This window comes from Eptesicus fuscus, chromosome 5 (assembly GCF_027574615.1).
Source record: "Eptesicus fuscus isolate TK198812 chromosome 5, DD_ASM_mEF_20220401, whole genome shotgun sequence".
Lineage (NCBI taxonomy): Eukaryota > Metazoa > Chordata > Mammalia > Chiroptera > Vespertilionidae > Eptesicus > Eptesicus fuscus.
The window spans coordinates 82,391,916-82,536,094 of NC_072477.1; the positions used below are offsets into that span (position 1 = coordinate 82,391,916).

At 40.7% G+C, this 144,179-nt stretch overlaps 1 protein-coding gene, 2 long non-coding RNA genes and 1 pseudogene across 4 annotated transcripts; 3 read left to right on the forward strand and 1 right to left on the reverse strand.

Moving 5' to 3' along the window:
• Nucleotides 1–13,185: 13,185 nt before the first annotated feature.
• LOC129149065 (protein Shroom3-like) lies at nt 13,186–19,054 on the forward strand (annotated as a pseudogene).
• Nucleotides 19,055–37,624: 18,570 nt separating this feature from the next.
• On the forward strand, nt 37,625–39,162 carry FOXG1 (forkhead box G1). Its single transcript, XM_008152924.3, has one exon. It carries the CDS (start codon nt 37,625–37,627, stop codon nt 39,083–39,085), a length of 1,461 nt encoding a protein of 486 aa, XP_008151146.2. The 3' UTR covers nt 39,086–39,162.
• Nucleotides 39,163–45,468: 6,306 nt separating this feature from the next.
• Nucleotides 45,469–54,723, reverse strand: LOC129149024 (uncharacterized). The gene is made up of 2 exons (XR_008556004.1): nt 54,545–54,723; nt 45,469–46,052 (listed from the first exon to the last, which is right to left on the reverse strand). It is a non-coding gene; the product is annotated as an uncharacterized LOC129149024 (long non-coding RNA).
• A 2-nt stretch (nt 54,724–54,725) lies between these two features.
• LOC129149023 (uncharacterized) lies at nt 54,726–60,918 on the forward strand. 2 transcript variants are annotated; one of them, XR_008556003.1, is made up of 3 exons: nt 54,726–54,893; nt 55,940–56,064; nt 60,549–60,918. It is a non-coding gene; the product is annotated as an uncharacterized LOC129149023 (long non-coding RNA). The 2 variants fall into 2 exon arrangements; XR_008556002.1 differs by having other exon boundaries at nt 54,726–54,883.
• The last annotated feature ends 83,261 nt before the right edge of the window (nt 60,919–144,179 follow it).

A 144,179-nucleotide genomic window follows, 5' to 3' on the forward strand; every position in this document is an offset into this window, starting at 1 on the left:
TCTCCCCCCTCCCCTATCCTCCCTCTGAGGCCCGATAGTCTGATCGATGCCTCCTTGTTTCTGGTTCTGTTCTTGTTCATCAGTCTATGTTGTTCATCATTTCCCCTAGATGAGCGAGATCATGTGTCACTAGAGATATACTTATAAGAACTGAATGTGAGACGAGCAATAATAGTTATGCTGACAGGCAAATGAATCAGTCTGTAGTGAGTTTCTTTCTGGACCAACAGTTCTTTTGAGACCCAATTTCAACGTCCACCAAGGTTCACAATGTTCACAAGGTTCACAATGTCCACCTAGGTTCACAATGTCACATAATTATATACTCAGAATTCACAGATTGCTCAGTTGATTGAATTCAGAAAATAAATGGTTAGCATACTAATAGTTTAAAAATAGTTGGGTGTTGTTTGGTGTTTTTTTTTTTTTTACCACATTGTAGGCTATAATGATTATTTGGAGAGACTACTCATACTGGTGGCAGTCACGAATCATCAATAATTAATTCCCTTTGGCCTATAAGGGATTAACCCATTCTTAATTTCCTCTTAATCATTTACTTTAAACTCTTTTGTTCTATACATTTCCTTCAGAAAAAGAAAAAGTCCTCTTTCTATCAAAGACCAATATTAATCACACAAGAAGAGAAAATCTTCTCATTAAATCCCTGAAGCTCATTAGGGAAGTTTAAGTTATTCTAACACTTCCCTAATATTGTATCCATGCAGCAAAGAGCACTGACTTTCCTGCCAGTTAATTGTCTGTTATGAACTGACCTAAAGACTGAAGTGCATTTTCTGTGCTGGGTAGAAGATAGAGTTGTAGCTGTTTTTACTAAAGCAGCTAATTAAAAATTTCTCTGCCAAAACACAATTTTTCCCTTGGTGATATTACATTAGCACATGCTTATAAGCATGTCACAGATATGCTTCATTTTATGCAATTGGTGTGATTCCTGGAAGGTCCAGTATACTTGGAACCCATCTGAGGTGCAGAGAAGATTTAAGCCTAATGGAAACCTATGAAAAATAATTCATTAAAGGAAACATCAAAGGTATACAGCTATCCTTTAATGAATAAATTTTCTTATATCTAAGAAATTCAATGTGTCAATATGGGAGAATAAAAATATTCTATAAAGTCGAAAACAAATTGGCAAAACAAAGGCTGCAAAATAAAACAGGAAAGGAAGAAGGCACAGAGCCTAAGGAAACAGGACAACAGGTTTGGCAATGTAAGAATGGGATCGGTGAAAGGAGAAAATCACCTGCAAAAAGCAAGCTCACCTAAAGACTGATTATCAATAAATTTTGGAAATTGACCAAAGCAACAGAGAACACGTAGGGAAGTTGTTTAAGAAAGAGGAAAAAGACTCTTATGTAGTCTTCTTAAGCGGGAAGTATGTATATGAAAGTTCCTCTCTCAGTTCATGCAGTAGAAAAAACACTCATGAAGTTAACTAAACTGTCAGCTTTAGAGTTCTGAGTATTCCAAACTAAAGAGTAAATAGCGTGACAAATGTTATGAATGTTTTATTTCCTTGGCAACCACTGGATTCAACAAGCTAAACAAGTATAATTTTCCTGCAAGCCTTTATTTTTAGAGTTTAAATATGTTAGCATATACGGTGTGGAAACCACTCCAATGACAGCACAGAGGCCTTGTTATTTGTACACTGGGATGTTCAAGGATGTTCTGGCATGTGCCTACACAGGATGTTCACGGACTCTGAGCCTGAGCATCATAATCAGGCCAAGATACCATGTGCGGGTGCAAGGACACACGGCACACTGTGCCCTTCTGTCACCCAAATGATTGATGTCACTGTTGGCAACAGGCCTTCTTTGTCTCTGGAGTAATATACAGGTTACTCCAGAGAGAGGCTAGAGAGCTTAGGGAGACAGAGCAGCTGGGCAGAGCTAGTGAGAAGAAGAGAGAAGCAGAGGCGCTAAACAGAGAATGTAGCTCCTATGTGTGCGGGAGAGGCTAGAGAGCTCAGATGAAGCTGAAACTGTCACTGTGTAAGGCTCCTAGAGAGCTCAGATATAGCTACCATGTTAACCAGCCAGTGTGATGGGCAGGAGAGACAGGGGAAGCTGCTGAGCTGAGAGCTCGGGTACTGTGGGTATAGAGATCAGTGCTACTATGTGAGAAAGATATGTAATCACCAGCCATGTCCAGCTACTTGCCTATATTGGGATTGCTGTAAAGGACTGTTTTGCCTGCATAGGATTGTTGTGCCACTGGCTTCTGCAGTAAAGACTCATTCTTATACACCCACAACTTTTCATGGCTTCTCGGTCAAAGACCTGGCATCCTAGGAGATCCAGCCCCAGGCTAGGGGCTCGGATCTGACACTTGTAACTAGTCAACAGAGGATAAAGGAGGAACTTGGACTAAGTTCCCAACAGTTAGTACAGTGAGCAGGGTTCGAGAAGGACCTGCCCCGGAGTAGTTGGGAAGAATTTAGAAGAATATATGGACTCAGAGCAGCAGTGCTGAGCAGTGCTCCTTGTGCCTCTGACATATGATAAATCTTAAACAGAAAGATAGAATGGTTCCCAAATTTAAGGCACAGAAATATTTGCTAAAATTATTTCTAGAGATTAAAGATCAGAGCACTATAAAATACCAAAAATTATACTAAAATACAAATAAAAACAATATGAAAAAAATGGCATTAGGAGATAGTAAATGAAATTAAGCACAAGCATTTGATTAAATTTTATTTAAAATATCAAGATTTTGAGTGCTGGACACATGGTTAGTGTAGAATTGATAGGGGGAGGGTACACAATACGAAGAGAATCACAGCCCAGCCAGTGTGGCTCAGTGGCTGAGCATCGACCCATGCACCAAGAGGTTGCCATTTCTATTCCTGGTCAGGGCACATGCACTGGTTTCTGGCCGGATCCCAGCAGGGGGCAGGCAGTAGGCAGCTGACTGATATTTCTCTCTTATTAATGTTTCTCTTTCATTGATGTTTCTATCTCTCTCTCCCTCTTACTTTCTCTCTCTGAAATCAATAAAAATATATTTTTTAAAAGAATAGAATCACAGTTGATTAATAACTACTCACTGTACTAACTATAGATAAGAGATTTTTTCTTACAGACCCTGGGGAGCTGTGGAGGATGTGTTGTAAGAAAAAAAGCAGAGTCCTAAAGATAATCGACCTTGAAGTTCAGGTGGCTCTATCACTCAGAAAGAAGATATTTCTTGAGAGCAGATCAAGGACAGGCCATGCCTGGAGGCAGACAACATCGGGGACCAATCTTTACTAGGACAATTACAGAAAACAGATCTGAGGAACTCACATAGTTTTAGGTTCTTTCCCACCTTCTAACCCTTTATAACAGCTGGGTTGAGATGAGATGTTACTGTGGTTTTTCAGGGTCCTATACCTGCCGCTCTCTGGGATTGCTGGTATCTGAATAAAAGCACTTCAAAGATTCAACCTTGTCTCTACTTATTGACTTTGATAGTGATGGACAGATGGACATTGTTTGTTCCAGTTTCAGAATAATGCCTGTTCTTGACAAGGCTACGGAAAGAAGAAAACATAGTGTGCCAACTAGAAACAGTAATGGGCTTTACTGCTGTTAAAGATACCAAAGCATTAAGACATATGTAGACAAATAAAGGCCATATGGCTCCTTGACATCCTTCAGATTAAAATCTGGATTAAGAGTCCCAAACTTCAGTAGACTTGAGCTGAAAAAACAAACAAAAGATAGGAAAGGTCTCAATTCCAAGACTTGCCAAATGATTGTAATCTTCATATCCCCCAGGTCAGATACTTTATAAAATGTTCTCCACTGTTTATGCACTGCTGCTTTGTACAACATAGATGTTTCAGTATCATAGTGCATAAGCTAAGTTATGAAGGCCTCAAACTTTTCAATTACCATCTAGAGACAGGATCTTATTTTAATGAGCATATAACCAATGTGATTTGTGGTTTTAGGTCAGATTTATTTTACTTTAAACCCAGATTTTTACTTCAGCATCTTAGTGGATGGTGAACAGGGAAATTTGAGGGGAAAGGATGAAGAGTTGATGAGTTCGGGACATTTAGGTAGAAGTTTTTAGTAAGCAGTTGATCATTTACATCTGAAGTTCATAAATAAGTTGGGCTAAAGATAAATATTTGAGCCAAAACCGGTTTGGCTCAGTGGATAGAGCGTCGGCCTGTGGACTCAAGGGTCCTGGGTTCGATTCCGGTCAAGGGCATGTACCTTGGTTGCAGGCATATCCCCAGTGGGGGGTGTGCAGGAGGCAGCTGATCGATGATTCTCTCTCATCGTTGTTTCTGACTCTCTATCCCTCTCTCTTCCTCTCTGTAAAAAATCAATAAAATATATTTAAAAAAAAAAAAAGATAAATATTTGGGATTCATTAACAAATGATTGGAACTGAAGCCAAAGAAGTAGTGAAGATCATTCAGATGGGCTATTCAGAAGGACAATAAAGAATGATATAAACTTTCAGAGTCCAATTATGAAGAAGGGTGAAATATTTGGTTGCTATTTCATATGAAAGCACAAGTGATAGCAGTCTTAACAAAATAAACATAAAAGGGTGGAGAGTGATGAAAGTAAAAAGGTGAAGGAAATAGTAGAGGTGACAATACCATTTCTTAATAATGTAGCAGGGTATTAGTTATTATCACAAAAATAACCTATAGATGTAACAAAATGATAAATAACTCTAAAACACACATAGGATGTATAATCACATAATTTAGTATTATGTATAAACCACCAAAAAAACTGCAAGCAAAAATATTTAAGAGCTTGCCTCTAGGAAGCCAAAGGGCTGTTGAATGGAAATGCTGTTACTTGGACCACAAAATTTTCTAAATTGTTTTATTATTGTTGCATGTCCATGTATCTCATTTACAATTTATTTTAAGTTTTTGATGAGAGAGCTTAGGTGACATCTCTTCCAGAAAGCCTTTCCTATACCTGAAGACCCATGTGACTTTTCTCTGTGGTACCCAATGCATACCTCCAAGGTGGCACTAATTTTATTGTACACATACACCCATGTATTCATCTCCTCCACCAGACATGGGTTCTCTTGGAGTGGAAACTAAAATGTTTAAAAATATATTTTCATTCATTTCAGAGAGGAAGGGAGAGGGAGAGAGAGATAGAGACATCAATGATGAGAGAGAATCATTGATTGGCTGCCTCCTGCACATCCCCCACTGTGGATCGAGCCCACAACCTGGGCATGTGCCCTGACCGGGAATCAAACTGTGACCTCCTGGTTCATAGGTTGATGCTCAACCACTGAGCCACACCGGTCAGGCAGGAACTAAATTTTATTTATCACTTACCCTCATCACTTGGCACACTATCTAGTGCAGAGTAGATAATGGTTATATGTTCACTTAATGAATAAACCATCAATAATATTGCATAATATATATTAAAGTCAATATTTCAGTCTATTTATGGGAATTAATATAGTCATTCATAAGATATTTAATTCCTCCATAACCTCATTGCATTTTTTAACCTTCTATGACAGTAGAATGGGATATAGATAATATAAAGCTACATATTTCAAAACCACCATTATTTAGCCGATATTGCAAGGAAGTTTTAAACACAAATATTCAAAATTCTTCACAGCTAGAACTTAAACATAAATCAAAAGTTGGTTCTAAGTCTATCTGGTTTTAAATCAAATTCAAAAATGTTAATATTCCTCACTTTCTCACAGCATGCCACTATCAGCCTTAATTTGGTATTATTTCATAGAAATGTTGCAATTACAATTTAGTCCACATTGATCGGCAAAAGTTAAAGGGCAAAATTAATTAATGGAAGTAGTAAAGGGCAAAAAATTAATATGATGACACATCTAAAATGCTGGGAGAGCAGAGAGGCACTGTTATTTTGAGATTATCCACATTGATTTTCAAAAGAACAGAAGGAGAAATCTGTGTATAAAGCTGAATTTCAATATGCTAAATTGTATGCCAGCATTTTTAAAAATAATTACTAAAAATGACAACCACTTTATAGATTTGAAACTTCTGACTAATAGACTTAACAATAACAAATGACATTACAAATAAGCTGTGAAACAAATGTACAGTAGCCGCATTAAAACTATGCCTTCCAAGTTGATGTGTGGATCTATACCAAACACATATATAAAAAAGTATGGTTCATTTGTTATCAAAATGCATAAAAAGTTTTTGATACCATATTAAGTATATACATTTTTAATTGCAAAGATTTTTCTGGTGATGTTTATTTTAAATACTTAAGAAACAGGATACTATTCAAACAATTCAGCACACTTATAGAATATATGAGGACTTCAGTAGTTGGTGACAATGAATAGTCTTATCTTTTGGAGGGTTTGTGTGACTTTTGGAGTCTCAACATAAACCAAATCCAGACATGAAATCAGAATATTATATTTGCTATTTATAAACCTCCCTCACATCTCACTTGCTCGTTAGAATAAATTTCAGAGTTAGCCCTGGTAGGCGTTTTGAACTCCATTTTAAATAGAAAGGAAGTGAAAGATTAGAATGAGAAGCCCTACATCACAGTTATTAAGAAGTAGAATAGAGTCTAGGATTTCAATGGTCTTTCCTCTAACTAAGGACTGGTTTTTAGCCCTTTTCAGCTACTAACACACACATATCCTATCAGGTCTCACTTATGAGTTATTTTGTAAAATAATGAAACCTGTAATTACCCATTTTCCAAACTAAGTAATTTTTAAAGCCTCTCCCACTCCCCTGTCCCAAGAAACAGCTCATCACAAGTAAATGGGAGAAATGATAGAAGATTCATATAAAACTTACAGCAGTATTCCACATTTGCCCAATAGGGCAGTTAGGAGTGAGTTAGTTCTAATAGGTTGGGTAAGAAGTTTAAGAAACATTTTAATAAACTAAATTTTTAATAAGCTTCAATATTTTATAAGCTACATTTAGAAGGCTGCCTACTATATTCTTATGTATAAAAATAATCTTTTGAACAATTTGAGAAAACACAAATGTAACTCTGTGTTACCGTAAAATTTAATAAGCTTTTCTACATACATTTATCTTTTGGGCACATGCTCAGGTTGCGGGCTCGTTCCTCAGGGTGGGGTGTGCAGAAGGCAGCCAATCAATGATTCTCCCTCATTGTTGATGTTTCTGTCTCTCTCTTCCCTTCCCTTCCTCTTCGAAATCAACAAAAAATATATTTAAAAAAACAAAACAAAACACCTCTCTTGGCTTCACTTCCCTCTAGCTAATGCCTGTTCTACCACTTCTTTTTAGCAAAATTGCTTACTAAATTGTCTATACTCTCTGTCTCAAATTATCCTTTTTCTATTAATTTTAATTATCATCAAAGAGACTTCCATCTCCACCATTCTAATGAAACTGTTCACCAATGACCTCCATATGGCTAAATCCAATCAATATTCTGTCTTGGTCCTAGTTGGCTCATCAGCACTTTTTACATAATTGATTACCAACACTCCTTTCCTTGGCTTCCAGGTCACCACTTACTCTTGATTTTCCTCTTCTCTCAGTTGCTCCTTGTTTATTCCTCCTCTTCTCTCTAATTTTTTTTAATATAAAAATTTTATTAAATTTATTGGGGTGACATTGGTTAATACGATCATGTAGGATTCAAGTGTACATTTCTATAATACATGATCTGTATATTGTATTGTGTGCCCAATGCCCAAAGCTAAATCATCTTCCAACACCTTGTATTTTGCCCCCTTAACCTTAATTAACGCCCCCATCTCCCTTCCCTCTGGTAACCACCATACTTTGTCTGTATCTATGAGTTTCAGTTTTATATCCAACATACGAATGAAATCATATGGTTCTTAGTTTTTTCTGACTGACTTATTTCACTTAGCATAATATTCTCAAGGTCCATCCATGGTGTTGCAAATGGCAGTACTGCATCATTTCTTATGGCTAAGTAGTATTTCACAGTATATAAGCACCACATCTTTATCTAGACCTCTATCGAAGGACATTTTGGTTATCTCTATGTCATGGCCATCATAAATAATGCTGCAATGAACATAGGGGTGCATATTTTTTTTTCAAATAAATGTTGAATTTTGGGGGTAGATATTGAGAAGAGGGGTTGCTGGGTCATATGGTAACTCTGTTTTTAATTTTTTGAGGAATCGGCATACTGTGTTCCGTAGTAGCGGTACCAGTCTACATTTCCACCAGCAGTGAATTAAAATGTTCAACTTCACTAGCTATTAGGGAAATGCAAATCAAAACTACAATGAGATGCCACCTCACACCTGTTAGAATGGCTATTATTAATAAGGTAGGCAATAACAAGTATTGGAGAGGTTGTAGAGAAAAAAAGAATCCCCAACTTCTTAACATGGGAATCCACTGAACTTAGTCCTTGGTCCTCTTCTCTACATACTTACTCTTCGTTATCTCTTCTAGCCTTATTAGCTTTAAATATCTTTTATTTAGACTGGTAACTCACAAATTTATAACTCTAACCCAGATTTATCTTCTGAAATCCAGACTCACATATCCAATTGTCCACTTGACATTTCCACTTGGATGTCAGTAGATATCTTAAACTTAACCTAATCAAAACCAGTGTTCTGATGTTTTGTCTAAACCTGGTCCACCTGAAGTCTCTTGCTTCTCAGTAAACTGAAAGTCTGATTTCCCATTGTTCAGGCCAAAGGTTTTCTAATCAATGTTGACTCCTTTCTTTCTTTCCCCATAAAATATTATATTTAGCCCATCAGGCAAACCTATAGGCTCTACCTTGTAAATACCTATAAAACACAACCTGTTCTCACCACCACCAATGTTAATGACTAATCCAAGATTCCCATAATCTTTCACCTGAATTTTTGCAATAGCCTTCTAACTGGTCTATTGGTCTCCCATTCTGGTCTTCAATAGTTTATTATCAGCAGGATAACAGTGTTAGATTATATTATTCATCCACTCAAAATCATCAACAATGGCCCCATCCATGCACCAATCTCACTCATATTTAAGTCAAAGTCTTTACAATGACCTACAAGCCTTCATAATGCCCTGCTTTCCATTATATCTCTGATTTTGTCTTCTAATATCCTTAATGTTTCTGTTTAGCTATACAATCCCCTCCCAATTCTTGCTGTTGTTTAAACATGCCAAATACTTTAATTTCATAATCTTACAAGGGCTGTTCCTCTGCCTGGAATTCTCTTCCCCAAGATACCAACATGGCTCCTTCTCTTAATTCCTTGATGTTGGCTCAAATACTACTTTCTCTGTTATTGGCAAAATTCTAAAAAGACCCCAAGATTTCTGACCCATGATGTACACACTCCCTTGAATGTGGGTGGACTTGTGAATATAATTAAATATCACTTGTGTTTAAGTTACTAAGTAGTTGACTGTCAGTTAATCAAAAGGATGATTATTCAGATTATGATTGGGGGGGGGGCTGTGTGTGGAGGTTGTCCTAAACAGAGAAACTTTTAAAATAAGGTGAAGTGCCAGAGAAATACTCTAGCTTGCCTCAAAGTCACAGCCACTATGCTGTGAATGGCTATCGGGAGGCGGGGGCACATGCCAATGAAATGCAGGTGGCCTCTAGGAGCTGACAGTGACCTCAGCCATAAGCTAGCAGGAAACAGGGACCTCACTCTGACAACCACAAGGAACTGAATTCCACCAACAACTTGAACGACCTTGGAAGATGATCCTCAGCTCCAGAGGAGAACCGTGAGAACCAGAACACCTTGACTGCAGCCTGTGAAGTTGTGAGCAGAGATCCCAGGTAGCCTGTGCCTGGACTCCTGACATGACCCACAGAAAAAAGTAAAATAATAAACTTGTGTTATTTTAAGCCTCTAAGTTTGTAGTAATATTTTGACAGCAGTATAAAACATAAAATCAGTAGTCTCTACTGGCTAACCTATTGGAAATTGTAACTACTCTACTTTGTACTCCTTGTCCCCTTAATTCTCATCCATGATATTTTTCATGTCACTAATTTATTTTGTTTATTGTTTTTCACCAACTGGAACATAAGTTCCACAAGAGCAAAGATTTTTATCTGCTTTGTTCAACTACAGCTCCTAGCACATAGTATTAATCCCATAAATATTTGTTGAATGAATAAAATTATTAGATACATTATTTTTAAAAATGAAAAACCAAATTAATCATTGATTTAACTTATAAGACTATGTATACAAAACCTTAGCTAAATTTAAAGTTTAATTAATACAGCATGTTGGTATTTCATTTATCTCTAGGTATTTAAAGTTTTTCTTTTTTTTCTTGCCCAGCTGGCATGGCTCAGTGGCTGAGTGTCAACTTATGAACTAGGAGATCATGGTTCGATTCCTGGTCGAGGCACAAGCCCTGGTTGCAGGCTTATCATGATTTTGGGGGCTTACTATTTGCTATTACTCTTCTAAGTATCTTCCTTGCAAGTTTAAATCATTTTATCCTCATAAAAACATTATTGTCCCCATTTTAAACTTAATGAAACTAAAGCACACAAGTTTTAACAATTTACACAAGGTGGTTACACAGCCAGAAAGTAATGGACTCAGATTCAAAGGCAGGCAATGTAACTCTAGAGCTTGAGTTTTATAGCCACCATTTCTTAAACTTTGAGGTTTTGACCTCATTATGTTTGAACATCTGAACACACATAACATTTGTACGTCTCCATAACCAAAGATTATAAATAAATTGAAAAGACCAATAAAAACCTGTCAATGATATTTGAACAGATGATAAATGGTTAATGTTATTACATAGAGTGTCCTTAGAAATTAATAAGAAAGGCACAATATTTAATTAAAAATGGACAATACACACAACAAATGGATTACAGAAGAAGAAATTTAAAATGTGACTAACACTTGAAAAATATATTAAATATGTTAGGTAGATAAAGAAATACACATTGAAGCAAGTCTTAGATATTTTTTTCTCTTACACTGGTAAAAAAAAATTTAATGTTTAGTAAGGGTTCAATAAGGCAAGTACTTTTATAGCTTTCCAGTGTAAGCATATATTAGTGTAATCTTAATGAAATAGAATTCAACAATATGTGGCAACTTAAAAAATCATATGAGAGAACCCAAATAATCCTTCCCTAAAAATAATCTATTAAAAATAAATAATTAGAGGTGGAGAAATACACTGAATGGCCAGATTATTATGATCTCTGAATGCATAATAATCTGGCTACTCAGTGTATATATACATATATATATTAGAGGCCCAGTGCATGAATTCATGCATGGGTGGGGTCCGGCCAGCCTGGCCAGGGGGAGGGGACATGAGTGGTTGACCAGCCTGCCTGCTGGTCGAACTCCTGGTAGAGGGGACAATTTGCATATTAGCCTTTTATTATATAGGATATACATTGAGTGGCCAGATTATTATGCATTCAGAGATCATAATAATCTGGCCACTCATTGTATATCTATGTGCAAAGATGCACATATCAAGTCATTTTAATGATAAAAATTAGAAACAATGTAAATGTGAAGCAATGGTTAATGGACAATATTTTTCATTGTTAACTCATAAATTAATATATATATATACTTGTAATAGTAATTTTCAAAAAACAAAATAGTTATGGAGAAATGCTCATGGTAAAATACTGAATGAGAAAAGGTGTACACATAATCACAAAATGATCCAAATTATTTTAAATATACTAATAATATTTGTATATTCACACATAGGAAAAGGCCTGATTTTTTTTTTAATTATGCAAAATGTTACCTCTGGGTTTTTATTCAATAGGTAATTTATTTTCTTCTTTATAATATACTGGAAAAATTTTTACAGCAAATCTGCACTTAGCTGAAATCAGAAGTAAGTAAAAATGTAAGATATTTTGTAATTTATTAATAAAATATACACTTCTGAATCTTACCTGCTGCCCTGCCCCACATGTTGTGATAAGACAGTGGCTGCCTGCCTAGTAGAAGACCACACCATAATACTACTCCATAAAAGCAAGACTAGAAAGTTCCACTCAGTAAAAACCTCCAAAGCAGGGGTAGGGAACGCCTGGCCCATGGGCCATATAAAGCCCGCAAAAGCATTTAGTCTGGCCCTACCAAGGCATTAAGTGTGAGTTAATTAAATGTTTGACAAATTTAGCAGGCTAATTTTTAAGTTGATAATTTTGTATGGCCTCTGAATGATGTTATAAATATCTAAATGGCCCATAGGAGAAAAAAAGTTCCCCATCCCTGCTCCAAAGGTTGAAGCTACCAACAACCCAGAGTCAGTTTCATATTATGGAGCTTTTTCTAAAATATAGACTATTTTTTCTTTTAATACAAACATATTACTTAAAAACGCTTAGATTTCTCAGAATTCCTATTAAGAATTAAATATTTTCCAGCAATTATTCTTAAAACTTCTGAGAGCACATTAAAATATGTAATTGGAAGACTGGAAAAATGGCAACTGGCAAGAAGGTAGGGATGGAGAGTATGTGAGAGAGTGAGGGAGCAATAGAGGAATTTGTGGACATGTGTGGTGTGTGTGTATGTGAGCTAGGGATAGTTAGATCCTGTAGGTCTTCCAAGGGGCTGCCAAACTGGACAGTCTTAGACGGTGAAACCCCACAACCACCACAGACACACTCTGGGAGCAGTGAGCATGAGCACAGAGACCACGCCATCTTTAAAAACAGAACTGCTTGAGACTAGGATCCTAGCCTCACTACCACCCAATCTGGTCCCAGACATAAACCAGGACCCTACAGCCACTAGGGACAAAGACCTGCAACCACAGCTGCAGACCCACAGACACCAAGAATCCAGACATCCCGGCCACAGATTTCTGTGAGTCACAGAGCCCATCCCCCTCCCTGCAGGTTCGTTGCAGCACCATAGGAACTTCTGGACCCGCCCCACACAAGCAGGCCTCCTGCCCACACAGGGCAACTCCGCTGCCTGAATTTGAGCCTGGGGGTGCAGACACTGGGAATCTGTTTTCCACAGAGAACAGTCACATGACCAGACCCCACGCCCACACAGGGCGGCTCCGCTACCTGAATTTGAGCCTGGGCGCATGGACATTGGGATGCTGTTTCCCACAGCACGCACTCACGCAACCAGACCCCATGCCCACAGAATGTGGCAGTGCCACCTGACTTTGATTCTGGGCAAGCGCACATGGAAGTCTGTTTTGGAGTGGATCTCCTGCTGACAAAGGGTGGCTGTGCAACCCGGTCCCCCAAGCAAACCAGGGACCCTGATTCTCTGTGCATGAGGTAGCACTGAGCACCAGTGACTTGACTCTGTTTCTCATCACACGTGCCTGGGATCCCTGATTCCCAGTGCATGCACAGTAAGAGCCAATAACTCCAATTCTCAGTGCATGCACACGCAGGGGCCCTGATTCTCAGAGCAAGGCTGCATCAAGCAACAGAGACTCTGATACTCGATTCTCAGCATGGGCACAGGGGGACTCTGACTCCTGGCATGCACGAGGGTACTCTGATTTTTGGCACACACCAGCAGGGTCTCTTTTTCAGCATGATACAGGCGGGGTCCCTGACTCTAGGTGTGCGCATGAGGCTGCACTGAGCACTGGTGATTCTGATCCTGGACGAGCATGGCTCCCACCAACCCACAGAGCCACACGTCTTAGTATCAGAGCTCTTCAGTGACACTCGGGTAGTGGGAAACTCCCACTGCACGTGGCTCAGGCCCCCACAACTTGGTATTTGAACCTTCTGGTGATAGTTAGAATAGGGAGACAACGAAACAATCCCCAGAGGAAAGAAAAAGAGGAATTTCCAATAAATGAAATAAGTGAAACAGAGTCATGCAACATGACAGAAAAAAAATTCAGAGTAATGGTCATACAGTTCATACACCAGATGGACGAGAAAATAAACAACCTATGCAAAAATCAGAAAGAAATCAAAAGTGATATAGCCACAATCAAAAACACCATGGAAGGTTTCAACAGCAGACTAGAAGAAGCAGAGGACCGAATTAGTAAGTTAGAAGATAAGGTAGAGAAACAAGCCCAATCTGAACAGCAACTGAAGAAAAAAATTAAAAAGCAGTAGGAGAGCCTAAGGGAGCTTTGGGACAACACAAAACACAGTAACATACGAATAATAGGGCTACCAGAAGGACATGAAGAACAGAAAGGATTAGAAAATCTACTTGAAGAAATAATGACAGAAAACTTCCCTGATAGGGGGAAGAAAAAAGTTACACAAGTACAGAGAGTCCCAAAGAAGATGAATCCCAAAAGACCCACACCAAGACATGTCATAATTACAATGGCAAATGTTAATGACAAAGAGAGAATCTTAAAGGCTGCAAGAGAGAGACAGAGAGTTACCTACAAAGGATCCCCCATCAGATTATCAAATGATTTCTCAACAGAAACACATCAAGCTAGAAGGGAATGGAAGGGAAATACAAAGGATGCAAAGCAAAGGACTGAGTCCAAGAATACTCTGTCTAGTAAGATTATCAATCAAAGTTGAAGGGGGAATCAGGAGTTTCGCAGACAAAAAAAAAAAAAAAAAAACACCTAAGGGAGTTTATCACTACCAAGCCAGCAATGCAAGAAATGCTAAAGAGGCCGAAACTGGTTTGGCTCAGTCGATAGAGTGTTGGCCTGCAGACTGAAAGGTCCCGGGTTCGATTCCTGTCAAGGGCATGTACCTTGGTTATGGGCACATCCCCAGTAGGGGTTGTGAAGGAGGCAGCTGATCCATGTTTCTAACTCTCTATCCCTCTCTCTTCCTCTCTGTAAAAAATCAATAAAATATATTTTTAAAAAAAGAAATGCTAAAGAGAATGCTGTAAAAAGAAGAAATAGAAAGGGAGGAAGAAACACAGGCATAAAGTACAGAAATGGCTACAAACAAGTACCTATTAATAATAACATTAAACATAAATGGATTAGATTAAGTGCTCCAATCAAAGGAAATGGAGTGACTGAATGGATAAGAAAACATGACCCATATATATATGCTGTCTACAGGAGACCCACCTCAGAACAAGGGACTCACACAGACTGAAAGTGAAGGGATGAAAAAAATATCTATCAGACAAATGGAAATGGAAAAAAAAAGCTGGGGTAGCAATACTTATAGCTGACAAAATAGACCTCAAAGTGATGACCATAACAAGAGACAAGAAAGGCCACTTCATAATTCTAAAAGGATCAACACAACAAGAGGGTATAACGCTGGTAAACATTTATGCACCCAATGCAGGAGCACCCAAATACATAAAAAAAAAAACTTTGGAACCTATCAGGGGAGAGATTGACAGCCACACAATCATAGTAGGAGACTTTAATGCCCCATTAATATCACTGGATTAATCCTCTAGACAAAAAAAAAAAAAATAGCAAAGAAACATCAATCCTGAACAACTCACTAGATCAGATGGACTTAATCGACATCTTTGGAACATTCCACCCCAAAACTACAGAATATACATCTTCTCAAGTGCACATGAGACATTTTCAAAGATAGACCACATATTGGGACACAGGCAAAGTCTCTCCAAATTCAAGAGGATTGAAATCATATCAAGCATCTTCTCAGATTACAATGGCATAAAATTAGAAATCAACTACAGTCAAAACAATCACAAAAGTTAAAACACTTGTAGGCTAAATAGACACTAGGGGGGAGGGGGCAGTGAGGACATGTGCTGGAGGGGGGGAGGTCAGTGGGGAAAAAAGGGGAGACATATGTACTACTATTTGTAATACTTTAAACAATAAAATAAAATGTTAAAAAACAGTCGAAACCGGTGTGGCTCAGTGGATAGAGCGTCGGCCTGCGGACTCAAGGGTCCCAGGTTCGATTCCGGTCAAGGGCATGTCCTTGGGTTGGGGGCACACCCCCAGTGGGGGGTGTGCAAGAGGCAGCTGATCGATGTTTCTCTCTCATCGATGTTTCTAACTCTCTATTCCTCTCTCTTCCTCTCTGTAAAAAATCAATAAAATATATTTTTATAAAATGTAAAAAAACAATTAAAATAAAATAAAATATGTAATTATTGTATTATTAAGATTTTTTTTGTGGTGGTAGTCAATATACATTTATAACTAGGTGTATTTTCCCAAGAAGCTGTGTTACTCTTTTACCTGAATCCATCTTAAAACAGAAAAGTAAATACTACATTTCATGGGAGTGTGATATGCACATTTAACATCTCTGAAGTGTGGCTGCACCTCAATTTCTGTCATGTCACAAATAAATTCCCAGCATGTTTTTTTTTTCTTTCTTCGTGGCCTATAAAATATTGATCCACACTCTACCATGGACAATGTATTTAATTCAATTAAACATACTGACCCCTTCGCCCCTTTAATTTGATCACTTCAAATCAATAATGTTGAACTGTGATGATCTAAACACCAACTGCCAGCCCCGGCCTCACCTCGGCCGCCAGCCTCTGTTCCTGCGGGAGCCCAGCCTGCAGCCCCGCAGGGCGGGCGCCCTCCTGCTGGCGGCAGTGGGGAACCCCCACGTGGGGCCGAGATCGCAGCAGCTCCGCTGGTGGCCGCCTCCTGGGAGAGAGGCGACACGGGGACCAAGCCCAGAGGGAGCTGCCGGGTGGAGCTAACGGGGGTGGGCCAAAAGGCAACCAGAAGAGGGGACAGGACCCCTGCAGACTCCTTGTGGGGGGCCGCGGCTGGGAGGGCCGGGAAATCCATGTCCGCTGAGGACCTGCTGGAGCGCTCAGATTTCCTGGCAGTCCCTGTCCACATGAGGTCACGGTCATCTCCCACCACCCACAAGAAGCTCCAGGATGTGCTTTTGGAGGAAAACAATGCTCTGGTCTTGCGAAGGATCCATGTTTCTTGGCTGGCCCTGGACCCAGGTCACTCGGTTGTCCAGAAAGAGGCGAAGAAGAGATGCTAGTGCTCAAACACCAGCCCCGCCCTCGATGGGGTGGTTCTGGCTGCAAAGCAGTTGGTGCCTCCATTCCCAGCGACTGTCCCGGACAGCTGGACCATCAGAGGCCGGCCAGCAGGATGCCCTGCCCAGGCCACTACCCACAGGGCTGCAAGGGCATCTCACAGACACCAGGGCAGGACCACTGACCCCACTCAGCTCCGCTCTGCCTTCCCCTGCCCCCTCCAGCTAGTCTCCACAGGCTGCCGGTGATCAGCCCACCAGCAGGGACGGTCAGACCGGCCAGCAGCCTCTTCTGTCCTACACCCCAGCAGGGACTCACAGAAGCAACGGCCACAGCCTGGCCCAGCCTCCCCATCCTAGAGGCCATGAGCCCCACAGCCCGGAGCTCGGGGCAGGAGAGGGGAAGAGGAAGCAGCCTCCCCCACCTCGTGTGAAGTGGGCCCACACCGTCAGAGAGAACAGCCTCCCCAAGGAATCCTGCTCGCCCGAGTTAACAAGCCTGAAGCACTATAAAAAACAGCAGAACCTCCCAAGTTCAAGCAGCACTTCCGACCCAGACGCGCCTCTTGGGGTCCCAAGCACTCCAGGGAGGATCTCCCTCTGAATATCGGAGTCCGTCCTTCAGGCCTCCCCACTGCCTCGGGAGGACTACGATGACGAAGTGTTTGTGAAGGACTTGCACCCCAATGCCACTTCCCACCCCACATTCGAAGCTCTCCCTCTACCCCTACCCTCACCTCCTCCATCGAGCCAGGAAATCCTGGTGAATAGCTGGGATGACTTTCCTCCCCCTCCTCCCCGAGCTCTGTGTGAGGCACAGCTGGACAGCGAGGATGGCATGGAACTCCCTGTGAGTAGCTCCAGCAAATCTGCCAACAGGACAGTTGCCAAGGAAAGGCCCGTGCCTGGGGCAGCCCCGTCAGTTGGCCATCAGATACCAGCTTCCAGACCCCAAACTTCCGTCAGAGATTCCGAGGCCCACGGGCCCAGCCCGCCCCCCACCGCGAGCACTGGGCCCCAGAATGCTGGGCGCCTCGGCTGGCAGCCAGGCCCAGGAAAGCAGCCTCCCGCTCTGACCCAAGGCCTCGTCCACGAGGGGTTTAGAAGACAATGCCAGTCCCGGTCCTCAGAAGACATTAGAACGGAGGTGCTGGCCAAGGAAATTGTCCACCAAGACAAATCTCTGGCAGACATTTGGGACCCCGACTCCAGGCTGAAGACTACCACCACGGACATGATGGAGGGTTTGTTTCCTCGCGATGGTAACTTGCTGCAGGAAAACGGCGTCAAGAGGAAGGCCATGCAGAGAGCCGTCAGCTGCCCAGGACAGGAAGGCAAGAGGAGTGAAGATAAGGAAGCAGTGGGCATGTTGGTCAACTGCCCTGCCTACTACAGCGCGTCGGCTCCCAAGGCTGAGCTTCTGAACAAAATCAGACCTATGCCAGAAGAGATGAATGAGGAAGAGGAGCAGGTGGGTGTCAATGAAAAGAAGGCCGAGCTCATGGGAAGCCTCACCCACAAGCTTGAGACTCTGCAGGAAGCCAAGGGGAGCCTGCTAATGGACAACATCAAGCTCAATACGCCGTGGGAGAGGAGGTGGAGGCTTTGATCAGTGAGCTCTGCAAGCCCAACGAGTTTGACAAGTACAAGACGTGCACCGAGGACTTGGACAAGGTGGTCAGCCTGCTGCTCTCCCTCTCGGGGCGCCTGGCCCGCGTGGAGAACGTCCTCGGTGGTCTTGGTGAAGATGCCAGTAAAGAAGAAAGGAGCCCTCTCAATGAGAAGAGGAAGGTCCTGGCGGGGCAGCACGGGGATGCCCGGGAGCTCAAGGAGAACCGGGACCGAAGGAGCGCATGGTGCTGGACATCCTGGCCAATTACCTTTCCGAGGAACAACTCCGGGCTTACCAGCATTTTGTGAAAATGAAGTCAACACTCCTCATTGAGCAGCAAAAGCTGGACGACAAGATCAGACTGGGCCAGGAGCAGGTCAAGTGCCTGCTGAAGAGTCTCCCCTTGGATTTCACCCCCAAGGCGGGCATCCTGGCGCTGCCCCCGGACCTCACGAGTGAAATGACTCCTGTGGGGGGATGTCCTTCCAGTGGTGTTTTCCCACCGGTAACCTCTCCACTTTGACCTCTTCTAAAACACCCAACTGAAAGATCACCCTTTCTTTCAACACTATTTAATCTGAAAAATGTTTCAGTACAAACCACTGTTTAAACTCGATGGGTTTTGGGGTTTTTTTTCTGGATAAAAGGAAAAGATTCTATCCAGGAAAAAAGCCTGTATTTTCCTTCTCACCCTTCATGATTAATCTGAGAGCTTCAATGCTGCTGGGAACTTAGCCCTTTCTATTATTACTTTGTAATAGAAAGAAAATTAATGAAACTGTGAGAACTGATTGGAGGGTGTTTGATTATTTAGTTTCCGACAGGCTTAGGCAACAGAGATCAGTGTGTGTCACCCTCAGGAATGTACCCACAGTGACCTGCCTTACGTGTGGGCTATGCATCCTGACGACAGGTACAAGGACTCATTAATGAAGGGTCTGCAGCATAAAGCCTTAAAGAAAAACACACACAGCAGAAAATTGTAAAGCCTTGAACATTGTTATTTATATTTTTAAAAATGAAAAGGATCATTATGTTTGTGTGCTAACCACTTATTTGATTCTGTTTTGTGGTGGACGTAGACAATTATGTTGTTGGAGTTTTGTATTTTGTGAAAACCTTAATGAAATGAAGAATTCCAAAGACGAAAAAATAAACAAACACCACTGCCAAATTCTAAAACTTAAGAAAATCCTTAAAGCCCTACCTGGTTTGGCTCAATGGATAGAGCGTCGGCCTTCAGACTGAAGCATCCCAGCTTTGATTCCAGTCAAGGGCACATGCCTGGGTTGCGGGCTTGGTCCCCAGTCGGGGGTGTGCAGAAGGCAGCCGAGCAATGATTCTCTCTTATCATTGATGTTTCTAACTCTCTCCCTTTCCCTTCCTCTCTGAAATCAATAAAAATATATTTTTTTTAAAAGAAAGAAAGAAAATCTTTGAAGTTCAGAGCTCTTCTCTCAAACCACTTATCTTGACAAATAAGAATTGGTTTCTGGTGCAAAAGACAGGCAGGGCATATACAGATGTGTTGTTTCATAAAGTCTGTGAAAGGAAAAGTACCCATGCAGCTGTATAAACATGTTACATGATCTTTTCCAGTTTGCCATAAATGATATGTAAATAAACTATTGACACCTCTGGCCAAAGACATTGCATATGTGTCAAGGCCAACTCTGGCTGGGAGTCTGAAGACAGACAGGGAACTCACTCAAAAATAAGGGTATAAAACCATCTAAGCTCCATACTCTACTGGGAGAGTTACAGACAGCTTTCCTGACAAGTAGTTTAAGCATCTCTGGCAGATGGCTCAGAATCTGGGTGAGGGCTATTGCCTTATTCCTGAGGAAGGACAGCCAGCTTGCTGTGCCTCTGGGTCCCTGATAATCACACTCGAAAGAACTCTCCAACCAATAGAGCATTGTTTTAAAAATTGTATCTGTAATTAATGCCAATACTACTTCATTATTTTGTTTTTGTTTTGTTTTTCTCCAAACCAATTATGCTTCAGCTGAGACAAACACTCATTTCAAACAGACCTGTTAGAGAAGAGCAGGCGATTACACCTAGTTATGATTAGTAGTTCTGTCCCATAGGAAAGGAAAAACTTGTTCCATTTGGCTAGTGATATCTATTAGAGATCATCTGTGGAAAAAAAAAAAAAGAGACACAGACAGAGAACATAAAAATAAAGAGAAAAGGAAATACAGTAACAAAGCCCATCAACAAGGGCAGCAGGAGCGGGGCTTCCATGACAGCAACTACAGGGGTGACCAGGCAGCAATCACCAGGTGAAACATCGTTGCCATTGCGGGTGGTTCAGTTGGAATGTCATCCCATGCACCAAAAGTTCGAGGGTTCGATTCCCGGTCAGAGCACATACCCAAATTGTGCGTTCAATCCCCAATCGGGGGCGTGTGTGGGAGGCAACAGATCCATGTTTCTCGCTCACTTCCTCTCTCTAAAATCAATAAAAATATATCCTTGGGTGAGGATTTAAAAAATAGATAAGACATCTTTACAGCTGAGGGATTCATACATTCACCTGCATCAATAACTTCCATAGGCCCATACTATATTCACAATAAATTTATAAATAAATCACAGTAAATATTTGTGCCATACATCACCCCATCTCATCTCTGGTTATACCCCCTCTTAATCTTAATACTAACATTCTTAAAAACATGGAATCGCCCGGCCAGCGTGGCTCAGTAGTCGAGCACCAACCCGTGAACCAGGAGGTCATCGTTCAATTCCCAGTCAGGGCACATGCCCGGATTGCAGGCTCAATCCCCAGTAGGTGGCATGCAGGAGGCAGCTGATCAAAGATTCTCTCTCATCATTGATGTTTCTATCTCTCCCTCTCCCTTCCTTTCTGAAATCAATAAAAATGTATTTTTAAAAAATTTAAAACATGGAATCATTATGGTGTATTTGTGGTAGAAAATAGATATGGTAATGCCATGTTCCCTTAAAGAGCATTTTGCTATTAGTTTATTTAATGTTCATTTTCCTCAACTAGGAAGAAAACTCAATAAAGACAGAGGGGTTTTGCTTGTTTGTTTTCTCTCCTTTATCCAATGCTGTATTCTCAGCGCCAAGAATAGTCCCTGGCATATTACATCTGCCTGATACATATCTGTTGAATAAATGAAAAAGTGGTCATATCATTTAGGGACTTCATATAATTCACTATATCTTTATAACATTAATGATAAAACATATAATATTCCTTAAGCCTGAGTAAGTACAGCAAATTTAGAAATTTGTGGTTGGGTATCATATTTCAACTTGATAATTAAATAGAAGTATTTATTCCAAATATTCTAGCACTAATACTTGAAAATAGTGAAAGTCAGATACGCTCCTTCATGGCCCATCAGCCAACTCGTAGGAAGTAAATGAGAACATAAGGTCTAGGTGGGTATAAGGGAATCTGATTTCTATTTTTCTGTGCTATAAAAACAATATACTGTATAGTGTGCTTAATAATGCTCTCATATTTCATTTGTAGCCAGGGATGCAGAAGGCCAGCCAGGTCTGGTGGCTGGATACCAGCAGAGGGCAGCAGAGAGCCACTTGAGAGAAAATGCCTAGAAGAGGAAGATTTAGCTCCCAGCTGAGAGCAGGGTCCTTAGCCAGACCTACAGTGTGCTAATGAAGACGCAGTCCATTTGGAAAACCAGTCCACAGGGTAGCCAGCAAGAACTGAGTTCCCAAATGCATTAATGTATGAAGCCAAGAAGCAAGGGAGATGGCAGGAAACAGCACCAGAATAGTCAGAATAATCCAGACTCTGACTCAGCACAGCTCCCAGGAGCCATTGATTCAGACAGTGATCACTGGTCAGAGCTGCTGAGTCAGATGAAGTCTTACATTCATTCCAACTCCAAGATTTTGGACCCCAAGGTCACAAACAAATATGTTTTGGAGTACAGTCCTTTTGCAAATATTGTCAACCAAAAACTCTGAAAGAATATAAAATTGTTAGCATTAAGAGGAGAAAATCATATTTGAGTGAAGAGTAGCAAACATTGACTCTACCATGTTGCAAGCGGTCCCTGGAATTCTCTAAAAGTTGCGATTTCTCAAATGGAATATTGGTGCGAAGCCTAATGAACAGCAGCAGGGTCAGTCAGTAACCTCAGCTCCCAATGTGAGGGCCCGACACTGACGACAATCAGGACGAAACGCAGCCTGTCCAAGAACAGCATTCATGCTCCCTTCCAGTATCTTCCTAGTGGTGTGAGCTTAGGTGAGTCATTTAGCCTCTCCAGGTCAGTTTCCTCACTTCTGTAATAAAATAATGCCTGTCTCTATTGGGTCAGAGAGGAATTCACAGGAGAAAGCATGCCTTGTTAACTTTATACAAATATAGGGTTTTTTATTACCAGTTTGAGTAATAGGAAGAGCAGGAGGATATCTAGGGAACAAAAGAAAAGCATCTAAAAAGTAAATCTTTGACAGGTTCAGAATTTTCTTTGTAATGAACCCACTTCTTTTATCAGTCCAGGTCAGTATAGTTCTGATTCTCCTTGTATAAGTCCTCAGTCTTACAGGGGCCTATATGAAATGCCGAGCATGTTCGCATCATGGAGTAGTATTTGCCTCCTAGGAAAAGTCTTCTCCTTGCTAAATGTGTGTAACAATGTTCCAAGTCAGACAGAAGTAGAAGAGACTGTACTGCCATCTCCTAAAGGAAAGTACTCCTAGGGCCACAGAAGCGAAGAAGAAATGTGAGCTGTTTGCAGCCAGAACACTTTGGCTCTGGTTCCTAATAATAACAATAATAATAATAATAATAATAATACACAATCATTACCATGAAGAGATGGAACATGTTAGAAAAACTCAAATACAGCTGCCTCAGCTTTGTGTTCAGTTTAGTCCCATTCCCACACTGTGATTTTTCTGGATGGACAGCAAGAGAGAACTGAGTGCATGCCAATGAGTTAGTAAATGTTGACTGAAAAGTTAAGATTTTTGACATTCTTTAAAGCAGACAAAGGGGGAGGTGGTTGGGACATAAAGAAGAAGGATTTGTTAATTCTTTCCATTCTTATTTAGGATGAGATGCCTAACTGGAGAATTCAGAAGGGACACTGCAGAGTCACAAATGACAACAGAGGCGCCAGAACAGGGTCTTCCCAAATGAACTGATGATTTATAGAATCTTTTGAGCTGTAAGAGAAAGTGGAGAGTTCAACCTCCTCATTTCGTATATAAGGAAACTAATGCCAAGAAAAGTAGTGTGACTTGCTCAAATTCTCCCAGGTGTTAATCAGGCCAGCTATCTTATTAATCTAAAATACTAACTGCCTAATAGTTAGTGTCCCAATCAGTAGCCAAATCCATAGTAAAAACACAGAAAGTATTGATCAAAAATAAAACAGAATGGGCAAAATAAGCTTCCTTTAAAGTTATAAAACATGGGTCCTTATATTCCAATAGTCATCTGCTGTTTTGCTAATAGGAAATGATATACACTTATACCTCAGTAAGTGCATGAACAAGCTATGCCCATGCACGTGGCCAGCTCATAGTCACAGAGAATGAGATGAATTCTTCCTTACCTCTGTCTAATGTGTTAAATGCCAAGAAAATGCTAAATTGTTATTCTGAAAAGTCTTGCACTATATGTCTCTCTGCCATTGCTAAGACTTCACCTGTGTTCAGATATTCCATATATATATATGAGGTCCATTGCATGAAGGGATTCGTGCAATAGGCCTTCCTTCCCTTGGCTTCCAGCACCCATTTTTCTCCTGCACCTGGGACCCAGGCCTTCGCTCTGGCTGGAGTCTGCCATCTTCGTCTTCGCTGCAGCACTCCGCTCCTGTAGATCCCTTCAACCCACCCCCCCCTCAGCCCTCCCTCTCATAGCAGGCGTCCTGCCCCGCCTGGCCACTCCACACCTGGAGCAGCTGGGCAGCCGCCATCTTTGACCTTCTAATTTGCATACTCACTCTGATTGGCTGTGGGCGTAGCAGAGGTATCATCAATTTACATGTTTGTCTATTATTAGGTGGAGTTCGTCCAGAAATAGGAATCCCATTTCTTTGAATTTCAAAATATTTTGAGCAAAAGTGATACAGACAGAGCATATATGTGGTGACTTAAAACATATTTTATTATGTTCCCTAATATTGACTACACAGCTATCTCAAATCAACTAAATGGTTGATGTAGACAAAAGGAAATCTTGGAAAATTCTACCTTTTCCAATTTTGTTAAGTGTTTGGGGAGTTATACATTTCGTTTTAATTTGGAAAATTACTTACGTAAAGCACAATCCACAAAATGAGAGTTTCTTTACATGAAATTTAAAACATTAGAAGAATATTCTTACAAATTTCAATTGCCCTCTGCACACTTGAGCTAGTAAAATATATTTCCTTTCTCTATCTCATATAATCTAAACTCAATAAAATGCCCTTTGATATCAAAAGAGTACTCATTGCCAGACAGACCCTTGAAATTTATTAGAAAAACCAAGATGTCTCTACTCTGAAAACCTGGGTAAGTGATCCCACACCCTCATCACTATTATTGAGCATTTTTGTCACTAGATGTCGCTGCTGCCATTTGAATGAGATTTCCGCCCCCATATCCATTAAAAAAAGAAGGTTCTTATCATCTGAGGAATTGTTTTTTATTGTTGTTGGGGTTTGGGTGAGTGGATGATAGTTTACATATTAATGAATGCAGATCATTTAAAGATGAAGAAAGAACTGGAAAGGTGCAGTCACTTGCCTAAGGATCCATAGGAAGAAAGCCAGAATTGGAAAACTGTTTCATGTTTACACTTTCTAGGCTTTTAAAAAGCAAAAGTGTTCCAGGTGGAAGCAATGAAGGCAAATTACCTTTTTATACCCAAACCCACTGCGTAGTGCCTATTACACATTAAGTTACTTTTATTTTGCTTTCTGCCTGATGGTCTTCTTGGAAACTGGATCCATATGAAGCATGACCTTCCCAGGCCACACTTTAAAGACGAAGAGAAAATGACAAAAGGCCGTCCTGTAAGTCCCGGCGATTCCTTCCCAGGGAGTCTCCTCCACGGCGGCGAAGGGTGGGCAGCAAGTCCAGGAGAGTCTCCCCCACAAAGTTCCTAAAACTAGACAAACAGACACAACACGCAGCCGTATGCAGAAAGCATCTCCAACCCAGTTTTCCTGCCAACAGACAAGAAAGCCAGCAGGGTTGCCTTCCGCAGGCCACGGCTAGGAAGGCCGCCCAGGAGGCTGTGAGAGCAACCCTGAAACGCTCTCACCGGCTGAGCTGCGACAGGAAAGGGGTGGCTCAGGGAAAAGGGAAGGCCACTTCACTGAGAGGCAAACCGAGTGCCACGGAGGGGGCACCCAGCTATTCCTGCTCCCAAGGGAAAACCGAAAACCCACCACTTCTTAGGTGGGTTGGCAGGCGGGAGATAGAGCGAGCTCTCTCTCTCTCTCTCACTCTCACACACTCACTCCAAGTTGCCCGACCTTTTTTTTTCAGCCCCGCCTTAAGGGAAAAAGGGACGGGGCCTGGGGGAATGGGCTGCCTTGAAAAGAATGGGGAAAGGAGCCTGCATCGCGGCCGGCCCTGGGAAACTCTCCACAGATGAGCATTTTTTGCTGCGTGTAGTGGCCCTCATTAGCAGCCTGAACACGTAGGGGAAGGCTACCATCGCCTGTCAATGTAATGCGGGCGAGTAAGGATAGACTTGGGAGTTGAGGGGAAGCGCTAGTCTTACATAAAACAAAACGAAACATTTCTGAGGACCCAAGTTCTTAGGGGGTAGGGTGGAGTTCGTTTGGGGCGGGCCCTCGCTTGAGTGGGGGCTGAGGGACATCAGTTTTAGAGGTTTTTTTTGTTTTTTGTTTTTGTATATACATTTATTTCGACCATCTTAAAAATTCATTTCTGCAACATGAAAAGAACTTCTTAGTCCACGGTTCTGAGGTCACGTCGGGGAGGGAGGACGGAAGCGTCGTCTTGGGACTGAGAACCGACAAATAAGGAGGTTCTGAAACTCCGGGTAAAAACGGCCACCCCCACCGCCCTCCTGCCGCTGCCTTTCTCTCCCACTTGGAAGGAGACAGAGATGGGGGAAGGATAAAGGTGGGGATGGGCTGAGAGAAGAAGGCAGAACGGGAAGAGGGCTGGAGGAAGTGAGAACCTGAGGGAGGCACGGAAGAGAAGCAGGGGAAACAGCAGGAATACAATTGGGTACCTGATGCCCAATTATTTATCGGAGTTGTTGTTGTTGTTGTTGTTGTTTCCAAAACATTCAACTTGCTTGTTCCCTCCTCGGCTTCCTAGCAAACTTTCGGCTTGAACAGCGCTCTGGGTGCAGTAAAGCCAGGACAGGCGGGGTGTGGAGACGGCCTGGACGGCGGGCGCGCCCTGTGGAAGGTCTGTCTGCTGCTCTGGTGTCAGCCAGACCCTGAGCGCGCCGAGTGGCCCGGTGCTCCTCTTCCCGTGGCCCCTGCACCCTCGCTGAGCATCTCCTGTCCCCAAGATTTGCAGGATCTGGGAGTGAGGGTGGCTTTTTCTGCCAGAGGAGCCTATGGGTTACACCAGACAAAAATGCTAAAAGACCAATCGTCCCTCGGGCCTGATTCCCAATCCAGCCTCCCTCCCCCGCACACGGTTAGTTTTCTAGAAACTCGGGGACTCGGTGTAGAGACCTGAGATTTCACCTTCCCCTTAATGCCTTTACCTCAGTACATCCAAGCAGTTCATTTGGGAAAATCAAAAGACCCGCTGGGCTTGACCTTGGAGTTTCAGGGGTGGTTGCAGGGGGCGGGGGAGAAGGAGGGAAGAGTGGACTGGGGGGAAGTCGGGGCGCGGGGGGGGGGTGGGGGGGATCCCCCGTAAGCAACTAGCCTCAGAGGAACCCCGGCTTGGTTTTCTGCAAGAAAGCCCTAAAAAGCACTGGAATATGGTGGTTCCGGCATCAGCCATTGCCTCAAAAGACCCCAATTCAGCCTCCGCGAGATGCATTTTGGCTGACAGTGGCTTCTCTCCCCAGACCCAAATGATTCCTGACCTGCTTCCCTAACTCGCTCTGGATCTTTGCTGGGAGAGCACCGCGTTGCCAGAGACTCGGCGCTTCTGTCAGTTGTGTAGAGCAATTACTAAGAAAATATTGTGACGAGGTTGTAGGGCGTATGGGGCTGTGAGGGGGTGCGGAGGAGGGAGTTCGTTTGGAGAGCAATTTGCAAGGGAATATTAACTTTGATTCCCGAGATCACCGCCCAAACCCCGCCGGCGTTGGGTGAGCTGCTGAGTTCTTCCTCTAGGTGGCGGACGTGGGTCCCACCACCGCCAGGCGGCTGCTGACTCCCAAACACAAGATAAAGCTTCTTGCTGGTTAAAAATAATAACAGTAATAATATAGAGGTATGGGGCTTTTTTCCCCCTTTGGATATTTATTTATTGCGGGGGAAAGTCATTGATTTTTTCCTAAGCAAACTGTGTTTCTCCTTCACTTGGTGGAAAATAAAAACTGTTTGAATAAATAAGTTATTTCTGAACATTTTGTTGTCAAAGTGTTAAATGTTCCCGTCATTTTTATTCAAACACTAACATGATTACAGCCAATTATATATTCACCAGTGTTCTTTATTTTAGAGTAATTGTACTTGTCACTAATAAAACAGAAGCATAATGGATCGCTACTGTTCTGGATTTTCAAGCAATTTTGTGTAATTTGATTGAATTATACATCTTATCTGCTACTTTTTTATTTTTATATTTGGGGATCCTATTTTCTTGAAAATTGCAGCTCTATGCTTGTTTTGTTGTTTCTCCAGTAACGTACACTTCGGTAACACTGATAAATAGAAAGAGTCCCTTAGACATGTCGAAAATCAGCTGTTTCTTTCCCCACTCCTATCCTCACCCCTCCCTGTTCTTCTTCGGGGAAGACCTGAACTCTGTGCTGCCAGGCAGTCTGAGCCACTGGGCGAGCTCACCCAAAAAGCCCAAAGCCAAGACAAATTCTCCATTCACTCCAAAGACAGCCCCCCCCTCCCTGCCTGGAGTCTTTGGGGTTTTGTCTCTTTCCTGTAATGATACTGTTGGGTGTCTGGGGCTTCAAACATGCCAAGACAAGCCAACCAGGGTTCAGTTCCTATGCAATATGTATCAAGGGAAAGGGAATACACAGAGCAGCCAAAAGATAAACTGTATATATTACTCCAATTACACAACCCCCCAACGTCCTACCTACTCAACCACCCACTCCCCAAAATAACAATTATTGGTTACTCTCTTATTCTTCTTGGTTTCAGATATACATAGAAAGCTGGGATCAATAGTTTCTCCCTAAAAAAAAAAAAAAAAAAAAGATAATTTCAATGAAAAAGATACTGGGGGGAAAAAGACACACATCTACCTAGTGTTCACATATCTGAGCAAATTAAGAAATAAACCTGACAGTAAACACACAGGACGTAAGATGTTAAGGAACCATCTCCACAGCTGAAGGGATGAGATTGTGCAATTCTTTTCCCAATGAATCAATCCCTCCAGCTCCTAAGACAGGGCTCAAAGGCCCTGCTAGGAGCTGCAGCTGTGAGATGGAGCCAAAGGCTCTGACAAGTGGCTTGTGTATGACCCAATATTTATCAATAACAACAACAACAAAATCAAGTGAAACCAAGGCTGGGGATTTTGAAATGCTTCTAAAGCCCTGGCGTGGATACACACGTGGGGGGATAGGGGGTGTACGCTGGGGATGAGTTGGCTCCATTTGCCTGCCCTGGGGAGCAATCCTGGGGCAAAATCCAGTACTAATTGATCCCAACCAACCACACTATCAGCTGAAAATGTTCCGTTCGAGGGGACAAAGAATGAGGAATGTGTGCTAAGCATTTTTATCCCTAGTAAAACGCGGTATGTAATCAATAGCGCATATATACACATAAATAAGGAAAGAGTATTTCTTCAAATTAATGAGGAAAATAATGTCCCATGTGCGATTCCAGACTTCTTTAAAATCTAGTGTCTCACGCCCTCTGTTTTGTGTTTCGAACTTCTTCCAGGAAAACCTGCGGCCCCGCTTAGTGTGTTCCCAGCCGGAGAGAAGACACTCATTACAATTAGGGACCATTCTCTCGCCTTCTGGGGTGTTGACTCTCCGGCTAAAGGTAAGGTCGGCAGCCTGGGCAGCGGTCTGAGCGGCGCGGTGGGGGCGGCGGCGGCCTGCTGGCGGCCGGGGAGGCAGGAGCCGGGAGGCCCCCGGCGAGCTCGGCGCCCTCAGCTCCGAGAGGGCGCGCAGCAGCCGCCTGCCGGCCTCGCAGGCCCTCTCCAAGGAGCTGGCTTTTTCAGCGTTTCCATTTCTTCGTGGCCTCATCTATCTTATCTAACAAGTTCACGCTCCAGGAGAAAAGAAAAGGGTGAGAATAAAAGGAAACCCCTTCACTGTAGTGATTAATCGTTCGCAGGCACGGAAGCCCAACTTGCCGACCGTGCTTTCTTCTCCAAGGTTACTTTCTCTCCTGCGCGCCGCAGTACAAAGCCAGAAGGGAGATGCACTGGTAAACAAGAATCTATCTGGGGCTGCTTTTTAAATAAGAGTGACCCCCCCACACACCACCACCACTACTTTTGTTGTAGATTCTGGAAGGGAGGATTCGGATTGTTTTGTTTTCACATAATAACGGTAACTGGTTCCTGACGCCATGCCCAATCAAGCTTATCCTGGCCGCTCCTCTGCTCCCTGCCTGCCATTCCTTCCCAAAGGGCAGGAGAGAAATGGGGGTATAACTGCTCTCCCCTACTGGGTTCAAAGCCCCTTAAATGTAATTGAATATTCGAATTGACTTCACCTGCACGCACCCCCGTCTATTAACTCTGATGTGTGCTTTATACAAATAATAAGCTTAAAACCTTTAACTGGTCTCTAATTTTTTTTTCTCTCGTGTTCGCCGTGGCGGATGACCTCTTCGCCCCAAATTATTGATCTGTGTGCATGCTTCCGGTGTGATGTGCAAACACGAGACATCTCGGCTGAAAAGGTAACTTTAACGGTGAAAAATCCGGAAATGAAATCTAAGAGCAAGTCCTCCAGCTTGATTGCGCTCGGCAGGCGCCGGCGACAAAGGAGCGCGGGCTAGCGCGCACGGGTGTGCGCGGGGAGGAGCGAGGACCCCTGGACGCTCCCGGCCGGAACCGTTGCGCTTTCAGCCTCCAGGGGTGAACCGAGGAGAGAGAAGATCACGACCTTTTGGCAAACGATGCTCCCACGGATATTCCACTGCTTCGATTTGGAGGGGAAAGGGGAAGACCTCCAGGAAAGGCATTTCAAGAGTTAGGAGGCAGGTGGGTGTGAGATAGGCACGAGTAAAACTGGCTCGTTGGTTTGTTCCCCCAGGATTTTAGAAAGGAAGCAAATGTGTTTGGTTAATAAATAGTTTACTTTCTCTCATATGACTTTCCCCAGGCAAAGGGAGCCGTGGGGATGAATGGTTCTCTGCGTGCCTGCTGGTCTGCTCACCCCATGCAGTTTTCTTTCTTCTCATTCCTTCACAGACCGTCAGAGAGCGAGAGCATTTTCTAAAATTTACTGATGGGTCCGCTACATGGGCTGTTCAGTGTTCCAGATGGACCTTTAAGAATTGAGAAGGTTGCTGGTTCAGAGCTGGCCGCCTAATGGCAACCGAGTCACACTGGTCCACCTTCCCTCACTACACAGCAGTCTGGGGACTTTTTGGAAGGGTGTTTAAAAATAGGGGAGACTCAATGCCCCACCTTCTCTGAACAGTGCAGTAACACTTCCCAAAGTAGATTATTCAGGCTCCTATGGGAAATCAAATTGTAGCTCCAACTAATTATGGAGTACAGTGATGGGATAGTTAGAAGCTCGGCATTTTGAAGCCTGTAAGCTTTTCTCTCCACCTGACATATATTTAAAAGTAACTTTTCCCTTCTTTTGGTGTCACTGATGGAAAATCCTAGGTAGCATTGTCTTGTGTGCTGACTTTTGCCAAGTCTCACTTTCTCCCTTTCAGATACACTGGAGGATTAAAACTAAGGACCTGAGCCCTAACCGCCTTCTTTCTCCTTTACCATCGCCCCTCCAAATCTCTGTCTTTCGATTTAGCGTTTCCTGACCATTGTGAAGAAGCTGGGCCCTTTCCTTGGGCAACCAGAGGGGGAAAAGGAATTGGCCTTTTAGTGCGTGATTGTCCTAAAGGTGTGGAACCCTTTCTCCAATTGAATGGGGTAAAGAAATGGAACAGGCTTGCCCTCACATAATCAGGGTCTCAACTTTTCCCACAAATTGTCTACCCTTGAAGGTCCCGAGTATACTGGCAAATAACCCAATAACCGGAAACAAGCAAAAGGGTAGTGGGCATGTTATATTTACCAAAAAACTGTGCAGAGTAGTCTGACTGAGAGACTTTTCTAAAGTCCTTTGGCCCTGAGGTGGTCATATTCCGTTGTGGATCTGTCTGCACCTGTCTCTCTGTGGGGAAATATTGGGGAGACGCTTCTCCCCACTGTGTTTTGTTGCAGGTCTCAGGACCTCTCCTTGCCATGATTATGTGCTTGCCTTCAGAGAGCTTGGGACCTCTGGCAGAGTCAAGGAAACCTGCCTGGAGAGTCCTAGTCCCAGGGCGTCTCTATCTAGTTCTTTCTTTCTTCCTTCCCTCCTTCCTTCCTTTCTATTTTTGAAACCTTGGACTTACTTGCTTTCAAAGTGGTTCCCTAGCTGATATAAGTTAAACATTTCGAGTCTCAAATAGGAGGCTCTCCCTTAGATTTTTTTTTCTTTCTGGAGGTTCTCAAGGAAAATTGCCATTGCCACAATGTTATGATGGAAGGATGCTGAAATGACAAGCCTAGTAGACGCTTGTCTTAATCATCGGCTTCTTAATTTAGTTTTAGTGCTGTGTGTGTGAGAGAGAGAGCACAGAATATATATATATATATATATATATATATATATATATATATATGCGCGCCCCCGGGGATACTGAGGGTGCGCGCATGCAGAAAGCAGCCGCCTGACAACCTGCAGCTCCCTAATGAGTGATGAGGCAGGGCTGCTGCAGAAAAGTAACACTTGCCTGGTGTGAAGACCTCTTACTGAGAAGTTTAGTTCACTACTGTTCTCGAAAACCTAATCTTATAACCTGTAACCAAAACCCACAGAACAAGGATACAACACGCTAAAGAGTAATTTATAATCACTAAACGTTAGCACCATTACCTGCTGTTAGGAAGGGATTACAGAGAAGTTGGCTCAAATTGGGGCGACCTTTCCTGTTACAGGATCTCTGAAATACCTGGATGCCCCTGCATGGGTTCCACTCCCTCCCGAACGTCACGGGGTCAGGGACTCCCTGGGCGTCTGCAGGCAGAGAGCTTTAGCTGGAGCTGGACGCTGGGCACCCCTTCAGGGATACCCTATCCAGGGAGCTGAGTGCAGGGTGGATTTTAGGTAGGAATGACTTGCCCTCCTTTAACAAGCAGGTAACAGGGGGAAAAAAGAAGGGAAGCACGGAAAGCTGGAAATAGGCCCCAAGGAAGACAGTGTATCCCCGCCAAATAGAAAAAGTAACGCGCTGCTCCCTGCTCGGATGCAATAGGCTGTGGGGCCTTGGTTATTCATTACAACCAGAAACGGAATAATCTAACTCATTCCCCAAGCAATTCTTCCGTGGGAACTGCTCACTGAGTCTGTCCTTCTTTTTGGTGGGGTGGGGGGAAGCGGTAGCCAGAGAAGGAAAAGTTCACCACTATTTATACCAGAAAATTACATTTGCTCTGACTTATGCTTTGATTCGTTAACAATGTGCATTTGTAGATGTATGTGTGTGAGCTCAAAATTAAGCTGCTGATGAAAAAATATTAGAATGATACAGAATTTGTTTCAGATCTGAGACCACTAGGCGCCCTTTGTCTTTTGACAACAATCACGGTCCCAGACTGAGGTGGAAATACAGAGTCAGGGCTTCATGTGTTTAGGAAAGAAGCCCGAAGTGGACACGGGCAGTCCTTCAAATCCAGTTTGCACCCAAATTGTTCAGTAAGATACACAAAGCTTCATCCAGGGACTTTCAACTTGCAAAATACTCGGTCCAAAAACCCCCTCCCCCTCCATTTCATCTAGTAGCAGTTCTAAAAAGAAGCCATTGCTGAGACAAATGTGGGCTGCTGGGTAAACAGTGCATGTTTTGTTCAACAAGCCTACCCCCACACCTATATATGGCACTCTATCTCACTACAAAGTCCAATTAAAATTATTAACAGGAATTCAAGCTCACTTCACCCAAAACTGCAAATGACCTTTTTCATTAGGGAGCCCAGATCTTTAATATGATCATGGTAAACTATAATCTATTTATTCCTACACAAATATCCTATTTTGGGAGACTTGCACTCATGCAATCCTTAAAATAATATAACACATTCTTAATATGCATGCAAAACATTTTTCTAGGCAATATAAGCTCCTGGCACATAAAATCAGATTATTACAGCTCTCATTAGCAGACTCCAGTTTTTGCTGTTTGAAAGTAAACAGAAGAGAAACTTATTTCCACCTGCTAAAATTTCATGCAGGATTACAAAAACAATGCACACTCAGCTTTGACCTAAGAAACACCTTCAAACATTAAAAATTCATCAGTCAGGGCTGGTGGTGTATTCAAGGAATGCTCCTCCACTTTGCTGCTGAGCTTGGATTTGAATAAAATGCCCAATGTTAACAAACAATACCCACGTTTGGCACTTTGTGTATTAAATTGATCAAACAGATTTTAGGAAGCACAATGCACAATTTGTACAGACCTGATTGAGTTAATATAATATCAGCAAATTTTACATCGAAATGATTCTGTTTCTTTTCTTTGTGTTTAAAACCAGCACAGATTACAAATTTTAATGATCTGAAAATGTTTGGTATACAAAATCATGCTTATTTCAGTATTAGCAAAAACACAAGAAATTTTTCAACACAAACACCCAGCTGTGTCTATTTTAAAAGCAGTTCAATGACAGCTTGCACTTATGAGCATGCAATCAGCTAATTTCGCTTTTTTTTTCTTCTGTGTTAATCAACACTTTCCTTCCTGCATATCAGAGTACAAATAGTATAGTTACTCCACATCAGTAAATGTTTACGTAACCTGTCCTTTCCCAAGAATCCGGTTACACCGAATCATTTCACGCTAGACCGGCTACGAAAACGTACCGGGCGTCCACCTCAGAGGGAGCCCTTGTGTGCCATTATAAGTGGCGCTGGGAAGGGGGGCGCGGGAGGGGGAGAGGAACGGGGAGTAGGTGGAGGAATGGAGAGAGGGAGCGAGATGGAGGAGAAGGGGTGGGGGAGTGAGGAGGGAGGTGGGAGAGGGGAGGAGGGAGGAAAGCCAGTTGAGGAAAAGTAGGAATAACAAGCCTGAGGAGGGGAGAAGAGTGGGAGGAGGAAAAGCGAGCAGGAAAAGGAAGCCCAGAGATCTCTCCAGCCTGGTCCAAAGGCCCATTAGCTCACCGGGCTCCGGTAGGAAATCCGAGCTTAGAAGTCAATGTTGGGGGCCGTGTCACTATCAACATTGATAGCTGAAACCCTTGAATTTCCCCTCACGTGTACATATAGTTTGTTTTAAAGTAAGAAAATATGTAGAAATTGGGGTTGGGGGGGAAATACATACATACAGAGGAAGGATAGTGAAGGTTAGTCCAATGTCCAAAGCTCCTTTATGGCATTCCTAATAGAAACATGTTTAAAAACCACCACCAATTTTGTAATTGTCTGTTTTTCTCTTCAGATTCTCTCAGAATTTCAAGGTGAGGGTGGGGTGCGAAGAGTGGAAACTCCCCATCACCCTCATTATTCATTCATTGCATTCTTTATATTAGAATTGAAATTCAACACTACATCGTTTTATTCTTCCTTCGTTTTCTTAAATACCACATCTGCCAGATGATCTGAGTTCATCAAAGTGAAGAAATGTTTACATTTTATGGTTATTTACCTTACAGAGGAGGGAAAGGGGTGCTTTTCATTTATACTTCTCCTCCACCTCCCTCTTCTCTCCGCCTGGATCCTCCGTGAAAGTGGTATGTTTCGTGCCCATGTGGGATGAAACAGCCTTTGATCAGTGTGCTCCGAACCAAATTCCAATCCCTGGGAAATGCTGGGCCTTAGCCCTGCCCCTGGCCACGGGATCCTTTTAAAGCCCCCGAATCACAACCTCCCCTCTCACTTCAGCCCTCAACCGCACCTTCCCAGTCCCAAAGCCCCAGAAGCTGGGACTGTGGGTGCACGGTCCCCAAGCTCCTGGGTGCCCTGCAGCAGCATCAGGAGGGGGGAAGGGCTGCTTTAGTGTGCGGTTATTTCAGGATTGAGGCTCGCCCAAATTAAAAGCATTTCAGATACGGAAAGAAAGGAGTGAAAATAGGAAGGCTTTAAAAAAAAAAAAAAAACAACGGAAAGAAATAGACGCCCATCCTTATTTTCCCTCCAATGTCAACAAGCAAAATGAAAACATTTCCAGGGTGATCGCCGGCGCCTACTCGCTTCCAATTCGGATTAGAAGCGGAGGAGACGCGGGAGCGGCGAGGAGAAAACGGCGAGTCACCCAGCGCGTGAGCGACGGTCTGGAGCAGGACGGAAGGGGAAGGAAGAGACACGCAGATATGGCAGGTGTTACCTGGTTTATTTCGAGACTGGTATTGTTTTCTCTCTGAACACCCCTCACTTCGGAAGGCCATCCTAGGCGCCCACCACTGAGCCGCCCCCGCCCGCCGCCGGCCCGGCTTCCCGGCGGCGCCCGACTGCAGCCCCGAGCTCGCCGCCGCCCAGGCCGCAGGAACCGAGTAAGTAACCCCGGCTTTGCCCCCGCGCGCCAGCCCCCTTCCTCCGCCTCCACCCGCCGTTTCCGAACCTCTCGGGGCCCTCCTCCCTCCCGCGAAGGTGTGGGGCACCCCTCCCCACGCCCGGGGTGGACCTTCCCGCCCCGGCCATCCGAAACCTCGCTGGGTGGCACCTCCGGGGGCACGCCGTCCAGAGGGCTCGGCAAGGCCTGGCCGGCCTGCAGTCCGACGGGGAGAGCAGTACCCAGCCGTGCCTCTCCTCCGGCGCCTCCTTGTCCTGCCCTCTCCCCTCTCCATGCAGCCTCTCCCCGCGCTCCCACGCTTCCCTCCACCGCCGCCGCCCCCGCTCTTAAAAATAAAACCGGATACAAACTTTAATCAATAAGGACAAATACTGACGCTCAAACGAAAATGACCCAGTGCCGTGAGGAGGGAGGCAGGGTGGGAGGTATGGGCCCTAAGAGGGGACTTCGGCGGAGCAGTCCCGCGGGGCGGAGGGGCGCAGGGGGCGCGCGCAGAGGGGCCGCGGCGCAGCGTGCTCCCGCCGGCGTATCCCTGCGCGGCTCGGCGAGGTCGGGGCCCAGCGAGCGGGGGAGGCGGGCCCCGGAGGGGGCGGGCGCCGGGGGGGCGGGGCGTGGGTGGGTGGGCCTGGGCCCGCTGATTGGTCGACGGCGGGAGAGACGCTCCCGCACGCCGCCGGCTCTGATTGGCCCAGCGGTAGGAAAGGTTAAACCAAAAATTTTTTTACAGCCCTAGTGTGCGCCTGTAGCTCGGAAAATTAATTGTGGCTATAGCCGCCTCGATCGCTGTCTTCCCAGCTCGCCGCGGCCGCTCCGGGACGCGCCCGCCCGCCGCCCGGCTCTCCCCCCCTTTGGGCTGCTGCTGCTGCTGCTGTGACTGCTGCTGGGCGAGGAGGAGGAGGAGGAGGAAGCAGCAGGGGGGGGGGGGAGCGGGGGGTGGGGGGGAGACCTAGAAGTAGAGTTGGGAGCGAGGGAGCTTCACCCCCGGGGCGGTGGTTGTTTCTTTTTTCTCTTTCTTTTTTCCTTTTCCTTTTTTTTTTTTTTTCCCTTCTAATTCCTGAGGGGTGGTTGCTGCTTGTGCTACATGACTTGCCAGCGCCGGAGCCTGCGGTCCAACTGCGCTGCTGCCGGAGCGCTCAGTGCCGCCGCCGCCGCCCGCGCCGCCCGCGCCCCGCTCGACACCCACCGGTCGCCGCCGCCCGCCGCGCCGCTGCCCCGCTCCCGCGCCGCCGCCGCCGCCCCTCGACGACTGGGTGATGCTGGACATGGGAGATAGGAAAGAGGTGAAAATGATCCCCAAGTCCTCGTTCAGCATCAACAGCCTGGTGCCGGAGGCGGTCCAGAACGACAACCACCACGCGAGCCACGGCCACCACAACAGCCACCACCCCCAGCACCACCACCACCACCACCACCATCACCACCACCCGCCGCCGCCGGCGCCGCAACCGCCGCCGCCGCAGCAGCAGCCGCCGCCGCCGCCGCCCCAGGCGCCGCAGCCCCCCCAGGCGCGGGGCGCCCCGGGCACCGACGAGGACAAGGGCCCCCAGCCGCTGCTGCTCCCGCCGCCGCCGCCGCCCTCGGCCGCCGCCCTGGACGGGGCCAAAGCGGACGGCCTGGGCGGCAAGGGCGAGCCGGGCGGCGGGGCTGGGGAGCTGGCGCCCGTCGGGCCGGACGAGAAGGAGAAGGGCGCGGGCGCCGCGGGGGAGGAGAAGAAGGGGGCGGGCGAGGGCGGCAAGGACGGGGAGGGGGGCAAGGAGGGCGAGAAGAAGAATGGCAAGTACGAGAAGCCGCCCTTCAGCTACAACGCGCTCATCATGATGGCCATCCGGCAGAGCCCCGAGAAGCGGCTCACGCTCAACGGCATCTACGAGTTCATCATGAAGAACTTCCCCTACTACCGGGAGAACAAGCAGGGCTGGCAGAACTCCATCCGCCACAACCTGTCCCTCAACAAGTGCTTCGTCAAGGTGCCGCGCCACTACGACGACCCGGGCAAGGGCAACTACTGGATGCTGGACCCGTCGAGCGACGACGTGTTCATCGGCGGCACCACGGGCAAGCTGCGCCGCCGCTCCACCACGTCGCGGGCCAAGCTGGCCTTCAAGCGCGGGGCGCGCCTCACCTCCACCGGCCTCACCTTCATGGACCGCGCCGGCTCCCTCTACTGGCCCATGTCGCCCTTCCTGTCCCTGCACCACCCCCGCGCCAGCAGCACTTTGAGCTACAACGGCACCGCGTCGGCCTACCCCAGCCACCCCATGCCCTACAGCTCCGTGTTGACTCAGAACTCGCTGGGCAACAACCACTCCTTCTCCACGGCCAACGGCCTGAGCGTGGACCGGCTGGTCAACGGCGAGCTCCCCTACGCCACGCACCACCTCACGGCCGCCGCGCTCGCCGCCTCGGTGCCCTGCGGCCTGTCGGTGCCCTGCTCCGGGACCTACTCCCTCAACCCCTGCTCCGTCAACCTGCTGGCGGGCCAGACCAGTTACTTTTTCCCCCACGTCCCGCACCCGTCCATGACCTCGCAGAGCAGCACGTCCATGGGCGCCCGGGCCGCGTCCTCCTCCACGTCGCCGCAGGCGCCCTCCACGCTGCCCTGCGAGTCCTTGAGACCCTCTTTGCCCAGCTTCACGACGGGACTGTCCGGGGGACTGTCTGATTACTTCACACACCAAAACCAGGGGTCTTCTTCCAACCCTTTAATACATTAACATCCCTGGGACCGAGACTGTAAGTGAACGTTTTACACACATTTGCATTGTAAATGATAATTAAAAAAAAAAATAAGTCCAGGTATTTTTTATTAAGCCCCCCCCCCCCCCGCCATTTCTGTACGTTTGTTCAGTCTTTAGGGTTGTTGATTATTCTAACAAGGTGTGGAGTGTCAGCGAGGTGCAATGTGGGGAGAATACATTGTAGAATATAAAGTTTGGAAGTCAAAATTATAGTAGAACGTGTATCTAAATAGTGACTGCTTTGCCATTTCATTCAAACCTGACAAGTCTGAGAGCCGCCCAAGTTCCATGTGTGCAGTATTATAAGTTATCATGGATCTACATGGTGGACGCAGACCTTGAGAACAACCTAAATTATGGGGAGAGTTTTTAAATGTTAAACTGTAATTTGTATTTAAGAAGCATTCGTAGTAAAGGTGCCCAAGAAATTATTTTGGCCGTTTATTGTTTTGTCCTTTTCTTTTAAAAACTGTTTTTTTTTCTTTTGTTTACTTTTAGACCAAAGATTGGGTTCTAGAAAATGCACTTGGTATACTAAGTATTAAAAAAAAATGAAAGTTGTTTCAGTTGGCAGCACTGCCCATTCAAATGAATTGGAAGGGGACAAAATTAATGATTGCCTTCAGTTTGTGTTGTGTATATTTTGATGTATGTGGTCACTAACAGGTCACTTTTATTTTTTCTAAATGTAGTGAAATGTTAATACCTATTGTACTTATAGGTAAACCTTGCAAATATGTAACCTGTGTTGCGCAGATGCCGCATAAATTTGAGTGATTGTTAATGTTGTCTTAAAATTTGATTGTGATACTGTGGTCATATGCCCGTGTTTGTCACTTACAAAAATGTTTACTATGAACACACAGAAATAAAAAATAGGCTAAATTCATATATAACTTGATACTTTTGTCTCTTTTATTAAGTAGAGCTAAGTTCTAGAGAATTCAAAGGCTTTTTCAGCCAAATAAAATTTAAACGCTCCTTTCATTTGAACCGAGACTTTAAATGAAAAGAGTATTTTTTTTCCATTATGGAATCAAATTTTACCAAGGAGCAGGCTATTTAATAAACACTAGCTTTAAACAAAGTATAGGCTTTTCAGCTGATATTTTTAAGTTTCTGTAGATGTACTCAAAAAGAGATAATTTAATGTGCATAGTTATTTACCCTGTGTTTATTTTCAAATCACTCAATAGAATGCTTTTTATATATTTTGTTTCAGGTATCTTGTTTATACCACTTGGCAAACTATAAATAAATGTATGTGGTTAGTTCGAAGTGAATATAATGCACACAATATGTAATATATATAGACACACAGAGCCCTTCAGTTCAGGTAAAATTTGCGCTATGAATGCTGCAGATATTTTTGTTTAAATATTTGTATTTATACTAAGCCAGCATTTATTTTGGTCGTTGTTTACTCACAATGAAAGAGTTCTAATAAAGATGTGCTGAAGTTGCAATATAGATTTTGCTGAAGTGCTCACCTGTTGTAATGACTTGCAGACCAATGTTTATATTTTATTTTTAAATTATAACAATTTAAAGTTCTAGAAATTCAGAAGCAGTAAAATGCCTCTTTCTCATTTTCTTTCATTTTTGCATTGTAGAGGTATTTATCTGATTCCCTTTTAGATAAGTCTGTATAATCTAGAGATTTGTTTCTTTGTTTACAGTCATAATCTTAACTTGTAATATACATATGCATGCATATATATGCATATATATATATATATATATAATTCTGAAACAACATGAAATGATTTTTGAATTGTTTCAGCAGTCCTATTGCAATGACTCCAGAAAATAATTATAAAACCTAAGTAAAAGGTTTAGTAACTAATTGGATCCTGTGGTGAGTCCATGGAGGACAAGTTGTTCATTTGTTACAATTGTATAGTCTGAAATGTGTTCTGCAGTAATGCAATAAGCTGGCTACTTCTTACAATGGGCCCAATGAAAAATAATCTGTCCCCAAGATGTTATCGGCAAACACTTAGAGAGTTGCTCAGGGGGAAAAAAAAATAAAGCCTAGGAGAGAAGCAAGAGTGACTCAAATAGATTTGAAATAGAAATACAGCACAGTTAATATTGGAATATGGGGATGGATGGGTTGCGAATGGAGAGGTAGAAGAAGAAAGTGAGAGAGAAGGGAGGAAAGAATAAAAGGATCTTTAAAGAAATAAAAATCCCCATTACCAAAGGAAAGAATGAGAAAGAAAGGGAGGTGTCTAAGAAAGACAGAAAGGTAAGGGCCAGGATAATTAAAAGAGTTGGAACCAAGTATGTACAAATAGGAAATGGACCTAATAGACTAAGACGGCTAGTTTAATTATCTCCTTTAAGCAGACTGGGCATGATTTTATTTTTTTCATATGAGAGCAATTTCACCAAAGGTCAAAGTTGCTTGAAATTTAACAGTTCTTCAGAATGAAGCATGAAAGAAAACCCCACAAATAAATTGTTTTAGAAGCCAAATTTATGGCTGGTATTAAAAACAGTGATAGAGTCCAAGTGAATGAGGTTAGGCAAAGGAGATCCCCACTGATGCATTTGTGAACAAAAACAGCTGAAGGAAAAGCATGTGTTTAGACTGAAAAAGGTGATGACGTGTTTGCTTTTATCGGGGATTTTATTTGTGGAATGATAATGTACTGGCACAGAAGAAATATAGTCTTTTGCCGATCAAAAGTTGAAGAGAGAGTTGAACTCTTATATTGAGTTAAAAGGACATAGATCTGGAAGAAAGATTTCCTCCTTGAGTATTTTTTTTTAGCCATATTAAAAAGCTATATTTATTTGTGATAAGTGTTTATTTGCATGATGGAGAAATAGAATTTCAATGGCAAACATTATAGTTAGAAGTCAAGATTAAAGCTGACTTCTTTGAATTCATAGGAACTAAGGACTGGAGTGGAAATTCTACTTGGATACATTATATATATACATATATAATGGGGGACAGAGAAATTTGTGAAGGCCTCCTGCTGCCCAATATGAACATTTCATTTATCTCCCTCCGTCTATCCTATCATCCTTCAAGTTATCTTCTTCAAAAATGCATGATAATGTAGTGTGGCATTTAGTAGACTTTTTTTTGCAACAAATTAATTGTAATATGGTGTTGATATTTATTTTCACCAATCTTTGCCAGTTAAAAATTACCTTATACCAGGAAAAACATTTTCAAAACTTTTGAACTGTTTCTTCTTTCATAGTTACAACTGTTTTCAATGTGATGAAAATTGTTCTTTTTGAGATTTTGGAACTAAAAGTGATCACAACTTATAACTTGAAATTCCAAATTATATTTTATTTCTAGGTTTAAAGTATTTTACTTGAATTTATCTGGTATAAAGTTAATATAAGTTACTAATATATAAAACATTAAGAAAATGGCTTAGTTAGAGCAGGAAAGGATTCTTCCAAATATGTTTCAAGATTTAATACAAATATCTTTATGATCATGGAAGATTTCATGTGATTTCTATGACTTGCATAAAATCAAGGGTAGAGAGGCAAAAAAGTGAATCTTCTTGTGTGTTGATTATATATATTTAAGTTGCATATTTCACCCACATAGGTAGATAAATTGAATATATTTAGAATTCTAAGTATATAAATGTAATTTCTAAAAAGTATTTTCTACAACATTGCTGAGGAGCTTGCATGCATTGAAGTAATTTTGCTTTTGAGATATTAATTTTATGTATAGTTAAAGTGTCTGGTTGTGTTTGGGGACATAATGCCTGTTGGAGAAATAGGCTAGCAAAAGGTGAAGGTGAAGATCATTAGAGGTTTTAGAGCTGGCTGAGATGGGATGCTGGGGTTGTGTAACCGTGCCTGGAGGGCGGGGTTCCTGTACATTCCTACTTCAGCAGATAACCTGCCCCCAGCACCACTCCAGCTTCTGCCAGACAGATGGAACTCTCCAACATGATAATCTGTGCAGCCATCCCAACAAGCAGGGTAGGTGAAACTTGCATTAAAATTCTACCCTCTTTTTTTTTTTTTTTTCTACGTGAAGCCAGATCCTGAAGATATGGAGAGAATAAGGGTCATCTAGATTCTCCTTAAACTCATACTCGCCTGTCTGCATTCTCTCTAAGAGCTACCTACCTGTGAGAGTTCAAAGGCACTCTTTCACAGTACTTCATTTTCGATTTTTTGGTGTGCTTTTTTTCTTTTTCTTTTAAGGCTTTCTTTTCTCATCCCAACCATTCCCTCTTCCCTATCCCTTCTCCAGGGCCTCCCCTCCCCCAACCACCAGCAGTTAAAATAATCCACCTCTTAGTTTTGGCCCCTAGACCGACCTTTTCCCCACTGTAGCAGTCAGTTCGCCGGAACTTAGTCCTGAGGGTGTAGCTCTGGGGAATATGTGATGTGTTGTTAGGGTTTGAGTCTATTTTCTTCCTTCCGATTTCTGTCTGTTTTTTCCCTCCACCCAAGACTGCCTGAAGTTGTCTGAAGATGCGGAAGAACAGATTTGCGGCCTGGGAGCGCTCCTCACTTACCCCAGATCGGTAAGTAAAAGTGATTTTCAGAAGCGTGGAGGGCTACCCCTGACCACCTTTGACTGAGGTTTAAACCACGACTTTGAGGTCCCTTGGCGAAAGTGCTCCTTTTTTTTTTTTTATTTAATTTCCTTAGAGGAGTGTGCTACCAAGGAATTAGCTGAGGAAATGCATGCTTTTTCCATGTCGGCAGAAAGTCACTGTGCGTCCCTAAGTAAAGAGGATGTAGACATGGCAAAGAGGGACGAAGAGAAGCCAGGCGAATTTATATGGAGAAGGGTTAGTAGGAGACTGAAACAGGTCCCCAAGTGCAAAGTCATTCATTTCGTGGAAATATGATTTCTGCGTCTGACCGCAACGGCAAGAATATCCTAACTGGACTTTCTTAACGTTTAAACCCGTAGGTATTTGCTCTTGTGTTTGAGACAAAGCTCTATGCTTCTAGAGACTTACCTCGTTCTAAAGTTCTTTTTTTTCTTTTCTTTTTTTTTTTGGGGGGGGGGAGGCAAATGCTTTTCCTCCCCATTTTCACACTAACATTGCCAACCTCCCCCAGAGCTGGGCATCCACCCTCAGCTTTTTGGCCTGGGTCACTCAAGTCCCCCTCCCCCTCCCCAACACACACACACACACACACACACACACACACACACACACACGCGCGGATTTAGCGGAGCTGCTCCAGGTGGAGGGCAGCGCACCGGGGTGGGAGGCCGCCCTTCTGCCGGTTCGAAGGACGAGGGAAATGAGCACCGTTCTGGGCCTGACTTTGTCCCTGCTGGGAATATCTCAGGTCCCGGCTTTGGGAATCTCAGGCAAATAATTGATTCCTAATGCACACTTAGGGGACAAAGGTGTAAGCTCCAGAGCCTGGCTGTCCCGAGAGTGGCTACGAGCGCCCCACGCACAGGTTGGTTCCGCCAGAAGCGAATCTGGGGGCTTCGCTGCGATTTCCTATTCGCCTTCTCGGAACCTCTTGGGGATGAAGTTGGAGAGAGAGGCACGGTGGTGGGAACTGAAGTCCTAACAGCAGGGACCCAGCGTTTTCTGTTTTATTTTGTTTTCCCCTCGGGTGGTGGAATCTGTTAAAGGGACTAGGACTGCTGGGTCCGGCGCCGGCGGCAGCGCGCGGCCGGGGAGGAGAGGAGAGGCGCTCGGGGACCGGCGGCGGGTCCGGCCTCGGGGGAGACGAGCGCTGCGCGGGAGCAGCAAGGTGAGGGCGCTCTTGCCCAGGACAAGCAGAGCTCGGCGTTCCGTAGCTCACGCTGGCTGAGGCCAGGGAAATTGACTCCAGAACCGGCTGGTGCGCTTCCTTTCTCTCTCTCTCTTTCTCTCCTCCCTCCCCGCCGTGTTCTCCCCTTCCTTCCCCCGCCCCATAAAAGTTGATTCTTTTGTTTACCTGGTGCTGTTTCAGATCTCAGCACTTACTTGCTAGTTGATAACACTGTTTTCTCTGTTAATAGACATCTTTTCTCCTTTCCACTCCCTGCTCTTCCATTTCGCTTTCCACCGCTTATTCCTTTTCTACCCGAGCGTGTGGGCCAAGGTGAAGGTTTTTTGTTTTTGTCTTTTCAAACTGGAAAAGAGGTAGCCTTGGGGTGGGAACTCCCTGAAGGACTAAGGGAGGCCCTGGGTTGGGGAGAGGGAGGCAGGGGTTGGGGAGGGCAGAGCATCCCTGCGTGTGCCGGGGAGTACCGGGCCGTGGTCTCCAGCCCTGGAAGGAGGGGAAGGAGAGGACAATGCAAAATAGAGCTTCTGACTGTCCCTCCATCACCCATAAGACCCAGTTTCCATGCTTCAACGTCATCCTTACCTGGCCTTCTGTCAAACTTGAGGTAGGCAGAAATTTTGAAATTGTAATCATAAAGGGTTTTCTAAATAATAACAAATAACCCTCAAAATTATTTTTGTGGGAGTGAGAGGGGAGATAAAAATGTCCCAAGTCCTTTTCGCGGTCCGGTGCCTGACATGTGTAATCCTCTTTCATGGTCTTTGGCCTTTCCGAAGAGCTTCACGGGAGGAAAGCACATTGCATATTGCTGAGATTTGGAGATTCCTGTCCAAGTGAAAAGTTGCCGGACATGTTTGGATATTCATTTTTGCCTGAGTTTAATTTGTCTGCCCAGGTAGCGCTTTCAGAATCAGGTCGAGGTCTTCAGTTTTATTCCCTCTTTTCTTGTCTCATTCTTTAAATAAGAATGCGGGTGTAAAATGCAAAAACATTCATTGTTGATTCCGTTGATCAGGAAGACTAAACACTGTAGTGGGGTTGGTTAGGGAGAGTTGTCTTCAGTTCTTCATTTTTTCACTGCTCTGGAATAGTGACCTGATCATTGTTTTTTGAAGTTAAATTATCTGTTAAATTAGCCCTAAACAATAACTGTTGATATTTTCCCTTTGGGTCCGGTTGCCCTGAATTCTTTTCCCTAGATGGGAAGAAGAGGAATCAAAGAGATTGCTTGGTCACATAAAAATGTAAAGATAATAAAAATCTATATTTATGTGCTGGTGATATTATGTAAGAGAAATCACTTTCAAAGAAGATGAATTTTATAAATAAATTTGTTTAGAGGCCTGTGCTTCAGAAGGACCACACTAATTCAAGATGACTGTAAATAAGCATCTTTGTTGATTAAGAAAAAATATGAACACAGTATTTTCATTACTCTACAAAACCTAAATGCTCAAACTCATCATATACCGGTGCTTGCTAATCTAAATTAATTCTGTCATACAGCGATATTCTCAAAGAGGAAATTTAACTTTAAGCAAAATCTGAAATGTTTTAGATGTGAATTTCTAGAAATCCAAAGTATATTTATTTCTTTGAGTCAGACACTTGTTTGTTTTGCAATCATTATATAAAACAATTTTGGAATAGCGCAGATGCTCCCCGCCCCCCTCCCCTTGTTTCAGATTGCTTGCATATGCAGGCACAGGCATGAGAGCTTCCAGGATATATTAAGGAAATGACATTTTTCTCATTTGTTTTAACAAAAGCCCAAAGAATCTTTAAACCCAAAGGTAGTAGGGTAGTTCAAAAATCTTTTAAAATAATGAGCACTATTGTGTGTTTTTCCTATTAAAATGTGCTGAATGAATGAATAATTAGAGGCTATGATGAAGGTTGAAAAATTCAGAACAAGAATGAGGTGATAATTTTGTTATTTAATACTTTTATAATTTTTATAATTAGCAATGTAGTTTTAAAGTTGGCAAAGCTTTCTTAGAAAAAAGTATGTACTCCTCCCACCCCATCGAAAGTACTTTAGGCTGAACGAAAGAATCAGGTAGAACTGGCATCAGGGCTTGTTTATTATATTTTATTTATTTATTCCAGTAGTAGTATTAGTGGAGTTGAAAATACACTTTTAATTATACATCTTGAGCTTACTGTAGGTTGGAAGACTAAAATTGATCATTCCTACATCGATAGTGTTGCCTATTATTGCATTGATTTGTGTTTGTTTATATAGAGGCTTTTGGTTATTTACCTACATATTTCAGCATCTGCCTCTTGATTATTATCACAGGTTGGTTTTAATGAAAGCTTATATATAGGAAACATGCTTGATATATCAATTTTAAGTAAACCTGATAGTGAATTATGTCAACCCAAAGAGTTTATGAAATTACTTATTCATACTTGCTTTTTTAGTAGTTAACTGTTTCTCATTAAAACCTCAAGCTACTTGAAAACTTCCATTCTTCTCTTCACATATTGTATTGATGTGTTTCAATAAAATGGAAACACAGGTAATTTTATGGCGTCAGATATGATAGAATGAAACTGATGAATGTCTTGTCCTTTTCTGTTGGCACAACTAAGTTCCCCTCATAACAATAAGGTGGCCTCTGTGTTTACTAGTGCCCTAGATGAAAAATCAAGGAGCAGCAGGATTTGGGTATAGAAATGGCCTTGTTTAAAAAATATCTATGACTTTAAGTTATGCCAGGGATACTTGTACTATGCAGGATATTTCAGAGTTCTCCAATACATATTAAATGCATACACTCATTTATTCTATGATTTAGTGTATGTGTACCATTCTGTTGTATAAAGATGGGCATTTCTTGGACTAATATCTCACATGTAAATGTTATGTATCAGGGTTCATTTGAACAAATACAACACTAAAGTCCATGGGATGTTCTTTACATGCACAATGTAATAGTGGGAGATAGTGATGCGTTTGCCTGCTTCTCTTATTGTCATTACAAAATGTGGAAAGATGACTTGGAAATTGGAAAATAAAAGTAGCTTAATTTATTGAGGGCTATTTACTCCTCATTTTATAGTTGTTTTTTTTGTTGTTTGGAGGATGAATCTTTCCTTGATAAAATTTTGGAATACATCTACCAAATACAGTTTACAGTCCAATTCTTCATCTATAGAGCTCCCCCATCCCCTGCAGTATTTGTGAAGTATATTGGGGAGAAAATTAACCGAATTATTTCTTGAGGATGAAAGGGTCTTGGGAGATGGAAAATGTATCTCCTCAACCTGTCGAGTTTTCCTGAAATTGCTTAACCTCAGCATCTGCACTGGGAGGTGGAGCCTCACAGTCCCAGGGCTGCAGGCGGGAGGTGGCTGAGCCGGGACCTCAGGCTTTGCAGAAGGTTGAAAGGAGAAATGGAGGGAGAGCTTTGAGTTTGTTTATTTAGTTTATTTTTCTGTCCTGTGCCAAGCCCTTGAAATTAACACAGGAACATGGCCCTTTAGGACCAAGCACTCTCGGCATTCTTTCGAGACTGAGATTCCAGAGCATCAGATGAACAGGATGGATAGCTAGGGTGTGCTCACCCAGCCCTCCCTCCATCTTTTTATGGACACACCAGCTCCTCCTCACGTGCATGGGGTAGTGGACAGTGTTGACTTGAATTGCGCTGGCTTGCTCCAAGCCTCTCCTGTGAATGAACCCGAAAACACTCGACAGGTCGTGAATAATCGTTTTAATGAGTGTGCAAAGCGTGCGACGGGGTGCACCGAGCTGTCGGGTTAAACAAACAACTTGTACCCCGACTGAATCTGATTGTTAAAGTGCAAAGTGATGTCAGTACCATTTCCATTGCCCTGCGGAAAACCATAGATCTGACATTCGGGAGTCTAATTTTTCTCATTAAAAATATTTTCCAACCATATATGTGATCTTCTTCAATATTAACCTGAGCCAAACAGAACCTCATTTGGAAACCAGAGAAATTGTCATGTTACTACTTCAAAAACAAATCAAGAGAAAAACAAGGAATAAATCAGAACAGATATTAAAAGTCTGAGAATTTCTTTTTGATAGCTCATACATCATTGCTGATCAATATTGTAAAAATCTTACCTTTATATTTATTTTATATAACTCACTAGAGGCAAATATCAAGTTAACTGAATCTAATCAACTAGGATTGATCATTCGGCCCTGTACTAATATAATCTCTGAACCTGTAAGGACTTTTTATATTGAAAATTTAACTAAAATACTTGCTCTTTATGTTAGCTTGTGAAAGGATGAATGAATAAGTAGTTCCCACATTTATGCTTTCAAGGAAAACAGTTTGGAGGAAAGTAATGGGAAAGGAACCCTGATGGGCCACCCTCTTAAACAATAACAAAAAGCACAAGCAGAAGTGAGTTCTTCAGAAATCACACTCTCCCCCACTTTTTCTGCACAATTGCACTGGAGAAATAGTTCTTTTCCATCCAGTTAAAAGACCTACTTGGTTCAGCCGCTGCTGCTCCTTATCTTATTAAAAAAATGTTCACAATTTCAAACATCAAAAACCACATAAAAGAAAAAATAAAACCTCAAAAGATTTAAAAAAATATCCCTTTTACATACCCCTTCTAAAAAACTGTGGAGTAATGTGTAAAATGTTTTCCTCCACCAGCACCTTCTATACATTCACAAATCAAAACATCCAATTAAAAAGATGGTTGGAAATCAGTGTATTTGTTCCAAATAACTAGTTTATTTAACCAAAAAACAATATAGGAAAGTTAAGGGTTAATATTTTTATTGGATTAAGTTTTATAGATTTTGTATTTTACTTTACTTTATTAAAAACTGAAACATATCATGTCCTACAGTCTGAAGGTTGTCCTCTAATAATTATAATCAGCTTTAAAAATGAATTAGGATATGCTATACTTTTAATATGGAAGTTCAGCAGCATTTGATTATTCAGCTTGTACTGGCCATATTGCTATCTACATCTATCAGACTTTAACCATCTATTTTACATATGATTGTCAATATACAACCAATGGAAATTAAATGAATGAATCCATATAAAACATAACCGAGGTATTTAATGGAGTAAGCAATTTCTTTTGGAAGTCATAGTTTTGTTATTATAGTTGCTAGTTTGTATACATCTGTGTCAGTTTAGCCACAATTGGATAAAATGGAAAGTATTGAAATTCAGTTTCCATCATCAAAACTTGGAAAAGACAACCAGCAGTTTAGTATAGTGATTTTTGTGTATTTTAACTGTTATCTAGTGAATGTCTGTATCAGAATATCAATTCAGAATAGCCTTTATTTTCTAGGAGATTTGACAAAAAAATGACTATCAAAAAGTAGGGGCTTGCACTTTTTATTGCTTTAAATATTTTGGGGCATACAACAAACGGTGCAGTTATTCCCTAAACAGATTTCTTCTCTGTGGGCTGAGTTGAGGAATTTTAGGAGCCAGTGAAAGAGCCACATCCATTTCTGTTTTAGATGCACAAACAGCAAAACTAGAGGATGCATCTATTTTTTTGTTGTGTGTGTGTGTGTGTGTGTGTGTGTGTGTGTGTGTGTGTGTAAAGAACTACACCATTAAAAATTAATTATATTTGAAAGAGAGCAGAGAGCTTGTTGTGGAATTGCGTTATTGAATTTATATTCCATAGAACCTGTCTGTGGAGAGGGCTGAAATTGTATACCTGTCTTAAATGATGCACCCTCTTCAGTGAGGTGCATAACAACAGCAAAGAGATGAAGGAAGCAAACCTGGAGGGGAATAATAGATATTTGGATGGGCCTAAGCAGAGGGAATCCACATGCAAATGCAATTCACATGAAGAACAAGCACGGGGTCTTTGTTCTGTCAACAAAAACAAATATAATTTTTTTCTCTACAAAGCAAATCACAGAATGATCTTAGCTGAATTTGAGTGACTAAGGATATTTCAATTATCATATTTCTGATCCCCAAGTCCTGTTTTATTTCACAGCTGCCAAATTTTATATCCAAAGTTTAGATTCTTTTCCTCCCAAATCCTACATTGGTATGAATCATCCCTGATCATTTTTAGTTTTTGGCTTAATTACTAGTTTTCAGCTTTAAATTACTGATAAACTAATTAATCTGACTAATGTTCCTAAACTTCTGTGAATAGTATAATAGATGCAACAACAACACAAATAAAATAAAATCTGCAGCCATAATGACAAAAATAAAATGTTAATAATAATAATGCAAACAATAATAGAAACAATTTTAAAATAATTTCTCTGGCTGAATAGAATGAAGAGGAAATTTGTGTTTCACAACTGCAGTTAGGTATTTCTCTTATTTCTTGTTTCACTGGTTAGATGGATGACCTGTTCTGGCCCAACTCAAGTGTTCTGAGACTCCCTTGATTTAATATGATTGGTCTTTTTAATCGCACAGAGTACTTTTGTACCCACTTTTCTTCATTGATATGGGTAAGATCCCCCCAAACACCATTCAGAAGCAAATCAACTCGCGAAGGAGACTGGGAGCAGAGGCAGACCTGTGGCTGAAGTTCTGCTGGTGAATGGGCAAGCTGTCATATTTGGGATTCTGTAATGGGGCTGTGGAGTTTGAAATGGGCAAAGTGCTTCAGTTATGAGATGTCTGTGAGCCAAAGAGAAGAGTAGCCCTGAGGAACTCGGCCATAGGACAGGACACAAAAATTAAGAATTCGGTTCCCCTGAATTCCTTTGATTCCTTTAAGGATAGAAGGATGGAAAGGGGACAATAAAGTGAAGGGAAAAGTGGAGGAAGGAGTCCGGGTTGAAGATGTAATTGGTAGTGATCTAGCTAGTGAAGCTAAGCCCATCTCCTTAGGAGGAGGGAGAGGTGCTTTTGTCAACTGTAAACCTGACAAGGTTTATTGGTCCAGGTGTGAGAACAGCCACCAGCTCCTGAGGCTAAGCTGGAAAGAATCTGCCAGTGAATCTGTGTCTGCAGGAATCTAACTATACTCTCAGCCCCATGTTCTGAGCTCCCTGTGTTATCTCCCCCCTCCCCCCAAAGGGGAAAAAAAAGCAGTTGGGAGGGAATTAGACTCAATGTTTGTCAGGCAGATGTTGCGGGTTGTTCGTTAACTGCTTTCATTTGAGGAGGGGAAAGAAGCTGGCTAGGAGAGGAAGGGTAGTTATAGGAGAGGAGAGCAGAGACTGAGATAGAAATTCCTTGGCAACCCAGCTACTAGGGCCAAATGGATAAGGACCTTAGCTATAGAAGGGTAATTTGGGAGCAAGGAAGGGTAACCATTCAATATTTTTGTGTTGTTTTGTCTTATTGTAAATTAATGTAGCCCTAAAATTTTATGAAAAAAAACAACCTGCATGTCTTGTTAAAAATCAAATTACAAAAAGAAAGGCCTAACTATCAATGCCCTGTTCTGTCCTCTAGAAAACTTTTTTCTTTAGATATTGTCTTAAAGATACACACACACACAATCCATAACTAAAACAGTGTTTGAAGGAAGAAAGAGAGGGGCGAAAAGAAGGACACAGCTTCCCTGCTGGTTGTTCCTACATCCATCTTTTCACCCCTAACAGCAGGGAGGCTGAACAATTCTTTTTCATTTCTGTCTAATCTTTTCACTTAAAAAGGTATGAAATAGTCCAGTTCATGAGAATAGTATTTTATTGAAGATTAGCAAAGAAGGAGGAACTTTCACTTCTAGAGATAAATTCACTGAATATAGTCTGCAATGGGAGAAAGGCAGCTTTGGCTGCAACTATATATTGCTTTGCTCTTCAATGGTACCCCAGGTTTTCTCCCTGCACCAATAATAAGTTCATTTCAACTCTTCTGGAAGTACAGCTCTGCAACTTGAACTCAAACTGGAGCTTCCCATATAAAATCCAAATCTAATACAAATAACCTTAAGAAGAAATATTGTTATTGTGATTGTTTTTTGTTTGCATTGTTCTTTTGATTAATAGAAAAGTATCATTTGTTTCAATAAGATAATTAAAAGAAATCAACACCGCCAGTAAAAGTAACCCTCAATCTTGTTATATACACCCCCCCCCAAATATGGCTTTTAAGAATTGATTTTCAAATATTTTGGTTTTAATTGTATATAACTGAGAACCCCTGGTTCATTGGAGACATGCCTAACTAAAAGAAACCAAGTTAGTACTTGTGTAATGGGAATATAGGACAGAAAGTAAAGAAGCAATAAAAGTTATTTCACAAAGTCATGCAGACATTCACGTGCCCAGTTTATGCGCCTATTTAATAAAATTATTAGACTTCTATATTTCCATATCTTAAAAATCATTTAGCCAACACAAACCAGATATTTAAATGTTTATGCATATATGCACCGTGCTTCATATAGTTCAAATATGTATGCTAGTTTATTTTATAGGAACTAAGACTTAATAAATATTAGCATTTCTAAGTTTTTAACTACCAATAACTGGGGTTTATTTGTGATCTGTAAACACTAAAGGAAACCAGAACCATTACATTTTGTTTAGATTTTATGATGAATCAAATTCAGATTCCTATCTTGGGATATGCAACAGTAAGGAATTTAGGGGTGAGTGAAATTAAGACCTACACATTTTGTAAACCAAGATGTAGTAATTTCATTTTTTAAACACTAACATCTTACTATTAAGTAAAAGAAATATACAGTTTCAAAGATAGGAGAGTTAAGCAATGACGTTTCAGAAAGGGAATGGCTGCAAATGATGCTAACATTTTTTTTCCCAACAAAGAACTTTCAAGGCAGATACAGTTAGATCTGTTGCACAGTGGCAAAGCAAACATTTTAGAAGTGGGTTTGGGGAGATTTAATGGGCTGACACTGAATATTTATGAAGACTAATACTCTTTTTGAACAGGTTTGGGTGATTGTCAATCCTGCTCCTTAATAACTGGGAGGAGGAAGGTATGGGGGTGTACATGTCCAAGCGACCCAAGCATTGCTAATGGTGAGATATGACTTGTGTAGAACAGGAAGGATTCCATACCATGAGAAGAACTGCAAAAGTCTATTGGTCCTATCAGGTTTACGCTCTTTTAAGTGCACATTTCAAAAACTTATCCTTTCCACTAGGCTCTCATTTGCAGTTATGACTTCACAGCCAGCAGCCAGCTTGTATTATAGTTCAACACATCAATTCAGTTTTGGAAAAAAAAAACAACAACCAATGGACAGGAAAAATAAAGTTAGTCTTAATAAAATTCTCATCGGCAGTTGGAGAAGAGGGAAGAGGGAGGCTTCAAAACAGGACAGTGGGAAAAGAGCAGTACTCCTTACGTGAGTTTTGGGAAGATGCTAAGTAAAAAGCTGTTCAGAAATTGGGATTAATAGAGCAGTTTAAATACAAATCTGCCGGAAATCGCGCTCCGTTTGAATGAAAATGAAGGAGTTTATGCATATTCTAATTTTCTCTGTTTGCCTGCTATTTTGGAGGAAGAGACTTCTTTTGCTGATGGTGGAACTTTTTTTGTTCTGCACAGGAAATGTGTCTATGAACACAAATATTTTTCTCCCCCTTTCCATTGCTCTCCTCCATCCCGCCCCCCCTCTCGGTAAGCAGAGGTGGCTGGGGTCCTCAGTTCTGTGGCCACCGACCCCAAGGTTTCTCCCCGCTCCCAGGATAACGGGGGGCCAAGCAGTGCCGGGAAAGGGAATCAGGGTTCCTCTGAGTCACCAGACCTTTGGAGATTAACAGGAGTTTCCACTCCATGTTGGGACATTCAAAGAGCGGAGAGAGCGAGGCGTCAGACGACTGCTGTGATGAACATTCATTTCAAAAGCCGTTTCCTCTCACCACCGAATTCCCAGGGACGACAAGGCTGAGGAGGCCCGTAAACGTGACCTCATAGACACGTGAGGATCGGTGGACCTTCGGCGCCGGGGCCGAACCCTCGCCGTCCCACGTCCTTGGGGACCAACGGGGCGGGCGCGTCTGGACGGCGAGAAGCCCGGCCGGGGCCTCTCCAGCCCCGGGATCCTGACGGGAGCGACGGAGGGAGGAGCGGCGTCCTGCGGGCTGTGCGGCAAAGTCCGGGGCTCCGGGGAGGGTCCGGGGCGCGGGCCGGGCGACAGCGCCCGGGGGACGGGGGAGGAGAGGCCGAGGGAGGGAAGGAGAGGCGCTCCCCGCCCGCGCCGCGCTCGCAGGCCGAGCTGGGGCTCCCGGTTTAATTCGGGGCGGGGAGTGGGGGGGCGGGGGAGGGAGAAAAAACTGGAACAACTCCGAGTGTCCAAACCCGGGATAAAAAAAACCCTGGGGGCAACCCGATTCCTAGCAGTTTCATTTCACAAGAGCCGGGGACGACCTGCCCCCTGCGCCCCCAAAGCCGCTCACACAGCGCCGCCCGAGCCCGGGCTTCGCGGAGGCCGCCGGGGAGGGAGGGGAAGGGCGTGGAGACCCCCCGCCCGGCGGCCCCGCGGCCCCGACGCGCCCGTCCGTGCCCCGTCGGGCCGGTGTCCGGGTGCCCGCTCCCTAACCGCCCGTCCGCCGGGACGTCCCCCCCCGCTTTCGCCGTCCGCAAACCCGCAGTCGGCGCCCCATCACCGCGGGGCTCGGGCCGGGGGGTTCCCCCGCTCCCGGCCCTGAGGAAAACACTGGGAACTGGAGCGCCGACCTGTCCCCGGAGAACCCACGTCAAGCCTCCGCCACGTTCGTTAGCGCTCAGAAACCCCTACTTGGCACAAAGCTGCTGGGATGCGGCGGGGCCTCGCGGGCACAGAAAACCCCCAGAGGCTCCGGGGGCCTCGGGGTTTCTCCCGCGCACCGCGGGGCCTGACTTCCGGTCCCCCGGGGGCCCTGGGCCACACCCACACACAGCACTTCCGCCCCGCGGGCTCCCGCACTTCCGCCAGTCGCGTGGCTGAGGGCTACCTTGAGAGCTGGTTTCTGTGTCTTCCAGGAGGCTGATGGGCCCTTTACCTGTTCCCTTTATTTCTCTTTATTTTCATTTTCCTTTAATGTCTTCACTTTCTGAAACATGCGAGGCGGGCAGGGGGGAAGGGAGTGGAGGCCTAGGAGTTGGGAGTTAAGGCGCACCGAAGAGAAAATCTTTTTTTGTTTTCCCTTCTATTTTTCAGGTCACCTGCCTCTTTTTGAATTCCTTGCACAAGTTCCCATCAACAACTTAGTCCTTTTTTAAGGCTAGGCCGGTGTCTGAACTTAGTAGGCATGCAATAAATGTTAAAGGAACTACTGAATAAAGGTTTGCCTCTTTGGGCACACGATGCTTAGAGCTAGTGGGTAACCTTAAAAATTAGCTGACTTCTGACTTCTGGTGTTTTGCTGAAGTTAGTTGAGAGGTTAATAACCAAGTGGGTTTTACAGGCATTTTGATGTTTTTTTTTTTTTGGGGGGGGGGGGAACTCCCCAAAACTGGGAGGAAGTCAGTTTTGCTGAAAATGTTTTCTTGAGTTTTTTTTTTTTGTGTGTGTGGGGTAAAATGTTGTGATTTTTAAAATTTGGGGGTTTATCAGCTCCTCTGTGGCTTTTCTTTTCCATTTGCTTTCTTTTTAAAGTTTTACTTTCTGAGGCAAGGGGTCAAGGCCTTGTGAAGTTAACTTAATCTCTTGTAGCCAACTTGAGGCAGAAACTAAGATATCTCTTTTGCTTTCAAGCTATATTATAGTTAAACCCTTGCCAATCCTAATTCACTTGTTGTGTCATCTGCATCATTCAACTGTTCTTGTTCTTTGCAATAGCATTTGTTTTTAAATGCCATAAGAACTTTTTTTAACAAGGAGAGAAATTTTATAGGTGTGAAGTTGTGAGACTAGATTCAGTCAACATATATAAATGCATTTTCTACTGAGCACTAGTTGTATAACTCATAGCCTCGTCCCTAGAGCATTTAATATCCCACTTTTGTGGATTGTAGCAGTGAAAATATATAACCAATAAGGTAACAATCATGAAAATAATTTGAAAGGCTATAATTGCAAATCAAAGTTAAACTGTATTTATTAGCATCATTATGAAGAGGCATTAGAGGGATATAAATAAGATTCGTTCTTATCCTCTGGGAACTTACAATCTACTAGGGCATAAACGTAAACGTAAATTGATAGAAACAGCTACTAAGTAATATTCAGTGTCTGGCATATGGAAAACATTCAGCAAATAATTGTCTCACATATTAATTTGCAGCCATGCCATTCTTTTAACAGAAATATGATACTGATAAGAAATAAAGGAAGGATTAATTAGGAAAACTTTCATGGAGGGTATTAATTTGTCCTTAATGTGTCACATAAGAAGACTAGAATATGCAAGCTGTTTGTATTTGGGGGCTGGTTAAAGGTGGCATACAGAGAGAATGAGAAAGATGTTGGATGAGATGGAGTTTGGTGCTAATTTGTAGTAAACCTTAAAGACCAGAGGAGATTGTATTTGATAGCAGAGACTGATCTTCTATGCAGAGTTTGGCATGATTAAAATTGAGATTTATGTTTTAAATAATTCTAGCCAGCAACTGAGTATAATGAAAACTGAGGGAGAAAGAATAGGAAAAAAGATTTTGGTGCAGTTCTGGAATGGGCTATTACTAGAGAGTGGCTATAGACAGAGCCATCATTAGGACTTTTCTCCCCAATTATTATGCAATGGAAAGTACATTGAGATGATAAAGTCAGTGATAAGACTTGAATAGAATAAAGCCACAGGGGCAGTGAAATCAGTACTACCCCAAGTCTTCATTCTGGTGGTGGTAGGGAATATTGTGTAGACTGATGGTGAGTTGAGGTTAGTCATTTACCCATTATTTATATTGACCCATTATTCAGTAGCAGTAGTTCTGAACTAGGTATGATTTTGACACCCCCCTCCCCCCCATGGGACACATTTGGCAATGTTTGGTGACATTTTTAATTGTTAACAACTATGGGGCCACTACTGGCACCTAGTAAGTAGAGGCCAGGGAGATCGATCTATCTATCTATCTATCTATCTATCTATCTATCTATCTATCATCTATCTATCTATCTATCTATCTATCTATCTATCTATCTATCTATCTATCTATAGCTAAACATCTTATAATGCACAGGAGAGCCCTACCACCTCCCAAACAATAAATCTTCTGGTCCAAAAAAATGTCAGTAGTGCCCAGGTTGAGAAACATTCAGTTATGGATATGAAGCAAGAGCTCTAACTCTGGAGAGCTGACAATGAGACCCAGAACCTAACTTCCATTATAGTAACAATTTCAACTGAAGAAATGTTTTATTTGTTTAGTGAGTCAAATGTAGCTCTGAAAACGGCAGTGTCTCTTCCTAGCCCTGAGGCTTTAGAAACAGGACAATCAGAAGGATACCTACCTGCTTGGATTTTCTACTTTCAACAAAATGGAGTTAGAAATCTTCCTTAAGGATTTGTCATCTAAATATTATTTATTAAGTTAGTAAAATGTGCCTTTGGAGTTGCTTAGCAACTTATGGAAAGCTTGTTTTTTAGAAGTTCGTTTGTTTGTTTAAAGCTAGGGTAGGTTGCATATTATTAGCTACATTACATAAATCAACAAAGAAATGTACACTGAAAATGGAATAAGATGTTACAACACATTTTCTGCTCTCTGTGTCTGGCAATTAAAACACTCTAATTGGTAGAATTGCATCAAGTATTCGACAAACATTATGTATGAAGTTTCAACATAATATTGAGTATGTAAGAGAACCAAAGGAGAAAAATGAAGCAGGTTTGTCATAAAGTATGTGTTTATCTTAACCTTTCTTCTTAAAAAAAAAATCTTATCTACTAAGTACTTTTATCAGACACTAATTATCCTCTTTCTGAAAAGAATTTCTCCAACACCCTTCAGTGCTTGCACCCTTTAATCATATCTCATTACATCTACCTAATCCATATCTTTTTCACATTGCCAGGGCTCATTAACAGTTTTAAAAGCCAGTCTTGGACATTATTATTCTTTGTAACTGAGATGAAAATAATGCCAATAATATTTTATTTCTAAAATGTAATGGATCATTTAAAATTTGTTCTGAAGCCACTTCTTTAAATATTAATGAGAAATTAACTTTTAAACATGCATTAAGCTAGCAGGAATGCTGAGATGTGTCTGAAAACCCTGAAGCACCTTTTCAGAGGAGAAGTTATTTTTATAAGCTGTTTTAACAGTGGATCATGAGTCACTTTGAAGGGAACTGATCCTTGATTAACAGTTGGCTGATATTGTGATTCTACAGATGTGTGGAAGCAATACAGGTGCTACCTATGAACCAGGACAGATCTGAGCATTTTCTTTTCTGATTGAAAAGGGTAAGCTCTTGAATGGGCCTTCATTTTTGTGTATTACCCCATTTAATTGTAGATAAGACAAACCAAAGCCCCACTGAAATAATGAACTATAGACACTATGTTTCCTATACACTTAAAAGATTATAAATATGGCTACTACATTATTCCTTTTTATTTCTCATATTTAGAAAAAGAAACCCAGATCCAATTTGCAGTTATCTGACTAAAGTAGAGTCTCATGATAATGACATTTTAGGACTTGCAAGACAAATTCTATTTCTAAAAATATAACTACATAGGACTAACATGTTATTTTCAATAAATGGGAAGCTCCCTCCAACATTATAACTGAATTTGACTTTTTTTTTTTTAATGCTCATCAGAGGATATGTTTTTATTGATTCTAGAGAGAGGAAGTGAGAAAGAAACATCATTCACACCCCAACCTGGGATTGAACTCACAACCTAGGTTTAGGCCCTGACTGGGAATCAAACCCACAACCTTTTGGTGTACAAGATGATGCTCCAAACAACTGAGCCACTTGGCCAGGGCAAGATTCTTTCTTGAAAGTAATCTTTAAGAGTCTTAGGTAAAGCTTAATGGCCATTACTTATTTACTATGCACATACTATTAAGCTATATTTTAATAAACCAAAAGTAATTGTCCAAAAAACCCAGCTTTTAGACAAGTACCTCTAGCTATTTATTCAGCAGTAGTGGAAATGTAATAAAAGCTTTCATTCAACTTCGATTCCCCCCCTCCCCCCATTCATTCATTCTGACAAAAAAGCAATCCTCTCTTATTTGTTTAATAGGTATTTATTTTTTTCTTTGGAATATATATATTTTAGAATTTTATGTTTGCTCTGATTTCTCTCCATCAATAAGGTTCAGCTTATTGTTGACTATAGGAGATTGTTATTAAGCAGAATCAAATGAAACCATATGAGTTGGTGAGTTTGGTGTGCTGTGTCTTTTACTGATGCTAAGAATTGAATAGAGTAACTTAATTAGTTTTTTAGGATCTGTAAATTTTTTTTTTCAAAAATTACTCGACATTTTTTTCTTTTAAATTCTCTTAATTTATTTACTCATTTTTTGCAGAGGTTAACTTTGTTTATACTCAATTATACACGAGTATTCACGTGTGTTCTTTTTTGCTTTACTGAAATAGCTTAAGTATTCAAGTCCTACTAAATTTCTACAACACCAAAGTCAATGCTTACTTTCATGAAATTTTCCTAATTTTATTATCATTTAAATTATTTCTACTAATAAAAATAAAATTTGACAACAATTTACCAACTTACAAATACAGTACTAATATAATTTAAAACTTTTTGTCTTTATAACAATTCTTATCTTTTTCTTATTAAAATGTTTTGCTTTTTCTCTACTGATCATGTATTTCCTTATGTTTTTCACATTATTTTCAGAAGTTTTTCACTGGTCAGTACAATGACGGTTGATGGCATGATCATCCAACTTGCCTCAAAGAATTCATCGGTGTGCTGTTATCAAGCAGAAGTTTTCAAATATGAGTTCTCTAACTCAAGGAAAGTTGCTGGATCCAGGCAGAAAGACGTCTGGGAACTCCCTAAGTGTGCATGATTTGTTTTCTGAGAAAGTTGTTTCAGCATTTTTGTTTGTTTTTGGAATACTTCTCTCTACATTATCTTCCAGACTCTAAACTACTAGATAGTTCCTAAGTTCCTTCAGTTCTGTCCCATGTCAGAGTTCTTGGTCCGCTTCCCACCCTCTGGCTCCATGGATTAAAAATAAATAACAATAAAGTAACAAAAATCATTTGTTTCTGTTTGAATCATTCCTGTCTTGAAGCACCCTGATGGATTAATTAGCCTTAATATTGCATTTACTGTCTCCCACACACTTGTTTGTGGGAAAGTGCTCCTCTTGGCATTTGCCTGGTTAGGAAAAGGAACATTAGATGTTGCTCTTGAAGTGCATGGCACGATGGCAGCATAAAACTTGAACAAGCTTAGTTTTTCATTGATTGGGATACAACATGCCTACCACCATCTTTCCCTGACATTGTATGCCGGCTTTAATTTATTCTGGGCCACACCTCCTTCCAGAGCAACCGCTCTAGTTTAGTATCTAAACTAAACTAGATCGTGTTCAGTACCATTAAAAAGAGTACCTCTTGTAGGGGTAATTTTGAGAGCTTTACCCTAGCAAGCAAGATGTGTGTTAAGATGAATAATTGTATCCTGTGACTATACTGCATTTACCCTAAGTGAAAGAAAAGAAAACAGCTGCTATTATTTACCCTCACTTATTTCTCATAAATAGCCAGGATTTAATTTTTCCAATTCTTGTCATTGTTTTTGCTCTTAGAAATTATAATGAGAGGGGTATTGGCAATACATTTGAAATAAAGGGACTCAAGATGAGATTGTTAAACTTCAAAATCAGCACAAAATAAATCAGCACAGGGATATGTGAAGTTATCTCAAAGAACATATAAATTCATGTGTAGCAGGGTTTTGACATAATCCAATTGAAGTTATTGACATATCCATAGAAAAATTTTATCCATAAAAGCAGATAAAGGAAAGTCTGAAGAAATGTAGGCTAAGTCTATCCAAATATGCTTCAAAGATGAGGGAGTGGACTTAATTCCATTGGACTTTAATCCCAATGACAAGGCCATTACTTCTGTGGATGAATATTAGGCTATTTAAACCTGATGCTATTAAACATTCTATCCATAAAAATATCTTTATTTGGAATCTGTGTTTTTTAAGCAGTATTCTGATTATTATTTGGCTTCCCAAGTATCCCTGCTCCTAGAATATATACTAATCACATGAATTTTAAACATATTTATAATGGTAGTTACCTTTAGGTGAATAATTATTATATTCTAGGACTTCAGTGAAGTTCTTTTTCCCCCCCATTTAAGTTATTCATCATAACTGACTGATTCCTGGGTCAAAACATTATTGATTACCTTACATCTATCATTGATAGATCAATTTTTGGCATGTTAAGTCAGAGTATAAGGTTTCCACTATGAGGGACAGATTAGGATTATAATAAATTTGCTAAGGTCAACCCTTCCTGTGGCCTACAGAACAAATATCCTACCTAATAATAGACAAATATGCAAATTGACCATACCTTCACTATGCCCACGATTGGCCAGGAGGCGCGGGAGGGGGGGGGTTGGACTCAGGGTGGCCGATTGGGCCAGTGGGACGCTGAGCTTGCGTCGCCAGCAGCGGCTCGAGCTCAGCGTCTGCGCCATGGCTGTGCTGCGGCACAGAAGGGGCCTCTGGGGCAGCGAGCCCACGTCCCACCGCGGACCATCAAAAGCGGGGGAGCTGGGTGCCTGTCCGCTCCGGCACCAGGCCTTTCAGAAGCCTCCGCCGCACCTGAGGCTTCTGAAAGGCCTGGTGCACCAGCGGACAGGCACCCAGCTCCCTTGTGATCGAAAGCGGGGAGCTGTGTGTCTGCTCTGGCACCAGCGGACCCCCTGCCATCAAAAGCGGGGAGCAGGCTGCTAGCAGTGTCCGCAGAGCGTGCTAGGTTTTGTGGGACAGCGGATATGGCCTGGATGGCAGGTTAGGCCTAGGGGACCCTACACGTGCATGATTTAATCATGCACTGGGCCTCTAGTAGAACTATATAATTCTAGTGTAGAGTAGTTGAAGTAAATTACCATTGCTCAAACAAGAACTTTTAGGTTTTGGATTCAGCACTTACTAGCTGTGAGATCATCTTAACTTTTGTAGACATCAGTTTCCTCTGTAAGATGCATATATTGTCAAAAATCCCTCATATGATTATTTTGAAATTAAATGAAATAATTCACATAAAGTGCTTAATAGCTCTATGTCCAGAGTATAGTAAGAAATGAATGGTAGCTGATGTATTGTACATTTATCACTAAGATTAATAATAATCTCTATATATAAAAGGCTAAGTGTCCCTCCAACCATCCGACCGGTAGCTATGATGCGCACTGACCACCAATTGCAGGAGTTACCATGATGCTGACTGGTCAGCACCATGGACTTGGTGCTGACAAACCAACACTCGGCTTCTCCCAAGTGGGACACAGGCCCCGCCACCACCCTGGAGCAACATCCCACCAAATCGCAGCCAATGCTGCTGAGACCCCATGGTGAAAAATGTGGCCCACAGCCCAGCCCAGACCGGAAACAGTCACTGTGGGTGCTGGGTAATGACGTCACATAGTAATGCCCGGCTTCCTCTTCCTAGTGACCAGCCTCCTTGGAGTTTCTTCAGCCCAGGAACATGACTTGCTTTATAGCCAGGTGCAAACATTTTACAGTTTAACCAAAAATGTCTGTGAATAGTTTTCACATGCTTCATCTCATTTGATCCTCACAGAAGTCCTAGAATAAATAGGTAGATAGGAGACTTGGTAGAATCCTATTTTCTTTTAATTAGCCGGAAAACGAAGATTTAGAAAGTTTAGAAACTTGACCCGACTGAAAAGAAGTAAGAAATGGTGGAACTTGAAAATGACTTCAGGTTTTCTCACTGCGCAGAATATAGTCAAATGCTGCAGTTAAATATTTCACCCTTTGTTCTCTCTGTGTGATCTACAATAATAATCTGCTTCATGTTGATATTTACTGCTGTGTTGCTAACAATTACCTGAAAGAGAAGTTGGGGTGCTTCACTGGTCTGGAAAAAGTTTAGCTAAATCAGAAAGCAGGTCTAATTAAGCAAGTCTGTCTATATATATAAAGCTCTCGCTGGCGCCAATCGGATGCGTGTGTTTCCATCTGTCATGTTTGATCATGAATTTGGTTGACACTTCTATTATAGAGAAAGGGCGAATAGTGATATTAAAATATTTCTTCTAATTAATTTCTTTTCAATGTGCACAAATCCGTGCCCTGGGCCTCTAATATTATAATAATAAGATGACATAGATTCAGCATACGATTAGGAAATTAAGATTTTAATGGAACCAATTACAGAATGTTTGAAATCATATAGTTTCTAAAAACTATTCCTAGTATATTACTTAGATCCAGTACAATTACTGCCTTTGCCCTCCTCTGAAGTACCAACTTTTATTTTTGTCCCCTATAAATTCTTTATTATTCATAATATTTGAGGAATAAATTGATAAATGAATAATCTAGTTTTTCTCAAGTCTCAGTAGCTTAATACTACCATGATTTATTATTCCTTTATGTCACATTACGGTGTGGAGCAGGTAGAGAATGGGGTTGAGTCTTTGTTCCATTTAGTTCCACTCAGTCATTCAGGGACCCAAGAGTGGCTCTGCCATTTTCTAGTGTCCTGGAGTCCACCATTGTATACTCTGCAATAGGGTTGGGAGGGAAGGAAACTTGTTGAGGGTTCTGAAAGATATCTTATTTCATTGTTCAGAAGTCACATGGTCTAAGCTAATTGCAGGTGAGGTTTTGGAATGTTTTCATGTTTGGAAGGAAAAATAATGTATTGCTGAACATAGCATTATCTCTGCCTTACCAGTTATCCAAACACTTCCACCAACAAACTAAGTCAATCAACTAAAGATTGGCTGAGGAACTCCAGCCTAAAAAATTTATTTGCACATACTTTTATAGAAGTGTATATCTTATATTACAAAGACTTTGTCAACAGGGATTGGAGTCTAGGAAGGCTTTATACCACCTTTTGATATGTTTATGTTCTGTAAGAATTCTCTGGGTTACTTTTTGTGGAGCATTTACCTTATTTCATTTCTACTTAAAGCTTGTATATGTGAAAGAGATTATATTGTCAAATGAGCATTTTTCTTGCTTTTTTCATCTTGTGTCATTATCTCAACATTCTTTTATTATAGTTGTTATTGAGAACATACTTTCAGATTTAGCATGGAGATTAACTGTAAAATAAGTAAATAATGAATTCTTTTGTTAGAATGAAGTCTAAAAGTCAATGCTTTTAAGAGTTTTTTCTTTCTTATTGTTACCTGCTATTTCTAAATGACTACAATACTAAAAAAAAGACAGCAGATTGATAAATTTAGATTTAAGACATTTTTCTATAAAAAACTGCTGTGATGGTACATTTTATACACAGTGCATGCTTTGCTATAATAGTCCAAAACATGACTTTTTCTGAAGTTCCACTTTATTGATGAGAGTTGCTTATATTAAAATCCATTTAGTATATGAATTCCCAGGCACTCTCCAAAAGACAGATTTTTAATGTTTTCATGATCATGTTTATTCATCATGTTTAAGGAAATAGATTCAAATGTCCTGCTTATTTTACACTTTACCAACAAATTGCAAATGATAGCAATTAATACTCAATACTCACATAAATACCAATAATCTGTTGGAGACGGGGGCTGTGTGTAAAAACACTATGAATGTTTTTAATTCCATGCATAGTGCTGCCGCGGAGGCGGGAGAGGCTTCCGCCACCAATGCTGTGCTCGCCAGCTGTGAGCCTGGCTTCTGGCTGAGCGACGCTCCCCCTATAGGAGTGCACTGACCACCAGGGGACAGCTCCTGCATTGGGCATCTGCCCCCTGGTGGTCAGTGTGCGTCATAGCGACTGGTCCTTCTGCAGTTCGGTTGATTTGCATATTAACCTTTTATTACATAGGAGATATATATACACACACACACACACACACATATATATATATATATATATATATATATATATATTATTTATTGATTTCAGAGAGGAAGGGAGAGGGATAGAGAGATAGAAACATCAATGATGAGAAAGAATCATTGATCAGCTGCCTCTGGCACGACCCCCACTGGGGATCAAGCCTGCAACCCAGGCATGTGCCCTTGCCTCTAATGGAACCTGGGACCATTCAGTCCGCAGGCCGACACTTTATCCACTGAGCCAAACTGGCTAGGGCTCTCTCCCTATTTTTAGAAAATATAATTTTATTGATTTCAGAGAGGAAGGAAGAGGGGAGAGAGAGAGAAACATCAGTGACGAGAGGGAATCTTTGATTGGCTGCCTCCCACATGCTCCACAACCTGGGCATGTGCCCCAACCTGAAATTAAACCATGACCTCCTGGTTCATAGGTCCACACTCAACCAATGAGCCATGCTGGCTGGCATGACCAACATTTTTTAGATGATTATATATTCATGTGCATACTACTGTTTTTAGTAATTATAACACTATTTAATAATTTTCACATAAAATATTTGTTGTATTCCAAGTGCTTTTTTAGTTCATTCTATAATTTCTCATATAATTACCTGTTTGCAAATTAAAAGAGGTTATAGAATTTAAAATAACATCATAAATTTTGTTTCCATGCTAGCCTAACCAACTCTAGCGTTTATTAAATAAATATCTAGAAAAATGAATATCCATAAATACATTAATATTTAATTGCAAATGAATATTATTTAATTGAACAATTCTGTAAGACAAAATGTTTGCAAATATGCATTTTTAAAGTGGAAAATGGCTGAAACCGGTTTGGCTTAGTGGATGGAGCTTCGGCCTGCGGACTGAAAGGTCCCAGGTTCGATTCTGGTCAAGGGCATGTACCTTGGTTGCGGGCACGTCCCCAGTCGGGGGTGTGCAGGAGGCAGCTGATCGATGTTTCTCTCTCATCAATGTTTCTAACTCTCTATCCCTTTCCCTTCCTCTCTGTAAAAAATCAGTAAAATATATTTTAAAAAATAAAGTGGAAAATGGCATTTTTACTATTTTATTAAGTAGAAATAAATTATTAAGTGTGTAGTCATATAAAAATATGATTAAATATTTTAGGTGTTTTCTATTATATGCTCAGTTATATTGCATTATCTATCTTTGTATATAGCTTTTCATTAATTATATTATTTAGGTTATACAATTAATTTTCTTTATATTTAAAAATAATTATTGATGAAGATTAGGAAGCATTTAATGAGAAAATAATTTGAGTTATTTTAACCTTTACACAAGCATTCTAAAACTTTCATTTCATTTACTCTAGTGAATGTGAACTTCTAGAAATATTTCTAAGTTTTCAGTTTACTTGGACATACAAGTTACTGAGTATTCATATTAGAAATTATTACCTTGAGTGCTGCATATTCTTTATGAGATTTTTGTATACTATATTAAGTGTTAAAAGAGTTCAAATGGTCTAGAGTTTAAATTACTTTGTTTCCTTTGTCTAATAACTTAAATTGTTATTACAAATTCTTCATTTGTATCAACTAAGCTTTTAGTTTAGTTGTAGAACATAGGCATTTTAGCTTAAGGTTTTATACATATTTGACAAAAATAATTTTAGTCTTATAGTAGTTAAGCAGAAATTGTTTAGCCTTTGCAGTTGTAACATAAATGCTAATTATAATTCATTGGTAAATCATTTAAAATTTTATGTAAGTTGACTTCAAGACATTTTCTTCCAAAACATTTCCCCATGTTTCCTGCATGGTGGATTTTGAGTTTAGCATCTGACATGTTTTCTCAACTACTGGTTTATAATGAAAACATGTAGGTACTCGAGGGAATGTGTTAAAAGCAAAATTTCTATGATCATTGAAAGGTAAATGACAGTGCTGAGATTGTCACATCTGGATTAGAAATGTTTCATCTGTTTATCCATCTGAACAAACACAAATAAGATAATTAGGATCCTAACAATGCATATTTTTAAAAACAACCTATGGCTTTGATTAGGTCAGAACCCATTTAAAAATTTTTTTTTCTTTGTTCCCACAAATGAGTAAAAATGAATTAGTCAAATACCTTTGAGTAAATCTATTATTTCATATTTTGAAATTTAAAGATTAAATTTATTCTTGGCTTTCAAACAATCATATATGTTATATACTTATATATTTATATACATAAACACACATGCATGTACACATATATAATCATGTAATTTTGTATGCCTAATTATTCAGCAAAATTTACCTCATTACATTTTATTCTTATTAGAATAATGGTAATATATTTGAGAATTGCTATCCTATCACCATGATAAATCAGTCACAACCAAAGTGAAATGAATTCCTTGATCTTTCACACTTCTTTATATTTAAAACTAGAGGCCCAGTGCATGAAATTCATGCACAGGTAGGGTCTCTATGCCTGGCCAGCGAACAGGGCAGATCTGTGAGGCGACCTGCAAGATGATCTGGGCCCCTGCTCGCACCCGCCTTGGCTGGCCTGGCACTGCCCGCTCGTGGGCCCCACCTCTTGCTGCCGCCACTGGTCACCTCCCTTTGTGGGGTGACTGGTGGGGTGATTGGGAGCCCCTGATTGCACCAGCACTGGCTGGTCTGGCACCGCCCACTCGCTGGCTCTGTCCCCTGCCACCACCACAGGTCAGGGCCTGCAAGCTGGGGGCAGCTCCTGCATTGATTGTCTGCCCCCTGGCGGTCAGTGCACATCATAGCCACTGGTCGTTCTGCCCATCATTCCACCCTTCGGTCGATTTGCATATTAGGGTTTTATTATATAGATAAGTTTCAACATTATAGTAAACTGTTAATTGACTTGTAAATTTAGCTTTGCTTATAGATGAGTAAAATTACAGGAGAAAATGTAATGTACACTAATATTTTATAGTAGTTTTAACTCTTAAAACTATTTTGATATCCTGAAGACAGGAGCTTTAGTATAATCATACTTTCTTGCTGAGTTGAAAACATCTTTAATTTCTAGTCACATAGCTTACTAATAAATTAATATAATCATACTCTGTTGTTCAGTTAGTATTAAAGTAGTTGTTTAATTAAACATGCCCTTTTTTTACAATGTAGTGTTTCAGAAATGCTAGTTCAAAAGATAGGATAAAGGTTTACATCAAACATTTCAATCTGACAAGTAAATTACATTTCTTCCACCATAAAGAGGTAAGCAGAAAACAGTAGCAGTGATGAAAAGACATATAATATTCATCAGTCTACAAAATACAAGCTTTTCCCCTTGCAAGATTAAGACAGTCAGTCTCTAAAACCATTAAAATAAGGATTTGTTTTGACTTTTAGCATTTTAAATACTATATTAAAATTGTCATCCCTCTTATTAGTCAACTCAGAGGGTAAAAAAATAACATCATGGGCTTAATATGAAAATCTGGATAAGATAAAATCTATAGGCCATTGTACATATATGAAAAATTATATCTCAGTAAATTCCAATTCAAGAGTAAAACATATAAAATGTCTCCCATTTGCCAAAGCAAAATTAAGATTCTATACACTTTTATTGTTTATATTTTGTTAAGTAAGATTTGTTGTAATTTCTCCTTTTCTTATTATAGCAATGACTATTGCATGTACTACAGTAAAAGACATTCTCCTAACATTTTAGTTAAACCTATGCAGTAAAAAACACACAATAAAATTATATATGTAAAGTAAAACATTTATTTTTATTTTTTTTAAATTTCTTTATTGATTAAGGTACTACATATGTGTCCTTATCCCCCCATTACCCCCCAACCCCCCCACTTACGCTCTCACCCCCCTGTTGTCTGTGTCCATTGGTTAGGCTTATATGCATGCATACAAGTCCTTTGGTTGATCTCTCCCCCTAACCCCACCCAAGTTTGTATAATTTTCTACAGTTCTGTGGAACTAGAAGACAGGTTTTATATTTTGGCTATATTTGGTATAACTAAAGTACTACAATATTTGTTTTTGAGAAAACATTTCTGGTTTTGATTTTCTCATTGCAGTTAAAACATGAAAAAACGAAAAGATGACTAATTGTTCAGCATGAACTTGTAGTTCATCAGAACAAGACAAATGGATTGTAGTACGTCATAAAACATAAACAATCTAATTTTCTATTATTTACTTGAAGTTCAGCTATCATGAGCTTGTTAAATGTTTTCAAAATTACTGAAATATTGCCTCTTTATTTTATGAATTTCAAGGTAACTATGGATGTCCTCTCAAAATGTATGCACACAAGTTGAATAATTATAAAGGCAGTGTTTATTAAAATATATTTCATTTTCAAAATTGAAAATTTTATCAGCTGCTAAAGTGTGTATACATTTTTGTGGGGACACCCTGTATAAACATCTATTTCCTTAGTACACCTTTCTGTTAGTTTTAAAAATTATTATGATAGGAAGATTGATATTATCTAATATTTATTGAGTGATTATTATGCACAAGACACTCTATAAGTTTACTGTTTGGATTAATTTAGTCACCTCTTCATTTATTCACACACATTGTTATGCTCATAATATACTTACATTATTGAGTAGATTAAAATTATATATGAAAGATACATATATTATGTACCAGTCTTTTTATAATTAAGTTAATGAAAGGGGATGGTAAAGTATGGTTAAACCAGTGTGGTATTATTTTATTTTGGCAGTTATATTTTTTTCTCTCCTCAGTGAACCACAAAGAAAGAAGATGGGTATGATTTTTTACAGGGGTGAAATAGGTTGTCTGTCAGTTGGGTTTAGGCGACAGTCTGTCTGCAGGCCGTAAGATGATCTGGAGAGCAGTGGAGGAAAACAGGCAGGATTCCTGGCTTGCAAGAATAGATATTGATCTACCTTAGCCACCTAAACAATGCCTCACCTGTTAGCCTTGTCCATACCTTATTTTACGCAGTCTAATGCTTGTTTTGTTTGACTTTTCTTTTATTTCTCTGGATCTGAGCTTTGATACACTTTGGGGAGTACATAAACACAGTGTTGTACTTGAACATCACCATACTTCGAGTCCTCTGGTGGTTTAGGACCACCCCTCCCTCTTGAATAGCTCTGTTATTGAAAATTATGAACCAGAGCAAAATTACTAGGCTTCATACAGAAGCGGTTGATCCAGCCTAGTGTCCAATAACACTGAATGTGAGATGCTACTAATTACTGCCCTATGGACCTCGTTTAAAATTTCTTAAATTTCAACTTGTAAAAGGCATTATTATTATTAAGTTTTTTGTTTTTTTATTCCCCAGCAGATAGCTGAAAGATAAGTTACTACAGTCTTTAGAATTCTATCCACTTATCTTGGAGCACAACTATGTAACCTATATACTGCCTCAGGCACTAATGAAATACTAAAGTACATTCAGCTTCCCAGTAAACTATAATATAAATATTTACCAGCACTTATTATTAGTTTGCCATTTCCTGCTGACAGCTATTCCAACTTTGCCAGCAGGCACTGGGTCTCAAAATTGTATTATGTTTTGAACAAATAGCAACAAACAAAAATTCTCATAAAATAAATGAACAAGAGTTCCTGGGAGAAAAAAACCTCTTCCAATGTTAAATGAATATTTCTTTCAAATTCTGACACGTAATATTATTTAATTTGCATATAGCACATTTCACTTTTACTAGAAAACAATTAAGTTAATGAGGAACTAAATAATGTGCACTCAGGGATAATTTAACATTACTGTTTTGTTTATTTTGAGTTTAACTTTTTGCTGTTCCTAAGGAGCCTGATGCTAATATTTATATTGATAATGGAGGACTCTGGTTTTCAAATGAAACAGTTTAAAGACTAGCAGAGCCCTAGCTGGTTTGGCTTGGTGGATAGAGCATCTGACTGCAGACTGAAGGGTCCCAGGTTTGATTCTGGTCAAGGGACATGCCCGGGTTGCAGGCTCGATCCCCAGTAGGGGGCGTGCAGAAGGCAGCTCATCAATGATTCTCTCTCATCATTGACATTTCTATCTCTCTCTCCCTCTCTGAAATTAATTAAAAAAAAAGACTAGCAGAGAACAAAAACAACATTTTTAAAATCACAAAATGAAAATGTTCATATAAAACTTTGTGTGTTTTCTGTGCTATCAAGAAATAAAAAAATTCATCTGGAATAAAAAAAGATCCCAAATAGCTGTAGCAATCCTGAGAAAGAAGAACAAAGTAGGAGGGATCTCAATACCAGATATCAAGCTGTATTACAAAGCCACTGTTCTCAAAACTGCCTGGTACTGGCACAAGACAGACGTATAGACCAATGGAACAGAACAGAGAACCCAGAAATTGACCCAAACCACTATGCTCAATTAATATTTGACAAAGGAGGCAAGAACATACAATGGAGTCAAGACAATCTCTTCAATAAATGGTGTTGGGAAAAATTGGACAGATGCATGCAAAAAAATGAAACTAGATCACCAACTTACACCATACACAAAAATAAACTCAAAAAGGATAAAGGACTTAAACATAAGATGGGAAACCATAAAAATATTAGATAAATCCACAGGCAGCAAAATCTCAGACATATGCCGAAGCAATATCTTCACCGATACAGCTCCTAGGGCAATGGAAACTAAAGAGAAAATAACAAATGGGACTACATCAAAATAAAAAGCTTCTGCCCAGCAAAGGAAACCATCAACAACACAACAAGAAAGCCCACTGCATGGGAGAACATATTTGCCAATGTTATCTTCGGTAATGGTTTAATCTCCAACATTTACAGGGAACTCATACAACTTAACAAAAGGAAGATAAACAACCCAATAAAAAAATGGGCAATGGACCTAACTAGATACTTTTTGAAAGAGGACATAAAGAAGGCCATGAGACATATGAAAACATGCTCAAAGTCACTAATCATCTGAGAGATGCAAATCAAAACAACAATTTGATACCATCTCACACCTGTCAGAATGGCTATCATCAACAAATCAACAAAGGACAAATGCTGGTGAGGATGCAGAGAAAAAGGAACCCTTGTGCACTGCTGGTGGGAATGCAGACTGGTGCAGCCACTGTGGAGAACAGTATGGAGTTTCCTCAAAAAACTAAAAATGGTACTCCCATTTGACCCAGTGATCTCACTTCTAGGAATCTTTGATCTTATATCCTTCTCCAACCTATTTCATGGTGTGAGCCTAGAAACTCTCTCTTCTCTTTCCTGCACCACATATATTTCCTTTGATTTTAGATGCTTCATATCAACACACACATATGCTGCTATTTCTTGCATTTTTCTAAAAAACTCGCTTTTACTAGACTTTCCCTTCTGGCTCATTCCCTTTACAACTTTTCCTTTTCTCTCATTCCTTTTATTATTTTTTAAAAATCCTCACCTGAGGATATTTTTTCCATTGATTTTACAGAGAGGGTAGAAGGGAGGGAGAAGGAGGGGGGAGAGAGAGATAGAGAGAGACATCGACATGAGAGAGACACATCAAATGATTGCATCCTGCACACACCCCAACTGGGTCCAGGGCTCTCATTACTTTTAAAACAAAACTTTTTAAAAAATGAGTTTCTACATATTTCTCCCTCCTATTCTTTAATCCATTCCAAACAGACTTAACACTAGAACTCCACTTAAATTACTGTTACCAAAGTCATCCATAAATACCATGTTGCTAAATATAATGGTCAATTCTCAGGCTTTATCTTCCTTGAACTCTCATTAACATTTGACAAGATTGATTACTATCTCTTTAAAACACTTCCTTTATTTGGATCCCAGGACAACAATCTTAGTGTTGCTGTGTGCTTTGTTTGCTTTTTATCCTACCTTTGGATTTTCCATCTCAGATTCTTTATTTCCTTCAATTCCCCTGACTTCTAAAGGTTGCAGTGCCACTAGGCTTAGTACTCATATAAATTCTCTTTTCTATATTTAATAATTACTTTGTTGAACTCATCTACTCTCTAGGCTTTAACTGCCATTGATATACTGATATAAAATGCATATGCAAATATATGTTATATAAAAATATGTAATACTAGAGGCCTGGTGCATGAAAATTGTGCATGGGGGGTGTGTCCCTCAGACTGGCCTGTACCCTCTCCAATCTGGGACCCCTTGGGGGATGTCAGACATCCCTCTCCCAATCCAGGATGATTGGTTCCTAACCACTCACCTGCCTGCCTGCCTAATGCCCCCAATGGCCCTCCCCTGCAGGCCTGATCTCGCCCCCAACTGCCTCGGCCTCCACCACCATGGCTTTGTCTGGAAGATGGCCAGTTGACCTGGTCTAATTAGCATATTAACATTTTATTAGTATAGATAATATCTTATCTAATAAAGAGGGAATATGCTAATTGACTGCCATGCCCTCAAAGATGGCGGCACCCATAAGATGGCAGTGCCCAGTCCCCTAAGCCCCCCAGACGCCCAGGGCCGGCCTAAGGTGCAGGCAAGCCTCGGATGTCAGCTGCCCAGCCGCCCAGGGCCACCCAAGGCTCAGGTAACCAGGGCCGGCCGAGGCTTGCACTGCTGGCAGTGGCAGCAGCAGTGTGATGGGGTGTTGCCTTCCCCTGATCGCCAGGTCGCCTCCTGCTCCTGAGGGCTCCCAGACTGTGAGAGGGGGCAGGCCAGGCTGAGGAACCCTACCCCTCCAGTGCATGAATTTTCATGCACCAGGTCTCTAGTATTACATAAAATACAATAGATAAACCCATACACATATGATATAAAAATATATGAATATAAGTGATCAGTTTATATTTATTTTGTGAATTCCATTTTTTTTTACAGCTACCTGCAAGGTATCTCCACATGGCTAGCAAATAGACATCTTAAGTTCAACATGTTCAAAAGTAACCTTTGATATTCTCCCACAACCTACTCTTCATCTAGTCTTTTCCCTTTCAGAGAAAGGCAACTTTATTCTTATAATTACACAACCCAAAATTTCTTAGAACTGTTTTTGACAGTTACTTTTCATTAACATACAACATCCAATTTGTCAGTAATTTATGTTGGTGCTGTTTTCAAAATATATCCAAACTTCATCCACTCCTTGCTACCCAGACTACACTATCAGAAGTTCCAACCCTTCCTCCATGATTTCTATGACTCTTCCCTGCTTTATTTTTCTCTTTAGCATTTAACTAACATATATAACATACCTACCTTATATTTTTTCATTTATCTTGTTTATTGTTGGTCTTTCCCAGTATAATGCAAGCTCCATGGTGTCAGGAATTTTGTCTTTTTCATCTTATTTTGTCTATGACAAATCTCCAGTGCTTGTAACATGGCCTAAGATAAGTTAAGTATCTCTTCAATGAATACATGAGTGAATGAATGAATGAATGAATATTTGGGAAATAAAACATTTTATTAATTTTTAAATTACGTAAATAAAACATTTTATTAATTTTTTAAAAAATAACATTCTCATTTTTTTAATTTTATTGATTTTTTACAGAGAGGAAGGTAGAGGGATAGAGAGCTAGAAACATCGATGAGAGAGAAACATCCATCAGCTGCCTCCTGCACACCCCCCACTGGGGACATGCCCGCAACCAAGGTACATGCCCTTGACCAGAATCGAACCTGGGACCTTTCAGTCCACAGGCCGACGCTCTATCCACTGAGCCAAACCGGTTTCGGCACATTTTATTAAATTTTAATTTTGGTAGTTATTTACAAATTATATGGTGTCTGCTGAATTGCGGAGCAATAATTAATAGTGTATTTTTTGTCTTTGATTTTTCTGATCTGTTCTGTTAATTCTGCCATGCACTAGTTAATTTCAGAGGCTCTGATATCAGGCATGAGTAACTTAATCTTCTCATATATCCTAGATTTCCCAACTGAAAAAGGATGCTGGTCAGTTGCTAGTTATAAAATACATTATGGATGAATAAGTAATTTAAAATTAACTATTTTGGAATGTTTAAAATTACTCTCAGAAGGAATGTGTGATGATCTCTTTTCCCTCTGGACCTTTGTACCTAATTTTCCCTTGGTCCAGTATACTTTTGTTCCATCAATTCTTCAGCTTCTGTCCTTGAAGTCTCAGCTTGAGATGTCACTTTCTTAATAAAGTTGTCTCTTTACCACTTCCATCTCAGAAGACTGGGTTAAGTGCCATGCTTACTGCTATCATGACACCACACATTGGTGAAAGTATCTTTTTAGTCTCTTATAATAGACTTTAAACTTACTGAAGTAAAGGCTTTTGTGGCATTTTGTTTTGTATACATATCATAGATTTCAGTGACCAAGATATAAACAAACATTTGATAAGGCACTCCTGCAAGGCAAAGATGGGACTTAGTTAATAAAACAAGGACTGTGTCTGCTTTGTTCCCTGTTGCATTCAGTATCTGGGAATGATAAATATTTAATATATGGGTGTTAAGTAAATGCAATTTTATAGTAAAATAAAGAATAAATATAGGCACACATATACTTATCATTGCTTCTTACTGTCTATAATGGTAAGACTCCAGAGAGTTTCAAGAAACATCACCTGATAAATGCATTCTGTTAAGATAGAACAAGCACATCACAATGACAGGTTTTTGGTATTTTCCTTCATAAAAATTTTTATTATTGTTATTATTTTAGATTCCAGTGTCCTTCTAGAAGCCCAAGAATACCATTCATGACAAAATTGTATTCTTTTAGGACATTTTGAGGAACATTCTTTTCCCAAAAGCCAATTTGCAAAAGGGTGGTTTGTTAAGTTTGATTCTTTTTACCTCTTCAGTGTTAATAGACAAGTTTTTACTTTGTCATTATAAACAACATTTAAAAAAATGTCCAATTTCTTTCTATTTTAATTTTTATTTGCATATGTAGACTAAAAGGCAGAGAGTGGAAGAGACAGAGTAGAGAATGTAGAGAAATGGAGGAGCACTCAAAATTTCTTTTTTTATATATATACTAGAGGCCCATTGCATGGAATTCCTGCATGAGTAGCATCCGTAGTGGCTGCTGGCTGCCGGCCGGGAACTCCCTTCCCCCCATGGCTGCCTGCCCCAGGCCAGGGCCTCCCTTCCTGTGGTTGGCCAGCTGTCCCCGTCCTCTGGTCGAACTCCTGGTCAAACTCCCAGTCGAGGGGACAATTTGTATATTAGGCTATTATTATATAGGACTAGAGGCTTGGTGCACAGATTCGTGCATCAGTGGGGTACCTTGGCCTGGCCTGTCCGACATCCTCCGAGGGGTCCTGGATTGTGAGAGGCCTCTAATATGCATATAAGATCTTTGGTTAATATCTTCCTACCTTCTCCCCTCCCCCGTTCCCTCTGAGATTCATCAGTCTGTTCCATGTTCCCATGCCTGTGCTTTGAGCGTCTGCCTCTTGGTGGTCAGTGTGCATCATATCTACTGGTCAAAGGGTCGAATGGTCAGTTAGGCTTTTATATAGAGAGATTTTTTATTGTTGATAGTATTATAGATATTTCCCATTATCTACCTCCCCTATTTACTCCCCTCCTCCTAGCCTTTATTCTCTGCCCGTCCCCCCACCCCCCAGGTCTTCACCACTCTCTTGCCCATGTCCATGCATATAAGTATAAAAGTTTTTTGGTTTATCTCTTCTTGTTCCCCCATCCCCACATCAAGGTATGTCAGTCTGTTCCATGCCTCTATGCCAGAATTTCTTTGTGCCAACTTTATGTTATTAGCGTAAGATGAAAACAAGCATATCACTCAATTGCATCTTAAGTGCAAGATAATTGCCAGGTGAATCAACATTCCCTTCTCAAACCTACACCAATACATACACACATATACATGTGCATACACACAATCACTTCCCATAACTCTACCCTAGAAACATAATTAAATTTTAGGTTATCCCTGGCCAACCTTGCTCAGTTGGTTGAGCGTCATCCTGTGCACCAAAGGTTGCTGGTTGGATTCCCAGTCAGGGCACATGCCCAGATTGGGAGCTCAATTACCCAGTAGGGGGCTTGCAAGAAGCAGCCAATCAATGATCCACTCTCATATAGATGTTTCTTTTTCCCTCCCTCTCCCTTCCTCTCTCTCTAACAAGCAATAAAAACATTTAAAAAATTTTAGTTTCAAATTATTTTCTGATCCACAGATTGGGAGAAAATATCTGTAAGTCACATATGTAATAAGGAATACATAAAAAACTTGGAACTCAACAATAAAAAGTAACCCAATTTAAAAATGAACAAAAGATTTGAGTAAATTTTTCTCTAAAGAAGATATTGGCCAATAATCATATGATAAGAGGCACAGTAGCATTGATCACTAGGGAAACGCAAATCAAAATCACAAGGAGATACCACTTCACGCCCACGAAGATGGCTAAAATAAAAAGATGGACAATAACTAGTATTAACAGGATGTGGGAAACTAGTATTGCTGGTGGGATTTTAAAATATTGCAGCCACTTTGTAAAACAGTTTGGCAATTCTACAAAATTTTAAACATAAAATTACCAGATGACCCAGCAATTCTACTCCTAAGTATATACCCCCAAAGAAATAAAAACATATGTTCACTTGAAAATTTGTTTACAAGTAATCATAGCAGCATTACTTATACTAGCCAAAATGTGGAAACAACCCAAATTTCCATCTACTGAGAGACAAATAAAATATTTGACATTCATATAAAAATAAAGTACTTTTCATATAAATACTCATATAAAATTTTTATATGGCAATAAAAATAAATAAAATCCCATTACATTTTATAACTTGTATGAATGTTGAAAGCCTTGTTCTAAGTTGAAGAAGCCAGTCACAAAAGACCACAAATTGTATGATTCCATTTATAAGAACTATCTAGAATAGATAACCTATGTAGATACTAAATAGGTTATTGACTGCCAGAGGTTGGGGAAGAAAGGAATAGTGCCTGCTAATGGGTATGGTGTTTCTATCTAAATTAAGATAGTAGTGATAGTTGTATAATTCTGTGATTATGCTGAAAACCCTGAATTGTACTCTTTGGGAGGATGAACTTTATAGTTTGTAAATATCTCAATAAAGCTGTTTTTAAAAAGCAATGTAAATATTATCCAAAGCTTAGGTGTTTCTTTCCTTTGACTACATTAACTTTAAAAAAATAAGTTTTTATTGATTTCAGAGAAGAAGGGAGGGGGAGAGAGAGAGAGAAACATCAATGATGAGAGAGAATCATTGATTGGCTGCCTCCTGCACATCCCACATTGGGGATTGAGCTCTCAACCTGGGCATGTGCTCTGACCGGGAATCGAACCATGACCTACTGGTTCATAGATTGAGGATCAACCACTGAGGCACACTGGCCAGGCTGATTACATTAACTTTTTAATACAACATGTCTTATTTCCTAGAGTTTGGTTCATAGTTACATTAAATTTGTTATTTTTTTATGTTACCACTAGAGGCCCAGTGCACGAAATTGTGCACAGGTAGGGTCCCTAGGCTTAGCCTGTGATCAGGGCCATTTTCTGCCTGCTCACCAGTCCCCAGTCCCGCACCGCCTAGGGCTAGCCTGTGATCAGGGCCATTTTCTGCCTGCTCACCAGTCCCCAGTCCCGCACCGCCACCGCCACCCACCCTGGTTCCCCGTGGTTCCCCATTGACCATCCATCAATCAGAACCTGAGGGCTGGGGGGAGGGACCGAAAGGTGGTCAATGCACCTTATAGTGACTGGTCTATCGGTCGTTCTGGTTGTTATGCCATTATGGTCGCTGGCCTTTTATTATATAGGATTATTATTTCAGAGCCGATTTTCCACCAAAAGTGTAAAACTTGTTTCTGTGTTCATTTTCCTTCCATTTATTTTATTTCTTGGATATATCTGTTCTTCTGATGTAGACTGCATCAGCAGCAGCCCAGGCCTACTGCATAGCTGTTTTCCTTAAAGATTTTCTCATCATCTTGGTACTGACCTTTGTCTCTTTCTTGAGTTGGCTCCTTGTTTGCAGGATTGCTGGATTTTATTTCGTTGATTTACTTCTTCAACTTGGTGAAGTACGTCCTTTAATAGCTTACTCAGAAAGGCTACCTAGAAGGTAAATTATATTAGACATTATCTAAAAGGACTATACAGGGTTAGGCAGAAGTGGTTTTACATTTGTGAATATGCAAAACACAGAATTTATTATTGTTTTATTATTATTATTTATTATTTATTATATTATTTTCCATATGAACTGTAAATCCACGTTTGTCCCACCCTATATTCTACTCTCACACTTGATTAAAAGTCTGATTAAAAATAATTTTCCCCTAGAATTTTTTCATTGTTTTCCACTTTCTATTGAGTGATGGTATTGGATTGTTGAATATCATTTGTAGTCTTAACTGTTTTTTTGTTTGTTTACTTGTTTATACTGCAAAATATAATTAATGCTCCTAATTTTTCTAAGGCAAGTCTATTCATTCAATCCAAAGTGGAACATTTCTACCATGATTGGGAATAGAGGCTAGTTTAGAATCAAATTTAATAGTCGACAGTGCATACTCCTCAAATAATCTATCCTACCTAATAAAATGGTAATATGTAAATTACCATCACTCCGCTATGCCCATGATTGGGCCAGAGGGAGGCGCAGGGGGCAGGACTCGTGGTGGCTGGGGTAGCCGATTGGGCCAGCATCTGCACCATGGCTGTGCTGCGGAACAGAAGGGGCCTCTGGGGCAGCGAGCTCACGTCCTGCCGCGGACCATCAAAAGCGGGGGAGCTGGGTGCCTATCTGCTCCGGCACCAGGCCTTTCAGAAGCCTCCGAAGCCTCCGCCGAGCCAGAGGCTTCTGAAAGGCCTGGTGCACCAGCGGACAGGCACCCAGCTCCCCAGTGAGCGAAAGCGAAAGCGTGTAGGGGACCCTACACGTGCATGATTCAATCATGCACTGGGCCTCTAGTATATATATAAAAGCCTAAGTGACCGTTACAACCAGTTGACCAAATGACCGGTTGCTATGAAACACACTGACCACCGGGGGCAGATGCTCAATGCAGGAGCTCCCCCATGGTGGTCAGTGCGCTCCCACAGCCAATCTCCCATTGCCAGCCAACCTCCCATGGTCCCTCTGGCCAGCACCAATAGGCCCTAATCAGGACTGGGTGAGATGGACCCCAATTGGCCCCGATCGCTGACCAGGCCAAGGGTCCCCACCCATGCACGAATTTGTGTACTGGGCCTCTAGTTTATCCAATAAAATGAATCTGATAAAAAAAATTGTTTCCAGGAGTTTTCAATCAAGTAGAAGGGTGGCAGGTATTCTCTATCTTCTTGCTCTGGGAGTGTATCAGAAACTCAGCCATGTGAGTTGGTGGGGACAGGATTGTGTTGGTTAGGGGAGAAGGGACATGCATATTTACACACGTGTTCCCTAGGGGATTCAGATAGACCTCCACCCTGGCTTAACCAATGCAGGCTTGTATTTCCACTTCACAGTAGCCACTTGACTTAGTCTCTCAATTACCTTTTATCTGCTTACTGCTGCTACTCCCCCTTCCTCTCCATTTTTGGAAGGATAACTAATGGTGATAAAGTGAGACATTCTGTAGTAAAAAGGATATAGTTTTAATACTTTTAAAACATTTCGAAAAGCAATACAATTACCTGAGCACTTATGTTTTATTAGTAATAGCAAGCAAGATTAATAAGTAAATTCAACTAAAAATGATTTTGTGTCAGAGTGTATAGTTTTTACATTGACATTTCACATAATCTGACTTTGCTTAGAAGAGAAATCACTCGGCTGTTAAAATTACTTTTAAAGAGCTGTCAAAATTGGAAAATATGCTGTCAAAAATATGATGAGAAAAGTTTAAAAATGGTAAAGTATGTTGACTTAGGCAAAAAATATTACCTTCATGGAGGAAAACTTGAATATTTATCATTATATTTAAAAGGGATAATCCCCTCTCCCCCGATATTGGACATCTTTGTTTCAAAATGTGTATCCTGACACATGTACTTTCACTTAATAGCAACATGAATGAAATCATTTATACTCATACCACAATGAGAACATCTCTAGGTGCTAGGAAGTGTAAAGTAGTAATGCCATCTATGCTCCTTCATACTATTTATTGTTTCATTTTTAATTGAAGATGAGTTTTTAAAAAATATATTTGATTGATTTTTTTATAGAGAGGAAGGGAGAGGGAGAGAGAGTTAGAAACACCGATGAGAGAGAAACATCAATCAGCTGCCTCCTGCACACCCCCTACTGGGGATGTGCCCGCAACCAAGGTACATGCTCTTGACCGGAATCGAACCTGGGACCCTTGAGTCCGCAGGCCAATTCTCTATCCACTGAGTCAAACCAGTTAAGGCTGAAGATGAATTTTTAATCCTTATCCTTATTTTTAGGTTCTCTGACATTTTACACATGTATTTATTAAGTAAATATATTTTAAGTAATAGAATAATGCAAATCTATATTTTCTGGAAAGTTTGATGAGATTTTTATATTTTTATTCTGTCTATTCAAATGATAAGAATACATTATCTCCCGCATATCAGGTGCTCCTTAATTTGCCATTGAGCGTTTCAATTCAAAATGGTTTAATTTAGAGACTTCACACTAATCTTCACTTAAAAATTGATCCTTCTGTCCCTATTATAATATAATTGAAAAGACAAATATTTGAGAGGTTTTGAATCAAGGACGAATAGATTGGTAAAACTAAAATCTCTTTTACCGTCTTTTTATTTTACAATGAGCAAAATCTGTTAATGATTCAAACCTTGAAAAGTTCAATTTCTCCAGAATATTCTAAACATTTGATCATTGATTCTTAATAAAAATGAATAAGGATTTATATCTAGATGAATAAATTACGTGAATATGAAACAAAATACAAGATTTCCCCTAGTTTTTCCCCACCAATATAAATAACGTAGGGCTTAACGTTGATATGCCAAGTATTGTATTGTCAGATTGTTATTGTTGTGTAATCTTGGTGCTTGCCTCTTTCTCCATACAGCAAAATACAAGTAACTGTCATTATCACACACCTGGACTATTCACAAAATTTTATGAGAATTGTAAAGCACTGTGTAAATGTAAGTATTTAAACAGCCTTGTGCTGCTATGTACTATTTTAAAAATGCAAACACAGAATAAATTGTATGTAATAAGTAGAAAACAATAAACAGCCCTGTTTTATTTTTGAAGAAAAACAACATAGCTATAATGGAGTGATTTATTTGAGCTAGAATTATAGAGGAAAAATAATTTCTTGTAACAAGAGTATCTCAATACAACTGTCCATCTAAGTAAAGTCTATCATTTTTTTGTTGCCTACTATTTTATGGCTATGTGGAATAATTTAGGTGGGGCTATTAGATGTCTCAATATTTATAAAGCCTTATATTTTAACACCACAAGATTTAATCATCAAAGTTTTAAAAACTGAATTTCACAAACCACATAATATATGAATACTAAAACAAACAAGCTTAAACAATCAAGGTAATTACAAACATTGCCACAAATGAGATAAATGTAATTTCATAGACCTGAAATTCAAGCATAATTTTAGGGGATGTTAAAATATAGAAAATTAAGCAAGAAGCTTACAAATTTAGACATCTGAATCTGAAAAATTTTATTGTTCTTAGAGGTTTTAGTTTTACCAATCTATCCATCCATGTTGACATATCATTACTACACACATGGATAAGAAACTCTAACTAGTAACCCAAAATACAGTATGTGTATATTGGAGAAAAGTTTGTGTTGTCATGGGAACTTTCGCTTTTGTTTACATTATACTGCAAACTATATTATGTGTCTTGGTTCACCTTAATGACTACCTTCATATATTGCTAATTATGCTATTTTCCCTCATTCACTTTGATGATTAACTCCTTAAGGTTAATATTGCTCATCTTTATTGAGTTAGTTCATATTTTTCTTGAATATAGAAATATAAACTTACATTTACTTTCATTTGTGAAAATTGCATTATGCATGTCACCATCACCTGTTCATTACATTAAGTAAAAGAAGGTTTAGCTTTTATGAGATTTGCAAAATTACATTTATGAAAATTATAAGCTTGACCTTGTTTGCTTTCAGGAACAACATATTCCAAATGGTAGAAAATAAAATTTGTGAACATTTTTTTTGATCATAAAATTGTACAATATTTTTATTCAAAATTTCCTGCAGTATTTTAAAAGAGAAAACTTAAGCTATTAAATTTTTTTTCACACTTTCAACGTATAGGAAAAGACATGATAAAATATTCATTATGTATATGCAGAATTCCTTCTGTATGTACAACTCCACAGAGCTAGTTAGTAAGTGAATACATTACATAATAAATATGCCTATAGAGCAGATGTTGAATCACAAGGTCTTAGTCACCTTTCCACATTCTCCAATTAAAAATTTTGAAAATCAGAAAAATTTCAAAATGAAAACTATGCGTGGGTTATTTCAGTTAAGATAAACTGGAATTGATATTTTTATTCAGAAATAGTCACTGGGTTCCTATTATGTACTAGATATGTGGGTATTCATAGTAAGATAAGAAAGTTCTCATGAGGTTATAATATGTAAAGACGCAATTACAATATAGTCTTTCTGATTCTGTATTTTATAAAGCTGTTGTAAAAATCCTTAGGAATCTTTTTGTTTCATGTTATTATTATTATTTTTAAAATATATATTTTATTGATTTTTTACAGAGAAGAAGGGAGAGGGATAGAGAGTTAGAAACATTGATGAGAGAGAAACATCAATCAGCTGCCTCCTGCACACCTCCCACTGGGGATGTGCCCGCAACCAAGGTACATGCCCTTGACCGGAATCGAACCTGGGACCTTTCAGTCCGCAGACCGATGCTCTATCCACTGAGCCAAACCGGTTTTGGCTATGTTATTATTTTTTAAATTTCTTTATTGATTAAGGTATTACATATGTGTCCTTATCCCCCCTTTACCCCCCCCCCCCAACCCTCCACTTATGCCCTCACCCTCCTGTTGTCTGTGTCCATTGGTTAGGCTTTTTTTGTGTGATAATATTTTTTTTATTGATTAAGGTATTACATATGTATCCATATCCCCCCATTCCCCCCCCCCACTCCCATACATGCCCTCACCCCCCTGCTGTCTCTGTCCATTGGTTATGCTTATATGCATGCATACAAGTCTTTTGGTTTATCTCTCCCCCTTACCTCCACCCTCCCCTATCTTCCCTCTGAGGTTTGAGCATCTGATTGATGCTTCTCTGTCTCTAGATCTGTGTTTGTTCATCTGTTTATGTTGTTCATTATAATCTGCAAATGAGTGAGATCATGTGATATTTATCTCTCTCTGACTGGCTTATTTCACTTAGCATAATGCTCTCCAGTTCCATCCATGCTGCTGCAAATGGTAAGAATTCCTTTTTTTTTACAGCAGCATAGAATTCCATTGTGTAGATGTACCAGAGTTTTTTAATCCACTCATCTGCTGATGGACACTTAGGCTGTTTCCAAATCTTAGCTATTGTAAATTGTGCTGCTATGAACATAGGGGTGCATATATCCTTTCTGATTGGTGTTTCTGGTTTCTTGGGATATATTCCTACAAGTGGGATTACTCGTCAAATGGGAGATCCATTCAGTATGGAGTTTCCTCAAAAAACGGAAAACGGGAAACCCTTAGGATTTTGTCTTGCCTTCAAGAGTATATTTATTGTGTTTGAGATAATATGTCAGGTAATCTCTGAGTGACAAAGGGTAAAAGGAAATTTCATTACAAATTGACAAAAGTAAAAGGTAAACTGTTTTCCACAATAGCATGAACCACATACTCAGAAAGAGATATGGGTTTATTACAAATGACCCAATTCTTAGTTGTCTATGGAAACTTTTATAACAAACTAGAATATAAAAATAATAAATATTTTTTGTGAAGGAAACTACCAATTATTGTCTTACTTTGTATTTTATTTTTAAATTTTTATTATATTGTAATCATTATCATAGTTTTATTTTCTACATTAGCTGTTATATCATTTGCTACATACTTGTAAATAGCATATTTTACAAATATTTATTTTTTTTTATTTTGAAATAACTGTAAACTTACAGAAATGTTGCAAAAATAGTACAGAAAATTCCTAGATATTTCCTGTTCTCTCTCATATATATATATATATACATATATATACACACATATATATATACACATATATATATAATCAGTTTTTCTTTATGTATATAATCTATCGCTTATATATACATATATATAATTTATTTTTCTAACATACTTGAGTGTTGGTTGAATATATGAAGCCCTTTCCTCCTTTAAAACTTGAGTAAGATTTTTCAAAATTCAAGGGAACAATAACTTAAGGTCAATATATATAAGATCCTGGAAGATGTGTGTCCTTAATTTAGGGGACCAAGACTTAAAAGAATGAAATAAAACACTGTAGCTTGAAGTTTAGAAGATTCAGGAAGAAAGTCTATAATTGTATTGTGATTTTCTACTAATAGTATTCTTTTAAATTTATTTTTACTGAATTTATTGGGGTGACATTGTTTCACAAAACCATACATGTTTCAAGTGTGCAACTCAACAAAACATCATATGCATACCTAATAAAAGTATTTTAGAGGACAAGTTTAGAGCTACCTTTAGACAATGAGAAAGAAGATCACAAGTAACCTTCCAAGAGATGGCAGTGAATGGAGTGGGATACCAAGAAGGGTATGAGCATTTCAGTGAGCTTAAGTGTTATATCTAATCTAATAATAGAAAATATGCAAATTGACCACACCTTCGCTACACCCAAGCCACGCCCACCAGCCAAGCCACACCCACCAATCAATCAGGACGAGTATGCAAATTACCCCAACAAAGATGGTGGCTAATTTGCATATCAAGACAGCATCGAAAGAAGCCAAGAGCTGCAGAAGGGAGTAAAGCTTCGAAGACGCAAGCAAGCCGGAGGGGAGGAGAAGGGAGGAGCGAAGTCAGGGCCGGGGGAGAAGGGAAAAGCAGGCAGGCTGGTGGAGAAGGCAGGGCGGGTGACAAGGGCGGAGCGGAGGCAGGGTAGAGTGCAGCAGGAAATCCTATTGCAGGATTTTTCCTGCAACGGGAACTCTAGTCTATTTATATTTAAGGTGTTCATCTCTTTAAAATAATGTGATAAAAATATAGCATAATAGAAACAATGTCCTATGTTAGAAGTATAGCAAAGCAGGCTGTCCAATGCAAAGTTGTGAGATAATTTGAAGCTGAGGAAAAATAGATATAGTATGAGCCCACATACCATGAAAAGTTAACAAATAGAGAAAGGAAGCAGCACGGAAACCCCGGCACATTTAATCTTTTTTTTATGGTGGTATTAATGTACTGAAAAGTGAAAGAACAGCCCTCAACCTTCCAGAAATGTGTCAGTTTCATGTCTCAAGCTGAGTATAAACCATTCAAAGGTGGCAGCTTCCCACAGCTGACTTTAACTGTGATTAGAATAGAGGATGGTTGGTAGTTTGGGCTTACCATATGTATCCTCAAGACTCAGCCTGATCATCAGGTACATTCAGAATTTCTTTAGGACCAAAAAATTGGCTTACAAATAATTTTTCATTTATATATTCTAAACAATACAGCTCATCAACAGGCCATTCACATATGTTTAAACCATGCTCCATACCTTTGGGCATCCTAGACTGACTTTACAAGCTTAGAACTCCATCTTACTTGAAAATCCTTTCAATTTTCCATCCCTATTTCCATTACAAAGAAAAGTGCTCCATCTGATGAACACAGGTCACACTGTTTTGAATAAATACCTGTTCTTTTTTGAGAATCAGAATTTTTATCAAATCAGAATTTTTATCCAGTATGAATCCAGGAGACTTTTGGGCTAGAAGGGGAAAAGTTTTCTAGTTAATTTCATGGCCTTTTGTGACAAAACTGGGTAGAGATGCTTTTAAAACATTTTTTTTTGTATATTTTCCAAAACCCATTGGGATTTTGTATTTAGAGATTTCCTTGCAATCGTTTCTTCTCAACAGAAGTTTATTTAGAATACACACAATAAAAGATTAAAAATAGTCTGCTTTCCAGAGTTTCTACATTTTTCCTTAACTATACACAGAAGTTCTGAAAGTTGCTTGAAGTGTTCACATTTCTTCTACACATTTTTAAGTGCTAAGACTCAGTAATGAAACTGCCTTTGTTTGTCGTTGTTACATGACCAAGTTTGATTAAAATAATTGTGGTAGTATCAGAGCTATAAGGTAACACGTATGTTCTCCATCATCTGGCAGACAATGAAAACAAAACATATTAGATATTTTATATTTTATATATTCCAGTTTATAGAACAGGTTAATAAAATCATATAAAATAGATTTAAAACATTACAGGCAGCAATTTAAAAAATTAGTTATTTTCCACAAAATGTAAAAATATTTTCCAGTGTAATTAGTGGCCATTTTACATCAAACATTAACTATTATTATTTGTGTGAAAATTCATTGAAAGCATGTAATGTTGATTTAAGAGAAATAGAAGTTAGGATTTTAATTATCATCTTTCTGAGCCAAATTTAACCTGTTAAATCTGGTTTAGAATCTGAAACAGTTGTAGTGAAAGATTTGGAAAGAAAAATCCTCTCCCACCCCCCTACAGTTACAGAAGTGCAAGCCAAATTAAAAGAGCATACAGCCCAAAGTTGCAGAGTGATATTCAAAAGGAAATTTCAAAATTTGACAATGTGTAACATAATATGGGAGTTATATGTGCTGTTTTTTCACAGTATCACTTTAGTTTTGATCTCAGATGAACATATATATATACATATATATATATATATATATATATATATATGTAAGTTAAATTATTAAGGCTTCGGGAGTTTTAAAACCCAACTATCCCACCCACACCCCACTAACTTGACAAGAATAGGCATAGTAAAATCTACTCAAACAAAAATTTACATTTCATTTTTCTTAGGAGGAGGTTTATGGCAAAATTAAAATTTAACTTATTTTCCTTATAAAATAAGGATGGTCACTATACCTCTTGATATTCCTCCCAAAGAAAAATAAATAAAGCACATAATTAATCCAGGGCAAGTAATCCAGGATTTACACAAGTGATACTACACATTTCTGAAATCTCCTCCAAACTAAAGGTTTATAATGAGTGAGAGAAGAAATTATAATTCACTCTATCAAAAATCTGAAGAGGGAGGGAATATTTTTGCTATGCACAAGCTGAATCAAGTTAATGAGGCATCTAACATTGCAAAAAGACCGTTGTCTATAAATAAATTCAGTCTGATTGGAATGTATTAGTTGTCTGATAATATTCTGTAGCCTACAGATGCTTTGGGTAGAATGTAGATTTCTTGAAAAAGAAAGGCCAGTGGAGTTGCTTCTGTACAGCTCCAGGTCATTTCTACTAAATGGCATTAAAATAACATTTCTCGTTAAAACAAGGCTTTCCATTCAGGATATTTCCAAAGTAATACGTTCAGCATTAAGACAAATTATGTTCTTCATCTGAAATTCACTTGAATGTGGGAATTTGGGAAAAGTATTTTCCTTCTTACTCATATTTTTTCCTATTGAAATTTGTCTGTTAAGGTGCTACTCATAGGCTATATACCTAAACTCTAGAGGCTAAGAAGAGAATATAATTAGAATCTTAGCTATTCCTCAGCTTTCCCCTACAACTTTGTACATGTACTTATGCTTATTGTTGATGGGAGGGCTGGACTTTTATTACTGCGTATATGTTATTTCTGATTAGCTGCCAGATGTTTCCACAGAGTGGTGTGAATCTAAGTTTTCCAATCAAATGAAAAGTTCAGGTTTCATGGAAATAGAAAAAAAAATAGAATTGTAGAATCTACAAATAGAATACATAATATATTTGTTATCCCTTTGCCTTCCCCATAAGGGAACACTTTTAATTTAATCATGTACTCAGATTTATAAGTCTAAAAGGATATTTATATTGAAATCTGAGGAATATTGTTTCATTTGTTTGTTTATTATCTCCTCTAATAGAATGGCATGAAGGCAGAAGCTTTGTCTTGCCCAGTGTGTTATCTCCAGACTGAAAAGAGTACCTGAGACATAAGTGCTCAATAAAATTGGCCCAATAAAAGAAGAAATAAATGGATTGAAAAATGGCTACATAAGAGATGTACCTGATAGCAATTTATTACCTCCCAGCTCCAAGTTAAGCCTTCAATATCAGCCCTGCAGCTGTGTCTTCTGCAAGGAAACATGAAGCACATTCTTGTGAAAGAAGCCCCCAGCCCAAGTTCTTCCTCTTTTCGTATTCCCCCATAACCTAGAGATTTAGAGGATCCTGTTACATCTTATAGTACTCTTTCATTATAACATAGTAACTTTTAATATTAGTCTTCTACTGTTTAGATCACTATGTTGTTTCTAGTTCCTGATTCAGAATTGGTACCAGAAGTGGGATGGGTCTCAGGCAATAGACCTTTAAAGAAGGGATTTTGAGACTGTTTGGCCATGCCCTTGAGCCTTAGCACAGTGCTGAGCTCCTCCTTAATGGGAAATGGATGCTAGTAACCCATGGCTTGTAGTGGCATCAAAATTAACTAAGCTACCAACTGTGGTTGATTGTGATAAAGTGCCAACTGAAGCACATTTCCTGGGAACTCAAATAACTGTTACACTTAACCAGATGGAAGTAGTGAATTCTATAATGACTGCAATGTGAGAAGAAATATTTTTGTGTGCATTTGAGCACTTATAGAGAGAAAATAACAATCTTAACTCCATTATTTCTAAACTTAACTTACAATTTTATAACCAATGAGTTTCTACAACATTCCTAAAAGTATTTTATTTCTTATAGCCACAGGATTGATATTGGTGAAAATCAAATACAAAATGTAATTGTGTGAGTTGTTGAACTACAATGACAGGTCAATCCAACTCGTGCTAAGTTTCTCATGTGAAAGTGGAAAATAATGGAATTCTGAACCCTGCAATGGGGAGATTTGGTTGGATCTAAACGGACCTCCCTTATCAGTGAAAGTAGCTTTCTCTCCAGTATCCAAAGAGGCTAGCCTTTTCTTTCTTTCTTTCTTTTTTTTTGTTTTGCTTGAAAAATCTTATGATAATCATACTTGGACAGATGCCTTGGAAGGGGGTGTTTATTCTACTCAAGATTTACCACTACTACCCATTGTTGCCAATAAATGCTCAAATATTGTCAAATTCAGCATTCTGCAAGGTGTGTTTCCTCATCCTCAGCACTGCTGATATTTTGAACTGGGTAATTCTTGTGGTAGCTGTCTTGTGCATTGTAGATTATTTAGCAGCATCCCTGCTCTCTACTCACTATATACCAGGAGATCTCTCCTCCCCCACTTGCATAATCACAAATGTCTCCAGCAATTACCAAATGTCTCTGGAGGGAAATCATCTCCAGCAGAGAATCACCACTCCAGGGCAAACAGTAACACAGTATGAGCTACGGGGAAATAGCTTACATATTAAAGAATTTCAAGGCTTTATTAATATATGTCTGTAAAAGCTGATATGGGGAACATGCATGAGAAGGGATTTAAGTTGTTAGACCAAGGAAGACAGAATCTAACACCAAATTTATTGATACTATTTTCAATAGATTTACATTTTAATGTGTTAGCTCATGAAGGTGGAGGTGGCTCTAACAGCTTATTTGGGTTGACTGAAACTTGGACGCAGTAGTGGCCTACATTTAATGAGATTAAGATTCCAGGGCCTCTCTGGCATGATGTATAGGAGGGAGCCCAAAGATTTATAGAGACAGGAAAGTTGGACTGTATCATGTGCAATCTATCTACCATCCTCTCTTTTTTTAAAATATATTTTATTGATTTATTACACAGAGGAAGGGAGAGGGAGAGAGAGTTAGAAACATCAATGAGAGAGAAATATCAATCAGCTGCCTTCTGCACATCCCCTCCCCTTCTGGACATCCCCTCCTGGGGATGTGCCCACAACCAAGGTACATGCCCTTGACTGGAATCAAACCTGGGACCCTTCAGTCCAAAGGCCGATGCTCTATCCACTGAGCCAAACCAGTTAGGGGTATCTACCATCCTCTTAATACATTTCATGAGAAATCTCAGAGGACACTTACCTCACTAGGACATTAATATTAGTGAGAAGAGTACCTGCATTCTTGAAAAACTCTATGTTTGGTGTCCTTTGTGGTCCAGATATGACTATAGGGCAGGCGTCCTCAAACTACGGCCCACGGGCCACATGCGGGTGTTTTTGCCATTTTGTTTTTTTACTTCAAAATAAGATATATTCAGTGTGCATAGGAATTTGTTCATAGTTTTTTAAAACTATAGTCTGGCCCTCCAACGGTATGAGGGACAGTGAACTGGCCCCCTGTTTAAAAAGTTTGAGGACCCCTGTTATAGGGGATGGCAACATTGAGATGGGTTCCCTAATTAACTGTCCAACACAAGGTGGTCCTATTAGCTAGTGAAGACTTACCAGATATGGGAATGCATTTTCTCATAGATACCTCTGGGTGTGGCTAATGGATCACAGAGTCTCTAGGAATGAAATAGATAGGCAGTCTAATAGATTATTTCTTGATCTATACAATGGGAAAAATTCTAATTCTGGTATCCAAAAACCTGACACGAGTCACCACGGTCTCTCACCCAATTTCAAGATATAGGATGGTTCACAGACACAAGGCCTTTGATTGACAGGTAAGCCAGGTGCCCTTGAGGAAGGACTTTGCACCACTGCTGTAAGCGTACCCTGTAAATCTTCCTTTAAGCATCTTCCAATAGTATCAACAGCCAAACATTCCTTTGGAGAACTCACAAGCCTACATGTTTAAGTAACTGGAGGACAGAGTCCAGGGCAACCAAAGCTACTGCAAAATAAGGAGAGCATATACTGAAAAGAAGACATGCAGAGAGGATATCTCCAAATTTTGTGTGTCAAATTTACCTAAAATTTTGACTGATCCATACACAAGACAGACTCCAGCCAAAACTGACAGCATTAAAAGGAGAAAAAGACAATTCCATAATCATAGAGATTTTAACAACTCTCTCCCGGCAATTGATAGAACAATTAGAAAACAGCAACAACAAAAACACACCAGTAAAGAGCTAGCAGATATGGAACCCTGGGTTGGGAGTCTGGTGTGGGGCTTGGACACCTTGCTCCTTGCAGGAGGCTGAGGCAGCCAGGATCTCCCTCCTGATTAAAAAAATGCCACACGTGGGTGTTGGACCAGCCCGTTCTGCACCTCCACCCCTCCTACCAGTCTCAATGTGCTTTCTTCTTTAATTCTATGATTGTAGGACTTCCATTCAGCCAGAATTCAGGCTGTTCTGGATGCTGGTTGTTCTGTATTTTAGTTGTAATTTTGATGTGGTCAAGGGCCATCCACCCTCAGAACACCCTACAGGATTGGCCACGGTCTTTAGTTAGTCCACATCAGAGCTCAGTTTCTTCCATTGCCCAACCCCTCTTCCTTCTCTTCCCTACTGCAGTGCGGATCCACTAAGAGCACTGTTGATAAGCTTTCTGAGCACTCAAAAACTAGCCACAAGCCCTTAGACTCTAAGGCTTAGAGAGAAAAGAGCTAATTGACAGAGTTAGCATATATCCCTGTGAACTGCATTTCATTTTCCTGAATGTTGAATCTTCTTTTTTTGTTGTTGTTGTAAATTATTTGCTGCTGCTCTCGATTCTTTTTTTTAAATAAATCTTTATTGTTCAGATTATTACAGGTGTTTTTCTTTTTTTCCCCCCATAGCTCCCCTCCACCTGATTTCCCACCCCAACCCATGCCCTTACCCCCGCCACTGTCTTCATCCATAGGTGTAAGATTTTTGTCCAATCTCTTCTTGCACCCCTCACACCCCCTTCCCCCTGAGAATTGTCAGTCCACTCTCTTCTATGTCCCTGGTTCTATTATATTCACCAGTCCATTCTGTTCTTCAGATTTTTTATTCACTTGATTTTTAGATTCGCTTGTTGGTAGGTATGTATTTGATGTCATTTTGTTGTTCATAATTTTTATCTTTACCTTTTTCTTCTTCTTCCTCTTCTTAAAGAATACCCTTCAGCATTTTATGTAATCCTGGTTTGGTGGTGATGAACTCCTTTAGCTTTTTTCTTGTCTGTGAAGCTCTTTATTTGACCTTTAATTCTAAATGATAGCTTTGCTGGGTAGAGTAATCTTGGTTGTAGGTTCTTGCCGTTCATCACTTTGAATATTTCTTGCCACTCTCTTCTGGCCTGCATAGTTTCTGTTGAGAAATCAGCTGACAGTCGTATGGGTACTCCCTTGTAGGTAACTAACTGTTTTTCTCTTGCTGCTTTCAAGATTCTCTCTTTGTCTTTTGCCCTTGGCATTTTAATTATGATGTGTCTTGGTGTGGACCTCTTTGGATTCCTTTTGTTTGGGGTTCTGTGCGCTTCCTGGACTTGTAAGTCTTATTTCTTTCACCAGGTGGAGAAAGTTTTCTGTCATTATTTCTTCTAATAGGTTTTCAATATTTTGCTCTCTCTTATTCTGGCACCCCCATAATTCGGATGTTGGTACGCTTAAAGTTGTCCCAGAGGCTCCTTACACTATCTTCATATTTTTGGATTCTTCTTTCTTTCCGCCTCTCTGGTTGGGTGTTTTTTGTTTCCTCATATTTCAGATCTTTGGTTTGATTCTTGGGGTATGTTGATCTACAGTTGAGTTTCTGTATATTCTTTGTTTCAGACTGTGTATGCTTAATTTCTGACTGGTCCTTTTCCATTTTTTTGGCATTCTCATTAAGGTCCTTGAAGGTCTCACTAAGCTCCTCGGAGGTCTCATCAAGTTTCTCAGCGGTTTTTAGAAGATTCTGGAGTAACCTTATGAATGTGGTTTTGAACTCTATGTCATCCAGTAGTTTGCTTTCCTTCATTTCTTTCATTTGTGACATGTTCTTTGTCTCTGCATTTTGGCTGCTTCCCTGTGTTGATGGAGTGGCTTTGTGTGGTAGGTGACCTATAGAGGCCAGTAGCTCAGCCTCCCCAATCACCTGAGGTGGACACTCTTGGTACACCCCTTTGTGGGCTGAGTGCAAAGTCTTGTTGTAGTTAAGCCTTGATTGCTTTTGGTACACTGGGAGGAATTGTCCTCCAGGCCAATTGGCTGTGGGGACTCGCTGTGTCTATAATGGAAGAACTGCTGTGCTGGAGACACACGCTTATGGTGCAGGACTTGTTTCAGTGGGGCTTTGGTGCTCACTGAGTCTTTCTCTTGAATGTGTCACTTATGGATGTGAGGAGTTGAAATCTGGTGTCTTACACTGACCACTAGGTATACTGGCTTCTGGATCTCCAATGGGGTGCAGGTCAGCTGCTGTCTGAGGCCACCCAGCAGGAGCTACAACGAGAACTACAGTTTTCTCCTCTTTGCTTGGTGTTTGGAGCTGTCTGACTCGGGTTGCAAGTTTGCTAGATTAAACTGGGATAGGGCAGGCCATTCATATGCAAAAGCCGTTGCTTGGAGTTTGGGTGGGTTTGTAGGTTGTGCGGGGTGGGGTCTCAAGGTGTCACTAGGCTAGGGCGTGGCAAACAGCGATTGCTGCCAGTCAGCCATCTCTGCATCTCTGACCGCGTCCCCGCGTCCCACTCCCCAGCGCAGTAAACAATTATTCCTGCGCGCAGCTCTGCAAGCAAACCACCCTCACTTTCCTACCCGATGGCAGACAGTCCAGCTTCTCCCCGTAGGAGTTTGGGTCCACTGCATCTCTCCAGAAATTGGATTTCAGAGTAATCAGGAGCTTGTGTCTCTTAGGGTTGAAAAAAGCAATGCCTGCCACCAGCCTGGATCACGTGCGCCTCCAAACCTCAGCTTTTCAGCGCTTGTGCATGTCTCAATGCTCTTTCCTCTTTCCTTCAAGTTGTAGAACTTCTACTCAGCCAGCTTTCCTGTGGTTCTGGCTGATAGACGTTTTGTCTTTTAGTTGTAGTTTTGAAATTGTTGTGCAAGGCATCAATTTAAGTGTTTACCTACGCCGCCATCTCGGATCCTCCTATCTGCTCTCAACTCTTGAAGTTTCCAGAAAATCTTCTGATGAAGGCTTGGTGTATTAGTTTTAGACTGTTGCCATAAAAAATTACCACACATAGAGTAGTTAAAACAATACACATTTATTATATCACTAGAGGCCATCACTGGTGTGGTCCCTTGGCCTGGCCTGTGGGAATTGGGCAAAACCAGCTCTCTGACATCTCTCCGAGGGGTCCCGGATTGTGAGAGAGCATAGGCCAGGCTGAGGGACCCCAACGGTGCACGATCGGGGCTGAGGAGGGGCTGCAGGAGGGCTCCAGGGCGTGTCCAGCTCAACTTGCCCTGTCCCGATCTGCCGGACCCCAGCAGCCAGCTAACCTACTGGTCAGAGTGTCTGCTCCCTAGTGGTCAGTGCACATCATAGCGACTGGTCGACTGGTCAAATGAATGGTCAGACATTTAACATATTAGGCTTTTATTATATAGGATAGTTCTATATGCCAGAAGCCTGGTTTGGCTCAACCATTTGCTTTGCTTCAGATCCAACAAGATCAAAATCAAGGTGTCAGCAGGCCTGGGCTTTTATCTGGAGGCTCTGGGGAGAGAGAGAGAGGGAGGAAAAGAAAGAGAGAGAGAGAGATACAGATTGATTGGTTGCCTACCCCAGGTGCCCAGACCAGGACCAGGGATCATCGAACCTGCAATCCAGATAGGTGCTCTTGACCCTTCTATGTGATTGGGCCAGTGCTCTAACTACTTAGCAACACTGGCCAGGGTGATATGTAAACTCTTTGAAGTTTCTTTGTATAACATTAGATTTCTCCAAAAAAAACTTGATCTTGTAAGTGTTTAGCATTTAAAGTGTTAAAAAAGGGTTAAAAGTTGAAGTCACTCAAATTATAGGAGGTATTTTACAAACTCTGTGTATTCTCCAGGCAGCACATCTGAACATATTTCTCCCTTTAAAACACACACATGTGCAGAGACAGCTTTCCACCAAAAACGAAAAGGGTGTGAATTTTTCTTTGCTTTCAACATAATCAACTATATTAGCCCAACTAAATAGGATGGTGTTACGCGAGTTATGGGGGTACTGTGGGGCGGGAGTGCACATGGCGGGAAGCTGTCAGAATCTCCAGTGGGAGGCGTGTCTGTGGGGAGTTCTTTCCCTGGTGCTGTTGGTCTGAAAGTGGTTGGATGCCCCTTCCTCCCTTCTTGGTGCCTAATATTCTTAGGGCCTATTTTAAAGTTCCTACGTGCTCCTGGCCAACCTTTTATTGCTCAGGAAGGCTTTTCGTTTCTCTGTTCTTCTTGGCTGTCTGGTCTTATCCTGTAAGTGTCAGAAAGACTGCATTCATCTGTTGTTTCCTGGGTGCTTCAGCGAGCCTTGATTGCTGCGATGTGAGATGACTTCCTAAGAACGTTTCTGCTTCCTCGGCCTCAGCACAGAAACAGATTTTCTGATCTTGTGTTGTGCAGTTTGGCTGGTAAAGAAATGCTCGATAATCAGTACTACCACTTCCTCCTCCTCATTTGGGATTGATCCCAAGGCGTAATGACTTCTGCACTGTTTAAACTTTACAGTTTAATCATGGTTTTGCTGCCTTTGCTGGCTCACAGGGACATTCGGAAATGGGTTTTGAGGTTTATCTTTTTTTGGGTTAAATACTTTTTTTTTTCCTTTGAATTTCTTAAAGATATGCACTTGGCCCTTGAATAGATTGGTGATGATGACTAACCTCACCCTGACATTCGGACTTTCTGTTGGGGCAATTTTGATACAAACCCGAGCAAATCTCATACATTTTAATGTGTTAATCCATTCCCTCTATCGTGTCTCCCACAGACCAGGTGATGTGGAGAGATTAAAATATCATGCTCTGGACAATAGCGATGATGAAAAAATGCACTGACATCATGAGGGGAATGGAATAGAAAAGTTTTGGGAGCCGACAGCAAAGTAGAGGTAGGGGTATGGGTGAGGATCCACTAGCCACAGATTTTGGAGGCAGTATGGACATTCCCTTGAAAAAGATAGAGTACATGAGGTTTCATCCTGAGATCAGATTGGTTTGTTGATTAACAACCAGCATATAATTTCCCAAAGTTTTATACAGTTTCTTAATCTCTGCCTTATCATTGTTTTGGCCTCAACTAAGCTATTATTTTTAGGGTTTTATTTATTTTTTTAATCCTCACCTGAGGATATGCTTTTTATTGACTTTAGAGAGAGTGGAAGAGAGAGGGAGAGAGAGAGAGAAAGATCGATATGATTCTCTCTCTCACATTGGTAGGTTGCCTCCCATACTTGTCACCGCCAGGGATGGAACCTTGAAACCTGGGTAGGTGCCCAGACTGGGAATTGAACCTGAGACCCTCTGGAGCACAGGACAACGCTTCAACCAACTGAGCCACCCAGGCCAGGGTTTTTTCATGTCCATTCAGCCCTAACGGGTTTGGCTCAGTGGATAGAGCATCAGCCTGCGGACTCAAGGGTCCCAGGTTCCATTCCAGTCAAGGGCATGTACCTTGGTTGTGGGCACATCCCCAGTAGGGGGTGTGCAGGAGGCAGCTGATTGATGTTTCTCTCTCATTGATGTTTCTAACTCTCTCTCCCTCTCCCTTCCACTCTGTAAAAAATCAATAAAATATATTAAAAATAAAATAAAATGTCCATTCAAATCCCGAAACAGTGAGGTATCTTGGTCCCCACATTATGTTTAATTTATTTTAACTATCTTTTTGATGTCTTTGGCTCAAGAAACTATAGGCTAATAATTATAGAGAAATTTCCTCAGCTAGTTTGGCCTCATTAGCCTCTTCCTGAATGATTTCAAAAGTCGTAAGGCATGCTTCAGAGGTTCTGTCCCAGGTGATGGTTCCATCATAACCATGGATGGTGACAGACTTCCCTGAATCCTAGAACTGCCTTTTCTATGGATGCCCGTACAAGAGAAGGTTTTTTGTTTTGTTTTTTTAGCATTATTTTTACCAGAATAGTACACATTTACTTATCCCGACCAACCCTGCTTTGTAATGGTTGGAAAAACCACTCTTTGAGCTTCAGGATGTTCAGAGAAAAAGCAATCTGGAATAAGATCCTCCAGGGTAAGTTCTTGTTCCTTTGAAAAGTGGTCTTCACACTGGATGTACTGATGGGACAGAAAGAACCGGATATTTTATATAGGATGTAAGAAGTATCAAACTGATAAATACTTACCTAATAAATGGCCTTTTGTCTGGTGCATATGTTATAATAACAACTGCAATTTCTGTGTTACATACTGTATCAAGTATAGACTTGATCTACATTGTTTATTATTCAATACTGTGCCCAAAGCCCATGCAACACCTTCCAGTGCAGGTAAGGAGATTTGTGTGTGTGTTTTTTAGGTGTTGTTGCTTTTTAAATTTGTCTTTATTGTTGAAGGTATTACAGATGTCTCCTTTGTTTGTGTGTTTTTCCCCCCTCCACCCTGTACCCACCCCTCCAGGCCTCACCACTCTATTGTCTGTGTCCATGAGTTATACATATCCTATATAATAAAGGTAATATGTAAATTAACCCTAACAGCAGAAAGACCGGGAATGACCGGTCGCTATGATGCCCACTGATCACCAGGGGGCAGACACTCAACACAGGAGCTGCCCCCTAGTGGTCAATGTGCTGGGGAGTGCTGCTCAGCCAGAAGCCAGATCATGGATGGACAGCGCAGCAGCGGTGGTGGGAGCCTCTCCCGCCTCCTTGGCAGTGCTAAGGATGTCCAACTAATGGCTTAGGCCCACTCCCCACGGGCCTAACCCCTTAGTCAGACATCCCCTATGGGATCCCAGGCTGCCGGAGGGATGTCTGACTGCAAGCTTAGGCCCGATCTCCCGGGGAGGAGGCCTAAGCTGGCAGGTGGACATCCCCTGAGGGGTCCCGGACTGCGAGCGGGAGCAAGTCAGGCTGAAGGACACCCCCCCAAGTGCACGATTTTCATGCACTGGGCCTCTAGTATGCATATAAGTTCCCAGTTAATCCTCCTCTCCCACCCCCCATCTCCTCCCTCCCTCTGAAATTCTTTAGTCTGTGCCATGTTTCTATGTCTCTGGTTCTATTTTGTTCATCAGTTTACTTTGTTAATTAGATTCCATATATGAGTGAGATCATGTGGTACTTATCTTTCTCTGCCTGGCTTATTTTGCCTAGCATAATACTGTTGGAAATGGTAAGAGTTCTTTATTTTATTTTATTTTTTTTTACAATTTTAGAAACAGCTTTATTGAGTTATAATTGATATACAATAAACTGAACATATTTAATGTGATTGAGTTAGTAAGATTTAACATAGGTATGCACTTGTGAAACCTTCACTATCAAAATAATGAACATTTCTATTGCCTCCAAAGGTTTGCTTTGTGTCATTTTTAAATCAAAAGTTTCTTGCCTTTTAGCTTTTACAAGACTGAGAAATCAAGTTTCATAATTTTCCATGCAATTCCTTATTATCCAAGAGAGTCTTCATAGAACAAATGGCACAATTCTGATGGAGGTTGCCAGATTTGAGCAGGACCCAAATGCAGAAGAATTTTTTTGTAATTCTTTTTTTTTGTGTAAGTCTTATTATTCTTGCTCTTTTGTTGTTGTTGTTGTTTTCCTTCTCCCCTACCTCTTTCACTTTCTCTTCCTCCTCTTCTGCCTCATCCTGAACTTTTCCTCCGCCATCTTTTCTGCCCACTTCTCATCCTCACTTCTGCTGCCCACTCCCCATCCACCCACATTCAGCCTCGCTCTCCCTGGAGCAGCAGGACAAACCTTTTTCTATATTTCATACTCTCAGAATAATAGATGCTCAAATCTCTTTGAAAAAGGGAAATTTCAGGTACCATACTTCCCAGAAGCAAGGAATCATAACATCATTTTGAACAAATGGCATCACTCTGTATACAGTTCTGCAATGAACTTGACTTGCTTCATTATATCTCCTATGCACAGAGCTACCTAATTCCAAATATCTAATTTTTAAAATAGCTGCATAAGTTCTATCAATTTTCTGTTCTATAACTTTTAAAATTAAGCAATGCTGCTACTAACATCCTTAAACATATATATTTGTGTACATGTATTTACTATATCCAGTGGAACCCACTGTTGCATTGAAGTAAAAGTGTTGTAAAATTATTTTTGTTAAACAGCAGAATTTCTCTAAAAATGGTGCACAAATTTATACTGTAGTAAGTGTTTGAGAATAATATGCAATATTTTATCATTAAAAATAAAAATATTGAACTACATATGGTGGGTACACATAATAATTTCAGTTAATATAAAATATTTTGAACAGTAGTAAATGTTTCTAACATTTACAAAAGCAAGCTAGCTAGCAACTTGACTTTAATAATGATTACATTTTTAGAAAGACAGATGAGACCTGGGCAAATGCTTCTACTTGCACCCAATGCTGGAATTTGTTGGAGTGTTTTGATTAAACAAATTTGTTTTTTTGTTAAAATGTACCCAATGTTGGAATTTGTTAGTGTTTTGATGAAACAAAATTTAAAAAAAATAGAAAAAAAGACATTGTATAGGCAATTTTTATAAAAGAATTTTAGTGGGAAGAAGGGAGTTGAGCTTATGGAGAAGAGGTTTTGGTTGGTAGTAGTAGCTGAGCCAAAAGTCAACCAAGAGAGTGAGACACACATACCCTGGAAGTTAGTTACTTGATGGATGGAAAATTTGCCTGCAAGTCATCAGCCAAAGAAAACAATAGCTTTGTTAGGTGGGTTTCAATTTTTCCAAACCTTGTAGCAAATATTTAGAAGTTCATATTTGGAACAAAAAGAAGTTGAAAGCCACTGTCGCTTTCTAAGAGAGGGAATGATGTTATCCAAACAACATTTATGGAAATTATTCTAGCAGCTGTGTTGGACTTCTTTAGTTGCCTTCAATTTATTGCCTGATTGCAAGTAACATTTCAAAATATGGCGGAAGGAACATTAGAGAAGTTGGTCTAAAATGTCTCATCTGTAAAAAGCCATAACACACTGGTATATTGTATATACATTTTATCTTAATAAATAAATTAATATTAAACATTTTATAATGGGATTATAATCCATGTTTCTCAGCAGAGAGAAGTAACTCATGCAGTATTTCTGCAAGAGTCTTGTGCAGTTACACATATAATAAATAAATTCTATCCTCAGATCTGCTCTAAGCAGCGAGCTGTTGTCTGATATAGAGCTCTTCTCCATTTTCAAAGCAGTGAAATTTTGTGGAATTGCTGTGCATGTATTCACTTGAAAGGAAATACTATAGCAGTCACTTTGCGTTACTTGAGCCCTCCCCAAACTTTTGGAAATGCCTGTTCTGGGTAGGAATACAATTTATGGAGGGCTATTTAATTAAACATATTCACACCTTTAAAAATGTCTATAGCAATTTGTTATGGGCTGAATTTTAAACCCTTAAAGATTCACATGTTGAAGTCCTAACCTCCAGTATCCCAGAATGTGACCATATATGATAATGAGGCCATTAGGTTGGGTCCTAATTCAATATAACTGATGACCTTGGATGAAAAGGAATTTTGAACAGACACATACAGAGAGAAGATGATGCGAAGTCCCCAGGGAGAAGACAGTCTCCTATCTACAAGCCAAGGAGAGAATTTTAGGACAGATCTTTCCCTCTCTGCCCTCAGAAGGAAACAACCCTGCTAACACTTTGATCTCTGACTTCCAGCCTCCCTGACTATGAGACAATATTTCTGTTGGTAAGCCATCTAGTGTGGTATTTTATGTCACTCCAAGCAAACTAATAAAATACTATAGCTACCCCAATTCGAAGTTTTCTAAATAAATAGAAACTCAGAAATTCATGTGCAAAAACAAAACTTAATACAGTGCTACTTAGAATACAGAAAAATAAAATTAACCCATATATTCAACAATAGAAGAATGGTTATATAATTTCTGATATGGACATATAAAGCCATTAAAAGTAATATTTTAAAAGAATGCTTAATGACATAGGAAAATGATGACAAAAAATGTTAAATGAAAAAGCAGTTGATAATATTGTGATTGTATATTCTATTTTCTTAAACATTTCATTTGTGGAAATTTTATTTTTTTATCTTTAGAATGTCAATATCTGAAATCCTTGGGAATAAATCTGTTGTTTATTGTTTCTACTGATTCACACGTGATGGCTTATTTTCCTGCATGCTTGGGGATCTTTGATTAGTGCTCATGTTTGTTTGATCCTCATTTGTGAGAATCTTGGATACCTTTATGAAGCTATCACATGTGAGCATTCAGCTTCTCCTATTAAAGCAGGAGGAGCTACTGTTGAAGCCTTAGTTTCTTCACAGTACCAACTCTGTATTCTTTCTTGTATTGAAGAGCATTTACTTATGTAGGAGGGTAGTACCAACCCGAGATCACTTCAGATTTTTTTTCTAGACTCCCTTTCTAACATGAGTCCCAGTGTCAGGTCCCCTTCCTTTAAATTAGCCCCTGATGGCAAGGAGACTATTAACCTGAAACTACTTAAACTTCTCTCTAGCCACTAGCGAACGCAAAAGCCTGGGAGTTAAGCTTCTTTCCTGGAGGCGTGCTCAAGTCTTTCCTGATGCAGTGCTAATATTGGCATTTACCTTCAGGGAAGCTTCTTAGTTCTCATTTGCTTGCTGCTTGCCGACTCCACTCCAGGTTTGGTAAACAGACATTTTCCCCCGATAGGGGGCGCCCTTAGTAATTTCCTATTTGCAATGCAGAGAAAATTAAGTTTTATGAAGTATGTGGGTGTTTTGTAGCAGGAAGTACCTTTGGACTATTTTAGCTCAAAATAAAGTATGTGGACTTGAAATATGCATTTTTAATAAGCTCTTCCCTATACTTATGCACACCAAAGTATGAGAATCATTGGCATGGATCAGACATGCGGAAGATTGGCATGTTCTAGCAATGATGAGTGTTCTTGTCTGGCTAAGCCCAAGACTGTAAGAGAATATTAAACTGAAAATGTTTATTAGATTCAGAGGCTTGAAAGACTTTAAGTGCAATTCTAAAGGGTTTGGAATTTTTCTGGCTATGGAAAGTAATAAAAGTGTTTTTTGAAATATATTTTTATTGATTTTAGAAAGAGAGGAAGGGAGAGGGAGAGAGAAACCCATATGCACCCCTATTGGGGATTGAACCAGCAACCTTTCAGTGCAAGGGACTACATTCAACCAACTGAGCCACACCAGCCAAGGCAATAAAAGTGTTTTAAGCAGAACAATTATATTTAAAAATCTGTGTGCTAGAAAGATAAGTCTTGTGAAAGAAGGCTTAACGATGATGGAGATCAGAGGCAGAGAGGTCAATTAGAACAACGTTTCTCAAATTTGGATGTGCATTAGAGTTACCTTGGGAACTTTAAAAAATACTGAGTTGTAGGCACACCACCGAATCAATGGTGCTAAACCACTGAGCTAAAAGCCTCTAGTCTCTGTGAGATTTGAAGAGGAAAGCTGCAGGGATGGACCGGCAGACCCTGAGCGATGGATGAATGATGACACTGACACATGTTTCTGTGAGAGAGAGGCTATCACCACCAAGTAGTCCTGTTCACCTGCCTCTTTTTATTGTAACAACAGTTTGAACTAAAATTAACTGTCAGATACTATCAGCAGGGTAAGCATCCTTGAGAAAACACATGCGTCCTTTAAGCAAGGATGCTTTGAAGTCTAAACATAAAGATTCTAGTAAAACACCCAGGGGATCGGACTTGTTTGGAAAGTCAAAGTAGGGGCTGCCAACTTTGGCAAGGTCCCCCCAGAGGCCCCCGACCTTTTGGAGAATCCTCCTTATAGACATGCCAACCAAGTTCCGCGCTTCCCCACAGAAAGTGGCAGTGAGAATCAAGAAGAGAGGCAAGTTGAGTTTGAATTGACAGGACTTAGTGACTCATGAGAATTGCAGGAGTTAAAAATGATTCCAAGGTCATACACAAAAGCTATTATCGAGGATGTCTTATGCTTGGCCTGTTTAATATTTCATATGTCATGATTTCATTGTCTTCAGGAGAATTTTGTAATCCTCTTCCTCTCTCTCTCTCTGCTTTGTATCTCTACATATATCAATATCCCTGTCTCTATCTAAATTAATATACTAGAGTTGTTCAAGTTCAAGGGACCTGAGATCATCATATTCCTGGCAAATTCTGAAATAGGATTATTTTTTATATTAATTATCTCAGCTGCCATAGAAATTCTTAGAAACATACATAGTCAGATCCATATCTACTTTAAAAAATTAGTTTTATTGATGAGAGAGAGAGAGAGAGAGAGAGAGAGAGAGAGAGAGAGAGAGAGAGAGTTTTGTTGTTCCACTTCTTTAAGCATTCATTGATTGATTCTTGTATGTGCCCTGACCAGGGATTCAACTCATTACCTTGGCATATCAGGATGATGCTCTAACCAACCGAGCTATCCAGCCAGGGCCATCTACTGTTTTTGGTTTGTTTTTAAAGCTTACAGTAAAGTTACACAGAAAGTATAGAGTTCCATATACCCCATCATTCCTGGTCAAGCCCTACCCCCAGTTTCCTCTTAACATCTTGCGTTAATGTGGTACACTTGTTAAAACTGATCTGCCAATATTGATACTTTATTATTGACTAAAATTATAGTTTGCATTAGGGTTTACTCTTTGTGTCAAACAGTTCTATGGGTTTTAAAAATGCATAATATTATGTATCCACTATTATAGTTTTATATAGAACAGTTTCACTGCCTTAAAAATTACTCTGTAATGCCGAAACCGGTTTGGCTCAGTGGATAGAGTGTCGGCCTGCGGACTCAGGGTCCCAGGTTCGATTCCGGTCGAGGGCATGTACCTTGGTTGCGGGCACATCCCCAGTAGGGGGTGTGCAGGAGGCAGCTGACCAATGTTTCTCTCTCATCGATGTTTCTAACTCTCTATCCCTCTCTCTTCCTCTCTGTAAAAAATCAATAAAATATATTAAAAAAAATTACTCTGTGCTTCATTCATTCATCTCTCCCTGCCCTCCTCTGAACCTCTGATAATGACTGGTCTTTTTATTTTTCTCCTATTTGTATTTTCAAAAATGTTTGAGAGTTGGAGTCATGTATGTAGGCTTTTCAGATTGGCTCCTCCCACTTAGTAATATGCATTTAAGTTTCCTCCATGTCTTTTCATGGCTAGATAGCTAATTTCTTTATGTTGCTGAATAATATTCCATTATATGAATGGATCATAGTTCATCCATTCATCTATTGAAGGACATATTGGTTGCTTCCAATTTTTGGCAGTTATGAATAAATTTGATATCTATATATGCTGATTTTTGTGTGTATATAAGTTTTTTAAAATATATTTTTATTGGTTTCAGAGAGGAAGGGAGAGGGAGAGAGAGATAGAAACATCAATGATGAGAGAGAATCATTGATCAGCTGCCTCCAGCATGTTCCACATGGAGGTTCGAGCTCACAACCCAGGCATATGCTCTGATGGGGAGTCGAACTGTGACCTCCTGGTTCATAGTTCTATGCTCAACCATTGAGCCATGCTGGCTGGGTTGAATAGAAGTTTCAAATAATCTGTGTAAATATCTAGAAGCATGATTGCTGGGTCAAATTGTAATCCTAAATTTAATTTTGTAGGAAACTACCAAAGTGTCTTTCAAAACGGCTGTATCATTATGCACTTTTGCCAGCAATGAATAAGAATTCTGATTCAGCATTTGGTTTGTCAGTGTTTTGGATTTTAGCTATTCTAATAGGTGTGTGGTGGTATTTCACTGTTGTAATTTATCATTTCTCAATGACATATGATGTTGAGCATCTTTTATATGCTTATTTACTCTCTGCATGTCTTTACTGGAGAGCTGTCTGCTTTATTTAGTAGTTTATTTTCTTATTGTTAAGTTTTAAGCATTTTTCTAATATTTTGGATATAAATTACTTATCAGATTTAAGTTTTGCAAAGAATTTTTCTCTGTGGCTTCACTTTTCTTTCTTTTTAAAAAAGTATTTTTTAAATTTATTTTGGAGAGGAAAAGAGAGAGAGAGAGAGAGAGAGAGAGAGAGAGAGAGAGAGATCAATGTGAGAAAGAAACATCTATCAATTGCCTCCTGCACGCTCCCTGACCAGACATTAAACCTGCATCCCTGGTATGTGCCTTGACCAGGAATCAAACTGGCAACTTTCAGTGCACTGGATGAAACTCAACCAACTGAGCAATACTGGCCAGGACTTTGGCTTCACTTTTCATTATATTAGCAGGGTCTTTTGCAGAAGAGAAGATTTTTTTTCTTCGTGGTCATGCTCTTAGTGTTATATCTAACAAGTCATCACAAATCCAAGGTCACCTATATTTTCTCCTGTGTTTTCTTTTAGGAGTTTTATAATTTTGCATTTACATTTGAGTCTATGCTCCATTTTGAGATAATTTTTATAAAAGGTGTGAGGTCTGAGTCTGATTAATGTTTTTTTTTAAAATATGATTATCTAATTATTCTAGCATCATTTTTGGAAAACAACATCCTTTATCTTTAATTTTTAAATTATTCAGTTATAGTTGACATACATTATTATATCAGTGTCAGCTGTACAACATCAACATAGTGATTAGGCATGTGTATGACTTACGAAGTGAGCACCCAATAGCATCCTTTCTTGCTTAAGCGGATTTTGGTTCTTTGTCAAATAATTAATGCTTATATTTTTGTGGGTCTATTTCTGTGCTCTCTATTATATTACTTTTATAATTTTAGTTCTTTTATTTCTTTTAATAGCATTTTGTAGTGTTCCTCATATAGATCTTACACTTTTTAAAAAAGTTTTTAGACCTTTGGGGTATTTTGGTGTTGATAAAAATGATGTGTGTTTTTAATTTTAAGTTCCAATTGGTCACTGCTGATATATGTATGAAAAAGCAACTAACTTTTGTATATTAACTTTGTAATCCGGCAACTTTGCTATAAACTCTTATTAGTACCAGTAGTGTTTTTGTTTATTCTTTTGAAAACTTGTAGACAATGATGTTACATGTGAACAAAGACAGTTTATTTTTCCTTTCCAATGTGTATAAATCTTGTTTCCTTTTCTTGTCTTACTGCATTATCTTGGACTTCAAGTATGATGCTGCGTAGGAAGAAATGATGTCATGTTCTTCATCTTTGGAAGAAATAAGCTCTTTTCTTATGATTAAGTATATTAGCTGTAGCTTTTAAAAATTACTTATCAAGCAGAGGAAGATATATGTAATTCATATTTTTCAAGGAACCAGTCTTTTATTTTATTGATTTTCTGAATCAATTTCCTGTTTCAATTTCATTGATTTATACTCTAATTTTTATTATTTCTTCCTACTTGCTTTAGATTTATTTTGCTTTTTAAAAAATTCTAGGAATCACCAGAAAAGGAACTAAATGAATCCGAATACGGATCATACAGTTCATAAACCAGATGGATGAGAAAATCAACTACCTATGTAAGAATTAGGAGGAAATAAAGAGTGACAAAGCTACAATAAAAATCAATATGAAAGCTTTCAAGGTTAGACTAGGAGAAGCAGAGGACCAAATTAGTGAATTTGAAGACAGAGAAGCAAAACACACCCAATCTGAACTGCAATTGGAGAAAAAAATAAAAAAACAGGAGGAGAGCCTAAGGGAACTTTGAGACAACATTAAATGAAGCAACATACATATAACAGGGGTGCCAAAACAACATGAAGAGGAGCAAGGATTAGAAAACCTATTTGAAGAAATAACGTTAGAAAACCTCCCCGATTTGGGGAAGAAAAAAGTCACACAAGCATGGAGAGTCCCAAACAAGATGAAACCTAAAAGAACAACACCAAGATACGTCATAATTACAATGGCAAACGTTAACAACCAAGAGAGAATCTTAAAGGCTGCAAGAGAGAGACAGAAAGTTACCTACAAGGGATCTCCCATTGCTCCCATTAGATTATCAAATTATTTCTCAACAGAAACACACCAGGCCATAAAGGAATGGAAGGAAGTATACAAAGTGATGCAAAGCAAGGGGCTGAATCCAAGAATACCCTATCCAGCAAGGCTATCATTGAAAATTGAAGGGAAAATCAGGAGCTTCACAGACAAAAACAAACAAACAAAACAAAAAGCCCCCCACAAAACTAACTAAGGGAGTTTATCACTACCAAGCCAGCATAGCAAGAAATGCTAAAGGGACTGCTGTAAAAAGAAGGGGAGGGTGGGGAGAAGGGACACAGGCACAAAAAATAAAAATGACTACAAACAAGTACCTATCAATAATGACTTTAAAGGTAAATGACCTAAATGCTCCAATCAAAAGACATTGAGTGGCTGAATGGAGAAGAAAACCCGACCCATATATATGCTGTCTATAAGAGACTCACCTCAGAACAAGAGACTCACACAAACAGAAAGTGAAGGGATGAAAAAATATCTTTTAGGCAAATGGATATGAAAAAAAAAACTGGGGTAGCAATACTTATAGCTGACAAAATAGACCTCAGAGTGAGGGCCATAACAAGAGAAAAGGAAGGCCACTTCATAATACTAAAGGGATCAATACAACAAGAGGACATAACTCTGGTAAACATATATACACCCAATGCAGGAGCACCCAAATACATAAAAAACAAAACAAAAACAAAAACAAAAAACTTCTGGAAGATATCAAGGGAGAGATTGACAGCAATATGATCATAGTAGGGGACTGTAATTTCCCACTGACATCACTGGATAAATCCTCTACTCAAAAAAATCAGCAAAGAAATAGCAATTTTAAATGACTCACTAGATCAGATGGACTTATTTGACATCTTCAGAACATTTCACCCCAAAGCCACGGAATATACATTCTTCTCAAGTGCACATGGGACATTTTCAAAGATAGATCACATATTGGGTCACAGGCAAAGTCTTTCCAAATTTATGAGACTGATGCGCTACCTACTGCGCTAACGAGGCACCTAGTCTTTCCAAATTTAAGAAGATTGAAATCATATCAAGCATCTTCTCAGACCACAATGGTATAATATTAAAAATCAATGACAATAAAAACAATAAAAAATTTCAAACACTCGGATGCTGAATAGCATGCTATTAAACAATGATTGGGTTACCAAAGAGATCAAAGAAGAAATTAAAAACATCCTGGAAAACACAACAATCCAAAACCTATGGGATGCAGTGAAAGCAGTCCTAAGAGGGAAGTTCATAGCATTACAGGCCTACTTTTTTTTTTTAAATTTCTTTATTGATTATGGTATCACATAATTGTCCTCATCCCCTCATTACCAATGCAAACCCCTCCCCACATATTCCCCCCTCCCCCCTTGTTGTCCATGACCACTGGTTAGGCTTATATGCATGCATACAAGTCCTTTGGTTGATCTCTCCCTCTTTTCACCACCCTCCCCCACCTTCCCTCTGAGGTTTGACAGTCTGATTGATGCTTCCCTGTCTCCAGGTCTGTTTTTGTTCATCAGTTTATGTTGTTCATTATTTCCCCTAGATGTGTGAGATCATGTGATACAAGAAATACACTTATAAAACTGAAAATGAGACAAGCCATAATGGTTATGCTGAGAGGCAAATGAATTAATCTGTAGTGAGTTTCTTTTGGGCTAATCATTCTTTTGAGTCCCAATTTCAATGTCAAACAGTTCCTTATGTGTACATGTCAGCAATGATATTTCAGTTCTGGATGGTGGACAAATGGTGATGCAGGTCCGACCGTCTCTGGTTTGGTCCTGGGCAACCTTTAGCGATGCTCAGCTGCTATCTGCTAGTATGGTAAGGCATCGTCAGCATCTTCCATCTCTGGACTGTTTCTCTTCTGTCTTCATGGCTGGAGCAGTCTACAGGCCTACTTTAACAAAACAAGAAAAACTGGTGATAAATTATCTAACTCTACAACTTAAAGAATTAGAAATAGAGCAACAAGAAAAGCCCAGAGTGAGCAGAAGGAAGGAGATAATAAAGATTAGAGTAGAAGTAAATAACACAGAGACTAAAAAAAAAATACAAAAAATCAATGAAACCAAGAGCTGGTTCTTTGAAAGGTTAAACAAGATTGATGAACCTCTAGCCAGGCTCACCAAGAAGCAAAGAGAGAGGACCCAAATAAACAAAATCAGAAATGAGATGCGAAATAACAACAGACCCCACTGAAATACAAAATATTGTAAACAAATACTATGAACAACTCTACTCCAACAAACTAAACAACCTAGAGGAAATGGACATATTTCTAGAAAAATATGACCTTCCAAAACTCAATCAAGAAGAATAAAAAATCTCAACAGGCCAATGACTAAGGAGGAAATTGAAGCAGTCATCAAATGCTTCCAGCAAACAAAAGCCTGGGGCCAGATGGCTTCATAGGGGAGTTTTACCAAACATTCAAGGAAGAACTGAAACCTATCCTCCTCAGACTATTCCAAAAAATTCAAAAGGAAGGCATACTTCCAACCTCTTTCTATGAAGCCAGCATTACCCTAATCCCAAAACCAGATAAAGACACCACAAAGAAAGAGAATTACAGGCCAATATCCCTCATGAACATAGATTCTAAAATCCTCAACAAAATTCTAGCAAATCAGATCCAGCATTATATTAGAAAGATCATACACCATGACCAAGTGAGATTTATTCCAGGGATGCAAGGCTGGTACAATATCCACAAATTAATAAACATGATCATCACATAAACAAATGGAGAGACAAATATCATAATATCATATCAATTGATGCAGAAAAGGTATTTGACAAAATCCAATACCCTTTCCTTATTAAAACACTCAGCAAAGTGGCAATAGGGGGCTCATACCTCAACATAATAAAAGCTATATATGATAAACCCACAGCTAACATCATACTCAATGGGCAAAAACTAAAACCATTTCCCCTAAGAACAGGAACAAGACAGGGATTACCACTTTTACCACTCCTGTTTGACATAGTACTGGAAGTGCTAGCCATAGCAATCAGACAACAAGAAGAAATTATTTGCAGATGACATGATATTATACATAGAAAACCTTAAAGACTCCATAAAAAACTACCAGAACTAATAAATGAATTTGGCAATGTAGCAGGATAGAAAATTAACATCCAGAAATCTATGGCTTTTTTTATACACCAATAGTGAACTCACAGAAAGAGAAACTAAAAAATAAAAAATTCCATTTACCATTGTAACAAAAAAAATTAAGATACCTAGGAATAAATTTAATCAAGGAGGTAAAGAACCTGTACTCAGAAAATTATAGGATGTTGAAAAAAGAGATAGAGGAAGACATAAACAAATGGAAGAATATACCGTGTTCATGAATTAGAAGAACCAACATAATGAAAATGTCCATACTACCCAAGACAATCTACAGATTCAATGCAATCCCCTTTAAAATACCAACGGGATTCTTCAAAGACCTAGAACAAACTCTCTAAAAATTCTTCTGGAATAAAAAAGGACCCTGAATCTTGAGAAAGAACAAAGTTGGAGGGATCACAATACCAGATATCAAGCTGTACTACAAAGCCACTATTCTCAAAACTGCCTGGTACTGGCACAAGAACAGACATATAGACCAATGGAACAGAACAGAGAACCCAGAAATTGACCCAAGCCATTATGCTCAATTAATATTTGACAAAGGAGGCAAGAGCATACAATGGAGTCAAGACAGCCTCTTCAATAAATGGTGTTGGGAACATTGGACAGATACATGCAAAAAAATGAAACTAGACCACCAACTTACACCATACACAAAAAGAAACTCAAAATGGATAAAGGACTTAAACATAAGATGGGAAACCGTAAAAATCCTAGAGGAAGCCATAGGCAGTAATATAGCAGACATTTGTCATAGCAATATCTTTGCCGATACAGCTCTTATGGCAATGGAAACTAAGGAGAAAATAAACAAATGGGACTACATCAAAATGAAAAGCTTCCGCACAGCTAAAGAAACATCAACAAAACAACAAAAAAGCCCACTGCATGGGAGAACATATTTTTCAATGTTATCTCCAATAAGTGTTTAATCTCCAAAATTTATATGGAACTCATACAACTTAACAGAAAGGAGATAAACAATCCAATCACAAAATGGGTAAAGGACCTAAATAGACACTTTTTGAAAGAAGACATACAGAAGGCCATGGGACATATGAAAACATGCTCAAAATCACTAATCATCTGAGAGATGCAATTCAAAACAACAATGAGGTACCATCTCACACCTGTCAGAATGGCTATCATCAACAAATCAACAAATGACAAGTGCTGGCGAGGATGCGGAGAAAAAGGAACCCTCTTGCACTGCTGGTGGGAATGCAAACTGGTGCAGCCACTGTGGAGAACAGTATGGCATTTCCTCAAAAAATTAAAAATGGAACTTCCATTTGACCCATTAATCCCACTTCTAGGAATATACCCCAAGAAAACAGAAACACCAATCAGAAAGGATATATGTACCCTTATGTTCATAGCAGCACAATTTATAATAGCTAAGATTTGGAAACAGCCTAAGTGCCCATCAGCAGATGAGTGGATTAGAAAACTGTGGTACATCTACACAATGGAATACTACACTGCTGTAAAAAGAAGGAACTCTTACCATTTGCAACAGCATGGATGGACCTGGAGAGCATTATGCTAAGCGAAATAAGCCAGTCAGAGAAAAATAAATATCACATGATCTCACTTATTTGTGGAATATAATGAACAACATAAACTGATGAACAAAAATAGAACCAGAGTCACAGAAGCATTGAATAGACTGTCCAACCTATGAGGGAAGGTGGGGGGTGAGGTGGTCAGAGATCAACCAAAGGACTTGTATGCATGTATATGAGCATAACCAATAGACGCAGACAGAGGTGGGGTGTTGAGGGCAGGTGCTGGGGGAGGGAGAGATGGGGGAGGCCGGGAAGTGGTCAAATGGGAAAAAGGAGACTTATGTAATACTTTAAACAATAAAGGTTTTAAATTAAAAAGAAAAATTATTAGAACAATATCTATAAATCTAGTGGAAGAGATGTGATATAGTTATGTGGTTTGTCATGTCACGTAGCCTTCACGTGGGCCATTTTACCTGTATGTTGAAGAAATACCCTTAGAGACCAGATCAAGTTCTCATATTTAGTTTCCTAAAGCAGGAACCTAGCCCAGCTGGCATTCTGGGACTCCTTCCATCTTTGGTTTGACTTGATGACTCAGTGAAGTACTTGCTGTTCTTGCATCAGAAGTAGCAGTGTTAATTCCTTTATGCCAAATACTTTCACAGGAGCTCAGGCTGAGTTCCCTGGATGATTGCTTATTGCAGAGTCACTGAAGCAGCTGGTGGAAAAGTCCATGTCAATCCTTTTGAGACCCAGGCCTTTGGAAAACATTCCTTGTTGTTCTGCATTTCAGAGGAGCAAGTAGCATGGTACAAAACTACTAGGGCATCTCCATGTATTCTCCACTGGCTTGTATGGGAACTCCATGGACAGCTCTTAAGCATCCTAGAATTAGGTTGATTTTGTAAATTTTTTTCAACCCAAGGAACAATTTTGAGAGTGAAAGGGGACATTGTTAACAATTAAGTTGAGATAGCAGATGTAAAATGGGACTGTCCTGAGTAAATCTGGCTTTATAGTCCGTCACTTTACTACACCCCACAGTCCCTGATTCGTTTATTGTTTTTAGAATTCCAAACCTGAATAGTCCTGTTCCTCTGTGTGTCGTGTATCATAGAATGTCCCAGAACAGCCTATAACTATTTGTTTTAAATCTTCACCCAAGGATATTTTTCCAATGATTTTTAGAGAGAGTAGAAGAATGAGGGAAAGACAGACAGAAATATTGATGTGAGAGAAATACATCAATTGGTTGCCTCCTGCACTCTCCCTGACCAGGGCCTGGGCCAGGGAGGAGCTTGCAACCAACCGAGGTATGTGCCCTTGACCAGAATCGAACCTGGGATCATTCAGTCTGTAGGCTCTATCCACTGAGCCAAACCGGCTAGCGCTATAACTAATTTTTTGTTTTCATAATACAGCATTACTTTTTCCACTGCAAGAGGGTATTAATATTCCTCCTTGGTGCTCATCTGCTAATCCCCAAAGTTGCCTCATTTCAAAGATAATGCTGTGCGCAAAGTCCAATAGTCATTCCAATAGCGTATTCATTGCACAAGTATTTATTGAGTGCTTATTTTGAAGCAAGAGCTGTTCTAAGTGCAGGGGAACAATAGTTCACATGATAATGTGCCAGTCTTATGGAGCTTATGTTCTTTCTACTGAACAGACATAATATACAATAAATAATAAGATGCATATTTTTAGATGGAGAAAGTTACAATGAAAAGAATAAAACCGGAATGGTGCCTGGATAAAAGGAGATCACTTTTGATAAGCTGGACTCTAAAAACCTCTGAGACCTGGAAGATAAGGAGTCAGCCTTGTGGATGTAATCATCAAGAGGGAAGTGTTGAAGGAGCGAAACAGTAAGTGCAAACACACTACTAGGAATGATCTTAATGTACTACAGTAAAATATGTGTCACTGTGGAGAGAGTGAGTGGACAGTACTAAGGGGTCAGCTTATATATGGCTGTGAAGGTAGACCCTGATACTGAATCTGAGGGTTTAATTATAATTGCAGTAAAAAGCTATTCAACTTTTTAAAGCATGTAAGTGGCATAGTCTTATTTTTTTTACAGCTTTCAAAACTTTTTATTGTTTATTAAATTTATTGGGGTGATATTGGTTAATAACATTATATGGGTTGAAGTGTACAATTCTATGATACATCATCTGTATACTGCATTTGTGCCTACCACCCAAAGTGAAATATTCCTTCATTACCATACATTTGACCCCCTTTACTCTTTATTGTTCTCCACCTCCCCCTTCCCTCAGGTAAACATCACACTGTTGACCATGTCTATGAGTTTTTGTTTGTTTGTTTTTCTTATTTGTTCATTTGTTACTTTCAGTTTTATATCCCACAGATGAGTGATATCATATGGTTCTGAACTTTTTCTGTCTTACTTATTTCGCTATCATAATATTCTCAAGGTCCTTCCATGTTGTTGATACAGTAATGGCATACTTTATCTTTTCTTATGGTTGAGTGGTATTCCATTTTACATATGTACCACATCTTCTTCTTTATCCAATCATCTCTCTCTCTCTCTACACACACACACTACTTTGCCTCTTTTATATTTTTCATTAACAAATGTTGAGGATTATTTCCTCAGGTAATCTTGGATTTACCATATTCAGGGCTTATCTGCAACTATTTGAATTGAAGATAGCTCTTTTAAATATTATTATAAATTTATTTATTGATTTGAGAGAGAGAGAGAGAGAGAGAGAGAGAGAGAGAGAGAGAGAGAGAGAGAGAGAAATATCGATGTGGGAGAGAAACATTTATCAGTTGCCTCCTGCACATGCCCCGACCGGGGATCCAACCTGCACCTTTTGGTGTATGGATGATGCTCCAACCAACGGAGCAACACCAGCCTGGGTGAAGATATCTTGACTCTTTAATTCAATAGTCTAAAATTAATCTTGCATACAATCTTTAAAGAAACTCATTTCACATACAATCATTAACATAATTTCTGTCAATTATTGCTTTCATAATGTTCTTCAGCAATTTCCTGCTCATATCCAGTGGTTTCTAAACAAGAACTTCTCAATCCTACTCTGGTAAAGACTACTGGATGTCCATTTCATATTCATTCTCATTTTCTTTACTGCATAATTGATTTGTTGGGAGTGGTAATATGACTAGTGAAAGAGCAGCCTCCCTCGTAGTGAGGGACATAGTTTGCAAAAAGATATAACTGAAAGTCATAGGATGAATTTTCCAAATAAAGCTCCTCAAAAGGCAAAGGGAAAATGGCATAGTCACTTCTTTCATCTTCTCTTTCTTTTAGCCTGGAATACAGTCCCAACACCTGTTGCTGAAGCGTGTTGTGATTATGAATTCTGGAGTTTCATACTATGAATCATGGAGGAGAAAGAAAGAGAAAACCAGGGGCATTGATATTTTGGAGTTTCTGATTCACAACTCTCAGGACTGAAACTGTTTCTAGCTGATTCATGCCTTCATGATCATCTGCCAACTGATAACCCACTCCTAGTTTTTTTAAATAACTAATTAATTTTATTCTTCTATATGGAACCTTTGATACAGGCAAAAACAAGTCTTTCCAGTTTCTGAACATTTTATGTGTATGTGTCTACTCCTTAGCCTTGGCACGTGACATTGTTTTTTGCTTCCATGTCTTCATCACTAGATGGAGAGATCATGAGTCCAAGCAGAATGTTTGAGTTTTTTGCATATCAATCAAATTCTGAGCCTAATGTCTTGCACATAGAATTCCTTCTGATTAGCTTATTTAGTTCCTCTCCTTTAAATTAAATAGCTATTAATTACTTCAGAACCTGGCTTAAAAGTAATTTTCTCTGGAAAGTTTTTTATGATCAACCCCACATGACAGTGATCATGCCTCCACTTGGCATTTCATGATACTTACATAACTCTGATTAATAACAATGACCATCTGAGCCTTCCTGATATATGTCTGGTTCTCTAATATGTACTAGAAAGCTCTGTGGACAGGAATCCCAAACCTTACCTTCCTTTTTGGAGCATTTCTATACAATATCTGCTATAATGTTTTATTACAAAGTAACAGTCTAACAAATATTGTTAACAAAACTTAGAAATTCACTTGGGCCAACCTCCTCCCTAATATTATAATTACTCCACCACCTAAGGAATAGCTTACTGTAAGTAGATTAATTAGTTAGATAGCCATATCTTAAATTTACAAACAAATAGTTCAACAAAAATGACAATCTATGATGTGGAAACAAAAAAGGGTTCTCATTCTTTTTTTTTTTAATTTAGTAAATCTTTATTGTTCAGATTATTACAATTGTTCCTCTTTTTTCTCCCCCATAGCTCCCCTCCACCCGGTTCCCACCCCATGCTCTGCCCTTACCTTCCTCCCATTATCCTCATCCATAGGTGTACGATTTTTGTCCAGTCTCTTCCCACATCCCCTACACCCCTTTGCCCCTGAGAATTGTCAGTCCAATCCCTTTCTATGCCCCTGATTCTATTATATTCACCAGTTTATTCTGTTCATTAGATTTTTAATTCACTTGATTTTTAGATTCACTTGTTGATAAGTATGTATTTGTTGTTCATAATTTTTTATCTTTACCTTTTTCGTCTTCTTCCTCTTCTTAAAGAATACCTTTCAGCATTTCATATAATACTGGTTTGGTGTTGATGAACTCATTTAGCTTTTTCTTATTTGTGAAGCTCTTTATCTGCCCTTCAATTCTGAATAATAGCTTTGCTGGGTAGAGTAATCTTGGTTGTAGGTTCTTGCTATTCATCACTTTGAATATTTCTTCCACTCCCATCTGGCCTGCATAGTTTCTGTTGAGAAATCAGCTGACACTCGTATGGGTGCTCTCTTGTAGGTAACTAAGTGTTTTTCTCTTGCTGCTTTTAATATTGTCTCTTTGTCTTTTACTCTTCGCATTTTAATTATGATGTGTCTTGGTGTGGTCCTCTTTGGATTCCTTTTGTTTGGGGTTCTGTGCGCTTCCTGGATTTGTAAGTCTATTTCTTTCACCAGGTGAGGGAAGTTTTCTGTCATTATTTCTTCAAATAGGTTTTCAGTATCTTGCTCTCTCTCTTCTTCTGGCAACCCCATAATTCTGATGTTGGTACGCTTGAAGTTGTCCCAGAGGCTCCTTACACTATCTTCAAATTTTTGGATACTTTTTTCTTTTTGCTTTTCCAGTTGAGTGTTTTTTGCGTCTTTGTATTTCAAATCTTTGACTTGATTCTTGTGGTCCTCTAGTCTGCTGTTAAGTCTCTGTATAATATTTTTTATTTCAGTCAGTGTATGTTTAATTTCTAGTTGGTCCTTTTTCATATCCTCGAGGGTCTCGCTAAATTTATCGGCCTTTTCTAGGAAATTCTTAAAAAAACCTTATAACCATGGTTTTGAACTCTATATCCAGTCATTTGCTTTCCTCCATTTCTTTCATTTGTGATCTGTTTCTTTGTCTCTGCATTTTTGCTGCTTCCCTGAGTTGGTAGAGTAGCTTTGTGTGCTAGGTGTCCTATAGGGCCCAGTGGCTCAGCCTCCCAGTTACCTGAGGTGGACACCCTTGGTGCACCCCTTTGTGGACTGTGTGCACAGCCTTGTTGTAGTTAAGTCTTGATTGTTGTTGGTATCACAGGGAGGAATTGACCACCAGGCCAATTGGCTGTGAGGATCAGCTGTGTCTACACTGGGAGAACTTCTGTGCTGGAGACACCCTTATGAGACAAGACTTGCAAAATTGCAAAAGCCTCTGTGCTCAGCTTGGATGGGGCGGAGTCTCAGGGCGGAGCAGACAGCCTTGGCTTCCCATCAGCCCTGCCCTATGAGGCCCCTGGGTCTAAGTGTCCCATGGTAATCACTGCAAGCACCTCTGAGAGAAAGCCTCCCTCGAGTTTCGCCTGCTGCCAGACAGTCCAGTTTCTCCCAAAATTGGTCTGAGTTGCCATATTCTTGCCCAGAACTGGAGTTCAGTGCAGTCGGGAGCTTCCATCTCCCTCCCACTAGAGAAAGTCAGCGGCGCATTCAGCAGTCAGTCCTCTCCACTCGTGCTTGGTGCGCACATCTCCGGACCTCTGCCTTTTGTAGCTCCCCTGAGTCTCCTTGTGCTTTTCTCTTTTCCTGACAGTCCAGATTCCCCCTGAATGAGTCTGGTTCCCCAGGGTCTTGCCTGGAACTGGGGTTCAGTGTAGTCGGGAGCTTCCATCTCCCTCCCGCTTGGGATAGCCAGCCAGGCACTCAGCCGCCTGTCCTCTCAGCACACGTGTGTCTTCGTACCTCAGCCTTTTGCAGCTCCTCTGAGTCTCCGTGTGCTTTTCTCTTTCCTTCTAGTTGTAGAATTTCCACTCAGCCAGCTTTCCTGTGGTTCTGGATGATGTCCATTTTGTCTTTTAGTTGTAGTTTTGAAATTGTTGTGTGAGGCAGCAATTTAGATGTTTACCTATGCCGCCATATTGGTTTCCTTTCGGGTTTTCATTCTAAGTGACATATTTATGGTATAACTAGAAGACCGGTTCACAAATTTGTCCATGGGTGGGGTCCAGCCAGCCACCCTGATGGGGTGATGGGGCCAGGGTAGGTGAGGGGCCATGGGCAGTTGGCTGGCCCCAACCCCAATGGAGGTGATGAACTCCTTTAGCTTTTTCTTGTCTGTGAAACTCTTTATCTGGCCTTCAATTCTAAATGACCTTTGCTGGGTAGAGAAGAGCGTGGCAAGAAATATTCAAAGTGACGAAGAGCAGGGACCTGCAGATAGGATGACCTTCCTTTTGAAGGGACCTGGCTGCTCTGGGGTCCCAGGGTTCCATCTCCATGAACCCCGGGTCAGTCTTTGCATTGGGCGAGTGGAATCACTGAGGCCTATTTGAGAGTCACCAAGGCTGGGAGCGTGATCTCAGTTAAAAATATGTTCATCATATCACATGATCTCACTCATTTATGGATTATAATGAACAACATAAACTGATGAACAAAAGCAGATCCAGAGACAGAGAAACATCGATCAGAATGTCAAGCCTCAGGGAAGGTAGGGGAGGGTGGGAGTAAGGGGGAGAGATCAACCAAAGGACTTGTATGCATGCATATAAGCCTAACCAATGGACACAGACACCAGGGGGGTGAGGGCATGAATGGGGGGAGTTGGGGGGTAATGGGGGAATAAGGACACATATGTAGTACCACAATTAATAAAGAAATAAAAAACACACACACACGTTCATGAAGGGATGCTATGGTTCTCTCTCATCAAAAAGCCCACGTGTCTGTGCTACACCAACAGGGTTGCTTTAACACTGAAGCCTCCATCCACAAGCCCACCCACCTCCATGAGCTGGCAGGAGGTTGAAAGTGGCCGCATAGATGAGGCCAGTGCCAGGTGCCCTGGCCATCTTGTGGTGGCCATCTTGTGTCCACATGGGGGCAGTCATCTTTGACCACACTGGGGCAGCCATCTTGTGTGTTGGAGTGATGGTCAATTTGCATATTATTCTTTTATTAGCTAGGAGAATTAGATAGGATAGAGGCCTGGTGCACGGGAGGGGGCCAGCTGATTTGCCCTGAATGGTGTCCTAGATCAGGGTGGGGGTTCCCTTGGGGTATGGGGTGGCCTGGGTGAGGGGCCTGTGGTGGTTTGCAGGCCAGCCACACCCCCCGGTGACCCAAGTGGAGGCCCTGGTATCTGGTATTTATGAATTTTCTATAATTGAAACTTTGTAGCCTTGAGCGGAGCCAAGCTTCCTGCTCGCTCCGTGGCTGCAGCCATTTTTGTTGGGATTTATTTATCTTCTATAATTGAAACTTTGTAGCCTTAATCAGAGGCCAAGGCAGTCTAGGGCAGGCGGAAAGTTTGGCTTCCTCCATTGCCAGGAAAACCCAAGCCCCCTGCTCTCTCCGTGGCTGCAGCCATCTTGGTTGGGTTAATTTGCATACTCGCTCCTGATTGGCTGGTGGGCGTGGCTTGTGGGTGTAGTGGAGGTAAGGTCAATTTGCATATTACTCTTTTATTAGCTAGGATTATTTATTATAATGAGTTCAATATGTTTGCATGCCCTATGTAAATATTTATTATTCTCTTGTAATTTTAATTATAAAATTTTTTAGGATACATCATCTACACTGATGACACCTATATTAATTGAAATGTGCATCCTTTGTATAAAGACTAAAGTAAATGTGCCTGATATTCAGGGATAAAATAATTTAAAAAAATAATGAATGAGGATACGCTAAAAGAGCACAAAGTAGACATCTTGTTTTGTTCAGTGTAGACACAAATAAGTATAATCTGTAATACTCTTGACTCACATAGAATTGATCATTAACTTTTTCTAACTTTATGAAGTTACTTGGACTAAAGGCAGCTACAGTTTTCACTGAAATAGAGTATGTATCTAATTTACTAATTTGAACATTTTTTTAATGAAAAGGTATAGTAAATACAGAATAAAGAAATTGAGGGAACAAATAATAATTTCCACTTAACAAAACCCTAAAGGTTAAATAGATGAGAACTAAAGATTTGAATTTATTTCCCAGAACAGTGTTTTATTATCAAAATAAACTTGAGACCATCACTTAACTGCAAAGAGAAGGCAACAAAGACATTAGTCATTAATCATCCTAAATAAACAGTGTCTGATTGCACTGTTGGCATAAATTTTGTCCTTATAAATATGCCTTGGATTTCTATCATATACCTATACAACTTAATTTAATGCCTAACTACTCTAGGATTTAATATCTGAAAACAGAAGTTATAGGAGACATTTCTAAATCTAAAAAGAGACCAAAGTAGCTATGGGAATGTTTTGTGGAAGTTCTAGTTTGAATATAAAATTTTTTGTTCTTTGGCCAGTTAATATGTTCTTAATAATTTAAAACATTTAATTGTTTTTAACTGACTAAAGCTACATATTGTTGGTTTCAAAGTTTGTTTTAAAAAATTATATCTGTCTTAGTTTCTAGAGTTGTTGGTAATGTGTTTATTTTCAAGCAGCATATACTAGTAAACAAGTCAATAATTTAGTTCAACTAGAAATTATAATGTACAATATACTAAATGAAAATGCCATATTGAAATTTTGTCTAGGATTTTTTATGATTGATTTTTCTGATAGAGACACAGTGTAGGCAGCTTTTTCCTAAACTAGTCTAGTGATTAATTCTTCACACCTCATCCTGTGATAAAGACATAACATACTTCAGACAGCCTTACTGGAACACATTTACTCAACACATTTGATTGCACATTTTATAAGTAAATTACATTTTCTCATTGAGTAGGCGGGGTCTGTTTTCAAATGGGGGAAAGGGTGGAACTCCATATGTTGGCAGTGAAACGAAATGGCACCAGGTGTTAGACCTGTGTTCAGCAACCCTGATACTTGAGTTCTGGCTAAGAAAGAATTCTGAGACAAGACTCATAATAGAAAGTTTATTTAGAAAGTCACAGAGGTAGAAAAAGTGAGCCATAGAAGAAATGGGCTCAGAAAATAAGTTACAGACTCAAAAGAAGGGTCTTTGGAACTTAGGCCCGGGATGGCATGGGGGGTGGGGAGAGGTAGAGAGACTTCTTGAGAGATAAAAGAGAGAAGACAAAGAGGGTGGAAAGGAGAGAGTCTTTTCCATGGTAAATATAAGACCAGGCTGCTTACTAATCTAATCAAACAGCCACAAAATTGAATCTTTATAGATTTTACATGTAATTTCTAATGAATGATATGAGTTGATTAGTATTCTTATAAAGCTATACCAATCATGCCTTTTATAACATTCTTTTAATTATTTACATTTTTACTAATGTTTCATAGGGTTCTATACTTTATAGGCTTACCTCCCCCCCCCCAAAAAAATCACGACTATTATTAGAGTTATTTATTTTTTTACCTTTTTATCTCCTAAACCACTTAATTTTTTATTTATATGAGTAATGCAACATTCAAGTCTGGCATACTAGGTATTGTTTTCTGTTTTTATTTTTTATTCCTATTTATCTACAATAGAAGGCACAAAAATACAGTCTGTGCAGCAATTTCTAATTGTAATGTATTGACCTAAAAACTGATTAACATCTTTGCCAAAAGTGATATGAATTGGTATAATCTATTAAGATAACATATTGGCAATTTGTCACTTGAAAGCCTCGGTTTATTCAATTTAATAAGTATTTACTGAATGCCAAATGAATGCTTAGTGATTGAAAGTTAAGTGACATCTATCCCATCTTCAGGATCTTACAATCTAGCCAATAAAACATAGATATCCAATATGTGTTCAAGAGCCCTGGAAATCATAAATCTTTTGCATGAAATATTAAGACGTGATATAGAGTCTAAAGATTATTAATTCTAATTTGGGCTTAACCATGATTTTTTTTTGTCTATGGAGTAATAATCAATTGTCTTCTATGTGATAAAAATATTATTTGTTCTCAACAATCTTACGTTAATCAAGATGTATGAATTCTTTTGGTACTCAATGTATTAAATGTTGAAGGATAGAGTTAAAAATCATCCTAAAACTTAAAAGGAACCAGGAGGAGAAAAAATGGTGACTGAATAGAGTCGTGTTTGGAGTCTGGTCCTGGGGTGGAGAGAAGGAGCAGCAGAGGCTCGCAGGGAGAGTGTATGTTGGCAAGCCAAGGGACAGCTAAACTCCAGGAGAAGGCGGGGGAGTGCTGGGCAGTGTTCCACTGACCGGGCAGTACCCACAGGGGCTGGGTCCCCTCTCGGAGCTGCGGGATCACCAGGGCGCCTCGCCATCTTGCAAGGAAAGGAGGATTTTATTGTAAACCTGACTTTCCGCGACAACTGCAAACACTGAACTGCTGCGAGCACCAGACCACCGGTCCCCTATCGGCGCAAACATTCGGATTCAAAGGAACTCTTCACTGCACCAGGGAAAGGTCAGAATTCGCCTGAAATAAGGTGTGGTTTCTAATCCCCGCGGTGGGTGAGGGAAGCGCTGGGTGAGGGAAGCGAGCAAGCCCCAGGACTGGCAGGAACCGGGAGGTCTGTGCCTAGAAAAATCGGCGGCAGTTGGAACTGCCGTGATCTGTGAATGTGGAAGGGGGTCCTCTGAGCTGCTAACAGAAGTGACCTCTTAAAAGCAACTCATTTTAATCTGACGAGGAGGGTCAGACTAAGAATTTTCAAAGGAGTGCAGGATCCTTAGTCTGGCGCACAGACCCACTGTCCGCACACTTGGGCTCTTTCCGACTCTGATTACTAAGCCCAATACATAGGAAAACCCAGGTGGAAAAACCCTGAAAGACTGCAGGGGGAAGTTGTTTTTTCGGAACCTGGGGAGCAGAGCTGGGTGTGACCATCAGAGAGGCAGCTCTGAGGCGCACACCTCCACAAACCAGTAGTGAGTGCCATAGAGGGAAAAAAAAAAAAAAAAAAAAAGCTAGAGAGGCCCAGAAGTCAATTCAGAAACACTGCCACCCAGGGGCTGAAACGCTAATTGTCTCTGATGTAATCAAAAATAAATACGAGAAATTAAGACACGGCCGGCTTAAAAAGCAGGACTGGCTTACAACACTGAGGAGCCATGGAACGAAGCTGAACTGAAATACCGCCCAGACTGGGAAACAGGCGTACCAAACAGAATAATAGAGGAAGTGAATGACAGCCGCTACTGCACATTTTAGTCTTCCTATTTTTTAATTTTAAATTCTTTTTTCAATTTTTTTAAATTTTTTATTCTCATTTTTTTTATTTTCATTTTTTGCATCTTTTACTTAAGAAACTAATTTTTTTCTTTTTCCTCACTCGATTTTCACCTTTTTTAATTATTACATTTTTATTTTCAATCAGCACTATTATTACTATTATTTTACTTTTTTTTTTTAATGTCATTTGATTTTCTCTTTCTTTTATTTTGGGATTAGTGTCCTACATTCTATTTGCATCTTTCCCTTACAATCGTTTTACCCTATCTCAAAGCTAACATTATGCCATCACTCTCCTCCTAACCTTTCCCCTTTTGGTCTCCTGTTTATCTTAACCCTTTCTGGCTTTAGATTTTCCCTACTTTTTCAGTTTACCCTCTGCTAAAAGTTCACCCTACTTATATATCTAATTCCCAACCCCCTGCTCCAAATCCATACAAACCTCTCTCTACGCTACCTTAAAAAAATTATTTTTCTCTCTGGCCTTTTGTTGTTGTTTGCTTGAATGTTGATTAGATTGAATTTTTATGCTTTTTTATGAGATTGTTTTGATTATTCTTTTTGTTTGTTTGTTTGGTTCTTTTGTTTGCTTTGTTTTTGTTTGTTTTTTACTTTTGTTTTCCCTTGCCTCACTTGATATTAGCTGGTGTTGCAGTTTGTATTAATCTCTAGGCTCGTGTTGCTGGAATTTGCTGGGAATAGTGGTTGTTCTAGTGGAGTTTACTCCCCATATATATAGTTTGTTCCCCTTTTCTCTCTTAGTATCGTTCTTGTCTCTCTTACTTTTTTTTCTTTTTTTTCTTTCTTTCTTTCTGCTCTTTTCCCAAGTTCAGATTCACACTCTTTTTTTTTTGTTCTTTCTTTTTACTCTCCCTCTTCCACTCCTATTCCCTAATTTGACTTTCTCTGGTGGTTACCTTTATTGGAGATTATTAATATCGTGATACAATTCTGTTCAGTGCCTTGTCTGTTGTGCCTGGTTGTGTTGTATTTTGTACCTTTAAGTCAACGCCGGAGAGAGAGATCTATATAACGAGACATCCGGAGAAGAGAGACCATGGGGAGACAAAGAAATAGCTCCCACAGGAAAGAGAAGAAGGCATCACCAGAAAAGGAAGTAAATGAATTAGAGGCAAACAACCTATCAGAGAAAGAATTCAGAGAAATGGTCATAAGGTGGCTGAAAAGGATGGAAGACAAATTTGACAATATGAGTAAGAACCAAGAGGAAATGAAGAAGAACCAAGAAGAAATGAAAAATGACATCGCTGCTGTAAAGAACTCAATAGAAAGCATCAAGAGTAGACTAGACGAAGCAGAGGACCGCATAAGTGAGCTAGAAGACAAGATGGAAAAAAAAATACCCAATTACAACAGCTTCTAGAAACAAAAATTAGAAAGCTTGAGGAGAGCCTAAGGGAACTTCGGGACAACACAAAACAAAACAACATCAGGATAATAGGGGTACCAGAAGGAAAGGAAACTGAGCAAGGAATAGAAAACCTGTTTGAAGAAATAATAACAGAAAACTTCCCTGATATAGGGAAGAAAAAACCCACACAAATCCAAGAAGCTCACAGAGTTCCAAGCAAAATGAACCCCAAAAGACCGACGCCAAGGCACATTATAATTAAGTTGGCAAACACCAACGACAAAGTAAGAATCTTAAAAGCGGCCAGAGAGAGACAGACAGTTACATACAAAGGAACCCCCATCAGACTAGCAACTGATTTATTAACAGAAACTCATCAGGCCAGAAGGGAATGGAACGAAATATACAAAGTCATGCAAAGGAAGGGTCTAAATCCAAGATTACTGTACCCAGCAAGACTATCAATCAAAATTGAAGGTGAAATCAGGAGCTTCACAGACAAAAAAGGACTAAGGGAGTTTATCACCACCAAACCAGCAATGAAAGAAATGCTAAAGGGTCTGCTGTAAAAAAAAAGAAAGAAAGAAATAGGAAGCAAAGAAGGAACACAGGGGTATAGAATAAAAATGGCAACAAATAAGTACCTATCAATAATAACTTTATTTTATTTATTTATTTTTTTAAATTTCTTTATTGATTAAGGTGTCACATATTTGTCCTCATCCCCCCATTCCCATCCCACCCCTCCCCCAATCCCCTGTTGAACTTAACCATTGGATAGGCTTATATGCATGCATACAGGTCCTTTGGTTGAACTCTCCCCCTCCCCCCCCCCTCCCCTATCCTCCCTCTGAGGCCCGATAGTCCGATCGATGCCTCCTTGCTTCTGGTTCTGTTCTTGTTCCTCAGTCTATGTTGTTCATCATTTCCCCTAGATGAGCGAGATCATATGTCACTAGATATATACTAATAAGAACTGAATGTGAGACGAGCAATAATAGTTATGCTGACAGGCAAATGAATCAATCTGTAGCGAGCTTCCCCCTGGACCAACAGTTCTTTTGAGACCCAATTTCAATGTCCAGTAGTTCCTTATGTGTACATGTCAGCACTGACCCCTCAGCTCTGGATGGTGGACAAATGGTGGTAATGGAGGTCCGACTCCCTCTGGTTTGGTCTCGGCCGAACCCAGGGGCACAGCGTCACCCGGACTAAGGGGCACGTGGCCTCACCCATACCCAAGGGTCGCGTGGTCTCACCCGGGCCTGGGACCCAGCCTCACCCGGATGGATCCAGGGGCGCACGGCCTCACCCGGACCCAGGATCTGGCTTCACCCGTACCCAGGGACGCTTGGCCTCTCCCAGACCCAGGGGCACGTGGCCTCACCCGGGCCTAGGTGCACGAGGCCTCATCCGGATCCAGGGACACATGGTCGCACCCGGACCCAGGGACGCTTGGCCTCTCCCAGACCCAGGGCCACTTGGGCACACCCGGGCCTAGGTGTACGAGGCCTCACCCGGATCCAGGGACACATGGTCTCACCCGGACCCAGGGACGCTTGGCCTCTCCCAGACCCAGGGCCACTTGGGCTCACCCGGGCCTAGGTGCACGAGGCCTCATCCGGATCCAGGGACACATGGTCGCACCCGGACCCAGGGTCGCTTGGCCTCTCCCAGACCCAGGGCCACTTGGGCTCACCCGGGCCTAGGTGCACGAGGCCTCACCCAGATCCTGGGACACATGGTCTCACCCGGACCCAGGGACGCTTGGCCTCTCCCAGACCCAGGGCCACTTGGGATCACCCGGGCCTAGGTGCACGAGGCCTCATCCGGATCCAGGGACACATGGTCTCACCCGGACCCAGGGACGCCTGGCCTCCCCCAGACCCAGGGGCACGCGGCCCCACCCGGGCCTAGGTGCACGAAGCCACCCGGACCCAGGGGCGCGTTACCTCTCTCAGACCCCTTGTCGCGTGGTCTCACCCGGATCCAGGGGCTCACGGCCTCACCCGTACTCGGGACCCAGCCTTACCCGGATCCAGGGGCCCACGGCCTCACCCGGACCCAGGGTTCAGATTCGCCCGGACCCAGGGGCACATGGCCTCACCCGAACCCGGAATCCAGCTTCACCCGGACCCAGGGACGCTTGGCCTCTACCAGACCCATGGCCACTTGGGCTCACCCGGGCCTAGGTGCACGAGGCCTCACCCGGATCCAGGGACACATGGTCTCACCCGGACCGAGGGACGCTTGGCCTCTCCCAGACCCAGGGCCACTTGGGCTCACCCGGGCCTAGGTGCACGAGGCCTCACCCAGATCCTGGGACACATGGTCTCACCCGGACCCAGGGACGCTTGGCCTCTCCCAGACCCAGGGCCACTTGGGCTCACCCGGGCCTAGGTGCACGCGGCCTCATCCGGATCCAGGGACACATGGTCTCACCCGGACCCAGGGACGCCTGGCCTCCCCCAGACCCAGGGGCACGCGGCCCCACCCGGGCCTAGGTGCACGAAGCCACCCGGACCCAGGGGCGCGTTACCTCTCTCAGACCCCTTGTCGCGTGGTCTCACCCGGATCCAGGGGCTCACGGCCTCACCCGTACTCGGGACCCAGCCTTACCCGGATCCAGGGGCCCACGGCCTCACCCGGACACAGGGTTCAGATTCGCCCGGACCCAGGGGCACATGGCCTCACCCGAACCCGGAATCCAGCTTCACCTGGACCCAGGGGCGTGTGGCCTCACCCAAACCCAGGGGCGTGAGGCCTCACCTAGACCCAGAGGCGTGTGACCACATCTGAGCCCAGAGGCTCGCAGGCTCGCCTGGATTCGGGTCTCAGCGGGGTTTCGTCTTCTTGATCCCAATTCCTGTTGGTCAATTCCCTCTCAACAATTCCTTCGGTCATTTTCTCAGAGCTCCAGGGCGGCTGCCGCAGAACTCGTTGGGCGGCGGGCTCGGCAAGGCTCCGGTGTGCCCGGTGCCCGGCGGTGGGCTGGTCCGGTGTCGCTGCGTCGGCCCTTGGGTCTGCAACGGTGGCCAGTCGCTGAGCGTGCGCACCTGGCCACTTCGGGGCATTGAGATTCTTGAAGGACTCGGAGGTCAGCAAGCACGGAGTCTCCCACCCCATGTCTCCCAGGGGCTCGTCTGTCCGTGCTCGGCAGCGAGTGGAGCCGTCCCCTCAGCCGGAGACCGCCGGGGGAACTGCGCCGAGCACGTTCCAGGCCACCATTGTGTCGCCTGAGCCATAGTTCTTAAAGTGTGGACTTTGGGTCACCGGCATCAGCATCATCCTGCGTACCCCTCTCTTTTATTCTAGTTGTAGAGCATCTGCTCAGCCAGCCCCCCGGTCTTTCTGGCTGGTGTCTGCTCTGCTCTCCCGTCGTAGTCTCAATATTGTTGTGGTAGGCAACGATCAGGCTGCCGCCCTATGTCTCCATCTTGGTCCTCCTTTGTACAGTTAAGTCTTGATTGTTGTTGGTGTCACTGGGAGGAATTGTCCTGCAGGCCAATTGGCCGTGAGGACCCTCTTTGTCCATATAGGAAGAGTTGCTGTGCAGGAGACATGTTTGTGGGCCGGGTCTTGATGCAGCAATGCCTTGGCGCTCACTGAGTCTGCCTCTAGAATGCCTCCCTTATGCAAGTGATTGAAATCTGGTGTCATCTCCCACCAACCACTAGATGCCCTCGTTTCTGGGTCTCCAATGCAGTGTGGGTCAGCCACTACCTGAGGCACTCAGCAGGAAAAAGCTTCTGCTCAGCTTGGCTGGGGCGGAGCTACAGGGTGGAGCCTACAACCTTGGCTTCCTGTCAGCCCCGCCCTATGAGGCTCCTGTGTCTGTGTCCCTCTGTATTCCTTGCAAACACCTCTGAGAGAAACGCGCCCTGGAATTTCGCCCACTGCCAAACAGTCCAGTCCCTCCCCTAATGAATCTGGACTCCCAGATTCTCGCCTGGAACTGGGTTTCAGTGCAGTTGGAACTGGGTCTCAGCGCAGTCTGGCGTCCCTGTCTCCTTCCCAGCAGGGCCACCCAGTGGCGCAGGCAAAAGTCCGTCCTCTGCGCACCTTCCAGTGCGCGCGTCTGGAGCCGCCGCTTCTCTGTGCCTCCGCCACCACAGCCCAAATTCATTCCCCCAGTGTGCGCCTGGCTTCCCAGGGTTTCGCCCGGAACTGGGGTTCAGTGCAGTCGGAACTGGGGTTCAGCACGGTCCTGAGCTTATGTCTCCTTCCCGCTAGGGCAGTTCAGTGGCGCAGGCAACAGTCCGTCCTTTGCGCCCCTTCCCGTGCGCGCCTCTGGAGCTCTGCCTTCCCCCGCTCCTCTGTGCCTGCGCCCCACAGCCCAGATTCATTCCCCCAGCCTGCGCCTGGCTTCCCAGGGTTTCGCCCGGAACTGGCGCTCAGTGCAGTCGGAGCCGGCACTTAGCGCACTCCGGAGCCTTTATCTCCTTCCTGCCAGTGAACGCCGGCCAGGCCGTCAGCCGCCCCCTCCTCTCCGGCTCCATCCTCCCCGCAGGCGCGCGTGCTCGTGTCTCCGCCAGTTTATCCATACCTCAGGCTTTTACGGCTCCCCCGATTGTCCCCGTGGCCCTCTCCTTCCCCCCAGTTGTGGGCATTTCAGTCCGCCAGCTCTCCTGTGGTTCTGGACGATGTCCGTTCTGACCTCTAGTTGTGCCTTTGAAATTGTTGTGCCCGGCTGCAGGTTAGGTGTTTCACCTATGCCGCCATCTTGGTTTCTCCCAATAACTTTAAATGTAAATGGATTGAATGACCCAATCAAAAGACACAGGGTAACAGATTGAATAAGAAAACAAAACCCATATATCTGCTGTCTACAGGAAACCCACCTCAAAAAAAAGGATGCACACAGACTGAGAGTAAAGGGCTGGAAAAAGGTTTTCCAGGCGAATGGAAATGAAAAAAAAAGCTGGGGTAGCAATACTTATATCTGACAAATTAGATCTCAAAGTGAAGGACATAACAAGAGATAATGCAGGCCACTTCATAATACTAAAGGGAGAAATCCAACAAGAAGAAATAACTCTGGTAAACATATATGCACCCAATACAGGAGCACCGAGATACATTAAAAAACTCCTGGAAGATATCAAAGGAGAGATTGACAGCAATACAATCATAGTAGGAGACTTCAATACCCCACTATCACCATTGGACAAATCCTCTAAACAAAAAATCAGCAAAGAAACATCAATCCTAAATGACTCACTAGAACAGATGGAATTAATCGACATCTTCAGAACATTTCACCTCAAAGCCACAGAATATACATTCTTCTCAAGTGCACATGGGTCATTTTCAAAGATAGACCATATGTTAGGACATAGGCAAAGTCTCTCCAAATTCAAGAAGATAGAAATCATATCAAGTATCTTCTCAGATCACAGTGGCATAAAACTGGAAATCAACTACAATAAAAACAACCCAAAGAAATCAAACACTTGGAGACTAAACAGCATGCTATTAAACCATGACTGGGTTACCAAAGACATCAAGGAAGAAATAAAAAACATCATGGCAACAAATGACAATGAAAACACAACAATCCAAAATCTATGGGACACAGCGAAAGCAGTCCTGAGAGGGAAGTTCATAGCACTACAAGCCTATTGCAAAAAACAAGAAACAATGGTAATAAATTACCTAACCCAACAGCTCAAAGAGTTAGAGAGAGAGCAACAAGAAAAGCCCAGTGTAAGCAGAAGGAAAGAAATAATAAAGATCAGAGTGGAGATAAACGACATAGAGACCAAAGAAACAAAACAAAAGTTCAACAAAACCAAGAGCTGGTTCTTTGAAAGGATAAACAAGATTGATGAACCTCTAGCCAGGCTCACCAAGAAGCAAAGAGAGAGGACCCAAATAAACAAAATCAGAAATGAAAGAGGTGAAATAACAACAGACCCCGACGAAATACAAAGGATTGTTACAAAATACTACGAACAACTCTAGTCCAACAAACTGGACAGCCTGGAGGAAATCGACATATTCCTAGAAAAATACAACCTTCCAAAACTCAATCAGGAAGAATCTAAACAGCTCAACATGCCAGTAACTATGGAAGAAATTGAAGCAGTCATCAAAAAGCTTCCGGCAAACAAAAGCCCGGGGCCAGACGGCTTCACAGGAGAGTTTTACCAAACTTTCAAGGAAGAACTAAAACCTGTCCTCCTCAGACTATTCCAAAAACTTCAAGAGGAAGGAACACTTCCAGGCTCCTTCTATGAAGCCAGCATCACCCTAATACCAAAACCAGATAAAGACAACACAATGAAAGAGAATTACAGGCCAATATCCCTCATGAACATAGATGCCAAAATCCTCAACAAAATCCTAGCAAATCGGCTCCTGCAGTACATCAGAAATATCATACACCATGACCAAGTAGGGTTTATCCCAGGAATGCAAGGATGGTACAATATCTGCAAATTAATAAATGTGATACATCACATAAACAAATTGAGAGATAAAAATCACATAGTCATATCAATAGATGCAGAAAAAGCATTTGACAAAATCCAACACCCTTTCTTGATAAAAACTCTCAACAAGGTGGGAATAGAAGGCTCATACCTCAACATAATAAAAGCTATATATGATAAACCCACAGCAAACATCATACTCAATGGGCAAAAACTAAAGCCATTTCCCCTAAGAACAGGAACAAGACAGGGATGCCCACTCTCACCACTCCCATTTGACATAGTACTGGAAGTATTAGCTATCGCAATTAGGCAAGAAGAAGAAATAAGAGGCATCCAAATTGGAAAAGAAGAAGTGAAGCTGTCCTTATTTGCAGATGACATGATATTGTACATAAAAAACCGAAAAGATTCCATAAAAAAAACTAATAGACTTAATAAATGAATTCGGCAATGCAGCGGGATACAAAATTAACGCCAAGAAATCTATGGCATTTCTATACACCAATAATGAACTTACAGAAAGAGAGACTAAAAAAGCAATCCCATTTACCATCGCACCAAAACAATTAAGATACCTAGGAATAAACTTAACTAAGGAGGTAAAAGACCTATACGCAGAAAACTACAGGACACTGAAAAAAGAGATAGAGGAAGACGTAAACAGATGGAAGAACATACGATGTTCATGGATTGGTAGAATCAACATCATTAAAATGTCCATACTACCCAAAGCAATCTACAGATTCAATGCACTCCCCATCAAAATACCAATGGCATATTTCACAGACCTAGAAAGAACTCTCCAAAAATTCATCTGGAATAAAAAAAGACCCCGAATAGCCACAGCAATCCTGAGAAAGAAGAATAAAGTAGGAGGGATATCAATACCAGATTTCAAGCTGTATTACAAAGCCACTGTTCTCAAAACAGCCTGGTACTGGCACAAGAACAGACATATTGATCAATGGAGCAGAATAGAGAATCCAGATATCGACCCAAACCACTATGCTCAATTAATATTTGACAAAGGAGGCATAAACATACAATGGAGTCAAGACAGTCTCTTCAATAAATGGTGTTGGGAAAATTGGACAGATACATGCAAAAAAATTAAACTAGATCACCAACTTACACCATACACAAAAATAAACTCAAAATGGATACAGGACTTAAACATAAGACGGGAAACCATAAAAATACTAGAGGAATCCACAGGCAACAAAATCTCAGACATATGCCAAAAGAACTTCACTGACACTGCCCCTAGGGCAATGGAAGCTAAAGAGAAAATTAACAAATGGGACTACATCAAAATAAAAAGCTTTTTTACAGCAAAAGAAACCATCAACAAAACAACAAGAAAGCCCACTGCATGGGAGAACATATTTGCAAATGCTATCACTGATAAAGGTTTAATCTCCAACATCTACAGGCAGCTTATGCAACTTAATAAAAGGAAGATAAATGATCCAATAAAAAAATGGGCAACAGACCTACACAGAATATTTTCAAAAGAAGACAGAAGGAAGGCCAAGAGACACATGAAAACATGTTCAAAGTCACTTATTATCCGAGTCATTCAAATCAAAACAACAATGAGGTACCATCTCACACCTGTCAGAATGGCTATCATCAACAAATCAACAAACGACAAGTGTTGGCGAGGATGCGGAGAAAAAGGAACCCTCGTGCACTGCTGGTGGGAATGCAGACTGGTGCAGCCACTGTGGAGAACAGTATGGAGTTTCCTCAAAAAACTGAAAATGGAACTCCCATTTGACCCAGCAATCCCACTCCTGGGAATATATCCAAAGAAACTAGAAACACCAATCAGAAAGGATATATGCACCACTATGTTCATAGCAGCACAATTTACAATAGCTAAGATTTGGAAACAGCCTAGGTGCCCATCAGCATATGACTGGATCAGGAAACTGTGGTACATCTACACAATGGAATACTATGCTGCCATAAAAAAGAAGGAATTCTCATCATTTGCAGCAACCTGGATGGAATTGGAGAACATTATGCTAAGTGAAATAAGCCAGTCAATGAAAGAAAAATACCACATGATCTCACTCATTTATGGATAGTAAAGAACATTATAAAGTGATGAACAAAAAGATAGATACAGAGACAGTAAAGCATCAAACAGACTGTGAAATTACAGAGGGAAGTTAGGGAGAGGTGGGGGAGATATGAAATCAAACGAAGGACTTGTATGCATGCATATAAGCATAAACAATGGATGCAAAACTCTGGGGGGTGAGGGCATGTATGGGTGTGGGGTGGGGGGGTAATGGTAAGATATGTACACATATAATACCTCAATAAAAAAAATGTCAAAAAAAAAAGAAAGGAAAAAAAAACAAAAACTTAAAAGGAACCAGAAAATTCCCAAAGAGCCAAACCAATCTTAAGGAAGAAGAACAAAGTAGGCAGTATTATACTATCTGATATAAAATTATACTAAAAGGCTACAGTAACCAAAACAGAATGATATTGACATAAAAATAGACACATAGCCCAGCTAGCATGGCTCAGTGGTTGATTATTGACCTATGAACCAGGAAGTTATGTTTGGATTCCTGATCAGGGCACATGCCTAGGTTGTGGGCTCAAACGTCAATGTGGGGTGTGCTGGAGGCAGCCGATCAATGATTGTCTCTCATTGATGTTTCTATTGTTCTCTTCCTCTCCCTTCCTCTCTGAAATCAATAAAAATATATTTTAAAAATAAAATAAAAACAGACTCATAGATCAATGGAACAGAATGAGGAGCCCAGAAATAAACCCACAACTACATGGTCAATTAATCTATGACAAAGGAGGCAAGAATATACAATGGGGGAGAATCTCTTCAATAAATGGTATTGGGAAAACTGGACAGATACATGCAAAAAAACAAACAAACAACTAACCACTTTCTTACACAATATATAAGAGTAAACTCAAATATTCATGACTTAAATATAATATCTGAAACCATAAAATTCCTAGAAGAAAACCTAGGCAGTGAACACTTTGACATTGCTCTTGGTAATGTTCTTTTTGGATATATCTCTTTGGGCAAGGGAAACAAAAGAAAAAAATAAGCAAATGAGATTACATCAAGCTAAAAAGTCTTTGCACAGCAAAGGAAACAATAAACAAAATAAAAAGATACCATACCAAATTGGGGAAAATATTTGCTAATGATACATCTGATAAGGGGTTATTATCCAAAATATATAAGAAACTCATAGAACTGAACATCAAACAAAAAGCAAAAAGAATTCAATTAAATAATGGGCAGAGGACCTGAATAGACACTTCTCTGAAAAAAACATACAGAATATTCTTAATGTCACTAGTCATCAGAGAAATGCAAATTAAAACCACAATGAGATATCACATCACACCTGTCAGATGGCTATCATTAATAAATCAACAAACAACAAGTGTTAGTGAGGATGTGGAGAAAAGGAAACCCTCATGCACTGTTGGTGGGAATGTAAATTGGTGCAGCCACTATGGAAAACAGTGTGGAAGTTCCTTAAAAAAATTAAAAATTGAACTTCCATATAATTCAGCAATTTGACTTCTGGGTATTTATCCAAAGAAATCCAAAACACTGGTTTGAATAGATATATGCAGTCCTATGTTCATTGCAGCATTATTTACAACTAGAGGCCCAGTGCATGAAATTTGTGCACAGGGGTGTGTGTCCCTCAGCCCAGCCTGCACTCTCTCCAATCTGGGACCCCTCGAGGGATGTCTGACTGCCAGTTTAGGCCCGATTCAGGTAGGATTGGGCCTAAATGGGCAGTTGGACATCCCTCTTACAATCCAGGACTGCTGGCTCCCAACTGCTTGCCTGCTTGCCTTCCTGATTGCCCCTAAGCGTTTCTGCCTGCCAGCCTGATAACCCCCTAACCACTCCCTTGCCAGCCTGATTGATGCCTAACTGCTCCCCTGCAGGCCTGGGTCCCCACCAACTGCCCTTCCCTGCAGGCTTGATTGTCCCCAACTGCCCTCCTTTGCAGGCCTGGTCCCTCCCAACTTCCCTCCCCTGCTGGGCTGATCGCCCACAACTGCCCTACCTTGCAGACCTGGTCCCTCTCAACTGCCCTCCTCTGCTGGCCATCTTGTGGTGGCCATCTTGTGTCCACATGGGGGCAGCCATCTTTGACCACATAGGGGCAGCCATCTTGTGTGTTAGAGTGATGGTCAATTTGCATATTACTCTTTTATTAGATAGGATAGAGACCTGGTGCATGGGTGGGGGCCAGCTGGTTTTCCCTGAAGGGTGTCCCGGATCAGGGTGGGGGGTCCCTTGGGGTGTGGGGTGGCCTGGGCGAGGGGCTTGTGGTCGTTTGCAGGCCAGCCACGCCCCCCCGGCGACCCAAATGGAGGCCCTGGTATCTGGGGTTTTATTTATCTTCTATAATTGAAACTTTGTAGCCTTGAGCGGAGCCAAGCCTCCTGCTTGCTCCGTGGCCACAGCCATTTTTGTTGGGATTTACTTATCTTGTATAATTGAAACTTTGTAGCCGTGAGTGGAGGCCTGGGCCTGCCAGGGCTGCGGAAGCTTGGCTTCCTCCATTGCCGGGGGCAACTCAAGCCTCCTGCTCTCTCCAGTTCCGTGGCTGCTGCCATTTTTGTTGGGATTTATTTATCTGCTATAATTGAAACTTTGTAGCCTTGAGTATAGGCCTGGGCTGGCCAGGGCAGCAGGGAAGCTTGGCTTCCTCCATTGCCAGGGAAACCCAAGCCTCCTGCTTGCTGCAGCTCCATGGCCACAGCCATCTTGGTTGGATTAATTTGCATACCTGCTCCTGATTGGCTGGTGGGCGTGGCTTATGGGTGTAGCAGAGGTATGGTCAATTTACATATTACTCTTTTATTAGATAGGATAGCCAAGATATGGAAACAATCTAAGTGCCCATGAGTAAATGATGAGATAAAGAAGATGTAGCCCATATGTACAATGGAATATTACTCAGCCATAGGAAAAATGAAATCTTGCCATTTCCAATGACATTAATGCACATAGATGGTATTATGATAAGTGAAATAAGTCAGACAAAGGCAAATATCATATGATTTCACTTATATGTAGAATTTAAAACAACAACAACAAAATAAACAAACAAAACAGAAACAAACTCAAAAGAACAATTGATAGTTGCCATTTGGGAGGGGGAAAATCTCACTTAAATGTTGACAAATTCTTTAAGCTACTACAAAATACAAACAGAAATAATTGGGCTGCCATTTATGAGATATGATAGAAAATCACCAGGAATGAAAAAAAAGAGAGAGAATGCAACTTTATTAACTCAAATATATCTTAATGATATATTCCTTCTGAATGAATCACATGGGCTTTTATGTATGAACAAAATTGAGTCCAAATTTTGTAGCTATTCAGTAAAAATAAGTGACTGCCATTCTAATACCTGCATTGTATGGCTTAGGTCTTAATTCTCAATGAAGCACTCAGAATATTTAACAATGTTTTAAGGGGACACATATTTAAAGGAGATGGCTGTTTTAACAATTATTTTGCTATTGTCATGTCAATAGCAAATGTCTTTTTCTTTAACTTGATTTTAAATCCCAAAGCTGAATTTGTTGATGGAACACAAGAAGCAAAGGTTCTATTTGTGGAAATAGAAAGGAGTGTTGTACATGGGGGGCAGAGTGTGCTTTGCTTTGCAGTTCTTTTGCTACCATTTTATTTTTGTTTTCAGTGCTGGAGGGCAGCAAATTGGCAGGTGTAAGGCTGTGGCTGTATTAAAATCAGTTATTATGGGTTAAAATGTCTCTGGTGCATTGGGAATTAGGCACACAACTCCAGTTAAGAATAATGGAAGCTTGGGGAGGAACCAAGATGGCGGCAAAGTTAAACAACTAAACTGCCGCCGCACACAACAATTTAAAAAATACAACTAAAAGGCAAAATGTCTACCACCCAGAACCACAGGAAAGCTGGCTGAATGGTAGATTTACAACTAAGAAGGAAAAAGAAAGGAGAACAAATGCGGAAAAGCTGAGGTACGGAGGCGCGCGTAGCGGGCTGGTGGCGGGCAATGGGGCGCGCGGCTTTTTTTCAACCCAAAGGGAGACAAGCTCCCAATCACTCTGAAACCCAGTTTCTGGAAACACGCGGGGGACCCAGGCACCTACGGGGAGAAGCTGGACTCTCGGCCATCAGGTCGGAAAGTGAGAGTGACTTTCCTGCAGAGGTGCGCCCAGCAATCAGTGTTTACTGCACTGTAGCGTGGGACGCGGGGACTTGGAAACGCTGAAAGGCAGAGATGGCTGACGGCAGCCATCGCCAGTTTGCCACGCCCTAGCCTAGTGATGCCCTGAGACTCCGCCCCGCCCTGAGACCCCGCCCCGCACATTCTACAAACCCACCCAGGCTCCACATAGCAGCTTTTGCATATAAATGGCCTGCCTTGTGGCAGCTTAACCAAATCAACTGAAGCTCCAGTCAGACTGCCCCAAAACCACTCAAGCAAAGAGGAGAAAACTAGTTCTTGCTGTAGCTCCTGCTGGGGGGCCTCAGACAGTAGCTGACCTGCACCCCATTGGAGATCCAGAAACTAGGGCATCTAGTGGTCGGTGTGAAACGACACCAGATTTCAACCACTCTCATAAGGGACACATTCAAGAGGCAGACTCAGTGAGCGCCAAAGCCCTACTGGAACAAGTCCCGCCCCATAAACGTGTCTCCAGCACAGCAATTCCTCCTTTATAGACACAGCGGGTCCTCACAGCCAATTGGCCTGGTGGTCAATTCCTCCCTGTGATACCAACAACAATCAAGACTTAACTACAACAAGGCTGTGCACACAGTCCACAAAGGGGTGCACCAAGGGTGTCCACCTCAGGTAACTGGGAGGCTGAGCCACTGGGCCCTATAGGACACCTAGCACACAAAGCTACTCTACCAACTCAGGGAAGCAGCAAAAATGCAGAGACAAAGAAACAGATCACAAATGAAAGAAATGGAGGAAAGCAAATGACTGGATATAGAGTTCAAAACCATGGTTATAAGGTTTTTCAAGAATTTCATGGAAAAGGCCGATAAATTTAATGAGACCCTCAAGGATATGAAAAAGGACCAACTAGAAATGAAACATACACTGACTGAAATAAAAAATATTATACAGAGACCCAACAGCAAACTAGAGGAACGCAAGAATCAAGTCAAAGATTTGGAATACAAAGAGGAAAAGGACACGCCTCCAGAAAAACAAGAAGAGAAGAGAATTCAGAAAGTAGAAGATAGTGTAAGAAGCCTCTGGGACAACTTCAAGCGTACCAACATCAGAATTATGGGGGTGCCAGAAGAAGAGAGAGAGCAAGACACTGAAAACCTATTTGAAGAAATAATGACAGAAAACTTCCCCCACCTGGGGAAAGAAATAGACTTACAAGTCCAAGAAGCACACAGAACCCCAAACAAAAGGAATCCAAAGAGGACCACACCAAGACACATCATAATTAAAATGCGAAGAGTAAAAGACAAAGAGAGAATCTTACAAGCAGCAAGAGAAAAACAGTTAGTTACTTACAAGGGAGCACCCATACGATTATCAGCTGATTTCTCAACAGAAACTATGCAGGCCAGATGGGAGTGGCAAGAAATATTCAGAGTGATGAATAGCAAGAACCTACAACCAAGACTACTCTACCCAGAAAAGTTATCATTCAGAATTGAAGGGCAGATAAAGAGCTTCAAAGATAAGAAAAAGCTAAAGGAGTTCATCACCACCAAACCAGCATTATATGAAAAGCTGAAAGGTATTATTTAAAAAGAGGAAAAAGAAGACAAAAGTAAAGATATAAATTATTAACAACAAATACATACCTATCAACAAGTGAATCTAAAAGTCAAGTGAATTAAAAATCTGAAGAACAGAATAAACTGGTGAACATAATAAAATCAGGGGCATAGAATCGGAGTGGATTGATAATTCTCAGGAGGAAAGGGGTGTCTGTGTGGGGGGTACGGGAAGAGACTGGACAAAATCATACACCTATGGATGAGGACAGCAGGAGGGAAGTAAGGGCAGAGGGGGGTGGGAACTGGGTGGAGGGGAGATATAGGGGGAAAAAAAGGAGAAACAATTGTAATAATCTGAACAATAAAGATTTATTAAATTAAAAAAAAAGAAGAATGGAAGCTTAATGTTTAATTTCAAACACTGCACAAATATACTTCTTCAGCCTACTCTTGCAATAATTTTCACCAACTCTTAAAAAGTTTACACAAATATTAGGGATCCTTCTGTTTGTGTCTTGTACTTTTAAATAAAGTTTGAAATTTTAATATTTTTAATGTGAAGTTCTAATCATCATATATAATAAAAGGCTAATATGCAAATAGACTGAACTGCGGAAAGATCGGTCGCTATGATGTGCACTGACCACTAGGGTACAGATGCTCAACACAGGAGCTGCCCCCTGGTGGTCAGTGGGCTCCCACAGGGGAGCACCACTCAGCCAGAAGCTGGGCTCATGGCTGGCAAGCGCAGCAGCAGTGGTGGGAGCCTCTCCCGCCTCAGCAGCAGCGCTAAGCGTGTCCGACTGCTGGCTTAGGTGGGGAGCAGGCCTAAGTTGGCAGTTGGACACCTCCTGAGGGCTCCTGGACTGTGAGAGGGTGCAGGCGGGGCTGAGGGACCCCCACCAAGTGCATGAATTTCATGCACTGGGCCTCTAGTGTAGTATATAATTTGCCATAATAAGGTAGGTAAGGAATAAGTATTCCTCTATAAGTGAGAGAGAGAGAGAGAGAGGTTGCACATAGTATTTATTTCAATTTGGACAGAACACTAGTATAAGCTGTGATGTGCCTGAAATAATGGTTGACTTCAGTTGACATGATATTGTTTTTCAGACCACTGGAACTAAATAACCTTGATGCACATTGAAGGGATTCTCTCAAAACACTTGGATTATTTTAGCTCAGGCACATTCACTAGGATTTGAGAATTTATCAATTTAAAGGATTACTCGTTTAATGGTATCCATATAGCATATTGCTATAACTTTTAATTTTTGAAAATTGTAAATAGCTCTGTGACTATCTAATTTGGTGTAAAACAAAACCTTTTATGATACAGTTTGCACTTGACTAGGATTTGCATGTACCACATGTCACATCATGTCCCAGAAACAGCAACCACTAGCAGATAAAGCCTAATGTCACATGATTACACAGAACATGAAGGTTATCTTGCGTGTGCAGCTATTGCTTTTTAATAAGGAATTTTCACTTCAAGGAAAGGAGAGTCAGAATGGTTTCGTAAAACATTTTGGGTGGACCACATTCCCACCACACACTGATGTGCAGCAACTTTTTGAAAGCTCCTGGCAACATGAACTCCCCACGACTCTATATTTGCTCTGCATTCAGACCAGGAGCCAAGATAATTTTGACTTTGAAGAGGAACAGTGGAAAAAGACAACAGTAGAGAGGTATGAAATAAATAATAAATAAACAAGTGACTGTTGACTAAAACAATTAATTTCGCCCCAGGCTTCTGCAATAGCTTATAAATTCTTACCGGCATGAGTTTACAGCTGTAACTTCAGGACATAATAGGAGATTGAATCTTATACAGGCAATGGAACAGATGATCAAATTCACAAGGGATTGTGTCAGGCTTTTTCCAGTACTAAAGAAACATATTAATCCTTGTCACTGTTTGCAGAAACGCTGTGACAGAAATAAACCTGTACTGTAACTTGGCCCTTTTAATGAGCTTCTGGAGTGTGGGCTTTCCACTCAGCACCTGAAAAACACAACAAAACACCTTTTATATTAAAGATGTGAGGTTTGCTGCTGGCTAAATTTGTACACAGAAGTCTATAAACCAGTGCTCAGCCAGCTGGGAAGCAAGAAAGCAAATTCAGATTCTGCCATGAACTTCACAGACCAATTATCTACTTGGAATCATGGGAGTTTAACAAACAAATACCAGCCCCTGCTGAGCCTTTTCAGGCCAGCAGCTTATGGGTGATTCAGTTGCATCCGAGGCTTTTAGACTGATCAATTCTTAATCACAAAGCACAAAAATTATTCTCAGACTCATGTCAGTTTCTTTGGACACGTTTGTTAACAATCTGCTGCAAATAATTTTTTTTTTAAAGAAACTGCAGACACTGTTTTTATTGACTCCCCACTTGTAAAATGTTTATAGCTTGTTAATTTATATTTACCCCTTTACTTTTGCCTGCAAATCAACATCACTTAGCACAGTTTGGTTACACTTTGTCCAAAGGAAATTACAGAAGCCTGCTATGGGGCTAAAATGAAGGAAAGCTGCGGAAAATCAATACACTGCTGATTAAACAGATCGTAGCAAATTCACGGCTGTATGCGACAGCGTGGAGACAGCAGTGTGATGCCTATCTAGCAGTTAATGTGCTTTCACTCAGGTGAAGAGAATTTCAGAATAAGGCAAAATCACCCAGAAAAACAAGAACTACTTTACCTAAGAATGTATGTGCTTATATGAAACCTACAATTCGTGTGAGGTAGTATTTCACATGAGGAATAAATAGGATGCATTTATTTTACGAAATAAAGCAGCGTAGTATCTTTATTAGGATGTTCATCCTTTGTATTCTGAAAGAAACTGGCATGGCAAGATACCATCTCCTTGCTACCATGAGTCAACTTTTTTCCTTTGATCAGGTTTATCAACACTTTCTTGTATAATTTCAAATTGGCAATAATCAAAATGTCTAAGAGGCAGATTCTATGGAGAGGATGTCCAAAAGTAATAATGACAGCACTCCCACAAATTCTAAGCAATTCAGAAAAAAATCATTTAATTTCCAATTTCACAGTAGAAGAATAAACATGAAGTAAATCAAGCATAAAAAGGAGATACAGTTCATACATAATTAATTTTTTAAAATATAGTGGTAATGGATAATATTAATTCAGTGCAGTAGTGAAGACTAACACTTATTTGTAAATCGTGGACAAAAACAGCATTTGAGTTACAGGGAAGATTTGAGGTATCCTGATTAAAGCAAAGGCACTTTGAATTAAAGTGTAAACTCTCATTTCCATGCAACCAAGTTCTTAGGCTCTGCACACTGAGTACTTTGAAGACTGTAGAAAAATATGCACATCCTAAAGCCTGGTTAAGAGGTGGTACCTCCTTTAATTCATTAAAGAATTGCACTGCATTGCATTGCATAGGAATTAAGATGAGAAATGAACTAACCAAAGTTTGGATACAATTTTTCGGGAAAAGTGTAAATAGAAGAAATTTTATTTCAAACTTTTGTTAATTTTTTTACTT

What these genes read in the sequence shown, in the direction of transcription:
- FOXG1 (XM_008152924.3), top strand. Translation starts at nt 37,625, where the DNA reads ATGCTGGACATGGGAGATAGGAAAGAGGTGAAAATGATCCCCAAGTCC.